General features: G+C 35.8%; 2 protein-coding genes across 2 annotated transcripts; one reads left to right on the top strand and one right to left on the bottom strand.

Moving 5' to 3' along the window:
* Positions 1-10,696: 10,696 nt before the first annotated feature.
* Positions 10,697-17,503, bottom strand: UTP23 (UTP23 small subunit processome component). The gene is made up of 3 exons (XM_081266197.1): positions 17,213-17,503; positions 13,135-13,309; positions 10,697-12,503 (listed from the first exon to the last, which is right to left on the bottom strand). The coding sequence occupies exons 1-3, from the start codon at positions 17,398-17,400 to the stop codon at positions 12,120-12,122; spliced, it is 747 nt and encodes a 248-aa protein (XP_081122323.1). The 5' UTR covers positions 17,401-17,503; the 3' UTR covers positions 10,697-12,119.
* A 13,909-nt stretch (positions 17,504-31,412) lies between these two features.
* On the top strand, positions 31,413-125,780 carry EIF3H (eukaryotic translation initiation factor 3 subunit H). Its single transcript, XM_081265770.1, has 8 exons — positions 31,413-31,569; positions 56,381-56,537; positions 110,357-110,524; positions 112,030-112,129; positions 113,349-113,498; positions 121,173-121,293; positions 123,819-123,951; positions 125,516-125,780. Exons 1-8 carry the CDS (start codon positions 31,438-31,440, stop codon positions 125,611-125,613), a joined length of 1,059 nt encoding a protein of 352 aa, XP_081121896.1. The 5' UTR covers positions 31,413-31,437; the 3' UTR covers positions 125,614-125,780.
* The last annotated feature ends 18,399 nt before the right edge of the window (positions 125,781-144,179 follow it).

The following is a 144,179-nucleotide window of genomic DNA, read 5'->3' as shown; positions in this document are numbered from 1 at the left end:
GTAACAACTGGATAACTCTATAGGGAAAAAATGAAATTTGACCCCTAACTCACTCATTAGGCAGAAATTAATTTGAGATAGATCATAGACTTAAACATAAAACTCAGAAACATAAAGGTTTTATTTCCCATTTTAATTACACTGAATGCCCACAATATGCTGCTTTAATAAAAGTAATTCCCACAATTGACTAAATATCGATGTGTCAGTCACCAAAAAGCATTTTTACATACATTGTTATATTTCATCCTCAAAACAACTCCATAATATAGGTGTTTGTAGAAAATAGCTCTTTGGCTTAACATTCTTTTTCCTTTTTTTTTTTTTTTTTTTTTTGGTAAGGTTATCTGAGTTTCCTTGGATAAGGCTTGGTCTCTCCTTCATGTCTAATCCTTTTGGTTTGCCAGGGTGGCCTCAGACTCTGGGTCTACCATCACACACTTGATCCAAACCTGGGCACGCGGAATCACAGTGATGTCCCACATTCCTGTTGCTGCCCCTCTTCTCTTCAAGTAATCTCTTTGTTTAAATTTTTTATTGGTACATAATAATTATACATAGTAGTGGAATTTATTGTGACATCTGCACATGCGTGTAACATCACTTTAGTATGTGCTAATGAACACAGATGGTTCCTAAACTTTAACATGCATAAAGAACTCAAAAAATTAGACAATAAGATAACAAATAACCCAATCAACAAATGGGCCAAGGACCTAAACAGACACTTCTCAGAGGAGGATATACAATCAATCAACAAGCACATGAAAAAATGCTCACCATCGCTAGCAGTCAGAGAAATGCAAATCAAAACCACCCTAAGATACCATCTCACTCCAGTAAGATTGGCAGCCACTATGAAGTCAAACAACAACAAGTGCTGGTGAGGATGTGGAGAAAAGGGTACACTTGTACATTGCTGGTGGGACTGCAAATTGGTGCGGCCAATTTGGAAAGCAGTTTGGAGATTCCTGGGAAAGATGGGAATGGAACCACCATTTGACCCTGCTATTGCCCTTCTCGGACTATTCCCTGAAGACCTTAAAAGAGCATGCTACAGGGATACTGCCACATCGATGTTCATAGCAGCACAATTCACAATAGCTAGACTGTAGAACCAACCCAGATGCCCTTCAATAGATGAATGGATAAAAAAAATGTGGCATCTATACACAATGGAGTACTATGCAGCAATAAAAAATGACAAAATCATAGAATTTGCAGGGAAATGGATGGCACTAGAGCAGATTATGCTTAGTGAAGCTAGCCAATCCCTAAAAAACAAATACCAAATGTCTTCTTTGATATAATGAGAGCAACTATGAACAGAGCAGGGAGGAAGAGCAGGAAGAAAAGATTAACATTGAACAGAGACATGAGATGGGAGGGAAAGGGAGAAAAAAGGGAAATTGCATGGAAATGAAGGGAGACCCTCATTGCTATACAAAATCACATATAAGAGGTTGTGAGGGGAATGGGAAAATAAACAAGGAGAGAAATGAATTACAGTAGATGGGGTAGAGAGAGAAGATGGGAGGGGAGGGGAGGGGGGATAGTAGGGGATAGGAAAGGTAACAGAATACAACAATTACTAATAGGGCATTATGTAAAATTGTGGATGTGTAACCGACGTGATTCTGCAATCTGCATTTGGGGTAAAATTGGGGGTTCATAACCCACTTCAATCTAATGTATGAAATATGATATGTCAAGAGCTTTGTAATGTTGTGAACAACCAATAAAAAAAAATAAAATTAAAAAAAATCCAAAAAAAAAAAAAAGGATCACCTGAAAAGCAGAGGTTCCCGGGAACGGTGGAACATAGCACATGCCTATCTTCCTAGCTCCTCAGGAGGTTGAGGTGGAAGGGATCACTTGAGCCTACAGACCAGCCTGGGCAACATAGCAACATCCTTATTAAAAAAAAAAAAAGTCAATGATAACAACAATAATATAGAGGTTTCTGGACCCCATCCCAGAGATTATGACTAGCTCTTCTGTAATAGGGTTCATCACTTTGCATTTCTAAAAAGCTCTCAAATGATTCTGACAGGTGCTGGTCCTAGTTGCTAGGAGCTTGTTAAAGATGTGGATTCATAGGTCCTCCTCCAGACTGCTAAATCAGGCTCTCTGAAGACCCAAAAATCTGAGATTTTTTTTTTCATACCAGGATTGAACCCAGGGGTGCTTAACCACTGAGTCACATCCCAGCCCTTTTTATTTATTTATTTTTTATAGACACAGTCTCACTGAATTACTTAGGGCCTCGCTAAAGTGCTGAGGCTGGCTATGAACTCACCAACTTTCTGCCTTATCCTCCCAAGTTACAGGCATGTGCCACCACACCCAGTTGAGATTTGTTAAATAAAAACTCAAATGAGTCTGAATGCCAAAGTTTGACAATAAAGTTTTTTTTTTTTGGTTTTTGTTTTTAGTTGTAGATGGACACAATATCTTTATATTATTTTTATGTGGTGCTGAGGATTGAACTCAGGACCTTGCACTTGCTAGGTGAGCGATCTACTGCTGAGCCAAAACCCCAGCCCCAATTAAGTGGTTTTGAACCTTGAATTTATATTAAAATCACTTAAGGAGTTTTTAAATGATTCCAGAATCTACCCATGTCCTTTTGAGAGTCTCATTTAATTTTTTGAAAGATTTTGTTAGAGATAAACTTGCAGCCAAGGGGTAAGAAATGCTGCTGTCAATCATAGTGTCCTTAGGAAGGAAAATGGCCAGGTGTACATGTTACATCTAAAGCTTGCTGGAGGGGTTAGGAGAGAGAATGAGGGAACATCTATATTCTTAAATTGGTAAAATAGCCTTCTAAAATATGAGTTTTAATGGCTGCATAGTACTCCATTCTAAACTATTGAACATGAACTAGGGGCCAGACACTAACTTATTTACAATTCATATTAACTCTATCTTCCCAGACAACTGAGATATAGAGAAGCTTAAGAAGAACCTAGAATGACCTGAATCCGAAACTCAAGTTCTTTTCTACACCAGAGCTTTCAACTAGGCTGCCCATCAGAAATACACGGAGAACACTTAAATTACACAGACACCTGAACCTAGCTTTGACTAAGGGAATCCAGATCTCTTGGATGGGCATCATATCTGTCTAGTTTTCCCCATTTCCCAGGATTATAGTGCATGGCAAAGATTGGGAATCTCTGTCCCTCAGCATTTTGCTTTTCACACTGATAATAAAGGTACTTATTTCTGACTCCCTTTTTCCTTTCTAAGCTACAGCAGAGTCACTTTCCTCTCCTCCCATTTTTTACCAGGTAACCAAAATCACTCAAACAAACAAACCTCTCAGAAGGTCCTGAATGGATTTACCCAGTGCCTGGCAGCACCGCAGGCGTGGGCGCATAATGATAGGCCATCACATCCAGAAAAGCCACAGTGCTTTCTCACTGCAGTGAGAAAGAATGGGGGATGGCTACGTGTTTTCTTCCCAGGAGGCCAGGACAGAGTACCTCAGAGCAGAGGGCAATGACACTGCGGGAAGGACGTGCATCGGATGATGGCTCTCTTATAAGCCTTTCTTTTTTTTCTCTCTCTCTCTCTCGACAGAAAGCAAGGACATGATCTTCTGTTCCCTTGGATTTAGTGGTAATCTTTGGGAAACAGCTTTCAAATTGCCAGGGTCAGGACAGGGCGCAGGTGGCCACGCGCTCTGACCCCACTTGTTCTAAAACATTATTGGTGTTGTATGTGCAACAGAGCAAATACACATGTACACACATGCAATCAGATTACCCCAACCAGATAATTCATAAAGCAGAGCGACTAGAAAGTATTAAATAGTTTTTAGAGGTAGATGAAGTTAGTAATATTTCAGTTTAGATACATGATGTTTTGCCAACTAATATATTTCTTCATATTTCTTCCTTTTCACCCAAATTCAAGATTCCTTTTCCTAACTGCCAAAGTGCTCCAGAAAAAAAATGTTTTGAGCAATGTGTGTGCTATGTGGGCATCAAGGCCTCTGTTTTGTCTCATGCAAAAATAAGAACACACTTGGGCTGGGGATGTGGCTCAAGTGGTAGCGCGCTCGCCTGGCATGCGGGCGGCCCGGGTTCAATCCTCAGCACCACATACCAACAAAGATGTTGTGTCCGCCGAGAACTAAAAAAATAAATAAATATTTAAAAAAAAATAAGAACACTAGTCTATGATCCTGACAGTCATGATATAGGAAGGGTAGTGACTCTGCGATACAGGTGACAATAATAAATTTCATTTCATTCAATTTGATTCATTCATCAACCACTCATTTAGTATTTATTAGGCACAACATACTATAAATGACATCAAGCATTACTACAAAACAATGGTAAAATAAAACAATGTCTTTGAACTTTAACCAAAGAATCTCCTAGTGATGGGTCCAGGTATCTAAATGTATTATTTCAGGGAGTGATGATGAGACATAAAAACACAGAGCTGTCAAGCTATCCGAGTGGCCTCAGATGGAGACAGTACATGCTACTACCAAACGTGGGTCTTCTAAACTTTGAGAGCATTTCCTTTCACGTCCTCCCCTTTTGAATGTACAAAATTGTACAAGCGGCAATCTGACCATTATTATTTCAGATAGCTAAGCTACATCCTGTTCATGTTGCTTATTCTATCAAAGATTTTTACACTTGCTGATACAATTTGGAGATCAAAATATTTCATCACATGGGAGTATCATTTTCACATCAAGGTGATCAAAACATCATTGTAAGATAGTTGTGTAAAATGATGACTGTTTGGAAGATTTATCTTTTCAACATTTACTACCTGTGGGTAATCTATAACGTTCTGGCATCTGAAAGAAACAGATGGCAGCTTTCTGACTGTATCAGGTGGTGGACAGTGAGCATTAGCAAGCTGGCAAAGACCCACTTGAGATTAACTCATGAGAGAAAAAGAAATGAGATATCAGCAACCACATGGATTGTCAGTAAATCTTGCTTTTTTCCTTCCTTTGAAAGATCTGGAAACAATTGCATACATTTTATTTTCTCCTTTAGTTACCCCTAAAATACATCTAAATGCAGAAGTATATTTTGTTCAATCTACTTGTTTACATGACTAATTCATGAATATATGTAACATGCCTACTGTGTATACAGTGCTTTTTAAACAACTTTGTTGAGGTATAATTCACCGAATACACAATTCACTCATTTAAAATATACAACCCAAGAAAAAAATAATAAAGAATACAACTCCATGGCTTCTAATAAATTCACATTGCTGTGTATCAGTCACCACAATCAGCTTTAGAATATTTTCATTACTATGAAAAGAATTCTACACTTCATACCTTCCCTCTTGTCCCCATTTCCTCCAACCCTAATAATCAACTAATCTACTTTCTGTCCATAGATTTGCCTATACTGGGAATTTTATACAAATTTAATCATAGAATATTTAATTCTTTGTGACTGGTTTCTTTCACTGAGCATGTTTTTAAGGTTCAAACATATTATATTGTATCATTTCTTTTTATTGCCAAATAATATTTCATTGCACATTCTTCTGTTTATCCATTCGTTAGTTGATGGGCATTTGTTTTTTTTCCCCTTTTGGTATCATCAGTAATGCTGCTATGAATTTTTTGTGTACAAGTTTTATGTGGATATCTCTTTTCATTTCTCTTGGATATATAACTAGAAATGGAATTGCTGGATAATGTGGTAATTCTATGTTCGATTATTTGGAAAATAGCCAGACCATTTTCCAAACCAGTTGCACCATTTTATTGTCCCACCAGCAATATATGAGGGTTCCAATTTCTCCACCTCTTCTCCAACACTTGTTATTTCTGTTTCATGTTTGATCATAACCATTCTACTAAGTGTGAAATGGCTTCTCGTTGTGGTTTGATTTCCATTTCCCTGATGACTAGAAGTACTGAGCATCTTTTCATGTGCTTATCAGTGTTTTGTATATTTCTTCAGAGAAGTGTCTATTCACATCGTTTGACCATTTTTAATTGTATTGTCTTTTTATTATTGAATTACAGTGGTTCTTTCTATATTCTAGATGGAAGTCCTTTATGAGTTATAAATTATATATTATTTGCAAAAATTTTCTCCCATTCTGTGGTTTATCTTTTCACCTTCACAACTTAGAAGGTTTTTGGGGAGCAGAGAAAGGTTGAGACACAGGAACATTAGCCATAAAGAAGAATGAAATTATGGCATTTGCTGGTAAACAGACGGAACTGAATACTTTCATGCTAAGTGAAATAAGCCAATCCCCAAAAACCAAAGGTGAATGTTCTCTTGATATGTAGATGCTAACACACAATAGGGATGGGGAGAGAAGAATAGAAGTTCATTGAATTAAACAAAGGGGAATGAAAGGGAAGAAAGTGGGGTGTGAATAGGAAAAGACAGTAGAATGAATTGGACATAACTTTCCTATGTTCATATATGAATACACAACCAGAATTACTCCACATGATTTACAACCACAAGAATGAGAAGTTATACTCCATGTATGTATAATATGTCAAAATGCATTCTACTCTCATGTATGACTAAAAAGAACAAATACAATTTGTTTTAGAAAGAGAAAGAAAGTTTGAGACACAGTTTATAATTTTTGAAAATTGACCTGACATTCAGATGTGATTTTTGCCTGATCCCCCTATGCTTCTCTTGGTAATAGTACCCCATTTTTCTTTGAGTTGACCACCCCTTATCCAATCTCAGTCTTTGTAATTTAGGTAGAGCTGACCCTCTGCTCTAAGCTCTGGAATGGACACAGGAAGCATGACTGGCCAATTAGAAACCTTATGTTAGATCAAGAGAAAAATCACACCAGTTACATGAGCAAAGAGAATTCAATATAAACAAACATTAGTTAGATATAAAATTGTTCACTGAATAACCAAAGAGCTTTAAAAAAAAAGCATCAAGAATTCTGGAGGTAGCAACTGCTGGAAGAAGGTTCTCCCCTTAAGTCAAGGGGAAAAGGGGAGGGGCTAGAATTATTAAAATTGAGATATTTGGATAAGGAGGCCTGTGGAGCTGAAACCTCTGAGAAAACAGGCTCTCATCCATGCTCATGTCCCCTGTCTCAGAGGAGGGTCCCACAGGCCAGATACCAGAGAAATCTCACAAGAATGGCTCCAACCAGCTTGTGGTTTGTCTGGTTCTCTGATGGGGAGGTGGGTTGAGACAATAAATCTAGTTCTTCAAGTGTTATGAACTGGATTGAGCTGGATTTGGGGGACAGTTTGGTAAGAAAGGGCTGCTGATCGAATGAAGAAGTGACACTCACTAGAGCCACAAGTAGCAGAATCAACAGGAAGGAGCAAGCCTTTCTTCCTCTACCCTCCTTCCAGGTCCTGACCCTAGAACCCCTTATTGACAGAAGCTCACGAGGAGTAGCTGCCACCAGAGATTTGTGATTTACAAAGCTGCAGCTCCAGCAGCACAAGGCAGAGTGTAGAAAGGTAAGTTTGTCATCGTGGAAAACAGTATGAAGCTTCCTCAAAAAACTAGAAATAGAACTACTATATGATGCAGCTGTCCCCACTAGTGAGTATGTAACTGAAGGAAATGAAATCAGTTTGTTGAAGAGACATCTGTACTCCCATGTTGACTATAGCAATATTTACAATACCTAAGAAATGGAAGCAACCTAAGAGTTCAATAACTGATGAATAGATAAAGAAAATGTGGTACACATGCACAAGGAATACTCTTCTGTCATTAAAAAAGGTGTAATTATGCCATTTGCAGCAACATGGATGAATCTAAAGGAAATTGTGTTGGCTTTACATATAAGTCAGACACAGAAAGACAAATACTGCATGTTCTCACTTATATGTAGAAGCCAAAAGGTTGATCTCAAAGAAGTAGAGAATAGAACAGTGGTTACCAGAGTCTAGGAAGGGTGTGAGGAGAAAGGGACAGGGAAAGGATGGTCAATGGTACAAGGGTGCAGTTAGATAGAAGGAATTATTTCTGATGTTTGTAGTTGGTTACAAAATGTAATAGTGAGAGGAGCTATTCCTAGTTCTACCCCTTAATTCCTGAACCTATATCTCTTATAGGAGAGATACACTATCTGTGTGTGTTGGTCAGCTTTCTGTTGTTGTGATAAAAACCTGAGAAAAACAACTGAATTGAGGAAAGGTTTATTTTGGCTCATAGTTTCAAAGGCTTCTGTCTTTGGTCATTTGACTCCACTGTTTCTGAACCTGTGGTGAGGGAGAACAGCACGGTGAGTAGGGTGCACCAGAGCAACATGGCAGCCAGGAGACAGAAGGGAGGGCAGGGAAATAAACCCCATAAAGGCGTATTCCCAGTGATCTATCTCTTCCACTTGACTCCACCCCTTAAAGTTTCCACCTCTCCCACCATTGCCCCCACTAGAGGGGGACCAAGTCAGCAATACATGAAGCTTAAGGGAACGTTCCAAATCCAATCCATAACAATTGGTCTCTGATTCAAAGCTTATATTCATCTTGCAGAACGAACCTCCATACTTTCAGAGCACCATCTCCAAATTGGCACTGTAAATGACGTATACATAGCAGAGGTGAGTGCCCTCTGACTTTTCATAGGGTTTATCTCCCATCTGCAGTTTGTTTATAAAGCTTGATTAAACATTTCTTATTTGCTACTTCCAGTGCAACTACTTGCTACTCCTTGCTCATCCGATCCAATTTCAGGACTTTCATAGTGCAATGTCATCAATGTAGTGGGCCAGTGTGATATTCTGCAAAATGTCAAGATATTCAAAATTTCTGAAGACTGTATTATGGCTGAGCTAGTAAGCTGCCATACACATGGAGCAAGACCAAAGGCATACTATTGATCCTGTCAAGGAAAAGGAAAGTTCTTTTGGTGGTCCTTGCAAATTGGTAGAGGGAGAGGTAGCATTTTCCATACCAGGTTGATTTGTTCTAGCAAAGGTATTACACTTGGAAAAACTACCAATAAACCACCTCTAATTAATGTTGAAATAATCCAGTCCTATTTTAAGGTCCATCTGCTTTCTTCCCAGGCCCAATAAGTGAAGACATAATAGGAATCAACACTTCCGCCTCATTCAAGTATGTGATAACCATAGTAATCCTGGCAATTACTCCATTGTGTCTATCTTTTGTCACTACCTGGCAGGAAGGAGAAATCAACAGTTCCCACTTAACTTTCTCTACCCTAATGACCCTTGGCCATAAATGAGAGAGAGCCAATATGGGAACACAACCAGCTGTTAACTAGTATATATTCTGGAACTGGGGGAAAACAAGGGATGAGCTCACAAAACTACTGAGCCTATTAGATTGAAACTTGACCTATAATGCAGTTGATTTGTCACTTGATCATCATAACTCCCCCCCCACACACACACACACTTGAATAGGAGACTAGTTAATTCAGTCAAAGTAACAAACTTAAATGTGGACTAGTAGTATTTTGGGAATCTAGTTAGCAATGGCAGGGGTAGGGGGATAGTAAGTAAGCATTATTTAAATTTTGGGAGGTGGGTAATCATTTCATGACATTCTAAGAGAAAACTTCCATGATCCTCTGATCAGGGAATATTTGGATGGAAATGTTTAAGAAATAAAGATCTAAGTAACATCACATACTAAGAACTTGGGAACGAATTGAGATGCATTGTGGTTGGTCAGGACTTTCTTGGTGTAAGCAATCCTTTTTTTTTTTTTTTTCAATTTACATCTAAACTAAGAATTCTTAATGGAAATTATACTACAATAAAATGTTTCAAACTATTCTTTCTACTTGCACATGAAAAACTATTAAGCTTGTCAAATCACAACCACCTTGCTTTACCTAGATGCAAACATAAAATACAAGCTCCTAACTCTGCACAAATAAAGAGAAAGAGGAGAATAATTCTGCCTTTCAAACTTCAGTTTTTCTGTGGGAATGAGAAGAGGCCAAAAGGCTGTAAAAATGTTGGGAATCTGACCAAATCCTGTTTAAACATAACTGCAAATTATTTTGGATTATTCATAAGAGATAATGGTCTTCAGAAACATTATTTATTAGGTTGGTAAAGTTTCAATGTTCCAAAGTGTTATGCCCAATAAAGTTAGTAACTACTCTTTAAAGCAAAGGTTCTCAACATTTTTACCCAAAACTACAAGATGGGTTATAATCTCATATGTATAGTACCAGGGCTCCCTTCACCAAATTTTAAAGAGAAAGTCGTGATTTGGATTTTAGTGGAGGTAACAAAACGGTACCATTCACTAAAGAACTATAGTACAAGGACATGAGATACTTTAAAATATATCTTTAAAGGTAATTTTACAGAAAAATATGTAATTAATCAGTTTCAAAATACTAATGATTTTAATATTTTAATAACTACTGCATAAACATGTTTTCCTAGCTCTTCAGTTCTAGTTCAGACTATTAACAAATGATCAATGCTGAATGAGTATAGATAATTTTGTTAGAATGAAAGCCTAAAACATATGCATTTAGCATATTGAAATGGACACTTCCAAAGTATCCTTGACCTCAACTGAAAACAACATTTCTGTAGGAATTACAATTCTCACATATAAGAAATGTCAGTTTAGCTATTAATAAGTTATTCATGATGTACTTTGTACCTCATCATGATGCTCTGAAGGTAGATTAAGAACCACTGCTCTAAGGTGACATCAAGGCCAAGTCAGGAGCTGTTGATCAGATTTCACTTTTCCAATAACTTTATACATTCAATCTTACAATGCAAAAACATTTGAATCTTTGTACACTTTGAACAATACAATCTTAGAATGCTATTTTGGGATTCTTGCTGTCGAAGTTAACATTTACATCTAAAAGAAAATTATCAACCCACAGGACAAATGGAACTCAAAGAAGGTAAAGGGACTTTTTTCCCCTAGCAACTTATAATTGAGAGGTTCTTAAGGAAATGTGAATGAAATTATCTTCAACCAGGAATCCTATACTTTGCTAGATTATCAGTGCAACAAAGATGACAGAGACACACTGCCAATCAAACACTGGGCTGGGGATATAGCTCAGCAGGTAGAGCACTCACCTAGTATGTGCACAGCTCTGGGTTCAATCCCCAGCACTGCAAATTAAAAAAAAAAAAAAATCAAAATATATATTTCCTATATACTCTGTGCTCCTTTAGGGTAAAAATATGTAGGCAAAGAATGTGACAAAATCCTCTGGATAAAGGCAAAGAATACTTAGGTGACAAGGAAATGCTCAAGAGAATACTTTGCACATTGGTACCTGAGTAATCCAGGGGAAAAGAATGACCTGGTAATAACCATATGGAAAACTATACTGTGAAGTCCTTTACATTGTTAATGGCAAATACTGCAAAATTAAGTCAGATGCCAAAAAAAAAAATGAGGACATTAAAGTCAGAAATAATGGTATAATAAACAAATGTAATCATAGCATACCACTTAGTTCAGAAGAGAACATTTTTGAAAAGTCTGTTAACTCTAGTTGTTAATAATACAAACATGGAATTTGTGATGTACAAAAACTAAAATATATGTGTCAGAGGAGTCAAAGTAACACAATCTCCATTCTTTGTAGTAGTAGGTCAACTATCGAATGGATAGAAGGTAGCAATATCCATATAATTTGGAAATGTGAACTCTAAAGTTGAAAGAGGAAATTTCCTCTGTATATCTGAGGCACTGCCTCTTTTTTTGTCACAAGCCTTTTAGAACTGTTTGATTTTTTTTAAACATTTATTTTTTAGAAGTAGTTGGACATAATAACTTTATTTTTATGTGGTGCTAAGGATCAAACCCAGGGCCTCAGACGTGCTAGACGAGCGCTCTACCACTGAACCACAATCCCAGCCCCAAACTGTTTGATTTTAAAACCTATTTGCATATAACATTTGGGAGAGATAGGAAACAATAATTTTACAATGAAAAATCTCTATCAAAACCCTGAAAAAAAGTGCACTCTATCATACCTAAACCTAACTACTCTATTTTATAAGTTATTTTAGGAAAAAGCATATGGGTCATTATTCATTTATAAAAATAAGTTTAATCTTTAATCATAAATATAGTCTTTAAAGTAAATTAATTTTTCACACGTGAATGTCTTTAAAAGTATCCAAAGAATTCATTATCCTTCTGCATTCTGCTTCTCAGAAAGTACTTTGGAGGTAGATCTGTTCCGGATTCTTATTCTTTTTCTTTTCTTTTTAGAAGCAGGCGATTTTGTGTCCTCTGTTTTTTTCTTTTTCTTCAAACAGCTAAGAGGATTGGGGCCACTTATTTTCTTGCGCTTTTTTCTTCTTCTCTGTTCAGGATTTTTCACTAACCCCTGTTCCTGTTTGAGTTGCTTGATACTTTCTTTCTCATGCACTGAGACAAGCTGACCTGACTCTACCGCTTTAACAAAGGCGATTGTTTTGGGAGAAGGTTTGTCCAAGACTATAGTGTTCTGAATGATAAACATCAGAGGAATCCCAGGCTTTTTCTTTACTTTCACAGATAAATTCTGGTCCTATTAAAAAGAAAAATAGAATTATTTAATTCAAATATGTCAATTAAGGTAACTTATACACGCTCCTAAGAACTTAATGAGGGGTGCACTAAAAATAAAACACAAATTATATTTTTTAAATCAGTATGTCTCACTAAGGGTATATTTTATAATAAAGGAAGGAAAACACAAACTGAGATCAAGCAGTGTAAGTAGCAGAAGTATGAACTGGATTTGTCAATAGTCAAGGGTGAAGGAAGGAAGGAAGAAAAGTGCTAAGAGAAACAGAAATTAAGACTTGGATTCTAGATTCAGCTTTGCCTCTATGTAAGTTTATAATTCTGGAAGAAAATATTTAAGCAAATCAGTGTGCATGTGAACTTCTTGACCATCTTCCCTTGAAGAACCCTAAAACAAATCACACATTTCTATATCAATAAGTCTTCATTCTCAAAAAAGAAACTTAAGTGACAAGAGCAAATTCAATATACTGCAGGTTCTTGCATAGCCTCAAATGACAATTCCTTTTATTGACTGAAAATGAAGATCTATATTTTTTAAATCACTTTCAGCAAATTTTTTCTGATTACAAAAAGCTCCATATACTTAAAAATACAGAAATAGTTAAAATTGATTTGTGGTTCAAAAATACCTGTGTTGCCACAAAATAATGATGAGGATTTCCCTCTTCAACCATGGAAAGCAGACATTCTGATCCACTCACTGCATTCTTGAAATGGGGACAATTTCGAACTTGGCATTTCTGTGCAATCAGTTTTGCCCCATATAAATCCTTTCCCAATGTTTCTAATTCCTTTAACACACATCTGAAAAAAGACAAGAAAAAAATGCTATTAGTAGCCCACAATTATAACAAAGATATTTCTTAAAAAAAAAAAAAAAGGAAGTATAAAACACAATACTGAAGTTTTTAAAATGTAAAACTATACTATTACGATTTGAAATTGTCATAAGGTAGCTATTTTAATCTTAAAAGACTTCGAAAATGCATGGACCAAGCAGAAAGAATATAATTGCTAAAATTTACTTAGTACTTATTATGTGCCTGACAGCATGCACATTGCTTTTTTTTTTTTTCCTTTTTTGCAGTGCTGGAAATCAAACTTAGGGCCTTGTCCATGCTAGGCAAGCATTGTACCTCTGAACTATATCTTCTGCCCATTCAAATTGTTCTTCACATAAATTCTTGCTTCATCTCAAAATAACTTATGAAGTTACTTTAAAATTATTCTTATTTTAGAGCACCCCATTCTGAGAGATTTCAATTAACATACTCCAATTCAAGCAACCGTGGAAAAGCTAAGACATAAATCCAAAAGTTTGACAACAGATCCCTTGCTCGCCACCAGTGGACAGGCTTCTACTTCAAGTGCAAATGTGTATACTCTCAAAATTTGTATATTTTCAACTCAGAAAAGTAAAAATTCTCTAGTCATGAGGATGTTTAAAATCATAATCTCTTTTCAATCTTCATTTTCATATTAATATAAGTCAATGTTTCTCAAAGTCTCATGTATAAACTACCCAAATTGGAATGACACAGTGATATTAATTTTTTTTTAAATTTCTAGTTCCTCTCTCATCCCCTAGTCTGCATCTCTTATAGAAGAACCAAGTACAGTCATCCTTCATATCTTTGTGGGATTGGTTCTAGGATCCCCACTGATACCCAAATCTGGGAACACTCATCTCTTCTATAAAATGGCACAGTCTTTGCATATAATCTAAACACATCTTCCTGTATACCTTAAACCATTTCTAGAGACAGAAGACACCTAACATAAGGTAAATGCTATATAGGGTTGTTATAGTACGTTGTTTAGGGAATAATACAAAAAAAAAAAAAAAAAAAGACTCTACACATTTGTTACAGATGCAATTTTTCCGTCAAAATGTTTTCTAAGGTTCCTTGAATCTACAGATGGCGCACTCATAGTTATGGAGACCCACTTGTATTAGCATTTTAATAAGAAAGGCTACTCAGGCACTTGTTCCCACTAACAAAAAAAAGAGAGAGAGAGAACACCAATGAGCCAGAGATTTCCTCAACCCTACCCAGTCCTTGCCAGACTTTTCCTTGCTTCATCTCCTCTATCATCTCATTAGTTTCATTTTGTTTTTTAAGAAAGATGATTTAATTTTTTTTCAGTAATCAGTTTTTGACCTGTTTCAGGAATTGCAGACTTATTGAATATTTCCTGGTTGTCCTTCTATCAGCTCTTTAAATCCACCATGTCTAAAATCAAACTACTTTCCTAACTGCAAATTTCTCCTCTAAGATTTAGTATCCTTTTGGAATCATTATTTTTTCAGACATCTTAGGTAGAAATCTGAAATCATAACTGACCCTTCTTCCTCATTCCTACCCATATCCCATCAGTGGCTGGTTAGTCCTACCTATTTCAGCAGTCTCCTTACAAAAATTTTGGGTGATGCCTTTCATCTCCCAGGTTTAAGCTTGTACTGTTTCTTTTTTCCTTTTCCTTTTCTTACCCTTTTTTTTGGAGACAGGGTGTTGCTAAGTTGCTGAGGCTGACCTCAAACTTGCTATCCTCCTTCCTCAGCCTCCAATGCTGCTGAGATTGCAGGTGTGCAGGTGGACTGCTTGTCTAGCAAGTGCATGCCCCAGTATCTCAAAAACATGTCAAAAATGAAAAATGGGAAGGATAAACTGTTATAATTTTGAAAATCTTAAAGAGTTGTAGAATGAAAGCTATTTATATATCTTGTTTGGATCCTGTGGGAGACCAACCTTACACGTGACTGGGTCACACTCCCCGGCTGGGTGCTGAGGCGCTCAGTCACAGAAACGAGGCAGAGCTTTCCCCAACCTTCTTTGGTTCGAAGGTGGGTGTATGGGTGTGTCTTGCTACAGCCTCATGGGTGAAGCTATGCTCACTTGTTCCTTTGTAATATAATTCCTTGCCCTGTTTAGGATAGAATCTTCCATGGAAGTGCCTGTGTGTGTCCCCTTCTCTTACTGTGCCCTTGGGTGTGGCCTACCCAGGTGTCAGTCAACCTGCTGACTGTGGACATCATGAAGATAGACTCAGCCTCCTGAAACCTGACCCCTTGCCTCATTTGAATAGCTTCTCCTCAATAAAAGGTGTCAGTGCGTGCTCTTGCTCTTTCTGTGGACCCTTAAGGTCAGAGGAGCTGTCACAGCAACCCCAAAGAAAAAGATATTTGTGTCTCTTGTGTGGTTATTTTGTGCAGCCCAGTTAGCCCAGTTTTAACTGGAGTGACCCCTGAGGCTTTTAGTCGGGAGAACAGAAACCCAGCAGGATCCTAGGGTTTTTTTTTTTTTAAATGGGTATTGAACCCACAGGCATTTAACCAGTAAGTCACATCCCCAGCACCCCCACCTTTTTAAAAATACTTTATTTATAGACAGAGTCTCCCTGAGTTACTTAAGGCCTTGCTAAATTGCCCAGGTTGGCTTTGAACTTGCAATCCTTCTGCCTCAGCCTCCTGAGCTGCTGGGATTTTTTTTCAGGCATGCACTACCATGCCCAGCTGGATCCTGATTTTAAAAAGACTTCTTTATCTTTTCATGATACAAGCCCAATAATAATAGTTAATAAATTAAAAAAACCCATCAATAAAGGGGGAGTGGAGAGTCAACAAGATTGGCCATGTTGATGACTGCAAAAGCTAGGTGATAGTTTCATTACATTATTCTACTTTGGTGTTGTTGAAAATTTCCAGAAGTTAAATTCTTGAAAAAAGAAATGCTGTAGACTACATATGTTCATGCAGAACTTCTCAACCTTTTAAAATTTCATGGTACTATGCTATTAAAATGGTAATATTTCTAGCTGGGCATGGTGGTGCATGTCTATAATGTAGCAACTCAGGAGGCTAAGGGAGAAGGCTCTCAAATCCAAAGCCAGGCTGAGCAACTCAGTGAGATCCTGTCTCAAAATAAAAAAGGCTGAGGATGTGGCTCAGTGGTTAAGTGCTTCTGGGTTCAATCCCCGGTACCCAAAACAATATTTTAAATGGTAATATTTCTGTGGTACAAGAGACTAAGTGCTTATAGCCTGAAGCGACGAATTCAAAGGCCCAGGCTATTGAAGACATTGTCTGGCAGCACTGAAGACTAAGGGCATCAAAAATTTGAGGGTATCTGCAATCCAGTTCAGGGGCTGCTTGAGAAATTCCACCTGTGGAAACCTGTCCATGAAATAGTGTGATGTGAATAAAGCAGACAAAAAATACAGTGTACACAGTAAAAGCTGTTTGTGTGTACACGTGTAAAGAACTAGATGGACGACACACGTTAACCAGCTATGCAAATACCAGCAACCATTTAAAGGAGTTTTTTTGTGTGTGTGTGTGTGCTGAAAATGCTCTACATGACATTAAGACAATCTTATAAGTACTTATCATCTCTATTTTTGCTTCTGAGCAATTTGAGATTGAGAGACTAAGTAACCCTGCCGAAATCACAGAGCTGGTAAGAGTGGGGCCGAGATTCGATGCCAGGTCTCCCTGACAGCCAAACACTAGTTCTTATTCGCCAGGCTAGTCACACCTGATATTCGCAGGGTACTGCACAACTGCCTACTATGAAGATTTTAGACCAACTGCCAGGGGGCCTCCACTTATCATTAACTCCTCGTGGGCGGGGCGTTTTATACCTCGAGGGTTCACAACGCAGGCCTCTAGCACATCCCCCAACCCCTGCGCCGCCTCGCCGGGCCCACCTGGTGGTGCACAGCTGCGTCTCCCCCATAAGGTAGCGGGGCAGCTGCTCCCGCAGCTGGATGCGGCCCCGCAGCGCTGCCTGACAGAAGGTGCCGTCTAGCAGGATCTGGTACGGCTCGCGGACTCCGAAATTGTTGCGGAAGAAGCCAAGATGCTTCTTGGCGTGTTTCTGCCTGGTAATCTTCATGGCTGGCTTACTCCGACCGAGGCCACCAGGCCGAACACCGTAGCACAAGCCTTACGCAGGGCTGGGTCCCGCAGTGCCGGCTCCTCCCGGAAATGAAGCACCTATGGCCCCGGAAGCAATCGCCCGGGTTTTCCCCCACCGGCCTTCTAGCTTACGTCACTCACAAACTCTCGGTCGCTTGGAGCGTTGTGCCCGCGCTTTAAGGGGCGGGCTCTCGGGGGCGGGGCCCGGGCCGGCGCGGGAAAACCGCTGGAGCACGCGATTCCTGGCCGGGGCGCACCTCGACTTCGGCCTGATAGTGATCTCGCTTCGTTTAAGTCATTCTTTTGCAGGTAGCAAGCCTCCAAAGACTGGCAGTATAAAAATAGTAAGTGATATGTTGAGCCCAAATATGTTACAGAAACTTGTGAACTACACTGGGCTAATAACAGGAACTGGTTGAAGGTTTAGAAATTATTTGGTCAATTTGATTAATAAAGAAAGTGAATCAGAAAACTTCAAGTTCCCCAGTGGATATCTGCTGAGTATCCACTTCAAAGCAAAATAATCAAAGGAAAGGGAGTATGGAATGTGTCCTTATTACTGCCCTTCATGTTTATAATTCCCAAGTGAGAAAAGGAAAGAAGCCAATATTGGCAGGGCAGATGGGTGCACGCCTGTAATCCCAGTGACTTTGGAGGCTGGAGCAGGAGGATCACAAGTTCAAGGCCAGCCTCCGCCATTTAGCGAGGTCCTAAGCAATTTAGTGACTCTCCTTTCATGATTAAAAAAAAAAAAAAAAGTCTGGGGATGTGGCTCAGTGGTAGAGTGCCCTGGGTTCCATCCCCAGTACCACAAGAACAACAAAAAAGTCAGTATTGGACAAGCCATGGCTTGGGAGGTTTGTAGTGACTGCTTTCCTGTAAAAAAGTTAAGCACAATGCCAGAAGCCATGTTGTACACCTGTAATCCCAGTGGCTTGGGAGGCTGAGGCAGATGTATCAGGAGTTCAAAGCTAGCTTCAGCAAAAGCGAGACTCTAAGAACTCAGTGTGACCCTGGTGTGTGGCTCAGTGTTCGAATGCCCCTGGGTTCAATCCTCAGTACAAAAAAAAAAAAAAAAAAAAAAAGAGTTAAGCTCAGATACTAAGGGCATGTGGTTCCTGGGTGTGGGGAACCTAGGTCGCCAGTTTGAAGTTCACACATTCTTACTATACCCGATAGAAGTTAATCCCACTCAGGAGCCATATGTTAGAGTAAAGGGTCCCACTGTTTTGCATCTCCTCCTCCCCTTAAGACCATTTTTAATCACTCATAGGGAGTGTCCTGGAAGAACTTTCTTTGTGGGGAGAGGGTTACAGGGGATTGAACCCAAGGTTGCTCTATCACTGAACTATATCCCATCCCTTTTGTACTTTATATTTTAAGACAGGTTCTTGCTAAGTTGCACAGGCTGGCTTTGAACTTAGAATCCTCCTGCTTCAGTCTCTGGGGTCACAAGGTGCAGTATTGCCAGGCCTTAGTTCCATTTTAAGGACACTTTCATGTCCATAGTTTCTGACAGGGGAAATCTGTACACCGGGCTAATAACAGGAAGGTACAGAACTGGTTGAAGATTTAGAAATTATTTGGTCAATTTGATTAGTAAAAAAATGTGAATCAGAAAACTTCAAGTTCCCCAGTGGATATCTGCTAAGTATCCACTTCAAGGCAAAATAATCAAAGGAAAGGGAGTATGGAATTTTTCATTTTTGTCCTGGCCTGGAATTTGTCCCAGTTCCAGTTTTGGCTGAAGATTGAAAGAACTGTTACAAAAAAATGATTTACAATGTGATTGAAATGTATTGTTTGCATCTGGGTTTTTATTTCAATATATAGGTTTATGAAATTGGAACTAAGATTTTCTGTAAAGTTAGTCCTGACCTGAGTCCCAACCCATCACTTAGTTGGCTGCTTTCATTGAACTGAAAATAAATTTAGGAACTGGAAGCCATGAAAAATCAGTGTAGGATTGGATTCGTGGTCCTTAAGTATAATTGCCCACTATGTTCTGATTTGAATCCTCTCTTTATCACTGTATGCCAACTTCTCCTCCAACTATCCTCCCTCTACAAACAGAGAAATGATACCACTCCAGCCTGAAAAAAAAAAACAGTTAAAACCTTTTATAAAGTAGCCTCACAGATCTGTCTACCAGTTCCTTAGCTACTATTCAGTATGAAGAAAAATGTGGTATAACACTAGGGATTTGAGCCACATTCTGTTTTGTTGTTCTCATTTAAATTTACTGAACTACAGCATAATTTTTTCAAGCTTTGCATTTATGACAGTGCCAATTTGCACAACTACCCTTCTGATGAAAATCTGAAGACAGCCTAGAGTGTTGATTATCAAATTGAAAATAAAATTTTATATTACTGCAGTGTTTCTTAAAACATGATCCCAGGACTTGCAGGAAAAGCTTTTATTGTGCATTTTTAGAATGCCCATTTCTGATTCAGAACAAGTGGTGAAGGAAAAGGGTACTACAATAGTCTACCTTCATCTGCAGGGGATACATTGCAAGACCCACAGTAGAGGCCTAAAATTGTGGATAGACCTAAAAACTACATACACTATGGTTTTTTCCCTATACCTGCATACCTATGATAAGGTTTAATTTATAAACTCATCATAATAAGACATTAACAATAACTAATAATAAAATAGGACAATTGTAACAATATGCTAATATATGTTATATGAATGTGATCTTTCTTTCAATATATCTTATTGTACCATAGAGCTTTGCAACCTCAGCATTAATTTTTTTTTGCATTAATGCCAGAGTTTTCTTCTACTAATGGGCAGGTGGTGCATACAGTATTGGAAAGGAAATGACATTTATTAAAAATATCTTCCCAGGTCATTATTATGCTCATTAATGTTCCTCATGACCTTTTGAAGTAAAGTACCACTGTTTATCCAGTATGATATTTTTATTAAGTGATTCACTTAATACACTTTTGTCCGGATGCCAAACGTACTAGTAATGGCAAATCAATATTTGGCCACCACCAAGGCAGAAATCAAATATTGCCATTATTGAATAAACTGTTTGGATATAAGTTTAAATCAAAAATTTTGAAAATTATTATAATATCATTATTAGATTTTTTTACATTATTTGCTTTTATTTTATGCTGAATTTATTCCCATGCCATAAGTTTTTGTTTTAGTTTCTTTGGGGATATCTTTTTCTTCTGTGCAGCCTCCTCTGTGGGTTTAGTAACAATTTGTTCCTTTCGGTGAAGATCATCTCAATGTGGCGGTGGGAACTCAAGGATGGGTTAATGAGCTCTATAAGTATGGCAGCACATCTTAGGTGCTTTGTTCACCTGGATATGTTCAGTGACCAGAGAATCTACATCCAAACCCTGGGCACACCTCCCAACTCCACCACTGTAATGCCAAATTGGCACACATTGCTTCTTAAAAAAAAAAAAAAAAAAAAAATATATATATATATATATATATATATATATATATATATAACTTTATTTTACTTATTTATTTTTATGTAGTGCTGAAAACTAAATGCAGGGCCCTGCATGCACTAGGCGAGTGCTCCACCTCTGAGCCACAACCTCAGCCCACAAATTGCTTCTTTAAAGTGATATCTTTAATGTACTTTGTGGCTTTTCAGATATGCATACCCTTGATGGCCTGTGCAGTTTCATGTGTGTTCTTAGAGTAAACACACCAAGATTTGAACCTTTTGATTTGCATGATTTTTGTGGGGTTTTCCAGATCAAGAGAGTAGCATACCATTTTCACAGATCACCTCAGCCGCTTACAGGAAGAGCTATTAAAATCTTTAATGGTCATTATTTTGTTTAATCTAACAGTGCAGGAACTGTAATGTCTTAGTATTGCTAGCTGTTAGCTTTTTTCTCAGTGACCAGGTCACTATACTGGACATTTTCTATGCCAAATACACATTCACATTCAGCTGAGGTTGGTAGAGGATTCTTTTTTTTAAAATTTATTTTCATGTTCTTTATTCTGTCTGGATCAAATATAATTTATAATGAGATGTTGTACGTGATTTCAAGGATTTTTTTCTTCATGAAATTTTGATGAAGACAAACTGACATGAGAATGATTTATTCTTGAAAGGTGTGACTAATTCCCACATAGGACTTTTTCATGAAAGATTTATAGCCTAAGTGGAATTAAATGGGTAAACATTAAATACAATTTATAATGGTTATTCTATTTCATTTCATAAATGTAAGTATGGTTTTGTTCAGTTCCATAAGCATTAGAAAATTCATCTAAAATATCTATTGTAATGTTATTCTGCCTTATACTCATATTTAAATATTTATAAATATTTGTTTACCTTCATCAGAAAGATTACTACACTTTTTCTAAATTATCTAATTAACATTCTCTCTAAATAAACAACTTAGCTAAATAAACATATATATATTAAAACAAGTTAGGGAAACTGCTTTGTACTGAAGTATGAAGCTCTTCACTGAGATCTCCTAGGATAGATTCCATTGTGGACTGCTTTACTATGAAATTTCATATCTGTCAGAAAAGTTAGTAAAGTTAGATCTAAAGACTATCACATTTTAATAATTTTAATTTTCTTAATTACAAAACAGGAAAAGTTCATCCTGTTATAAGTGGAAGAGTAAAAAGGTGTTCATTCCCTCTCCTCTTACCTATATGATACAAGTTAACAAACTACTGTGTATCCTTCTGCAGTGTTTCTATGGTCACACACTTATATCACATGCATACACATGCACATTCATACATGAAGATACTCTTATGCAAATATGGAATCATATGCCCTAACTTCTATACATTTTGCTTTTCTCACTTCACAGTCCTTGTAGAAATGCTCATACACACCTCCCCAAGGTCCATTGGCAGAGCTCTCATGACAATATAATAAATATGATACAGAATGTGAATTTTTACTATCTCCTCTTATCTTCTCTTCCTCATCCTTTTCTTCCTTCTATTCCTCTTCCGCTTTCCCTTTTCCTCTTACTCTTCCTTCTTCTAATTTTTTAAAAATTTAGTACTGGGAATTGAATCCATTATAACATCGGATTACATCTGCAATCCTTTTTCTTTCATTTTGAGACAGGGCCTTACTCAGTTGCCTCACCTGAGGTGGAATTTGCAATCCTCCTGCCTCAGTCTCCTGAGTAACTGGAATAATAAGCATGCACTGCTTTGCCCAGCTCCTCTCTTCCTTGCAGCAATAGGATCCTGATTTTTATTTTGGACAATGAGGCCTAGATAAAAGGATTCATTCTCCAGCTCTCTCTACAGTTAAGTATGATAATGTGCTAGCCAAAGATATGTAAGCATTGCAAGGACTTTTAGGAAGCCTACTAAAGGAAGTTGACTTAGCTTGGCGATGGACACTTTTGTTCTTTCCTCTTCTTCCCTCCTAATCCCTGGAATTGGGATGTGATGAATGAACTCCGGCAGCCTATGGGTCCATGAGCAAATACTGGCAAAGCCGTTAAGACAGGGAGGCTAGATGGCTGCAACATCTTTCTAAACCTAGACTTCCTTCCCTTGGATATGTTTTACATGAATAAATAAATAAACTTCTACTTTGGTTTTAAATATGTTATTTCTTTTAGATGCAGCCAAATCCAATTCTAATGATAAATTTCAAGTTTGCTCTATAAATATATAGGAGAGTTATACTGACAGATATATTTGATGAAAACTCAATGTTAACTCGTATTTACCAATACAATTGCCCTTCCTTTAAACAGGTTCAAAATTCTAGTTTCTAAGATGGCTCTAAAAGGTAGACTATTTTTCAAAGCAAAATAAACCAAATCCTTTACACATCCTATAGAAGCCATCTTGACATTCATTTCTTTCAAAAGTATAAGCAATTTGACTTGAATTTATGTCAGGAGGATACATCTCTAGTAGGGAAAATTTAGCTAAATAAGAACCCCAGATGTCTGGGCAAGGGACAGCAAGGAAATATTAATGTTACCCTGTAATGGTTAATTTGAAATGTCAACTTGATTGGATTAAGAGACACCAATGATTAATAGGTTTCTGGGTGTGTCAATGAGGGTGTGTCTGGGAATGATTGGCATGTGGGATAGCAAACTGAAGTGGAGACCCTCCCTAAGCTTGGACAGCACCGTCTAACAGGATGGTGACTTGGATGGAATAAAAGTTGGAAGAACAAGGAAGCAAGAGCAGATGCAAGCTTGATTCTTCTTGGAAGGGTTCTTAATTGCTACTGTGACCTCCTGAGGATATCAGACTCTTGCTTTTTGACTTTTTCAAAGCAGACTCTGCCAGTGATTCTCCAGGGAGTTTCCAGAAGCTTTTGGTCTATGACTAGGGTAGCACTGTTGATCCCTCTTGTTCTGGGACCTCAGCCTCTTGGACTGCAGGGCTACTGGTTCCTCTAGTTCTCCAGCCTGCAGACGGCCACTATGGACCATCCAGCTTCTGACTGTGTAAGCCAATCTAATAAATCTCCTTTCTATAATCATACTTCTTGTTGATTCTGTTCCTCTAGGAACTCTGACTAATAGACACCCTTTGTCAATTGAAGAAACCAAGCAGGATTTCTGTGTATCAGCCCTGCCACTAAGAGCCCTGCTCTTCCTTCAAGTCAAATAACAAAGGGGAAAACATGACTCTTAGAAAGTTTTCAAGGAAATTTCTGTTTGTCAAGGCTCTCCCTATTCTCCCACCCCATAATGGGGATTGAATCCATGGGTGCTTTACCACTGAGTTACATCCCCAGTTTTTAAAATTTTATTTATTTATTTTTTATTTTGAGGCACTAAGTTGCTTAGGACCTCACTGAGCAACCTCTGAGGCTGGTCTCCAACTTGGGAGACATTGGGATTACAGGTGGGCACCACTGCACCTGGCTGTCAAGGACATTTCTAAACCAGACAGTAACAAGGAACTGCCCACCACTACATATCATCAAATAACTCTTGTCTGATGACAATATAAAATTAGACTAGCAAGTTTGCTATAATAGTTTATTTAGATGAAACCATACTTACATAGAATACTGCCAAGTTGGGTAAATCTAAAGGAATTCAGTGTTTCACTACAAGGGATTTGAATAGTTGGCATTTTAGTATATAATGTTTAATAGTATTCAAGTAGTAAAAACAAACATTAGCAGAGCAGATCAAAAAGTTAAGAAGTATTAGCAGTGAGAAAAAATGTCTTTGATGCAACAAACATGGCCATTTGAAATTTATTTAAATTGTAACTGAAACTGGTAGAGAAGTTCAAGCTATAAGGGACCATTCATTTTAACCTATCAAAGAAGATTAATGAATACCTATGAAATTACTCTAGGTAAGCAAATATTATTACTGTTACTTAAAGGAGTTTAAATATTGAAAATTATGTCAGATTATACCTTTAAGCAGATTTTCTGAAAACACCATTTGTTTATATTTAACAAAATGTTGAAGACGTCTCTTTCACTCATGGTTTCGTATATATTTTTAAGCAGCAGGAAGACTATAGGGCAGAAACTGAACTCCTGATGGCAAGAAATTAAACATGCTTTCAATAATCCAGTAGACTATTATTTCAAAGTCTAGTATTTGTAATTGAATTACACCAATACAAGGTATTAATTACATAATTATACAAAATAAAAGTCACTCAAAATCTTCTCAAACTTTTTCAATGCAAGATTACTTGGTTGTAATACAAGTTGGTAAGTCATAAATCAAAATGCTGGCATAAAAGGTCAAATGTCTTTTTAAAAAATTATTATTGTAGCAAACGTGTAGATAATGCCCACATGCTGAGTTTTATGTTTAAAGAACTTTTTTTTTTTTATTGGCTCTGACTTTACCCTTTCTGTTGTTCCTTTCATCAAGCTGAACAAATTGCTTAGCTCCTCCAAGTATAACCTCCCACAGTCTCATTCCACATGTGGACACAAAAGGAGGCCCGGGACCCAAACTGATCTCAGAGTAAAGATGAAGATTTTTCTATGATTGGGGGAGAGTTTTTGTCTCAATAAACAAACAAAAAAATGTATTGTGTCAACTGCTACTGGCAGCTATTTTGAGATTACAGTGGTAGCCAGTCTATGGACAGAACCAAGACATTGCAAAGGACAGAGTGGAGAGAATCATAAAGGTATGGAACTGGTGTCTTTGTGTTGCTTCATTTCCAGTCTGCCCTGTTCCCTAAGAGCCCTGATAGGCTATAGAGTACAGTGACTTTTTTTTTTTTAATTCAAAATGTTTTATTCTTTGGTTTTGGTTTCTTAAGTCCAAAGCATTCTTGATGGTATCTTTGTCAAATCAAAGCAAAATCCTTCTAAGGCTTTGATGTTGATTATATAGTTATTTCATGAACACCTTGATTTTAAGATATTTAACACATACATCATTTTTTTTTTTTTTATCGCTGACAACACAGTGAAGAGATTGAGACACCGAAGGAATGGTTGTTATTAGCTTTTTTCAATTATTTCCCAGAGGCATTTTTTCTTCTTTTTTTAGTTGTTGACAGACCTTTACTTATTTATTTATTTGCATGTGGTGCTGAGAATCAAACCCCGCACCTCACACTGAGCCACAATTCCAGCCACAGAGGCATTTTTTCAACTTGACTAAAACATTGAGTGTTTAGGGTTTTAAGTCAAATGATTTTTTTTTTGCCAAAATGAAAAGTGTATTGATTTAATCTTGAACTTCAGGTTCACCCTATTTATATGTTTGCTATGGTTTCAATAAGTGTCTCCCAAAGACTCATATGTTAAAGAATTGGTCAGCAACATGTGGCACTATTGGAAGGTGGTGGAACTTTGAGGTATTGGGTCCTAGTGAATGAAGTTAGGTCAACAGAAGGTGTGCTCTTGAAGGGGTGACTGGGACCCCAGCCTTTCTTCCCCCTCCTCTCCTCTCCTTTCATTCTTTGTCATCATGAGTTGAGCAGGCTCCTATGCCTCATGTTCCTACCATGGCTCAAAGCAACAGGGTCTAATAAGCATGGACTAAAACCTCTAACACTGTAGGCCAAAAAAGACCCTTCTGTGTGTGTGTGTGTGTGTGTGTGTGTGTGTGTGTGTTAGAGAGAGAGAGAGAGAGAGAGAGAAAGAGAGAGAGAGGGATAGATAGATAGATATTGGGGATTGAACCAAGGGCCTCATTAGTGCTCTACCGAGACAGGATCTCATTGAGTTGTGCAGAACTTGTGATCCTACTGTGTCAGCCTCCTGAGTAGTTGGGATTATAGGTGTTGCCACCACACTTGGCCTAACCCTTCCTCTTTTTAAGTTTATTTTCTTAATTTATCTCAGGTTATTGTGTAAGAGTGAATGAAAACTACCATGTTTAATTTTCTTTCTTTTTTGCTCCTCCTTCTCTTTCTTCTTTTTGGCACTGGAATTGAACCCAGTGGTGCTTAACTACTGAGCCACATCCCCAATCCTTTTTATTTTTTATTTTGAGACAGGGTCTCGCTAAAGTTGCTTAGGGCCATGCTAAATTGCCTCAAACTTGCAATACTCCTGACTCAGTCTCCTGAGTTGCTGGGATTACAAGCATGTGCCACCGCACTCAGCTCATATATTTAATTTTCATATCTAGACCGAGTTCATCAATTATAATGGCAAGAGATGGGAAGTTATTGATTTTTTTTCACCCATTTTAATAGACTGAGAGTTTTTTGATCCTTTCACATGAGTACTGTTGGAAGGTAGAGTTCCTAATTCTTCCTATACCTGGTTACTCATGATTCCCTAAAAAAGAAGTGGCTAATTTTATGTTTTGGGAGATGCCATAACAATCATATAAGATTGATTTTTTAAGAGAACAGATGAAGATAATAAACTGTTAGTCTGATTTTGTAGCTCAAAGAAACATAGAAGAATAAGGGGGAGGAGGAGAAGAGGGGAAGGCTGAGGAGGAAAAGGAAGAGGGGAAGGAGAAGAAGAAAAAGAATGAGAAGGAGAAAGAAGAAGGAAGAAAATATCTTTTTGCTTCTTTACCAGAAGATAATCTGCACAGAAGAGATTAAAATATAGAGCCATTATACAATCTCTCTCTCTCTCTCTCTCTCTCTCTGTGTGTGTGTGTGTGTGTGTGTGTCTGCCCATTATACAATGTTTTGTTACAATGTATTCATTTGATAATGGTGCTTTGTTGTGTAATGCCAGATTCCTGGGACCCCAATAGATCTCCAGGAGCTGAATCTGATGCAATCTCACAAGAGTCTTTATTGCAAGCTCAAGCCTGGACTCATAACCGTTCCTGACGCAGCGGTCCTTTGTCCAGTGAGATTTTATAGGTTTTGGGGGAATACTCTATGTGTCACAACATCACACAACAAATCATTCCATACCATGGGAAAATCAAACAACAACTCTTAACATTGATTAGCACATTCACTGGTGGGAACAAGTTGGGTAGGGGTGATTGGTTAGTACAAGAGGGGGATTCCTTTTAACTGATTGTTTTAGGCCATGAGGGGTGTACGTGCTAAACTACGTGGTTTCCCAACAGTTATCAACCACCATAAGCTAGTGGGGGGGTCATCTGGCATCCCAGGCATATTCCCTGACTCATGCTGATTGGTGGTTGCTAGGGGGTTGCTATGGGTCCTTACCTAGCCTAACTGAGTCAGGGACACCTGGCACTGCAGATCTCTCCTGTTATTTACAGACAAATAACTCAGCAGGGTGGGTATGTGCCTAGGAGTGCTCTGTGGGTTTTTCCAAGGACAAGGGTCATGCCCCCTTCCTTGGACAGGCTTTGCTCTGAGGTAGAGGCTGTTTTCTCAAAAATGGAGTCACATCAGTTTCTCAGTTGCTTCCTTTTGTTTCTGATATGTACTGGAGAGTATCCTCCACCTCATCTATGCCATGAATGTACAATTTCCTCCAGGAAGTATAGAAAATAGACAGGTCATATTACTTTCTATCAAGTTCCTTCAGACCAAGGCAGGAACAGATGCTAAGTTGGTCTAATGCTAGGTTGGCTGGGAGCCCTGAGCAGAAATGCTCCATGTCTTTTTGCTCCATTGCTGAACGCATTGCTCAGTTCAGGCCAAGACTGCCAGATGGTCAAAGAAACCACGCCTTCCACAGAGGTCTGAAAGCAGGTAACACCTGAGTAGAAGTGTATTGAAATAAAAACAAAAATCCTCTGACTCATCTGAATACTGAATAGGAATAAAGTGACATTTAAAAAATTGTTTGGCTCATATTTGGTGTCTTGATTGATTTTATTTAATTGGCTTGAATGGGGTTTAAGATGTTGCTTAATGAGGGAAAGCAGCAGTTGTAACATTGGCTGGTTCTAAAGAGGAGACAGGTCACAGCCTGGCATTCACTGGGCCATGTTTTCTTAGTGGGCAAAGTGATACCACAAAACAGAACTGGGTAGACAGTTTATTTGTTCACTTTTTTTTCCACACAGGTATGGCAGGCCATCCTCTCCTCCTTTTTCCATGTGGTTATCACATATGGGCAGGGTGTGTGGGGCTCTTTTTGGAAGGATCTCAGCATCTTTTCATTTTTTTGCTTTTAACTAAATTTGAAACATTTCCAACAATATAGAACGACACTAAAATCTTTAAATCCTGTGACATATTATGAAGAACATATTGTTGGGAATACATTGTGAATTTATTTTATACAGGAAATGAATATCCACAATGAAAATTAATGCCTACAGTATTAAACTCTTTCTGAGGGAAGCAGAAATGTAATTTAATGGTTGTGAACAATCATGTTAGGTGATCAAATATATTCAGAATATTCAGTATCCTGATTTAATTTCTTATTTCCTTTCTTCTGCAAATCTTAGATTTATTCTTCTCTTTCTCCCCTTGGATTCTAAGGGAACTTAGATTATTGACTTGAAATATTTCTTGATTTTCTTTTATCTTAATTTTGCTATATCTGATATCAATATGGCCACTTATGCTTTCTTTTGATTAATGGTTGCTTGCTGCATACACATTTAGCTATTTACCTTTCAATACTATTGTGATTATGTCCCACAAATTTTGATATTTTATATTTCCATATTCATCTAGTTTAGTGTATATGTGTGTGTGTGTGTGTGTGTGTGTGTGTGTGTGTGTGTGTGTGTGTCGGGGTGGGAGAGACAGAGAGAGAGGGAGAGAGATGTGTGTTTGTATTTTAATTTCCTTTGGGGCCTCCTCTTTGATCTGTGAATTATTGGTGATGCATTGTTTAGTTTTAAAGTATTTGGAAATTTTCCTGTTATCTTAATACTTTGATTTCTTGTTTGAATCTACTTGGTTGTGGCTAGAGAACATACTCTGAATGATTTCAATTCAGATATCACTTTATTGAGGTTTAAACGTGTTAAAGTTTGTTATAGTTCTGGATATGATCTATATGTTCCATGGAAACTTGAGAATGTACATTCTGTACTTTGAGTATTCTGCAACTGTCAATTAGATCTTGATGGATGGTATTGGTTGAGCTTCTTATAGTCTGATTTTCTCTCTAGTTGTTCTATTAATTGTTGGGAGAAGAGAGTTAACATCTCTAACTGCTATTGCAGATTTGTCTGCTTGTACTTTCAGTGCTGCTTTGTTTTTTGTGTTTTTTTTCTTCACATAAATTCTCAGTTGTTGTTGGGGTGTACACATTCAGAACTGCTGTGTGTTCTTGAAGATTCGCCATTTTATCACTATTGTCTTCTTCTGCCTCTGGTGATTTTTTTATGTCTGAATTTTATTGTATCCACTTTCTCGTGGTTGCTTGCTATATTTTCTCATCATCTTATTTTCAGTGTGCTTAAAGCATCAGATTTGAAGCGAGCTTATTGTAGACAGTTAATGATTAAGTCATGTTCTACCAATTGTAGTCTTTTAATTGGTACATTAGGAACATTTATACTAATGTAATTTGATATGTTTGGGCTTAGGTCTGCCATTTTATTCATTTTTCTATTAATTCCTTTTGTTTTTGTATTTTTTCTTGCATTCCTGGGAATTAAGATGTTTTAATAGTTTATATTAATCTATCCATGGTATTTTTAGTGTATCTCTTTGTAAAGCTTTTTAGTGACTTCTCTAGGTAGTATAACTGTTACAGTTTGGTGTCATGTCATTTTACTAGTTTGACTCAACTGTGGAAATTTTACTTTCATATATGTTCCTTAGCTGTCCTTGTATGTCTACCTTAAATATTTCTTCTAATATGCACTTAAAACTATAATAGGCAATTTTATAATTTTTTTGATTTGACCTTCAAAAATAATTTAGAAAACTCAAACAGGAGGAAAAAAGATTATTATAATTACCCAGAAAAAAAAGACTATCATAATTTTCCCCCAGAAGGTCAAGAATGGGAATTTATTCCTTATTTACATATTTTTCTGGGTGTGTGGGGTTGAACCGAGGGCCTGGAGCATGCTAAGCAACTGCTTTACCACTGAGCCACATTCCCAGCATAAATAAATAACAGATTGTAATCATTTTTACATAAGGGATGCTACAGAAATGCAAACAATAATTCTATTATGGCATTCTGCCTAATTAAGACCTACTCAACATTTAAAAAGGTGTAGCAGGGCAAGGTGGCACAAGCCTGTAATTCCAGCAACTCCAGAGGCTGAGGCTGAAGGATCACAAGGTCAAGCCCAACCTTGACAATTTGGGGAGACCCAGTCTCAAAATAAAAAAAAAAAATAATAAGAGCTGGGGAAGTAGTTGAGCGGTAGAATGCTTGCCCTGCAAGTGCGAGGCTCTGGATTCAATCGGCAGTACCGCAAAACCAAAACAAACCAAACAAAACCAAACACAGAACGCCCTACTTTCCTCATTCAGAATAAGACAAGAGGAAGATTGGCAGTGCGCATGCGCACAAGAGTCCTCCGCGGACGGAGGTCTGGACGCCAAAGAGGGAAGGCGTGGCTCCATCCTGGCCTCTCACTGGTTCCGCCCCTCAGCCGCAAATTGCAAATAACGTCACGAAAGGTCTGTACTTCCGTTTCCGGCAACTCACGTTTCTCTTTCTTCCTGTCTGGCTGGAAAGATGGCGTCCCGTAAGGAAGGCGCCGGCTCTACCGCCACCTCTTCCAGCTCCACCACCGGCGTGGTAGGGAAGGGCAAAGGCAAAGGCGGCCCTGGAGATTCGGCCGTGAAGCAAGTACAGATAGATGGCTTGGTGAGTGGACTTCTGTCACCACAGGCCCACGTGCGGAGCGCAGTTCCCAGCCTGATTCCGCTCGCCCTGTCTTCGCTGGCTTCCCTTTGGGTTTCGTGAGGCCGGTCCCAGATTTTCCCCTAGTTCCCTGCTCTTTCCTTTCCACTTTTTGTTCGGGAGACAGTACAGCCATCTCTGGCTTCTGATGAGGCAGTTGGGGACAGATAAGAAGTGTGAGGGTGTATGTGTGTGACACATACTTGGTCTTGTTTTGAGATGTCTGGGAGAGAAGATTTGGAAAAAAAGGCTTCTGGGTGCCAGCAGTTGACGGAATGTGTGGAGAAGGATTTAAGACCCTAGTTTAGGGCTTTGAAAAGGGGAGAGTGAGGGAAACAACATTGTTTCCTTGCCTGGGCTTCTGACACCTGTAGCTTCTCAAGAGATTTATTTACCTTGTAGTCACTCTAGTGTAGTTCAGCACTTACCTGAAACCGAATAATCATAATGAAGTCTTTTGTGATGTTAATTATGAACTATATAAAATGCCTCAGAGAATAGCCTAAAATGTATTTTAGTCGTTAGGATTTATGAACTAGGACATTTATGGAAATCTTGGTTAAGGGATTGGACAGATCTAGAATCATGAAATTTTATTTCTATTGTTACAACAAAAGTGCATTTGTAGGACTTTTTAGCTTTAAAAACATTCTTCCTGATTTTCTTAAAAAGAAACTTCCTCTCTTGGATCCCTCTGTATTAGGTAACTTTCATGTTTTTAAAGGTTTGTTATTTTCTATTAGTGAAGACCTTAGACATTTATAATAAGGAAGGGTTTTTAAATTCATGTGCAAGATGTAATTTCAGGGGCTATGTTTGAGGAAATTACTGATAATTTCGATCCAGCATACAGCTGAAATTTTGAACTGACATAAGTAAACTGGTTTAAAAAAGATGACCTGGTTTTGAGAGTTCATTCAGTCTTCTCATTTCTGTCATCCACTAGCTCTGGGACCTTGGCAAGGTTAACTTTCCTAAGCCTCACTTTCTTCATTTGTCAAGTGGGGATGAGAACTAGCTATGACAGGGTTCTTGTTTGGATTAAGTGAAAAACAGTGATCTTTGTGTGCAGTTTATTTTTATTTTTATTTTTAAAGAGAGAGAAAGACAATTTCTTTAATATTTAGTTTTTAGTTTTCGGCGGACACAACATCTTTGTTTGTATGTGGTGCTGAGGATTGAACCCGGGCCGCACGCATGCCAGGCGAGTGCGTTACCGCTTGAGCCACAACCCCAGCCCGAAAAACAGTGATCTTCACTAATCACTTAAACTAGTTAGTTGTGGTTATCATTGAGTTCAGTGTCTTTGGAGGGCAGAGTTTGAAAGATGCAGGCAAAAGGATTACTTTGGAATGTTTCTTCATTTCCATAATATTTTGAATAATATATTTTCTACTTACTGATATCTTGGGCTTTCACTGCTTATTGGAGGAGAGATGCATGTTCTGGAATAAATGACATTTAAAAAAATTTTTTTAGATGTTGGTGAACCTTTATTTTATTCATTTATTTATATGCGGTGCTGAGAATCGAACCCAGCGCCTTCACATGCTAGGCAAGTGCTCTGCCACTGAGCTACAACCCCAGCCCCTAAATGACATATCTTTAGAGACTGCAAATTTTTGGGTGGACTTGAATTATACCTGCAAAAGTAAATACCACTTATTCACTAGGGAAATGTTTAAGTCATTTCTTAGGAACTTATTTCTTAATAAATTTGCTTATGCTTCAAAATAATCCTTTGAATTATTTAGTTTCCTGAGTTGAAAAAGGCAACAAGTATGTGGCATGAATCTATTTATTGGAGGTAATTTATTCAGCAAATATTTTAGAACATTCTTCTAAGTGCTAAGCACTTCTATTGAAGTCAAAGAGCCATCTGTATTTGTAATGTTTTATTCTTTTCATTTCATTGTTAGTAGAATCTGCCATCACCAGTTCCCTGAATTAATTAATTAAAAAAAAGATCAGTGATAACATTAGCAAAAGAGCTGTCAATGACATAAAAATATCAGATAGGCAAAATAGTGTTTATATTATGTAATTTAAATACTTACAAATAAACATTGCTAACTAATTTTCAACTTGGAAAATATAACATTGAGAGTATCTTTGAATCCCTTTTCTTCCCCTTTTCATCTCTTCCTCTCCTTTCTCTTCACTTTATGTGAATCACCATTGTGAACTTTCTTTGATTTCTTTACAACGTCACCAGATTATTTCTAAACAAATTAAGTTTTGACTATTAATATAAATAAATGAATAAAGTATGAATTGAGTTGTATAGTTTCTCTTTCTCATGTTTTGAGTCTTGAGATGTCTATTTCATATCATGATTGTTAAGTTTTAGGATGTTTCTTGTTAGCTTTGCTTTACTTGGTAGTGTCATATTATTTTCCTAAGCAGTTGTACCACTTCACATTTGTCCCCAGTAGTATATGAGGAGACCCAGTATTCTACACCTCTTTTACCTTTGGTGGCTAGACTTCTGTCCTTTTTACTATAATAAATTAGAATAGTATCACTCACAGTTTTTCATTCCAGTAGACTTGTTGTGTCTCTTATTGTCTCCTGAAAGGGTCTTGTGTTTGGTATAGTGTTGTGGAATAGAAGAGTGGATTTTTATTTTAGTTAAGTGCTCTCTTTGTAGACAAGATCAAGCTCCTTCCTGTTGAACTTTCCATGTAAAACCCACTTACTTTCTCAAAACAATTTGAATCTTACCCTTTTTCAGTTAATTAGCTCCTCTCTACTCCTAAGTGTGGTCCATGCACCAGTAAGATGCAGAACAGCATTGGCCTGACCTGAGAGGTTGTTACAAATGCAGACAAAAAATATCATAAATTCTCAACCTCCTCTCTCCACCTGAATCAGATTATATGTGGAGTATTGTTTGAGAAACACTTGGTCTGGTCCATATTGACTTCCTTTCATTGAACTTTTTATAATTGATAGCAGCATGTATTCATCTTTGTATGTGATCAGACACGTCAGTTACTTTTTCAGTTGAATGATAATAACTCTTTTGTAGGCTGAGGTGTAAGACATTTGTATCCTCCATCTTTCCAGTGCTAAAAACCCATTGCCATTAAAAATTGTTACCTTTTAAAATGATAGGTTTGATGATGGAATATTTTTGGAAAACAGATTGAATAGTCCTGCTGTCAAGCACAAAGAGATTGTTGGAGTTCTTTTGTTGCGATTGTTCATTCTCTCATTTATCATGTGGTACCCAGTAACAGATTTTATTGTTTGTTAACACTTTTTATTTTGCAAGTAAAAAAGTCTGTCATGAATAAAAAAAATTATCACCTTTTAAGCTTTATTTTCCTATATTTGTAAGAAGTTATCTTACCATTTTAGTATATTGTTAGCTTATTGTTAGTTTCTCTTCCTGTGGTTTTGTAAATAAGGTCAAGTATATTATTAATTAATGGGAAAGCCTGAGTTACATATATCTCTGTTGTCATTTAGTTGTCAACTCATGTCCTCTCATTTGAGCCCTTGTTATTTTCTGAACCTCTCATTTACTTGTTGCTTGTTTCCTCATAGTAGAATATCAGCTTCTTGAGAGCAGAATCTGTTTCAGGTGTGTTCACTGCAGTATTTCCAAGTGTCTAGAACAGTGCCTGACATATAGGAGGCATCCAAACACTGAATGAATTAATATAATTCTGTTGTGGTAGTTTTATTGAAAATGAATCATGAGAGCAAACTGAGTAAGTCCTTTGTAGGATAATAAGGTTAATAGAATATTGGTGAGAAAGGAGCACACAATTGAGAATATTCAGAAACTAGTTAGTTTTATGAGCTTTGTTCATATTTCATCTTTTTATTCGTTGGACTTTCATCTTCAAGAAAATCACTCATGTTAATTGAGCACCCAGTATTTATAAGACCCTGCACAAGAATGTTTAACAGTATTTTTAATCTGGCTTTAGTGGAGAATAAATAGGTTATTTCACATATGAATTTTTCAGTCAGATAACTTGAAAGTCTTTCAAACACCAAAGCTTTTACATTTTAACCATTTTAATTATAAATCCTTCTGATGTATATTATGTAATTTTCTACCATTATAGGTGGAGAATATTGAACATAATCTCACTTATTTGTGACTTAGTATAATCATTAAGAATGTAAATTATCGACCCATATTGGACAGTATTTTTCAAAAATAGGGTGGACCAAAAGGGAGGCAGGAGGGGCCGGGGGGAAGGAGAGAAACTGGGTAATGAAGTTGACCAAATTATACTAGGAGCAGGTATGATGTATTACAGTGAATTCCAGTTTTATAGATAATTGTAATGCATCGATTAAAAAATAATGAAATTGGGCTGGGGATGTGGCTCAAGAGGTAGCGCGCTCGCCTGGCATGCGTGCGGCCCAGGTTCGATCCTCAGCACCACATACAAACAAAGATGTTGTATCCGCCGAAAACTAAAAATAAATAAATATTAAAATTATCTCTCTCTTTCTCCCTCTCTCTTTAAAAAAATAAAAAAAAAAGACAAAAAAAATGAAATAGAAGGAAGACCAATAGAGTAGAGGTGGTGATCAGGGGGAGGGAGGAAGAGAAGGAAGAAGGTCATCTTGGTAATTAACATGGAGAAAACTATATCATATGCATTTATGAATATGTCAAAATGAACCTCAATATTATGTGTAACTATAATGCAATAAAAATTAAAAAAGAAGAAAAAATTCCAGAGGGTAGTCCTAGTTTTTGTATTTATATAATGAATGTCCTATGTCATTGAGTTTAGGTTGGGTACTTTTTGTTTGTTAAATTTATCTCTTGTGCCCTTGACTTCTAGCTTTTTATTTACTATAGATGAAAAACCAGTTAAGCATTCTTGTTAGGATTATTTCTAACTTTAGAGTAAGTACACTCTTGAATGAGGATGAAATTAAGTACACAGCCTGACGTCTTGACTGCTTAGTTTTATTATTTGCTCAGACAAGGAAGATGTTATTACTTGTAAATAATAACTATTTTATAAAAGAAAAAGGCATTTGACATATATTATTGTATCTTGGTATACCTCCATTAACTGATAGGACTAGTATTATTTGGATTATACATATGATTCATCCTCTTACAGAGCTGAGTGCTTTTCAAAGACATAATGCAGCCTATCCTAGAGCTTGAATTCAGATCACGTCTTGTTATCCTTGATTCATTTTTCTTCTATTATTTCACCTGTTTGATACATTTTAAGGACTTGATGTTTATTTTTATGTAACAGGTACTTTATAAAGTGCTTCTTGACTTACAAGGGTATTATCTCCTGGTAAACCCATTGTAAGTTGAAAATATGTTAAACCAAAATTTCATTTAGTAACACCCATTCTACTGAACATTTGGATTAGCAACATAGCATACTGTAGCCTATTTGTTTATGCTCTCATGGCTGGCTGGCTGGCTGACTGGCAGTAGGGCTCACTGCTGCTACCCAGCATCGTGAGAAAGTGTCTCACCACATATCTCTAACTTGTGAAAAGATAAAAATTAGAAGTTTGAAACCAAACTGCTATCACTTTTTTTACACCATTGTACAATCAAAGATTTATAAGTAGAACCATCATAAATCAAGACTGTAGATTACATAGCATTGATGTCATAAGAGCTCTGATGTAAAGAACCATTATTCCCATTCTGTAAATGAGGAAACTCTGATAAACAGATTTATGCAACTTGATTAATGTCAAAATGAGAGAAATGGAAGCTAAGTTGAACACAAATAATCCAGTGTTCCTTGTTTGGTCAGAACATATATTTTCTAAATTTAGGTTTCTTAAATCTGGTCATATTTCTCACTTTTTATTGTGTCTGCCAAGCTTTCTTGGATGAAAGCTTCTGATTTTAGCATTTACATGAAAATTTGGGTGCATTTGCTTTCAATTCAAAATTAACTCATAATTTTGTTTTGGTAAAATATTTAATCTATCATACTTGCGTATTATTTTATTTGGAAAGGTATGAGATACAGTTTCAAGGGAAGATAGCTTTAGTTTTTTTCCTGTAAATTACTTTTAGAAGATCATTCTATAAAGTGTTATACCCGGTGCAGATTGAGTACCAGAGTACAGTGTAACATACATACCCATCTATTTGATGGTAAACCGTACTGTTTAATCAAAACTGTAAAGGCTGAAATGGATACCTGAATATATTGGAGTAGTGTGCTGTATTTTTGTTAATATTGGTATCAAGCCCAAGCATACAAGAAAAAAAATGTGATTCAGAAAAGTAGTGGTAACTTAGTATTAACTTAGTGAAAATAATGAATTATTTTTTTACTCTTGAGACTGAACATCACCTGTTTTTTTTTCATCACCTTTATTTTTGATAAACTTTAAAAAATCTTGTTTTATCCCAAAATAAAAAATAAACTAGTCCCTAAATGGCACAGGTATACAGGTATCCTGATGATTATATAAAAATTGTCTACCCTATACTTTGTATAATTCTATCCCTGTCCACAACTAGTTTCATTTGATGTAAATGCAAATGTTTGCCTTTGACACAATACATATATGCTAAATAAATTTTTAGAAAGAAAAATGTATATCTATATTGTAAGAAAACTTAGGGAAACCACAAAAATCCATAAGGAAGAAAGTTTTAAGGCTTTTAACATGAAATTGGGTAGCACCATTATGATTTGGTGGTTTATCTTTCTGGTGTTTTTCCTGTGCTTAACAAATACATAGACTAGAAAGTCTTCATTTTAAAATTAAGTGTGCATGTTTGTATGCTTATTGTAGTGATTTAATTCAGTAAATATTTCCTTTTTCTTAGTGTTACCCCTATCTGGAAAAGTCTCAAGCTTCTGGCTTCATCTTTGATTGTTCCTTGAGGTTTTACTTAGATTCTCTAAGATCACTTTTTTTTTTGTTCTTAAATTTATCATTGTATTGTCTGTGCTATTCATTTCTAGCTCTCCTTAACTATTGCAAAAGCCTTATGTAACTGGCCTCATAGGCTTGATTTTGTACTTAACCATCACACACAATACTACTGAATAAATTATCCAATAGGAATAGCTGTAGCCCTAAATCTCAAAAACTCTTTGGAAAATCAGCATTCTACACAAAATAAAACCAAGTGTTATTGCCTGATATAGTAGGTGTTTTCAGCCATCAATTTAGGAATTATAGGCACTATTTTTTTAAAAAATATTGTTTTAGTTGTTGATAGACCTTTATTTATTTACATATGGTGCTGAGAATTGAATCCAGTGCCTCACACATGCCAGGCAAGAGTGCTACTGCTGAGCCCCAGCCTCAGCCCCTGTAGCATTATTTTTAAGTCTGGTTTACTGGTAGCCTTTCAAACAGTTAAACTCAAGGAAAATATCATATTTTCCTTTTGGAGGACCCCCGCCATTTTATATTTTATACAGAAATGTATAATCTTAAGTATACATTCTGAAGGATTTTTTGACCAGAAAGATGAATAGACCTTATGGACTTACTATATAGTGTCCTTTGTTTTTGTTTTTGAACCCAGAGGCGCTTAACCACTGAGACACATCCCCAGCCCTTTTTAAATATTTTATTTAGAGCTAGGATGTTGCTGCGTTCCTTAGGGCTTCACTAAGTTGCTGAGGCTGGCAGGGATTACAGGCATGCTCCACCATGCCTGGCTATAAACAGTTTTAATACTGGAAAGTAGAAGCCCTTTTAATCTATTAAGTCTGTCTTTAATTATAAAGACAATACACTGGGCAATATGGGCACATGCTACACAAATCAAAATACAAAAGACAAGATAGTAAAAAGAAACTCTTACTGTCATCCCTGTTTTCCAGCTACCTCTTCTCAGTCACAGTTTGTTTATGTATGTTAAGTATGAATTTATTTATTGTGGAACTGGGGATTGAATTCGGGACCCTTTATCACTAAGCTATACTCTCACCCTTTTAATTCTTTTTTTTTTTTTTTTTTTTGTATTTAGACAGGATCTTGCTAAATTGCCAAGGCTGGCCTCAAACTTGGGATTCTCCTACTTCAGTCTCCCGAGCAGCTTGGAAATTACAGGTGTACACTACAACGGCCCATAGTTATTCTTTTTTTAGGCCCCCCCCCCATCTATTTTAGCAAATTCTGCCTGCTTAAAAGGCCTCCAAATCACCTAAAGGTTTTCTATTTAAGCAGTTGTCACTGCTCCTGGATATAATAAAATCAAATGTGTTAGGAAATACATAATTTATAGCAGTTACGATTTTTTTTTGGAGAGGAAAATTTGTAGGTTGGTTTTCTTGTGTGTGTGTGTGTGTGTGTGTGTGTGTGTGTGTGTGTAGATAATAAACATGGAAACTTAAACATCTTTAGCAGTTAACTTTAAATTGTGATTGTGTATTTGTACATTTAATTGCATCATTATACTTTTCCTAAGTTGAATTTTTATGAGACAAGTAGTGTTCTTTTGAATTTCTTTTTTTTTTAAGAGAGAGTGAGAGAGAGAGAGAGAGAGAATTTTTTTTTTAATATTTATTTTTTAGTTTTTGGCGGGCACAACATCTTTGTATGTGGTGCTGAGGATCGAACCCGGGCAGCACGCATGCCAGGCAAGCGTGCTACCACTTGAGCCACATCCTCAGCCCACTTTTGAATTTCTTGAAACTGTGTTTCCCTTCTCCCTCTTTTCCCAACAATTATTAGTTGATTAAACTTTAAAAATGTGGAGCATCAGTGATCATTAGGTTCAAGAAAATAATAATGAAATGTGTTCTTTCCAAATGAAATAATATAGAAGTGATATTGATTAAGCATACTGGAGCATTGTACCTAGTCCCATGTGTGTCATGGGCTAAATATCTTTTTTTTTTTTTCTCTCCTATTAAAGTTACTTAAATTTCTTTCACATCAAAACTTAGCAGCAGTGATTTAAATCCAATTTATTATTTGACTCAGCCAGTTATGAAATGGAACCCCTATCCCACTTGAGCCATAAAATGTGTTAATTTAAGACTAATGCAGTTTTCTGCTTTTTGAATTTACATTTTGGCAAAAACTACCTTCTTTGTTCAGTATTAGAAAAAATGATCTAGGCTTAACCAAATAAGAAAATTGCCAAGTTCACAGATCAGTCAAAAAAAAAGAAGCCAGAATTAAATGAGAGTCTAGATATTGGCTTTACAGAATATGCTAAGGGGAGATTTTGTGGTATTACATTTTCTTTGAGAATAAAATTTTTCTATAGTAATAGCTATTCTCTGACGATGATTGATGTGAGAAATTCACGCTATGAGCCTTACCTCCCAGAAGCTATAAAACTGGAGTAAAACCAACTATGAATTGTGTATCCTGTCTGACCCCTTCTTCAACTAGCCAGCAACTGGTGCAGTTTGGGCTTTGATTTTTATTTCAAAAAGAAATAAAAAGAGGATCTTGGAATGGACCTTGCCCTTTCTTTTGAGATAATGATCTTTTAAAGGGAAATTATATACACATCCATATAGAATATTTTGAGTAAATCAGTTTAGTTGTATTCTTTATCATTTTTTTATTTAATTATTTTGTTTATTTTTATGTGGTGCTAAGGATCAAACCACTGCCTCATCACACATGTTAGGCGAGTGCTCTGCCACTGAGCTATATATAGCCCATCCCAGTTTAATTCTATTCTTGACTTTTTTTTTAATGCAGATTTAAAAAATCTTGTTCTGACACTTTCTGGCATTAGTCTTTATAAGATTGTTATGAGAGATAACTCTAGGATAATTTTGTGTTAGGTGATTGACTTTTTTTTTTTTCCCTTTTTTCGGGGAGCGGGGGGGGGGGCATTGTACCAGGGTTTGAACTCGGGCACTACACCACTGAGCATCTCCAGTCCTATTTTGTATTTAGAGACAGGGTCTCACTGAGTTGCTTAGTGCCTGGCTTTTGCTGAGGCTGGCTTTAAACTCGCAATCTTCCTGCTTCAGCCTTCCAAGTTGCTGGGATTACAGGGGTGCACCACCATTCCAGGATAGGTGATTGCTTTTTAAAAAATTTTTTTTTAATATTTTTAAATTTTGATTTGGTGCCGAGGATTGAACCACGTGCCAGGTGAGCACTCTACCACAGAGCCACAACCCCAGCCCAAGGTGATTGATTTTTAATGTTATAATTTACATTTTAGTAGGCTGAAAATCTCTGAGGAATGGATAGTAAACGTTCCAGTTAGTACCCCACCTCTTTTTAGTGTTAAGGATCTCTGGACATTTGAGGAATGCCAGGGAACTTTGTTTCTGTCCTCAGAAAAATGCTTTTAAATACATAGACACAAAATAATGCTGATGATTTTAAGAAATTCATAGATATCTTTAAGCTCACCCATGACCTTTAAGTGTGAATTTCTTTTTAGGGCTTTGACTCTTTGAGAAATAAACTTTTTGATGTAGAGTTAATGGGTATTTTGAACTTATTTTAAAGCATTTTTTTGGTGGGAGAAGGTAAATACTTGAATATCCAATTTCTTTGATAAACCAGTTTTACATCAGCAGCAGGTTTTTCTAGAAGCTGATTATTAGTTTCATTAAGCATTAAAATACTGTTTTTAGGTATCCTAATATAATTTAATATATTCTTGATTACCTAGTCTTATAAACTTGAGTGTGTATACATATGTATATGTGTGTATGTATGTATTATACATAATGTAGGGATATAGTAGTGATTCTTAACTACATTCTTGGACCTTATAGCATTTTAGGGATCTTTGAACTCTGAGAGTAAAATTGGGAGTAGGTGCATATTTGAATTATTTCAGACTTTTTAAAGTCTTCATTTTTAAGTTAAAGGAATACATACACATGTACAGTTTGATATATAATGTGCCAATTCTAAACAACACAGCAATTCAACTTTGTATGAAATTATTTATATTAAACCTCCATTAGGAAAAGCAGCAGGTTTGTTATTGTCTCTGTAATAGACATAAAAAAGATCTGTTGAAAAACCAGCTAAAATAATTAGACTTGAGTTAAAACTGTCAAAGCTATACTGTTATTTTTAATCTGCTTTTATAAAACTGAATTCATTGTGAATGTTGAGGGGTGCAACCTGTGTGGCATAGCTATAGCAAACAAAGCACTGAACTACTTGTTCATCTTTTTAGATAGTTCACAGCTGGAAGTTTGCTGGGGCCCCTTCGGCTGTGGCTCTCAACATCTCCCCCTCTCTGTTTAAACAACAAGCATGTGGCTTAGGGACCGTGCCTGCCTTAGGTTGTCCAATAGTACATATGGTCCTTACCCGTTATCGGATGAGCTGACCTCAAGGCGTCAGCCTCCTGTCTTAGGTTGGTACCATTGCAATTGGATCTTACCTGTCACTGACTACCGGTCCAGTATACAGCCACACCTGTGGAAAGGTCTTTGTATCAGCGGGGGGGTGAGGTTCAAATTTTAGCTGAACGATCATGACAAGCAGAAGGGAGGAAGATACACCAAGCCAATTGACGGCTCCTTTTGGAAAAATTGTACCACCGATGACATCATCATCAAAAATACCCCAACACTACCACAAGTCGCTGCACCAACAGATAGTTCACAATGCATACAGGTGATACATAGTCCAGGCAAGTTCTGCAAGCAGTTCAGTGATGGCTATTGCAGAAGCTTTAGATTGGTTTTATCTTTGTCTTCACCAGCACTGGGATGAAGATAGGAATTCTGGCAATAATGGCTAAAGAAAAAATTATGTAACATTCCAGAAGGCACTAAAAGAAAACAATTTTCTTAACAATTTACATTATCTTGAAGATGATTATTAAATATAATGAAAAAGAAAGGTGAAAGTAAACAAACAGATCTGTTAACCTCCTTTTTTTTTTCACGTATTAAAACAATCCTCAACAGCTGTTTACCCAATTTAAATTAAACCATTTAAATCACGTGAATAAAAAAAATATTTGGATCCAGTTTTTCATGAGCGCTCATCATATATGATATATGGACATACGTACATTCAAATATATAACACAAAACACAAGTGTGCACACATAATACATACAACACATAACATAATAGGAAAGGCCTTATAACTTTTCACAGGTGAAATCTCCATTGCAATGTTTAAAAACTCTATAGTCAAAAAATAGAACTGATCAGCAAAACATTAACCTAGGTCTGTATGAGCTCAAAAAACAAAATAGAACTTCATGATGTGGGAAAGGGCAATAATAAAATAGATATTGAAAAAAGCATCCTGGTTCAGCCAAATGTAAGGATAGCCAAACTGGAGTTTTGGATATCAGTTGTTATGGATTTGAGCCAAATCATCTTCTTTTTGGTCTGTAGAAATCGCTTTAGTTAATCTTTCTGGAATCCAAATCGGCTGCTGTTCTCCCTGTGGAAACACATAAACAGACCCCCGACTCCAGACAATCACTGGGTCAGGACCTTAGTTAATCTTTCTGGAATCCAAATCGGCTGCTGTTCTCCCTGTGGAAACACACAAACAGACCCCTGACTCCAGACAATTACTGGGTCAGGACCTTTCCATTGTCCTGTTAGAATATCCTTCCAAAGTACCTTGGGCTTATGTACATTTTTTGGACACATATGCCTTTCTGCAGCACTAAGCCCTGATGAATCCAAATTTAAAAAGTTTAGAGTAAAAAGGGTTATTTTAAGTTTATCTTTGGGGAATATATACTCCTTCCCAATTCCTTCTTTTTGCTTTAATAAGTACATTTTAATAGTTTGATGAGCTCTTTCAACTATGCCTTGTCCCTGTGGATTGTATGGGATTCCTGTTATATGAGTAATGCCAAATGTTGAGCAAAATTGTTTAAAAGAGGTAGAAGTATAACCAGGGGCATTATCTGTTTTTAACTGTTTTGGAACGCCCACAGTGGCAAAATTTTGTAAGCAATGAGCTATAACATCTTTAGTTTTTTCTCCGGCATGAAGGGAGCCCATCAAAAATCCAGAAGAAGTATCAACTGTAACATGCAAATATTTTAATTTTCCAAATTCTGGAAAGTGTGTGACGTCCATCTGCCAAATATGGTTAGGTATCAATCATCTAGGATTGACTGTAAGATTAACTTGTAGTAAAGAGGTCACACAATTTTGACATTGTTTTATGATTTGTCTAGCTTGTTCCTTAGTTATTTTAAAACGCTTTTGTAAAGTATTAGCATTGACATGGAACCTTTTATGAAAATTTATAGCTTCTTCTAGTGTAAAGAAAATATGTATGTCATGTGTAGTTTTATCTGCTAAATCATTGCCCAAACTAAGGGCTCCAGGCAATCCTGTATGTGCCCTGATATGTCCTATAAAGAATGGATCTTTTCTGTCCCAGATTAGACTTTGTATAGTGGAAAGCAAAGAGAAAACAGTAGAGGAAGGGGAAATCCTACCAGCATCTTCAAGGGATACTATAGCATTAACTATATACTGACTATCGGAAAGTAAATTAAATACAGAATCTTTAAATATCACAAAAGCTTGTAATACTGCATTAAGCTCTACCTTTTGAGCTGATTGTTTGGGTACTAAAAATGTAAAAGTTTGATCAGGTGTAACTATTGCTGCTGTACCATTATTTGACCCATCAGTGAATATATTTGGAGCATTCATGATAGGTGTTTTTCTTGTCATTTTTGGAAAAATTACAGGATGCTATGACCAAAAAGACAATAAAGGATTAGATGGTAAGTGGTTATCAAATGAAACATTAGATTTGCACATGATTATTGCCCAAGTATTTAACTCATTAGCTAACTCATCAATTTGATTCATAGTATATGGAGTAATAATTTTATTGGGAGAAATTCCAAACACTCCCTTTGCTGCTTTTATTCCTTTGAGTATTAATTGTCCTACAGCCTCAGGATACCTAGTAAGAATAGTGTTAGGAGAATAAGATAAATGTATCCATAATAATGGACCTTCTTGCCAAAATACTCCTGTAGGAATATTTTTTGTTGGTAGTACAATAAATAATAAAGGCAAACTTATATCAATTCTATCCAAATGCATATTTTCCATATATGTTTCAATGATTTTTAATGCCTTTCTTGCTTCATGTGTTAACATGCGGGGTGAATTTGGATCTGATGGACCTTTTAGGATATCAAATAAAGGTCCCAACTCTCCTGTTGGTATACCTAGATAAGGCCTTATCCAATTTATGTCTCCTAATAACTTTTGAAAGTCATTAAGTGATTTGAGTTGATCTACTCGTATTTGAATTTTTGGTGGACGTACCATGGTTGAGGATAATAGAACTCCTAAATAATCAATTGGAAAATTTAATTGTACTTTATCTATTGCTATCTCTAGATTATAATTTTTTAATAAGTTTGTAAGTGTGGCATAACATTCTAGCAATGTGTTTTTAGCTTTGTGTGCTAATAATACATCATCCATATAGTGAAATATTTGTAGTTCAGGATTTTGATTTCTAAGTGGCTGGATTACTTTGTTAACATAAATTTGACACATAGTTGGGCTGTTAGCCATCCCTTGAGGGAGTACTTTCCATTCATATCTTTGATCAGGACCTTCATGATTCAATGCAGGGATAGTAAATGCAAAACGTGGACTATCCTCAGGATGAATTGGAATTGAAAAAAACCAATCTTTAATATCTATAACTAAAACATACCAAGTTTTTGGCAAAGCAGACAATTGAGTAATCCCCGATTGAGCAGGTCCCATAATAACCATCTCATTATTAATGGCTCTTAAATCTTGCAATAATCTCCATTTACCACATTTCTTTTTGATGACAAAAATGGGAGTATTATGGGGAGATACAGAAGGTTGTATATGTCCTTCCGCTAATTGTTGTTTGACCAGGTCATGGGCTGCTTGTATCTTTTCTTTAGTCAGGGGCCACTGAGGAACCCATACTGGTCTTTCTGATTTCCAAGTAATTTTTATTGTCTCAGTGGCCCTTTCTGAAAATCCACCCCATGTCTGTCTGTTCCTTGATCTATTTGTATTGATGCTGCTGTACCTTGTTCTTGTTTTTCTAATCTTTTTCCTTTCCTAAAACCTTGTCTAGCTATAATAGTGGGTGCATTTTGATTGATGTTATTTGTTAATGTCAAACCTAATTGATCTAGGACATCTCGTCCCCATAAATTTACGGGAAGATGATCCAATACATATGGCTGTATAGTTCCTTCACATCCTTCAGGATCCTTCCAATCTAATACCATTGCACTTCTATGGGGATTAGTCGCCACTCCTAGGCCTCGAAGCGTTTGAGTGGCTTGTTGTAATGGCCAATGTTTTGATCATTCTTGACGAGAGATGATGCTAAGGTCTGAACCTGTATCCAGTAGCCCATTAAATTCATGTCCTTGAATATTTAGTTTTAGCATGGGGCGAGAATCTAAATTTAAAGAAAGCATAGCCCAATCTACACCTGTGGAGCCTAATCCCTTGGAACCTCTTTCTACAGTACGACTGGAAAATTTATCATGTAGGCTGGGTATTATTAGTAACTGTGCTGTTCTATCTCCTGGTGAAATTACTGATATACCCTTTGGAGAACTGGCTATAATTTTTATTTCACCTTCATAATTGGGATCAATTACCCCAGGACTTTGAATAAGCCTATCTACAAATTCAGCATAAGGTTCATTAGCTCCTTGTATTACCTTAGATAATTGACCTTGTAAACCTCCATGTCCTTGTAAAGTCTTCCATGCCTTAATTGCATCTACAGCAATTTGTGCGTATACACCAGGATCATGCAGTTTGTTGCTGCTGATCCTCATAAGGTCCCTTTCCTAACAACATATCTAGATTTCTCTGAGGATAACCAGCTGCTGCATTTCGCCTAGCTGTCGCCTTGCAAAATTGCTCATTGGCAACCTTCCATAACAGGTATTGTCCTCCATTTAGCACAGCTTTACACATATTAGCCCAATCTGCTGGCATCATGTTCAAGTTGTTAATGGATTCGACCATGCTTACAGTGAAGGGTGCTTGAGGACCATAGGTTGTTACAGCCTCTTTTAGCTGCTTCACTGTTTTGAAATTTAAAGCATGGTGAATTCGCTGCCCTCCTACCTCAAATACAGGGCATGTTAATACTTGAGATCCTGTCTCAGGATCCCAACTATCAACTGTGGGGGTTGGGGGCCTCCCAGCATACGGAGGTGTCCTTGTTAGTTGGACATTTACATCCTCTGGTGATACAAAGGTGTTAGTAGCAGTCTCCTGTAGAGGTGGCGCTGTTGGTTGGACACTTACGCCCTCTGGTGATAGAAAGTTGTTAGTAGCAGTCTCCTTTTGTAACTTTTCCCCTGATGGCTTTTTCTGCTGTAAACTTCCTTCCTCTGTCTGACTAGCTCAAAAGACCTTCTCTTTTACTTGAATCTTTTCCTCTTTCTGACTAACTTGAGAGACCTTCTCTTTTACTTGAATCAATATGTCTTCTCCTTCCTCTACCTTTGTCTGAACTGAAGGCTTTGGACTAAGCAAACAAGATACCAATGTCCACAATGGCAATGTGCCAACTGGCAGAGTCCCTGGGCTTTTCTTTTCTATTCTTTTTAAATCTTCACCATGATGGTTCCATTGTGATATATTTAACAACTCCTCCTTAAAAAGCCATGGGCTACATTTTTGTGTTGTATCAACGTATGCCCTGACTGTTCTTGATTTTACTGAGATGCCTCCTTCCTCTAACAATTTACTTAACACTCTTTCAGTTTGTTTCTTTAAAAAAAAAAAAAGAGAGAGTGAGAGAGGGGAGAGAGAGAGAGAGAGAGAGAGAATTTTTAATATTTATTTTTTAGTTCTCGGCGGACACAACATCTTTGTTGGTATGTGGTGCTGAGGATCGAACCCGGGCCGCACGCATGCCAGGCGAGCGCGCTACCGCTTGAGCCACATCCCCAGCCCCTCAGTTTGTTTTCTACTAATTTCTGATCCCATATTTCTACTATAATACAACCCAAAAAGATAACGCCTAACAAAACAGAAGCAGTGAAACAAAATTGGAACAACACAAAATCATTATAATAGCCTCTTGAAATGTCCATCCGTCCTTTCTCCCTATCTGTTCCTCAGATGTGAGCGGTTTTTCTTCCTTCTCACTCATCTCCAGGGACAGGCAACTTAAAACAAAAGTGAAGCAAAACAAAAGAATAATCTTAAAATGGCTACCCATCCTCTCGCCCTGCCCTCAGGGGCGAGCAGTTTACCTTATCACTTACCCTCAGTTGTTCCCCGTAGGAGCCACCAAATGCCTCAGTCTGGCTGGGCACAATTCAGGAGCCACTTGTCAAAAGAAACGAACTTTATTTTTAGAACTATACATGCCAAACAAAACAGCTCCTCAGGAAAAACCCTCAGAGCCCAACTGCCACCACCGGCTTCCCACAAGCCTCTCCCTCAACCACTAGCCTCACCACCTCCCACAATCCTCCTGCTCTTGAGGCTGATTGGCTGGGTTGAGTGGGTGGAGCCAAAATAGTCCCCCAATGAGCAGCTCCGTGGTCTGAAAGGGCAGGGAAACAGCCCAATGAGCATCACCGCAGAGGAGCCAATCAGCTAGATGTTGCTGGGGCCGCTGTGAGTCAATCATCAGCTGGCAGTCTGAAAGGGCGGGGAAACAGCTCAATGAGCATCTGCAATGAGCATCACCACAGAGAAGCCAATCAGCTAGATGTTGCTGGGGCTGCTGTGAGCCAGTCATCAGCCGGCAGCTGGAAGTTTGCTGGCAGCTGGAAGTTTGCTGGGGCCCCTTCGGCTGTGGCTCTCAACACCAGGCAACCACTTATATCCACTTTCTGTCACTATTGTTTTGCCTTTTCTTTTTTATTTTTAATATTTTTTAGTTGTACATGGACACAGTATCTTTATTTTGCTTATTTATTTTTACGTGGTGCTGAGTATTTGAACCCAGTGCCTCACATGTGAGAGGCAAGCTCTCTGCCACTGAGCCACAACCCCAGCCCTGTTTTGCCTTTTCTAGAATTCCTTATAATGAGAACATATAGTACATAACATTTTGTTTGACCCCTTTGTTTGCTAAGTAGTGTTCCTTAGAATGGATAAGCCAAAATTTGTTTCTAGTTCTCCATTTGGTGAACCTTTGGGTTGCTTCTGGTTTTAGGCTACTGTGAGTAATGCTGTTAGGAACATTTGTAAACATGGCTTTATGTGGGTATATATTTTTATTTCTCTTGGGCAGATTCTTAGGAGGAGGTGTTTGTCTCGTGATAAGTTTATATTTAACTATAAGATACTGTACAATTGCTGTTTTCTACCTTCTCACCAACAGCTTTTATAGAGTTCAAGCTTTTGAGAAAGGTGTTAGTTCTGGAACCTTTTTGAAAAGATTTTAGTTTCCCCTTACTGAAGACGAATTCAAGACTCATCGGACCCAGGCGCAGAGATTGGGGTACAACTCATTCCTTGGCTCTTGTGGATTGTATGTGGACTTGCCTTTGGACATTGCTGCATTTAACTTGCAGGGTTTACATGTTCTGATTGTATTTCCTTTTCTAGCTTGGCTATGTATTTAAACTTTTAAAACACAGTTTATCCAACATTTCTACATGTATGTAGGGGTAGAGTAGGTTTGAGGTACTTCATACTGGCATATTACTAGGCCTGAAATTCTCAGATTCATTTTAAAATAGTTTCCTTTTTACTTCTGAACCTTACCAGAGTTATTATCTTTTAGAAGAATGTTAGATGTTATCTTCATAGGTGTGTTTAGCAGGGAAAGATTAACCTTGACACCAGTCTTAGAAATATTGCTAATTCAAAGCCATACTAAATTTTTATTGAAAAGATTTCATGAATATATTGTTTCATAACTCACTAATAAAATTATATGAAGTTGATAATTGTGAATTTATAATGTTATTTTAAGATATGACTGCTTCTGCCAACAGATTAGTTTATTATTATCTACTGGTGCTTTTAGAAAAACATGAAAGAGTGCCATCCTTGTCCCAGTCCTTATCCATCTCTAGGTCTTTTTGTTTCCAGAAAATAACAACTTGTGTACTTTATGGAAAGTAAATATTAAATTCTGTTTAAACAATTTAAAATTCATAGTTGTTAAGTAATCTCTGCATCCAGCTCTTCACAGTGCTGACTGCTTGTTTTATTTTGGGGTTTCATGACTAAGAGGTCTTTTCCTGGATCCCCTAATTAAGGCTTCTTCTCTGTCCCTCCTCATTACATTCTCTCCTTTCTTTTCTTCCTAGTACTTTTCACAACTGTAATCACATCAGTTTTCTTTATTGTCATTTTAGAAGTTCTTTTTTTTTCAAATTTGAATAATGTAGTTTATTTAACCCTATATAACCAAAATAGTATCATGTCAACATGTAACCAAATAAAAGTATTAAGGTGATACTTTGCAATTTTTAAAAAATTTAATATATTTTTCGGGGCTGGGGATGTGGCTCAAGAGGTAACGCGCTCGCCTGGCATGCGTGCGGCCTGGGTTCGATCCTCAGCACCACATACAAACAAAGATGTTGTGTCCGCCAAGAACTAAAAAATAAATATTAAAAAAATTCTCTCTCTCTCTCACTCTCTCTCTCTCATTCTTTAAAAAAAAAATTTAATATATTTTTTATTCTAATTAGTTATACATGACAGTAGAATGCATTTTGACCCATCATTTGTAAAGGGAGTATAACTTCTCATTCTTCCGGTTGTATATGATGTAGAGTTACATAGTTCATATAATCATATATGCACATAGTATAATAATTTCCGATTCATTCTACTATCATTCCTATCCCAGTGCCGCCTCCTCTCACTCCCCTCTCCTCTGTCTAGTCCAAGAATAGAAGTTCTTAAAGTATGGGCATTTTGGACATTATCTTAAAGAATTTCCAATGTTCAGACTATTTTAATAGTAATATATAAGCATTTTTTGCCAATTTTACTTTCATTCTTTTTCCAGTGTTTAATGGAGGTTTGTGACTTCAAAAAGATGAAATGCAAAAACAGATGATACCTGTTTTCTATTAAGCCATACATTAAAAAGATATACAAAACTGTAAAACATTGGGATTCTTCTGATTAATTTTTTAAATTTAATTTTTATGAAACTTTGAACTCAGTTTTGAATCCTGATTATTTTTGTTTTGAAAAATAGTTATTTTCATTAAAATATAGTGTATTAATATGTAATATGTTTGCTTTTATTTTTAAGAACTATTTTGAACATTTTTCAGTTTGAGTTTTTTTTGGGGGGGGCGGTATTGCATTGAACCTAGGGGTACTTAAGTATTGAGCCATCTCCCTTCCCCTTTTTATTTTATAATTTGAGACAGGGTCTCACTAAGTAAGTAGCTTAGGTCCTCAATAAGTTGCTGAGGCTAGCTTTGAACTTGTGATGCTCCTGCCTCAGCCTCCTGAGTTGCTAGGGCTACAATTCCGTTTGAATTTAATTATTGATATAAAAGTTCCTTGGGATCCATAATGATTTTTAATTTTTAGGGACTGTGGTATAATATTTGTTGGTACCTGTCACAGAGCCAAAGTCTTTAGAATTTCTTGAGTGATAAGGAGTGTCTTTTGAGCCCCCTCAGTCTATTTTTCTGGGGTGACTTAGAATGCACCTGGCACCAGAAAGACCAAGTGATTAGAGGATTAGAATTTTTGAGTCTCAACCTCTGAGAGGGTAGGTAGGCTAGAGATTAAATCCGTTAAGGTCTGTAAAAATTCTTGAATCATGTTTGATGAGCCTTTGGTTTCCGAATACTTGGAGGAGCCAGGTCCAGAGACTGGATTCATATACCTTGTCCTATGCATTTCTTCATCTTACTGTTCATGTTCATCTATATCCTTTATAAAGCCCTTTATAATAAACCAAGAAATGTTAAGCAGCTTGTTTACCTGAGTTTGGTGAGCTGTTGGAGCAAATTGTAAAATCCAGCCAGATGGTTGTGGAACCCCTGATTTATAGTGGTTGGAAGGAAGTTGAACAGAAGCCTTGTGATTCTGTGCCAAAAGTTTCGAACTCTCTCTGTAGTTACTGTTTATTAGTGACATCATATTTGATAGAAGTTATTATAGTTATCAAACAGCAAAATCTGCATTTTGGTGACAGTTCAATTGTTTATTATGATAGTGAAAGGTTTTGATTTCTATAGGGAGGTCTTAGAGATTTTGCTAAATCTTCCATTTAGGAAGGATAAAAGATTTTACTTACCCTTCTTAATTCTTCAAATTTTAGTTTTATTTGAGTTCTTGTGTAATTAATTTATTTGGATATTTTAGATTGACATTTATATTTTATCCTGGATTATTGAGAATATTTCTTAGAATTTAAATCTTTGGCCTGGGGATATAGCTTAGTTGGTAGAGTACTTGCCTCTCCATGCATGAGGCCCTGGGTTCTATCCCCAGTACCACACACACACACACACACACACACACACACACACACAGGAAATCCTTTGTTGCTTTTAGACTTTGAAACAGTTTTCTTTCTTTCATATTTTAAACAGTGGTATTGTGTTCACTAGAGATTACTAATGGTCTTCTTTGCTTTTTCAAATAGTCTATACTGAATAATAAACAATAGTACAAAAAAGTTCCCTTTACTGCAGTTTCAGCCAACAAGACATCTGTTTACTATCTTGCAGGTTGAGATTCTTGGCCCAATTTGAGATCATGCAAACCTCACAAATCTTTGAGATAGTTCTAGAGACAACTGACTATTCAGAAATCCATACTTACTATGCAGGGCAAATCAAGTAGTTTTAAGCATTTGGATCCAGAATGTGACAAAGTTTCAGAAAATGTAGGATTTAGTACTTAAGGTTTCTACTGGCCAGTTTACTTCTGTCTCTTGAAGCATAATTTATTGAAGAATCCTCATTTACCCATTGATTTATAGGGTAAAGAAACCTCATCAGTGCTAGTTCATGAGTCTTAACTGTTGGATCACGCCATAAAACCTAAGACTTACTGTGGTACAAGAAGACTTGGTGGTATGCTTCTAATATGGATTGCTGGTTATTACCTTCCTTCTAATTTCTGTACTGTAGAGAATGTTCCAGTTAGGGCTGAATTTCCTTATTATGGTTGATATTTATTGCTTTTAAAAATGTTCACTCTTGTTCTGTATTTCTCAATGTTCTCACTTTTATCAATGAAGACTCTTAAAACAGAGGAACGAAAACTTGTAGTTTAATCAGTAGTGTGCCTTGAGATCCCCTGAGGTGTTACAATAAAACAAAATAAAAACCAAGGAAGGCTGTGCCATACTAGTTCATTAAAGTTAGAATGATGTAGGAAGTTAGAATTACTTGGAGAATCTAAAAACAAAACAGAAATAAATAAAATCCCCCAAACACAATATAAGAACCCAACTCAGATAATTAACCCTGAGTTCCAGGAGTGGGTTAATTATAAAGGTCCCCAGATGTCTCTAATATGTATACAGAATGAGGCTCTCTTTTTATTTATCTACAAAAGCTTTTCAGGTTATTTTGTTATGCGGAGAACCAAGTGATGGTGAGCTCCTGAGTGTGTAGGATCATTTGTGACACTATAAACAAAATATATCATGGGAGTATGTTTTTGTTTTGGAGAACTATTACTCTTTTCCTGTATCCACTTTTAAAAGTAAGAGCAGGGAGCATGACATCAATAAATAAGATGAATTTTAAAAATGCATCAACACTGTTTATGAACAGAGGCATATGGTTCGTTGGAGGGAGAGGAAATGAGACGGGTGAGCCTGAGAACAGGATTTTTGTGGGAGAACATTGCTATCTTGTGGCTTGTGAGGATAGCATTTGTTGCTAAAGATTAAAAACTGCATTTTATTTTGGAAATACTGGCAGTCTGTTTTTGATGCTATTTTAGTTTCAGTGACCAGGGCACAGCAGTATGACCATGAGCACCATTTCCTCTTGGCCACTAGTCCTACACTGAGCTTTTCCTATTCCATGCATGAATCCCTTCTGCAGCCCTGGTTACAAGGACTTACAGAGCTGTTGACACTGCATCTTATGTGTTTCAACTTTGTTATAAACATGTTTGAAGCAGTTGAAGTTAATAGCAATTGTGAAGGTAACTAAAAATTCCTGGGAGTCAGAAGTTAAATCTCACTTCTTGGATTTAATAATTGTGTGTCAAATTATCTCTTTTCCTTATACAAAATGAGAAAATAACTGACTTCATAGGATGGTTGTGAGGATTAAATGAGTCATTCATTGCATGTAAGACACTTAGTGGAGTGCTTGACATATCATAAATGATCAATAAATTTTTATCATTTATTCCTTGAGTAAAATATATTTTGAATATCTTTCCTGCGTCAGTACCTATTTTAGGTTTGAAGATATGATGTTAAGTAAAACATCCTTCATTTTTATGAAAACATTTTTAAAAGTGGAGACAATGAGCAGAACATGGATTCTGTTTCACTTATAGATACCACTAATGTATGTTATTTAAAAATATATACATTTGCCAGACATGGTGGTGCTTATCTGTAATCCCAGTGACTTAGAAGGCTGAGACAGGAGCATCACAAGTTTGAGGCCAGGCTTAGCAAAGCAACTTAGTGAGATCCTATCTCAAAATAAAAGGTAAAAAGGCTCGAAGATGTGACTTTGAGGTTAAATCCCAGCACCAAAAACAGTCAAAAACACATTTAAATACACGTATGGCAAATTCCTGGCTATCTCTGTAGACTAACAAAAATATACATATATATGTTAATTAATTACTTCTAAGTAGGAATTTCTTTTGTACTTCACATCTAAATGACACTAGTCCCAACATTTTTACTACCTTATTTTTTGAAATAAAGATTCCAGAGCTTAATATGTATATAGGAAAGTAGGAAGACTACAAAATGTCAACATGAATGAGCAAGCTTAGTTTTGATAAACATGTTTTTTTTCCCTGATTGTTTTATTTCATCAGATTATAAAATGGCAAGATCATGAATATTAGAGTTGCATCAGTTCTTTTTGGTAATTGCCTCTTTCCTGAAGACTTTATTTTGGACAGTCTTGAATGCTGAGAAAATTTATTCTTAAATTTGAAATATTTTTTCTTGAAACTAACACAGTGGTCTTTAGGTTTGATAACCCACCGCTGTTTGGAAGGTGGTTTGTGAGTGTCTTGCTTAGAGAGATTTGAACTTCGTCCTCATCACAGGTCTTTAAGCTTTCTCTCTTACATTATCCCTTTCTGGGTTCTCTTACTCACATTGTTATATTTAGATAATCAAACCTGTGCTTTTTTCCCATCTCAGCTGGGTACTGTTATTGGTAATTTTTTTCTTTGGTCATTGTAAAGAACTGATAACAGTTTACTGATGTTGGAAAGAGTGAAATAATGATGTCTTTTTATGAATTGCAATAACTTGTTTTAATATATATTAATTTTCAACTTTATATTCTTTATAAAAGAAAATAAGGTTATTTTGATCTGGCTTCTTTGTGAAACCATGCTGGATTCTAGTCATTATAAGTCCCTTCTGTATATGTAGAAACCAGCTCTTTAGGAATCAGTTCTGGAATTTGTCTGAAGATCTACATTAAGCCCATGTGTTCTATCATCTCTGTTTACTTTGATTTTAACAGGCTTAGTGACCTCATTAATATAATTAAGTATCTAGGAACTTTATATGAGCTTTATTACTTATGTAAGGTTAAAGAAATGCTAAGACATTTGTTTAGTCCTATTATGTATGTAGTTTTGTGGCTTTGCAAACACAGTAGAATAATTTTAGATTTTTTTTAAGAGGGGAAAAAAAGAAATGTAAACTAGGCATGGTTTTTAAATTCCCTTCTGTTATTTTCTTTTAGGTAGTATTAAAGATAATAAAACATTATCAAGAAGAAGGACAAGGAACTGAGGTTGTTCAAGGAGTGCTTTTGGGCCTAGTTGTAGAAGATCGGCTTGAAATTACCAACTGCTTTCCTTTCCCCCAGCACACAGAGGATGATGCTGAGTTTGATGAAGGTAAAGATGTTCATTTCAAGTTTGTGTCTTTGCAGTTTGTACAAATGCTTGTTAATACAATTCTCAGTGTAAACTTTGATTATCCATTGTTGAGAAAGTCAAGTGAACCTAAATCACTTGATTTGAATTTCTTGGAAAAATTATACAAATTCTGGGAAATGAAATTTAAATAAAAATATTGATTACTTTTGCCTTTCTTAATTGGAGTTTGTGATTCTCATTTGTAATATAGTAATCTCCATCTCATTTTTAAAGGATGTATATTCCAAGACTCCCAGTGGATGTCTGAAATTGCAGATAGTATACATACATACATGCAAATGACAAAGTTTAATTTATAAATTAGGCACGCAAGAGATTAACAATAATAACTAAAAATAAAATATAAGAGGTATAGCAGTTTTTTTTTTCTTTTGTCCTGCTAGGAACCCATCTCAGGGCCTCATGCATACGTGGCAAGCACTCTACCTCTGAGCTACACTTCTCAGCACTATAGTAACATATTATATTATAAAATATCATGAATTGAATAAAACTCATGTACTACTTATTTCCGAAAATTTCCACTGACTATGTATTTTCAGTCCACGGTTGAACTAGGGTGAGATAGAAAGCAAAATCATGGATAAGGGGACACTACTGTAACTAGGATAGAAGCTGTGCTTATGTTGACTTTCTCATTATGAAACCAGCTTGGCAAATAACTAACATTGTGAAGGACATGGATCATCATTGTGTGTCCAGCATCTATTCTGTTCTGTTTGGACAGTGTTTAAGGAAAGATGAGTCCAGCTCTCTGCTTCAGAGGAAGATTTTGTAACATTTCAGAAGCATTTTATTTTTGGACTCCAGATGTAATTGCTTTGTTATCAAAGGCCTATAGTAGTTAAAAGTTTGCCAGAGGTCAAGGTGAACATCCTAAAAGATTAAAAAAAAAATCTAGTTGAAAATAATTTCTTACTTGTTTGAACTTGGCTCATTTTCTGTACAGTTTTCTGGTTTTTTAAGAAATTGTGGCATAAAAATTCATAAAATTTACCATCTTAACAATTTTAAAGTATGTACCACATGAGTTTTAACCCAGTGCATGCTGTTAGTCAGATCTGTAGAACTGTTTCACATCATGCAACCGAAACTCTTTAACTCCCCTTTTCTACTTTCCTCAGCCCTTAACAAACAGTGTTCTTTGAGTTTGACCACTTTAAATATCTCATATAAGTGGAATCATTTAGTATTTATCTTTTTATGACTTGCTTATTTTATGTAGTATAATATCTGCAAAGTTCATTCGTGGTATAGCATATGACAGGATTTCCTCCTCCTCCTCCTTCCTCTTCTTCCTCTTTTTCCTCTTCTTCCCTCTGAGGCTGTTTTATTCTGTTGTATTTATATCCACATTTACTTTATCCATTCATCTGTTGATAGACATTTAGATTGCTTTCACTTCTTGGCTATTGTGACTAATGCTGCAGTGAACATGGGTGTTCAGCAGATATCTCTGAGATTCTGTTTTCTTTTTTTTTTCCTGTTTTCACTTCTGTTGGACATATACCCAGAAGGTTATTGCTGAATCATATGGTAATTTTATTTTTATTTATTTGTTTTTTTCTGGTGCTGAGGATTAAACCTGGGACCATGCATATGCTAGGCAAGTACTCTGCCATTGAGCTGTCTGCAGTCCTTTCTTTTTAATTTTTTGAGTAACTTCTATACTGTTTTGTTTGCACTGCTTTCCATTCCTACCCATTATTCATGTGGATTCCAAAACATTCGTTATCTTCTGTTTTTGATAGTGGTCATTTTAATGAGTGAGAGGCAATTTTGTGATTTTGATTTATATTTTGCTGGAGAATACTGATATTGAACATCTTTTCATATACGGTTCCTGGTTATTCATGGGTGATTGGTTCCAGGACCTTTCTTGAATATCACAATTCATGGATGTTCACGTTGTTTATGTAAAATAAGTAGCATTTATATATAACTAGTACACATTGTCCTATATATTTTAAATCATCTCTAGGTGACTCTAATATAATGTAAGTAGTAATAGTGTATTATTTTGATAGTAAAGAAAAAGTCTGTATATGTTCAGTGCAGAAACAAATTTTCTTCCCAAGTATTTTTAATCTGAGGTTGGTTGAATCCCCAGATGGGGATCCCGTGAGTATGGAGGGCCTGCTTGTATTTGTTGTTGACTCATGTATAATTTTTGGAGAAATGTCTGTTCAAGACCTTTGCCATTTTAAAATTGAATTTGTGCTTGATTTGGAGTTCTTTTTAAATTTTGGGTTTCAATCTCTTATGAGGTAATGGTTTGCAATATCTGTTTTTTCCTGTTTTGCAGGTTGCCTTTCATTCTGTTTATTGTTTCCTTGATGTGTAGTTTTAAAGTTTGGCTTAGTTGCATTTGTCTGTTTTTGTTTTTGTTGCTGTGCTTTTGGTGTCATATTAAAGAAACCATTGACAAATCTAGTATTAGGAAGTTTTTCCCATATTTTCTTCTATGAATTTAATTTTCATATCTTTAAGTTTAGGTGTTTCCATTTTGAATAATTTTTTCCATTTTTTAATTGGTGTATTATAGTTGAACATAATGATGGGTTTTGCTATTGAAAAATTTGTGTGTAGTGCAAGGGAGTGTCCAACTTCATTTTTTTGCATATGTATTCCAGTTTTTATGGCACCATTTGTTGAAGAGACTGTCCTTTTCAGTTTAGAGGCCTTGGTACCCTGGGTGAAGATCAACCCTATGCCAGGGGTTATTTTTGGAATGTCTGTTGCGTTGCATTGGTTAATATTCTGTCTTTATTCCAGCATGACACTTTCTGGATTTCTGCAACTTAGTAATGAAACTTTATTTTTTATTTTTAGTTGTAGTTGGACACAATACCTTTATTTATTTGTTTTTATGTGGTGCTGAGGAACTCAGCGCCTCGCATGTGCTAGGCAAGCGCACTACCGCTGAGCCACAATCCCAGCCCCTGAAACTTTTTTTTTTAAAATATGTTTTTTTCGTTGTAGATGAACACACTAATTTTATTTATTTATTTTATGTGGTGCCAAGGATCAAACCGAGTACCTCACATGTGCGAGGCAAGCACTCTACCATGGAGCCACAACTTCAGCCCTCTAATGAAACTTTTTTGAAATCAGAAAGTATGAGGGCTTTAATTTTGTTCTTATTGGAAATTGTTTGGGCTGTTCAAGGTTCTTTGAGATGCCATATGAATTTTAGGATGTCTATTTTTATTCCTATGAAAAATATCATTAGGATTTTGATAGGGATTGCATTGGATATGTAGGTTGCTTTGACTAGTATTGGCAAGTCTTTGCTGTTTTGGTTAAGTGTATTTGTAAATATTGTGTTTATGATGCTACTATAAATTGGCTTGTTTTCTTAATTTCCTCTTCATTTTCTTTATAACTTAATTGATAAAATGTTATTTATTTCATTTGACTTAACATCTTCATAATGCCTCAAGTATATTTTTGCTAAGGTTATAGTACCCTTGGTATTGTAATTTGTGTGCAAATCAGTTTTCATTTGAATAATACCTCTAAAAACTAAGATTATTTTTGTTTTTGAGTACTAGTACTTGATTTTTAATATGGTTGTGTAGAATACATCTTTTATGTTTTTTCCCCCCGAAATGGCCATACTTAGATCTGAATTACTATGTGTTTATACCTCCCATGCAATTAAGGTTGAGATTTCTGTGCAGTCCATTCTGGTGGTATTAGGATATCTCTTATTTTCCTACCCAACAACATATATCTGGGGATGCTTATTTATAATTCAATAATCATTAACTTAGGACTGGAAGACTAGCAATTATTAATACAATTTCTTTGGTTTACAGGAAAGAAGCATAAGAGCTTTACTTGAAGTGACTTGTTTTGTTATTTGGTGGGAGTGGACGCCATACCAAAATAGCTTACACAGTTTTCTGTTTAAAAAAAAAAAAAATGTTACACATTTTTCTCAAGTATTTATTATTATTGGTATAAATTTCTTGGTTTAGAATATGAAGGAGAAATAATGTTTAGTGCAGTTGTGGCAAATAAACAACGATATGTTGACTATTTTAAATATTGATCATTGGAAGTTAATCTCTCATAAGTTTGAGATAATTGATTAACATATACTTTAAGAAGCTCATTAAAGCCACATATGTATGGTGGCATACACCTGTAATTCCATTGACTCATCTGAGGCAGGAGAATCACAAGTTAAAAGCCAGCTTAAGCAATTTAACAAGGCCCTAAGTAACTTAGCGAGACCCTATCTCAAAATAAAAAAATAAAAAGGGTTGGAGATGTGGCCAGTGGTTAAGTGCTCCTGGGTTCAATCCCCTAGTAACAAAAAAACAAAACAACTCACCTCATTAAAAATTTTTTTCAATAGCCCTGAGATAAGGAGAGAGCATTAGATAATAACTATGTAGTGTGTATTGTGTACAATCGGTATATTTTCTATAATAAGATGTTACTCTGCACAGTTTTTTTCAATCCCATTTTGTGGATTAGGAAACCAGTATTTAGTGATATAAAAAACTTGTCCAAAATCATTGTAAGAATCAGTAGAATATGGATTGAGACCCTGTGACTGCCTGGTCTAAATCCTATGATTTTTCCATGATAGTATGTTGCTCTTAGACTTTTAGAGAAATATTGAATGTAGGGCAGCATGAGTCTGTATCTGAAATCCACTTTTTGTACAAAACAAGTAAATTTGCTTTTCATGATTTTACCTTTAGGAACTGGGATTTTTCCATCTGTCCTGTACATGTGAAAAATGTAGTATAGTTCCCTATATTTCTTCATAACCTTTGGCAAAAGGCTTAGATTTTAGATTCTCTCACCTAAGCCATTTATTCTCTTAATGTGCATTAGAATGCAATGACTGGATTTTTAAAAAATCAAATCTAGATGAAACAAACATTTTATTATAAAAATGTATCTTAGAATAGGCCTACAGTTTGATTATTTTATATCCTGAAAAAGGCCTACCATTTTGCCCTTTGCTTTTCCATTACATTTATTCTCTTAATGTGCATTAGAATGCAATGACTGGATTTTTAAAAAATCAAATCTAGATGAAACAAACATTTTATTATAAAAATGTATCTTAGAATAGGCCTACAGTTTGATTATTTTATATCCTGAAAAAGGCCTACCATTTTGCCCTTTGCTTTTCCATTATTTTATACCCTTTAAATCAGTATTTATTTAGGGGAATGTTTTAGAATTTTAGTAATTATATAGTTGCTTAGTCTCCCCCCCACACCATGGGGGTATGAGGTTTTATTTTTTCCCCTTTTGTTTTGGTGCTTTATTGTAAAGAGGAAATTTTAAATCTGTGATGCAAATGAAATGTTAGCGAATATTTTAAATTGGGTTGACAAACTGATCTGTGGGCCTGCTTTTGTAAATAAAGTTTTATTGGAACAGTGCACATTGTTTTATTTTCTGTGCCTGTATTTCTCCTGCAGTGGCATGTGGAACAGTTGAGTAGTTCTGACAGTGATCCTTTGGATCCCAAGCCTAAATTACTTTATGGTTCTTGAAGTTTGACCACCTATGATTAATACATATCTTTATATTCTCCCTCTTGTCTGTTAAAGGATAAGGCAGTTCTTTCTTTCCATTATAAATAGATGCTTTTTTGTGTATTTTTATTTCTTCTATATATTGCTTTTTTAATAATATATATATATATATATATATATATATATACTGAATCTAGTGTGTGTATATGTGTGTGTGTGTGTGTGTGTGTGTATATATATATATATATATATATATATATATATACACTGAATCTAGACTATATTGTGAGCACTGAAAGGAAAATACTGTGTTATTGGGTGTTTGCTTCACTGGCAAACATGGGAAGTATCAGAATAGTTGGTTTTTGCTTTAATTTTAGTATATTTTTCTTTTAAAGCTACATTATTTTAATTTTAATATTTAGGGGAACCATCTATAGATAATAGGGAAGAAGGCATTAAATTCATAATTGGAAAATTGTGACTAGGTGTTATGGAAAGGTACTGGTATGAGCACAATATTTGAGTGAGGGTCTCCTCACTTCCTTCAGGAATCGTGGTACTGAATAACTTCTGAACTGCTGTAGTCTAACTCTGTAATTCATTTAGCACATGCTCACTTACTGAGTACCAAAAACAGTGAGAAAGATAATTTCCTTATAGGGTTACCTGTATAGTGCTGACTGATTATGTTGTATAAATTGATTCAAAACCTAGAAAAATGTTGGGGTATGAAGTTTCTTGTTTTTCTCTTTATTAATTCACAACTTGTGGTTTGTAAAATGTAGTAATTCTTAAATTTGAGTGGTTTAAATCCTGGTAAACTTTTATGCTACATAATTTCCTTTCTAGTTGAAATTGAGATAATTTACTCATGTTAGAGAATATATGCTTTTAAAAAATGAGCAGAAAAACTCATATTAAAATTCCCATTAGGGGGCACTATTATCAAGCTTAGGAGAACTGGATACTAATTTGTTTTCTCAGACATGCAACCCGAAGCTTGCTAAAAGGGAAAAATATTTTCATCTGATAAGATTCAGATACTGTTTTATACAACTGAATTCTTTAAATATGTTATAAAGTGCACTGAATTAAACACAGATTCAATAACTCACTGTCTTGTTTGTTAGCAGATTGAATCAATTTAATATGGCAGGTGATATAAGAAGCTTTTTTTTCTCCATAAGAGCCAAATCTTATGCAATATATTTGGAGTGAACAATTTTCTCTTTTTAATTTTGGATGCTTTAAGTTAGTCCTATAGGATGATCTTTGGCCTTCAAAGTAGACCTTCAAGAAGAAGCATGAATGCTATTATGCTACTGAAATGCAGCTGGGGGAATGAAATGATTCCTAACTTAGTATTGATGTTTGCAGCATGTTTAATTGATAACACATTGAAGTGATACATACACACATAATTTTTATTTTTGGGGGTAAATTTTCAGTAGGAGAAATTGTTTTATTTTTTATTAAGTTTGGTGTTAGAGTAAGAAATACTAGTGTAAACTGTTCTGCACATTATATTGTTATCATTAAGCTTTCAAAAGGAAAGCAGCACTATAGAATCTTAAAACGGGTCTCAACGGCTAAAATATGATTTGGCAAATATGAATTGAAATAAGATGTATTCAGAGTTGTTTTCCATACATAAATATTATCTTTAATATTTTTTAGTTGTAGTTGGACACAATGCCTTTATTTTATTTATTTATTTTTATGTGGTGCTGAGGATAGGACCCAGGGCCTCACACATGTTAGGCGAGCATCTACTGTTGAGCCACAACCCCAGCCCCAACATAAATATTATTTTTGTATAACTGAGTTTGGAGAGTAAGTTTGTGTAGTTTTATTATTTGCTGTATTCTACATAAGTAAGCCATATTTATGTTGGGGAGAAAAATCTGTGCTTAATTACCTGCTACTTCAGGTATCTCTTTCCTTTCTTTTTGTTCTTAGTTTGCACAAAGTCCACATCCAGGGTAAAATTGCTTGAAACTTAGCTGATGAATAGTATTTTGACTTTATATTGCCTTTGAATTCAGGGAAGAGTTGAGTCAGGACAGAGAAAGCTTTCCATACTTTTTGGACAGATGGGGACATTTTGTGGAAAGATGTAATGTTAACTTTCTTATTCCCATTTGTATGATTAGCCAGTGATCATTGCGATCTGTTAAAAACAAACAAACAGAAAAAGACCCTGTCTGTTTTGTTGCACTTTTTAAAAAGAGCTCTTCTTGGTAGAAATGTTAGAAATTATATACAGACAGTTTCAGGGTATTTCTTTGAACTTACTGAAGAATAGGAACATTTTTACTTAGTGACCTCAGGCATTCAGTGAAGGGAGGATAAAATGTTTCAAATATCTCAGAAAAAAATTTAAGCCTACCATAATTCAGTTTTGTGTTTATCCAGCAAATTATATTGAGTGGATAGTGGAAAAGTTACAAAGATTCCAAATTCTGGTTACTGCCTTGAAAGATTTTAAGTGAGAGACAAGTGTGTAAATAAAAATTTGTGAGGCAGAATTAAGATAGGAAAAAAATGATGGAAACACACATCAGCTATGAACTCCTTTTTTGTTATACCTTCACAGGAGAAGTAAAATTTGTTTTTTGTAAATGGATGTCAGTTGCAATTTTAAGTTATGTCTTGCAAGTTTATTCTAATTATTCACTTTTCTGGACTTTTATAAGTAGCACCAGCATCCCTAGAAATAAAGAACAAACTAATATGTACATTTGATTTATCATCTTTATTGTTCAGACATAATTATATTCTTTGATAATATTTTTTAAATATTGCTGCTACTCTAGCATCTAGGTAGAGAGAGTTGTATAGTGCTCTTTTGATAAATGAAAGGACTCCTGAATAATGTTAGTGTCTTTATTGAAACTTGGGATCCATAGTGTAGTAAGCTTTATTTAAATATTTAATAAAATGACTAATACATTTTAGATATTTAGTAAATACTTCACTTTAGAAACCACATAGGCAGATATTAGAGAGAATCTACTGAGTTGTACTTCCCTGGTACTGATCTTTTTGTTGTTACTTATGGTGGTATTTTGAAAATATTAAACCATTCACATTTAATGATTTAGTGGTTCATTCAGGGCAGTAAACTTTAGATTACTATTTGGTTAAATTATTTTGATCATGCCGAAATCCTTCAGTTTGTGAGTTGAAATTTTAACTTAAAAATCTAGTTTTGTGTTCATAAAAGTGATTGGAATATGAGAAGCAAAATCCATATATGAAGCATTAGTTCTAATATATTTATGTCTTTTTTTATTTATTTAGTTTAGATATTTCAAGATTTTAAATAAAAGAATAGGAGTAAAGTCTAAATTTGTTTTAAAAGTCTCAAAAATGTTTTTGCATTTATTTCATGTTTTAAAATTTAGTTGTTCCTTTTATTGTTTTGTTTTAATGAGTTGAGAAATTCCTGTGAATGGAAGGATACACTATTGAAAATGTGGTCAAGGTAAAAGGTTTTTCTGCTTAAAGAAATTAAAGTGCTTTACACTATTCTCTCCCTTGGTCCCCAAAGTGTAAGTGCTATGGTTTGGAAAGAAGCCAAGTAAAACCTGTTCAAATTTTGTGCAGACTTAAAGTAATACTGTAAGATTTGAAAATTACAGGTAGATACAGTACTTAAATAGTATTTAAAATTCCTAAGTTTCCCAAGTCTAAAAATGTAATCCTTAAATTACTGTTCCCAGTGGTTTAAATTTTAATTGAATAAAAACTGTCTTACTTTTGACCTACAATAACTTTAGGTAAAGATATTTGAATTTACTATTAAACTTCAAGGTAATGTAATGACTATTAAAGATGAATTATTTAACACTAATTAAATATTAGAAAATCATAATTATAGTATGTAACCAAAAATCCTTTTCATTTCTGTTTTTCCCCAAAATTTTCCTAATGAACAAGTTCAGGCTCGCTTCCTATTTGCCCAGAAGTGCTGCCCAATTTCACTTCTTCAACTAAATGTACTACCTAATCTGCAAGTTTTAAGAACTTATGGATTCATAATTAGATTAGATGTTTTTAATGTGAATGCTACATTTCCAAAGTGATATCTTAGTCATGCCAGTGAAGTGTTCTGTTTGATTTATATTTGTTTTTCTCTAATTAAGTTTTCATAGCTTTAGAAACAATATAACAGTGTAAATTTATAATGCAACTTCATCTCTCCCCCTTCTTATGTACATTTTTCTCCCCCTCTAATATCTATCCTGCAGACCTCATGTTTTAGTATATAGACAAACCTTCTTTCCTACTTGATTGATGAGAGGAACATACAAGTATTTCAGTCATCTTTGCAGAAATAATTTTATCTTGCTTCTGTTTTATAGAATTAGATAGGTGATGACCTTGCAGAGACATTTGTGTGCCAGTATCCATGGCAGTTGGATTCTGGCAGCACAACTCTAAGTGGAACTCTTTGGACTTTTGGCCTGATAGTCTCAGCAATGTAGCAGCAGTAAACTTATGTCAATTTTCCTCAGCCTTTGTAGTTTCCAGGCTCCTCTGCTCTGACTTTAACTTCTCTTTTGTGCCCCCCGCCCCTGTCTTTCAGTTTTGGAGATTGAACCCAGGGTGTTCTACCAACTGAGCTCCATCTTTCAGACTTTCTTTAAGATGGGAGTCTTGTCATGTTTCCCAGGCTGGCCTTAAAACTTGCAGTCTTCTGCTTCAGTGTTTTGAGTAGTTGGGAATGTAGGCATGCCTCACTACTGTGCTAGGCTTTTTCTTTATTGTTTATTCATTAAACCCATATTTGAGATGAAATTAAGTACCAAGCTCTTTCACTGGCTGTTGCTTACCTGTATCTCTTATGGCTATTCTTAAAAATGCTTGTTATTTAAATAATTTCAGGTGTTTTAAGTAGTGTACTTGATTTGAAACATGGGCGAATTGATGGTCACTATATTAGTGAATCAAATAACAAATGAAAATTATGTTGTTATGCAAATGAAGGTGTCTAAAATATATTTATGTAGTTAGAGAATGAGTTAAGGTTGTAAATGCATACCTCCAGGTCTATATGTCTTCAAGATCATAGTTCGAATTATTCTTGGAATATTTGTTTTGTAGTTTTGGTTTTGAAAATTTATAAATTTGTCTGTTTTTTGTTTTCATATGAAAACTATATTTTTTATTCATTTTCACTTGGTAGCAGCATCCAATGCTTTAAGTATATTCAGACAGTGTAAAAATCTATGGCTAAGACCTGGTTAGATAAATTATTTCTCCTTACAATTTTTAATTTTAACTTCTCCTTCATCATCACCACCACCACCACCCTACCTCCATGCTGAAAACACAGGTGACATAAGACATTAAAAAGATTCAGTTTTAGGGGCTGGGGATGTAGCTCAGTGGTAGAGCACATGCCTTGCATGTGTGAAACTCTGGGTTTAGTTTCTAGCACCCCCCCCCCAAAAAAAAAAGTCAGTATTAGAAGAAGTTGAGGGGCTGTATGAATAATAGTGGTATTATTCCTTAATGGTTAGTTGTCCTTTTTTTCCGATGATAAATGAGGAATAGGACAGTACAGACACTGCATGAACTGTTAAGATCACTTAGGCATATTTGGGTTTCTTCTCTGATCCTTTAGGAAATATTTGATGTGACTAATAGTGAGACTGTTCTGCTGGTGTTTTATCAGAATCCATATTTTTAAATAAAAATTTTCTTTTTATTTTTGGAAGATTGTCTCCTCTTATAGGAAGCCTAAATAAAAAAAAAAAAATAAAAAACACTAGTAACCAATTATGGAAACAATGTATATTTGTGTATAACATTGTAGCTCTTGGTTGAGAAAATTTTAAAAATCTGGCAAATTTTCCTAAAAGGCATAAAAGGAAAGAAATCTAGGCTGAGTTCTGACTAAAGTTCTGATTTACCACCAGTTGTAATCTTAGTTCTCTTCAGCCTCAGTTTTCACATTTGCAACATGGATCATAATAAGAATTTCTGTAATTCTTGTAGCAAATAGAAAACTGAGGCCAAGAGAAGCCTAAAAATTAGTGGCTCATTCAGAACCAGAGGCCCTATAGCATGGCTATCTAAAATGTAATACACAGTTTTAGGAAGGTTGCATAATTATATTTTTGTCAGAACATTGTGGTATAGATGCCTATAGTTGTGACTTTGTAGGCATAATGTATTTATTTAAAATATTATTTCTTGGTGTTATCATTTGCTATCAGCACAGCTAGAATCAAATGATTATTGAATTAAACACTGGATTTCAGAAAATTTCCTCTGTGTGTACACACACACACACACACACACACACACACACACACACGATATTCAGTAAACATAAGGGCAGTTCTAAATTTTAGGTCATCAGAAAATTATTGATAGTTGAATATATACAGCCGGATCAAGCATTCTAAACCCATTTAAATTGCTGAGAATCAGTATAGCTTCTAGTATTTGGCACATGATATGGAGAGATTAATTGAAAGTATAGACTAGGCTGAGTAAGGGAGGGAAGGGAAAATATGTTCTTATTAAATGCCATTGAATGCAATTACAAATAATAGTTTGAATGGATGGTTTACTTTGCTTGAGAAAATCAGTGCCTGACTGATGAGACTTTCTAGAATACATTGCTTTGCAGATGATTTCAACAGACAATACTGATAAAGCCTGTCATGTGAATTTCCTTCTTTACTGTGTACACAGTATGGTTAAGTGGTGTGTTGTGCAATGCTCCCAATCTGCTGTTTCTGCCATCTGGGCAAACAGAATGACTCTGAGAGAAGAGCAAGGAAAGGAAATGGATCCGTTAGCTGTAAGGAATCTATGTGAACACTGGGTGCCACTCATGGAACATTGAGCAGTTAGTTACTTTCCTTTGTAACCAGTACAACTAGCTATCTGTAAAATGGAAGTGTACACTATGAACAGCTCTCACAATTTACTTTTGGTATGTCATGGTATCATGATTGAGACAGGTAAATCTAGCAGGAAAAACTAATCAAGCTTCCCTTTGTTATTTTTTTCTTGATTTAATCTTTTTGCTGTTCCAATTTTTGACAAATGTAGTAGATTTAATAATTACAGCATTTTTACTTTGCTTAAATAAAATCTTTTGGGAATGTATTATGCTGTAAAACATTTGCTGAGAACATTCGACTACTTTAAAAAAAAGATGGGATCTATCAATGGGAAAATTACTTCAAAATTTGAAAAGTTATAACCAACAGGGGACATGTCAGTGATGAAGTTTTATATGAGTAAGAGGCATTAACTGGCAGAATCTAACCTGTGTACTTTTGTTGGCAGATGTGTCTCTTACTTGAATTGTAAAAATTTGTAAAACAGTTCTTATTGTGTGTACATGGTTGCTTTTTTGATAAAACATGTAAACCCTTACAAAAATGTGTTAACCATGAATCATCTGGTACCTCCTTAGAAATTAATGTAACTCTATGTATAGATGGTTAATAGTACAAAGCCACTGTGGGGTTTGTGGTTTTAGCAAGGATAGCTTTAGTTCTAAAACATTTAAAATGAGTCCCACTCCTTTTTAATTTTTTTTTTTAAACAAAGAGTTGTCTTATCAGCAAACATGGTAACTTAAGCAGATCTATAACTGGGGGAATTAATAACAGAAAGTTTTTTTGACACCAGGAAGTAGATTAAATAGTGCAATTGTGGTAATGAGTACCATATATGATAAGCCTGAGCCACCTGGATTTTATTAGGCTGCTTGATACTTTGATCACAATATTATTTCAAGGCTTGTCTATTTAAATTGCTAAGGTTTCTTGTCATCTTTGCGATTCAGACCATAATTTTTTTCTTTGCGAAGAGATCTTTTAAAAGAAAGACTCTGGTCAAGCCAAAATTGGAGGAAGTGCAAGTTCAACAGCTAGGAGAACCTTAGAACAAGAAAACCTGTTAAACATAAAATTAAAAGCTTGAAAGCATAGCAGTGGAATATCAGGTTCATCTGACATTGCTCCTTTTTAGTTTTTGCTTGGATCATAATTACACTTCATATGGTAGAGGAGTACTGTAAGGATGATTGGTATAATTCAATTAATTTTGTTTGATATAAATATGTGCATTTAAAATATATATTTCATGTTTTGAGAATGTACTACTGCTATCAGTTTCTCTTCAGCTGGTATTAAGTGGTTTTGATGAACATCTTCGAAAATTCATGAAAAGATTTTTTAACTACTACACCCATAATGAATGGATTATACTAATCACAGAATTTAATTTACTTGATAAATTGCCTCACTTTGCCTTTGAACTTGAAATCTTTAAACTTAAGTTAGCCTAATATAGATGAATGAAATTTTTAGTCATCAAAATCAATAGAATTTCCTTTCAGTAATTTTCTTACTATAGAAATTGTCTTTCACAGGTATTTAATAGTATCTCTGTTATGTATTTAGTGAATGTTTTGGCTTAGAAAAATAAATATTTATTTTAACTAGTAAAGGGAAGACAGGGAAGATTTAATATTTTAAGGTACAGTTGTCATTAGCATAATAGGAATAATCATTTAGTGTAATTCTGAAAATTTATGTGTAAAATGTGTTGTACTTTTATTTATGTTCCCATTAATTTTCACAATTTTGATATTTGAGTACCCTATTATAAACTGTTAGGATTTTAGCTTAAAGTTTCCATATCCTGTTGTACCTGGTTAAAGGCACTTAAAAATGTAATAGTCTTTTTTTTTTTTTTTTTTTGTCATTGTTGTTGTTTTGGTATTGGAGATTGAACCCAGCAACACTTCACCCCTGAGCTACATTCCCCAGCCCTTTTTATTTTTTATTTTGAGACAGGATCTGGCTAGTTTGGGTCCTTCTGCCTCAGCTTCCCAAGTTGCTGGGATTGTAGGCATGCACCACAGTGCCTGGCAATGATTTTGTTTTGATTTGCTGTTGGTAGTAAAAGGAATATATGGGAGTGATAGTCAGTTGCCTCTTTATTTTCCCCAATGAGACAAAGCAGAAAAGTTATCAGAAATAGGGAAAGATTTGAGTATCACAAAGTTTGCTTACTGAGAGCTTGGAACTTATTTTTGGAAAGTAGGGGTTGTATTTTAAGTTGTAGAGTTGAAGTTGATTCGGGAAATAAATTCATATAAAGAATAGATTTAGGAACAAAATTAATAAATGCACAGAATTTGTCAATTGGTACAGAGACTTGGTTTGGAGAATGGGCTGAAATAATAGGGTCAGGTTCTAGAAGACTGAACTTTTTTTTCTTTTTTGTAGTGGGAATGGAACCCAAGGATGCTTTAACCACTGAGCTATATCCTTAGCCTTTTCTGTTTTTTATTTTGATATAGGTTCTCACTAAGTTGCTCCGGGCCATGTTAAGTTGCTGGGGCAGCCCTCCAACTTGTGATTCTCCTACTTCAGATTCCTCATTTGCTGGGATTACAGGTGTGTGCCACTGTGCCTGGCAGAATTTTTATCACTTGAAACTGAAATTTAGACTCAAGGTAGTTGAGTCATTCTTGATCTTCCAGCATAGATGTTATCATAAAATCAATGTTTTGTGAATTGAGGACAGAACAACAGAAGGATAATTAGGAACAAGAATGAGAAGATAAAACTAGAGATGGGTTGGGGAGAAATGACAAAAGATTTAGTTGAAGTGTTCCCTCATGTTTTAAGAGTTTATCAAATAGCTTTAATATCTGACATTCTAGAAGAATTAAATTTGTCATCCCCTCTCTTTTGAATACTTTGTAAAAAGCATCTGTTCAGTAATAATGGTATGTGTATATTATAGAGCAGATGGATACAATAAATGTAAGCTATTGATAACCAGCAGGGGTTTTCCTACACTAAACAACAGTACCAGCTTTACTAAAATGTGAAATATTTAAGGTTTTTAAATTTAGAAGTTTGGGTGATTTTAGGAGTATATAAGTTGTGGAATGATCAATATAAAACAGATATAAACTGATATTTTTAGGGCTGTTTAATGAATGGATTAATCTCTTTTTTTTAGCCCCAAAGAATAAAACTAAATATACCAAATAGAAGTAGAAGTGAAAAAGATTTATCCCACTCTTCAAAGACAATGGTCTATTCCTGAGAGTGGGACTCCTTAGACAGTTGTACCCTGTCTCAAGGATAGTTTTTACAAGTTATTGAATTCATTCATTCATTTAACTGATATTTAACAAGTGCCAACTGAGGTACTCTGCCAGTATATTGAGGGGCAACCTTATGAACAGGTGAGGAGAGAGACATTAAACTGATCAAAGTAATTAGAAGTTGTTCTAAGTACTGTAGAAGAGATAAACAGAGCAGTGTGGTGCTCTTACCTTAAACAGGGTGCTGAAAGAGTCCCTGGATAGGAAGGAGGTACAGTCAGCTGACACCTGAAGAAAAAGAAAGAGTAAGCTGTGTTAAGAAGAGGAAGACCAAGTACAAAGCTAGGACATAGAAGTGAGCTTGACAGGTTTGGGAACTTTCAGAGGCTCCAGTCTATCTGAATAAATAATGAGAAACAAGGGACTATACCATTCAGAGCCTCAGAGGAATTTGGGTTTAATTCGTTAAGTTGCATTTGGCTAGTAAAGGATTTCAAGCTATTTGTAATCTAGCTAAATCCATGACTGTCATGTTCTTTATGATTCTGTGACTTCATCTAGGACTTTTCTGTCTGATGTTGCATTTGATATTTGAAATATTTATGGAAACCCAGCTTGGTTATTGTCTTATTGGTTATAGTGTTAATGCCAAGAAAATTTATCCATGACTGCTAGATAACCGTCACAAGTGTGTCTGGAGCCATCAGTTTAGTAAAGGGTTTTTTTTTTTATTTTAAATAAACTGTTTTGGAATTATGTTGGACATAGTGAATTATCTTCTTATATAACTGTAGTATATTAAACTCCAGATTTATATTCAGATTTCATCAGTTTTTCTATTAATGTCCTTTGCTTTTCCAGGATCCAGCCTAGGATATTACATTGCATCTAGTTTTCATGTCTCTTTAGCCCCCTTCTGGTCTGCCACAATTTTTCATTATCTGGGCAATTTTGAGAATTATTTGTTGGATATTTTTTCATGATTAGACTGTAGTTACAGATTTTTGGAGGAAAAAAAATCACATTATGGAGTGTCTCATTACATTCTATCAGGCAGGGAACATGATACCTATATAACATCACTGGTGATGCTGACCTTGGTCGCTTGGTTAAAGTCTCTACTGTCTGACTTCTCACATTATCTTGGGAATCTTTATGACCTAAGGAATCATTGAGGCATGAGTGCCTTAGTTGAAAAATGAGAAAGTCATCTCTTTTGGATGAAACAATTTGAATAATTTTTATAGTATTTATTACTATATTTTAATATCTGAATAACATGGATAGTGTACTAATGTATATTCTTTGTTGTAATAGGTAACTTTTCCACACAGATGAAATTGTTTTATTTATATACTATAGCATCTTGGAAATAATATTGAATATTTAAATTTATACGGATGGGTTAGGATATACTAACAGTTCTGTGAGAATAGTCATTGTAGCTAATCACTTCAACATCAGGAATATTTGAAACAGCAGTCAATGTTTCCCATGGACAGTGCCATAAAAGGTTATCTGTGTAATTGATTTCTACTGCAAAGTACCTTTTATTACAAAGGAGTTGTCTGGACTTATATTTGGAATATAAATACCATTTTGGCCACTGACTTAGAATAAACTAGTGTGAGAGCTGTACATGGCATAAAATCTATGAGATTACTTAAATTAAGAAAAAAATGCCTGATATAATTTTCTCTAAAGGAGGCTTAAATAGTTTGCTTTTCTCTTGCATAATTGAAATGTTTCAGCCTAGTATCTTTAAATTAAAAATTAGGAAAGGAAGTATTGAAATGTTAGGGCCATTCCTTTGATTTTTCTTTCTGCAGTAGTTGTTCTGTTTATTTGATTATTGACCCTGAAGAGCTTTTCTTCATATTTGTTTACTAACTTTACTATTTTTTTTTAAGGAACAAAATAGCTGCCATTTCATTAATAGTAGCATCAAAATTTTACTATCTATTAAGGTATTTCTTACTAGCTACTAAGAAGGGCATAGCAGTAGGAAATTTTCTCTCTATCTTTTAGGTTGGGAAACATCTTTGAAAAGTAAATAAAAAAAGACCTAGACATTAGCAATGGAGGAGGCACTAATCTTTTTTTTCATCTTTCACAAGTATGTACTATTAATGATAGCATTCCAACCACACTTGTAATTGCTGACATTTTTTGATCACTTGTCATGTGCCAAACATTATGTTGAACACTTAACTTGGTCACTCGTTTATGAGAACCATTATTATTCCCATTTCACTGAGGCTTATATGAGAGCCACTTGTACTATGTGTGGAATCAAGATTCTAGATCCTGTACTTTTTTTTGTACTGGAGATTGAACCCAAGGTGCTTAACCACTGGACCACATCACTAGCTCACTTGCTGAAGCTGACCTCAAACTTGTGATCCTCCTGCCTTAGCCTCCAGAGTTGGTGGATTACAGGTATGTGCCCTTGTGGCCAGGCAGATCCTGTACTCTTAAACACCTTGTAGAATACCTTTTTGTTGATTGTTAATTGTCAGGAGGTGGAAGAGATCAGAGCATCAGAATGTTAGAAGGAAATGCTGTTAGGCAGAACCATTTGTGTCTTTTTGGTTTTTAATCCCCCTAAAGTGACTTCCAAAGTTTTTAAATAAAAAAATTTTGTTATTGATTCTTGAAATTGAAAATGTTTGTACCATTTTCCCTACCCTTTCCATGATTCACCTTACTTAAATCAGATTTCTTATTAATACCATATTCTGATGACTAGTTTATATTATACATCTACTATCCATTGAATCCCCACTATGTCAGACATTGTTCATGGCATGATATAAGGTAGAAACTGGTAAGATAAGTTCCAGGGTTATGTGAAACTCGGTTCCTCCTTTTTTCCCCCTCTCTTTCTCCCTCCCTTCACCAGGGATTGAACCCAGGGGCACTTAGCTACTGAGCCATATCCCCAGCACATTTGTATATTTTATTTAGCGATGGGGTCTCACTGAGTTTCTTAGGGCTTTGCTAAGTTGCTGAGGCTGGCTTTGAACTTGTGATACTCCTGCCTTGCCTCCCATGCAGTTGGGATTACAGGTGTGTGTCACTATACCTGGCTGGTTCCTCCTATTTCAATCTATTTTTGGAGGTAAAATTTAAGTAATTTAATTAAGAAAATTAAATAATGTGACAAACTTACCATAAGTCAGTACAGGTTAAATATTCCTTATCTGAAATGCTTGGGACCAGAAATGTTTTAGACTTTGAATATTTTTGTATTTTTTGAATATGTGAATCAAAAAATAGGTTAAGTATCCCTACTCTGAAATTCCAAAATCTGAAATGCTCCAAAATTGAAATGTTTTTGAGCATTGACAAGACACTCGGGGGAAAAACAAAAAGTTTCAAATTTCAGGGCTAAGGATGTAATTTTTAAAAAAATATTTTTTTAGTTTTGTTGATGGACCTTTATTTTATTTGCTTTATATGTGGTGCTAGGAATCGAACCCAGTGCCTCACAATATGAGGCAAGTACTCAGGGGCTGAGCTACAACTCCAGCCCCTGAGGATGTAATTTATTAGAGTTCTTGTCTAATGTGCATGAGGTCCCAAGTTGATCCTCAACATCCCCTCCCCCCCCCCATTTTTGTCTATCAGAGCTTTTCTAGTGTAGTACTTTTGGATTAGGGGTACTCAGTGGTAAACAATTATGGCCAAATGACTAGTGTAGGAAATGATTTTAGGGGAGGACATCACTTTAGTGCAAGGTTGATCTAATCTACATGGGATTTGAGCTGGGTCCTAAAGATGTGTGGTTATATTTTCTTTCTGATCTTCTCTTGCTTGACAATATTTTCTTTTCCTCTACCTGTTCAGCCAGCTGTTCTGAACCATTGGTTCAAAATCTGTCTTCTCTGTAGTGATTATCTGTTCTATCTTCTGCACCCCAGTTAATTAATTTCTCCTTGCCATAGTTGAAGACTTTAAATGTTGTCTGCAGACTCCACACACATGTCCCTGATGCATGCCCTGGCTGCATACTTTTATAGATTATCTCACGCTAGTACATATCAGAAAGAAATGTATACACACATACACTTAAAGCTTTTATTTAGAAGTAATTTAGATTTGCAGAAGTTGCAAAGACAGTATAGAGTTCTGGCATACCCTTCCTTCAGTCAGCTTCTCTTAATACATCTTAATGTAACCATGGTATATTTGTCAGTTTTGTCATTCGTGATCTTTTTCTGTTCCAGTATCCAATCTAGAATACCATATTGCATTGACTTGTCATATCTTTTAGTCTCTTCTATTCAGTGTCTTTTCCTAAACTTGACATTTTTTGTCAGCTATTTTATACATTGTCAGTTTTGGTTTGTCTAATATTTTTTTACGATTACATTGAAGTTATTGATTTTGGGGAAGAATACAAGCTAAGTGCCCATTCTCATTATATCATATTTGGGGTTTATCATTTTGCAATGTCTTAGTGATGATGTTAACCTTGGTCACTTGGGTTAGGCAGTTACTAATAGGTTTCTCCATTGAAAAGTTACTCTTTTTCTCTTTCTATCCCCTGTTATTTAGAAGTGAGTCACTAAATTCAGCCTGCACTAAGAAGGGGATTTAAATTCCATCTCTTGGTGAGAGGAACATCAGAGAATTTCTAGAGATATATGAAAAATACCCAAGTAATTAATATTATGAATTATGAGGATGATGAGACTGTGTCTTTTCACTCATTATTCACTTCTTATCGAGCTTAGGGACTGAGACTTATTTATTGTTTCCTCTGTATGTCAAACAGTGGAATATGCTAAATGTGCAGTAAAATATTTATCAAATAGATTGAATTGAAAAGGGGAGATTGTGAATTACTTACAAACATAAAATAGTTAAATTTAATCATATAGGTAGGTAGTGGGGCAGTATTAACAGTGTTTGAATTAAGTGATGCAAAAATGTAATTTGTTTTAATTTTTTTTGAAATTCAGGAATATATTCTTAACTTTAGCAAAAAAAAAAGTATTTTTTCTTCCTAGTTTTGAAGAAGAACTGATCAAAAAAACACTTTAACAATGTAAATTTAGAGCTGAAGTCTGTTTTGTGATTAAAGATAGCTGGTTGAATGTCTTGGGCATACACTATATTTAGAAGGGTGGACTTACTTGGGAAAGCATGTAATTTGTAAGTAAATTAGCAGTGATAGAAAAATTCCCTCCCAGTTCTCAAAAAAGGTGTTTTAAAGTACCAATGTTATGTTTAACCTAGCTTTCACATTATAAATGGACTCTCTGAACCCCAACCACACTAAATTTACCTTCCTAGTAGATGCCAGTTTTTCTTATGGATGCCTCCTGGCTCCGTCTCTGTGAATCTTGCTTTTCTTTAAGAGAGTGCTGGTTGACCCACTAACAGCAGGAACAATAAGCCATATTTATATTTGACTTTTTTTTTTTTTTTACTAAGTAGTAGCTAAAAATTAAAGAGGATTTTTCTTTAAGAGGAAAGTAAAGACTATGGATAAGTTGTCTTGATATTTTTCTTTCAGCTGCATTGTCACCATCCTGTGATGGATGAAGGAGTTTTTTTTTTTTTTTTTTTTTTTTTTTTAACCTACTTTTCTGCACTGGCAGTTAATTTAAGCATCTTTTATTACAGGGCCAGACTTATCAGTGGCCACTGAAGACTGCTAAAATATTCTATCTTCTATTTTATTATTTTCATTAAAAAAAATCTACATGGTCATTTACTACTGATCTTAAAGACCCTACCCTTAGAAGAGAATAATCATACCACCTGTGTGTTCATTTAAATTAGTTGGTTTAAAGAGATTTAAGATAAAAAGTTTGTTGAGCATAGAGGAGTCAAATTCCTGGTGTTTTATTCATCACAGAAGTTGCTGGAAAATTGAAACATAGTTCACCTAAGTGAAAGTGTGTGTGTGTGTGTGTGTGTGTGTGTGTTTGTAAGAATTTATATGTACCCATTTTAATAGCCCTACCTCTCTCTCTCCCTTGCCCTGATGTGCCCACTGTGTCTTTTGCACCTCTCACTAGAATAGAATCTTTTTTTTTTTTTTTGAATAGAATCTTAAACAGTGAAAACTTGGGGTTTGGCAGCATGAAGGAAGAAGTACTTGACCTAGTAGTTTAGGATTTCTTTGAGTGGAGAAGCAGGTTGTGGTGGACAAAGGTTTGGAAATAGGAGCTATTGCATAAGGAAAGGTAGGCACAGATGCAGGGCATACTCAAAGTCTTTTAGCTTTTACTTACAACATGGTGTATATAAGTTGTGATCATTTTAGTTAAGGAGTTTGGCTTTTATACCATTGATAGTGGGCAACTACGAAGTCCTTTTGTGAGTATCATGATAATGCTCATATCTATTTTAAAAATTATTATTTGAATTTAGAATGAATGTCTAGTGAGTAAAGGGATAATTTGCATTTGTGACAGGCAGTTAACGTGATTTGTGGGGCAGGTTTATGAGGATTGGAAAATTTCAACTTATACCCATTTTGAATATATATATGTATATGTGTGTGTATGCATATATATGTATCATTCAATATATATAATAATCTTGGTTATTGAATAATTATCAAATTTTTTAAAATTGATCTATTTGTTAAAGTCATGGTAAAATAAATACTGTAATAATTATTTTTAAGTAATAGCTACCTAACAGTGATGATAGTGGTCCTGTGGTGTAGTGATGGAGCCATAGGCTCTGGATTTAAACACACAAGGTACATTTTAATCTGATCTGATTTGGAGCATGATAGTACTCTCTATCCTTTAGGATTGTTCTGAGTATTAATAAAGAATGCACATAAAACATTAAGGCAGTGTTTCCTTTTAGTAAGCACTTAATGAATGGTAAGATGTTAAGAACTGGGCTGGGGATGTGGCTCAAGCGGTAGCGCGCTCGCCTGGCGTGCGTGCGGCCGGGGTTCGATCCTCAGCACCACATACAAACAAAGATGTTGTGTCCGCCGAGAACTAAGAAAAAATAAATAAATATTAAAATTCTCTCTCTCTCTCTCTCTCTCTCTCTCTCTCTCTCTCTCTCTGTCCCCCTCTCTCTCACTCTCTCTTTAAAAAAAAAGATGTTAAGAACTGGGTACAGCTATTACTTCCTTGTATGCCTGGAGGTTTTTAAAATATATAGGGTCTGTCTTCCCCTAGAGCATAATTTAAATTAATCAATGAAGATTCTGCTTACCAAATTTTAAGATCAAGATTTATTGAATATACTAATTTGCATTGTATAATTAAAAGTAATCAGGGCAAGTTGAAATTTGGAATCTTTAATTTAAACAGGATAATATTTAACAGGAGGAAATAAAAAGTTTAGGCCCTGAAAAAGAAACAAACCAACCATCTATAATCCCATCTTTTGGAGAGAGTGAGGCAGGAGAATCACAACCTCAGTGTCATTCTGGACAACTTAGACTGTCTCAAAATAAAAAAGGGCCGGGGATGTAGCCTAGTTTTAGAATGCCTCTGGGTTCAATCCCCAATACCCTGCCCCACAAAAGAGAAAGAGACAGGCTGTGCCAGAAGTTTCCAGGTAAAGGGAGTAAAAGTAAGTATGAGACAGGCTGTGCTACATGGGTCTCACATCTTAAAGTGGCTTTGAGGAATAGGAGCAGCAGCAGCAGCAGCAGCAGCTTGGATGTAGGCTAGGGTGTGGTCATCCCAACAATTCCAATTTAATTCAGAAGGTAACCGGTGAAAGAAATGAATTCCCTTTTGTTTCTTTTCCTTAGGAACGTTTAAGTAGTAGAACAGAGAAGGAGAGCCAGCAAATTTGCCAGCCCTGACTGGTGTTGACAAGCATTTGGGTTGGTTAACTATTTTTTCACTTATCTTTTATGACTTTTGCTTTTATTTCAAAATTATCTATGATCAAATAATTAATTTTTGCATTGGCCCGTTCAGATGGTAACACCTTCATGGTGTTTCCTTGGTAAATTAATGCTTAGTGTTTGTCTTTAGTGTAAATGACTTCATGTTTGTTGGTTGAACTTCATTATTTTGAGTCTTTTTCTTGGGATCAGGGATTCAAAAGATAAAAATTTATGTGAAGCATATTTGTAAATTTCCATTTAAACTGTGCTACAATGGACTCTTGACAGTAAGACTTATTTTTGCTTCCAACTCAAGGTTGAAATCTTAGTGAATTAGTCTGTCAGGCTGTCCAGCTCCGCATTCAGCATCCACTTATCAGTGCAGCCTTGTGATTCTCTATTTATTATCATGTGGATGGTGCCATTTGAAAAGTTATTAAAACTTTTTTTCCCTAGAAAAAATAGCCTTGAAAAATAGCACTCCTCACTTTGACAAAGACTGTTCTAGTAAGCCATCGCTTATAGACAAGAACAAGAAGTAAATGAAATTTTCTAATGTCAGAACGAGGCTTAGTTTTAAGATTAAAAATGTAGTTTCCCATAAGTTGAACATTGACTCTTATTTTTGGTTCTACTTCAGCCCTATTTGGTTACATAACACAACTAAATTTAGCATTTTGACTTCTTTATATGTTGCTGCATTATTGTCACAGAAGGCCAGAAGCTTAGTTAATGTTCTCAAGACAAAATAGTTTTGCTTAATTGTATGCTTTTGTGGATGAGAACTATTGAGTATTCAAAGATTGGACCTTAAGAAATCTTCTCTAGGAAGTTACTTTGGCATATAAACTAATTTTATTCTGGAGTAGAAAGAGTATGACATTGATATAAAGATACAGTTAATTTAAGCTTCATGTCAGAAGAGTTTGGGGTTTATTAAAAAGATAATTTCTCAATGAGTCATAAATGAGTTGAAAGCCTAATGCTTCCTCAGTGTCTCACATATGATATTAAGAAAGTTAAAATCAACTCACTGAAGAACAAATAAAATTACATTTATTTGGGGCTATTTAGGATTGCTATCTGGGAGAACTATTCAAACAGCCTTATTGATGTGCTTAAAATTTTACAAAATGGTGGCCATATTCAAAATTTTAAAATTGCTTGGTATATGATGATTTTTTCCTTAGGAATTGTGATTGAATCTTAAAAAGAATTTTTTGTAAGAAAGAGATTGGATATTGTCTAAATCTCCAGGTAATTCTGGGGGGTCAGTGGTTTTAATAAGTGGTTAACCAAAGCTAGTGAATTGCAGTTAAGCCCTATTCCAAAGGTCAGCATGTATCCAGATATCTGTGTGCAGGCAGGCTTTTGAAAATTTGGCTGGGTATGTGTCTGAAACTTGATTTTATAGTGGCCTCCTGACTCCATGGTAAGTACCCAAAACAGTGCTATTCTGGTTTGATTTTCTTGCTTCACACTACTATTTTAATATTTTAGCTTAGAGACTTGATTCATTAAGCATGATCGTACGAACACAGTTATTTTTAAATAAATGTCTTAGTGCCACAATATAAGATAAAAATATAATGCAAATAACAGGAATGGGGTTTCTTTTTTTTGGAGGACAGATTATACTTTTTCTGAGTACGCCTTAATTGTGATGTGGAATCCTGTTTTAATTAGGTCTTAGTCATTTATTGTGCCAAAACACTCTGTAAATGTTTTGCCTAAGTTCCAGTTAGGTTCAGTTTTAAAACAATAATTACTTTTAGTTGAACTTAATAGACTACATGATCTTTTCTGAATATCAGAATATTTAGTTGATCTTTACCATATTGCTGCTTTTATAAAAAATCAAAATCCTGAAAAAATATGTAACATAGTCTTTTTTTTTTTTTTTGCCATTGAGAGGAATATTGGCTAAGTCTTTATAAACTGAATAGTTCTTTTCTCCCTTCTGTTAGTTTATTTTACATTATTGAAATTGTGGTAAACTTGCTGGATTTTAGTGAGCCTTTAAAGAGTGCTTGCAAAATTTTGTACATAGTAGTCTCTTATTATCTTTGGGTGATACATTCCAAGACCCTCAGTAGGGATGCCTGAAACCACAGATGGTACAAGATGGTACTGAACCCTGTATGTAAATACCTTTGATGCAGTTTCATTTATAAATTGGCACAGTGAGAGACTAACCGCAATAACTAATAATAAAATAAAGCAATTATAACAATGTATCAGCTATCACAACAGTCAGTCCTGTAACTTACTAATGAACTGGTAGCATATGCAATGTGAATATATCAGGCAAAAGGCGCCATAATGTACCAGGTGGGATGAGTGGGGTGGTACAAGATTCATCATGCTATTCAGAATAGGATGCAATTTTAAAACTTACAGATTATTTCTGGAATTTTCCATTTAGTATTTTACAGATAAAGGGGAACTACTGTATATCCTTCTTTTCCTCCTCGTTCCTCCTCCTAATTAAAAATAAAAACTTTAGATATTTTCCTTTTTTTTTTCAATTAAAGGGAATTTCTCAGGTTCCTTTCTTACAGATCTTGGTGGTGGTGTATTGAAGCAGAATTTAAATAACTGAAAAATATGGTATATTAGGCAAGATAATTTAGTACATGTTAAACAACTAAAAGAATGGACAGTCTATTTGGAGTGTCCTTGGGGGTTTTAAAAGCATACCTTGCCCCATCAAAGAAAAGAACAACTAGGTGTGCAGGGCTTAGGGAGTAATTCAAAACTAATAGGTTGGTCTTCAACTGGAGTCATCTATAAACACTGTTAGCTTCTTGAGTTGTGATGTGTGTGTACATCATGATTGCTGTCTACAAATGGATTGTTATTTATACACAGAAAATGAAAGTTGTTCTAACACAACTTTAAATAAAAATTGTTCTAAATGAAAGTTGTTCTAAACAAAATAGTTTAACCAGCATTTGTTCTCATTAGGAATTGGCTTCAAACTTAGTAATGTAGTAAACTGTATCTCCTCTAAGGCTACTAAATGATGCTTTGATCTAAAGAAACAACAAAGCTTATCTAAATAATAAGCATTAGGGTTGAGTGCGTTCTCTCAGAGACATACATACGATCACTAATTTGGGTGAAAATTAGTGTGGACTTAGACGTGATACTTGCTCTCATGTTGTGTTTGTTTACAAAGAGAGTAGTAGGTTTTTTTATTTATTTAACAATATACTTAAAGCATTTTCTACCTGTTTTTACTTATTTTTATTTAAAATGAGTACAGAGAGCAGAACTAACATTTGAATACTTGCTGTGTATAATAATATTAGACATTTTTCTTACACATAGAGAATTATAAGAAAAACATTTGTAATGAGATCCCAGGTAAGTCATGTTATAGCAGTCTGAAAGGATTAATAAATCCAGTACTCCCTTTCATAAGCTTTTTGTATGCTAGTATAGTCTTTTTAGTGACTGCTTCAGCTGTTAGAACTTTTAAAACTTCATGGTTTTTTTTTTCTAGTTTATTTCCAACAAGTGTTATTATTGATAGGAAGGATAAAGGAAATGAGGAGCTGTTTCCTTTGCATAGTATTGGCCTTTCATTCAGATTGCTTTATGCTGTCATATTTTCAGTAATAGAACAATTACTTCTGCAATTATTGTTAGTGGACAGCAGAGGTTTTTCTGCTCTTTGCTTTCACTTAAAGCAAATAGAATAATAAGAAAGAGATAAAAATAAATAAATGAATTGAGGGTCAGTATGAAGAAGGATTTGGGTCTTGGTCTCCTTTAAAGATTGGTATGACCGATTTTTAGTAATAGTGGCGAAAGTAGAAATAATTTTAAACAGATATTAAATGATAGGATTATTATTGACAAGAATATATCAGCATATGTGGGAGGGGTAGATATGAAGCCACTAGATGTCATATTCCTTGATTGTTCTTGGATATGTTCATGTTATTTTAATTAATTTATTTTAATTAGGTATATATGACAGCAGTATGTATTTTGATTTATTGTACACAGTTGCAGCACAACTTTTCATTTCAGTGGTTGTACACGACATAGTGTCACACCATATGTGCAGTCACATGTACCTAGGGTACATGTCCATCTCATTCTACCATCTTTCTTGCCCTCATGCCCTCCCACCCTTCTCCCTTTTGCCCAATCACAGTTCCTCCATTTTTCCCATGCCTCTCTGCTCCCTGTTATGGATTAGCATCCACTTAACAGAGAGAACATTGGCCTTTGGTTTTTTGGGATTGTCTTTACTTCGCTTAGCATGATATTCTCTAACTCCGTCCATTTACCTGCACATGCCATAATTTCATTCTCTTTTAATGCTGAGTAATATTCCATTGAGTATATATACCACAGTTTCTTTATCCATTCATCTATTGAGGGGCATCTAGATTGCTTCCACAGTTTAGCTATTGTGAATTGAGCTGATATGAACATTGATGTCACTGTGTTATTATAGTATGCTGATTTTTAGTCCTTTGAATATAGAGGAGGGGGACAGCTAGGTCAAATGGTAGTTCCTGTGTTCATGTTATTATTTTCTTATTGGTGCCCCACAGTAGTACATATCAATATCCATTTATTATTTTATGTACATTTTTATTCTGATAAATTATTTACAGTTAATAAAAATGATTAGGAGACATTATTTATATTCATAATGTTGTACAGTCATCATCACTATCTAAAACTTTCTCATTATCCAAAACAGAAACTCTGATTATTAAGCAACATCTCATTCTCTTGTCCCTTCCAGCCCTTAGTAACCTCAGATCTATTTTCTATGTCTATGAATTGGTCTTTTCCAAGTATCTCATGTAAGTGGAATCATGCAATAGTTTTCCTTTTGTGTCAGGCTTATTTCCCTAAACATAATGTTTCATTGATCTTGTACCATAGCTTTATTCCTTGTTATGGCCAAGTAGTATTCCATTATAGGTATGTGTTACAGTTTGCTCATCAGTTGATGGATATTTGACTATTGTAAATAAGGCGGCAATAAACATTTGTATGAAAGATTGTGTGGATATCATGTTTTAATTTCTCTTGAGTATATTTGTAGAATGAAATCACTGGGTCATATTGTTAGTCTACATGTAATTGAGTAACTGCCAGATTGTCATCGAAAGCAACTGTACCATTTACACATTTTTAAAGAAATGTTGGGATACTTTATTAAGTTTGAGATCTTTGCATCATTTAAAAATATTACTTTCCATATTCAATTTACAAATATTTTAATTGCAAAAGATATTGATAGGAGAAGTACATAAAACAAATGTACAGCTTAATGAATAGTTATAAACATCTACAGAACCATTTCTATGGTCAAAAAAAAGAACATGATGGTATCACAGAATCTTCCTGAGTGGTTCCTGCCTGATCACAACCCCCTCCCTCTTTAGTACTAACTACTATTTTTACTTTTATGAAGCTTAATCCTTTTTTAGTTCTACTAGCTGGGTTTACATACATTGTGAATTTGAATTTTTTTTGAACTTTATAAATGCAATGACTGTATCTTTTGTATGTTCTTTTCTTAAACCCTTATGTTTGTGAGGCTCATCCTTTCTAGTTCATTTTTTTATTGCTTTATTCTTTTATATGAATATATCACATTTTTCCTTCTACCCTTCAATGGTCATTTGGATGGTTCCCACTTTTGATGTGGAATTTCTAGATTTTTAAAAGCTCAGTATATGAACAAATACTAGTAACCTGAAATTGCCTTATGCTGTTGGCCATTTTACAACCCATGCATAAGTTATAAATACCATGTAGATTAGACATCATTCTGTATTTAAAGCTGTTATGTGAGTATTTTTTGCATTTTTGTACTGTCCAGCTTGTGGTAAGTTTTCAGTAGTTACTTGTTGATTTGCTTTTTTTTTTTTTTTTAAATTTCCCTTGAAATTCAAATGTTTCTTTAGTTTTTCCCACTAATGTGAATATTATAAGTGAGAGAAATTGTGAATAAATTGGGCTCGTGAGTATAGTATTCATTTTTATATTTTATTTCTTTGCATTGACAGTAACACTGTTGTTTCGTATTTCATTGTGGTCAGAATATGTCTATTGACTTTATAAAATTTTGATTTTATCCTTACCTTGTATTACAGGTATTTACAGGTAATAGAACTGATTTATCCTAGATTGGTGTCCTGGACCTTTTAGGTTGTTTATATGAATGAATGATTGCTTTTGTGACTGAGTTTCCCTAAGAAGTATCTTAAAAAGGAATCATGGTGTTCATAAATAACTTATCAAACCTCATTGTTAGTATTTTTCCTTAATTAGGTGATTCTTTAGTAGATGTGAAAATTGTTCCAGAAATGAAAGCAGCCATAGAAAAAACATTTTGGAAATGATAGAATTTTAAAACCCTATTAAAAAAATACCTCAAATTAATGTCTCCTGGGTCTTGTAGTTTAAGAAATGAATGAGTGAATGAATAAACAAGTAGAAAGCATTTCATAAAGCATGTAATAGAACTATGTTTTGTACATTTATTTGTCTTTAGGTGTTGCAGTAACAACAATGCAATTATAAATTGTATTAATTGTATTTGAAAACTTTCAGGTTGAACTGTTGATTTGTGAATTTTATGATACCAAATTATGATTGTTTTCTTGTTTGCTGGAACTTCACAGTTGGGGGCAGTTATGATGTAGACTTACAGCCATTTTCTTAAATCTGTAAATTTTATTGATTCTTAGTGATTGAAATTATTTTGTATGTATTCCTTAATACTGCTTACAGCCTAAAATGCCTTCTGAAATTTTCATGCTTTTCTGATGGCCTACTTATTTTTGAATGAGCCCCTTTAAAAGTTACATGTAAAATTGTTGAGCATTGAGCATAGTGTAATTTCCTTGTTAACTCTTCATTCAAATGACCACCTTACCTAACTTTAGGCTTTTATTATTGCCTGAATTATTGCAATGGCCTCTTAATACATTTTCTTGTCCACGCCTCCTCCTTTTTAGTCCAGCTTTCACTCCAAAGTGATGTTTTAAAACAGAAGTTTGAGCATCATTCTCCAATTTTAAAACTCCTCTCTTGCACAGTGAAGTACAAGTCTCCGAGGCCTAGGTCTCTTTGAGATAGACCTAGGCTTTCCTACCCAGTCGTATTTCTTGTTCTTTCTCTTGTACACATTTCACATTATGAGATTGTTTAAAGATTACCCTGATTCTCCTCCCCTGCAACACACATGCATTTTCATGCCTTTGCTCAATAATGAAAAACACTGGAGTTCTGTTGTAATACCACTCTGGTATTCTGCCTGACACACTCTTAGCCATGTTTCAAAACCTAGCACAGGCATCATTTCCTCTGAGAAGGCTTTCATATGCTACTGCCTCCACAGTCCCCTTTGCATTAATCCTGAACTCTGTGTCTGTTGAATTTTTCACCTGGTATTCTTTATTTATGTGATTTTTCTTACCTGTTGTGAACTGCTTAAAAGCAAGGATTGTGTCTTATTTCAAGACTGGCTGTTAGTTGTTTTTTTTTTTTTTTTTTTTTTTTTTTTTTAACCATATTATGTAGAAACAGATAGGTATTCAGAAAATACTGGCTGAAGTCATCCAGGACTGGAGTTGGGATTGACTTTTAAGTAGCTTTTGAATATCTTTTCACATACTCCGCCTGTTGTTGTTTTTGAAGGGATGACTTAAACTTACTTGGTCCCCTGTCTTTTACATCCAAAATTTTTAGACTTTGTTACCTTTTCTGCTTAGCAAGTGTAGAGAGATACCCACTCACAAAACTACCTCAGTACACAAAATTTACTTCATGGTGCTAATCGTTGACATTGACATAAATTCATAATATAAGATGCTAAATGCTTTTGTACTTTTTAAGTAGTGATGTTTTCATAAATGTTTTAATAAACTCTTCTCTAAAGCTTTTGTGATTACTGGCTTGGTCCAGTATTGAAGAGGCTGAAATATTCATTTTCTTTTTCATTGATGCTTAATAGTGGGATTAGCCTGTAACTGTGTTCTCTCTTTTACTGTCAGTGAAATTTAGTGTATTAAAATTTCTTATGGGTACTAATGGAAGTAGCTGATAGTGTGAAGTGATGGAAATATTTTATTTCTAAACACTTCAGTTTGTAGTTGATTTCTGTTACTTCAGGAGACTGATTCTTCACAGCTGTCAGAAAATCTTAAGTGGGTTCCTCTCCTGCTGTGCAGATCTTTCCTTGTTTGGGAACCATTCATGGCACAGTAGGGACTTTTAAAAGTGTCACAACTGTAAGGCAATTTATACTGAAGTAAGCATAGAATTTTGGTGTTGCTGTTTATGGCAGAAAATTGAAAGTTAAATGTAAATGGAGAAGAAAAGCTGCTGAGCTTAGTATGCCTTTTTAAAAATGCCATCTCTTCTGCTCATCTGGACTTTCTCAGTTTTCCTTTCCTATATCTTCAAATCCAAATTTTTTTTTTTAATCGGTGAGTTGGAAAAAAAAAGCAGAATAGATTGATGAAATACAGACAAGAAATAGCACACATCCTGTCTTGATTAATGCCTTGGTATATTTGGGGGAGGGATGCAATCAGCAATCACATGGTAGGAGCAGAGTATTGAACAGCTACGTGTTTTGAACTGAAGTGTATACTTACAAGAAATATTTCTCCAAGTACTTTGTGAGACTCAGTTGTTAGCACATTGCTGAGAAAAAGAAAATACTCTGTGGCTGAAGAACATGCTTCTTAGTACTTTTTAATTCCATTTTGCTTTTATTGCTTAGCATGGAGATATAATCCTGAGCACATTGCTTATTTCACCAGATGTTCCATTTCCCTTCAAGGCAACCTCCTGGTTAGTTTCTTATATCAGACACTATAAGAAATCAGAACTCAAAGTTTATTTTAAGCAGATAAGGGAGTGAAGAGACCACAGTCTTTTATTGCTGAAAGATTGAGCGATTTATGTGACATCAAATAAGCTGTGCTGCAGCTACATTTTATAAATAGTTTTCTAATTGATATTGCATCTACGTTTTGTATACAAAAATTCAGAAAAAATATATTTCAGGAGGTGCCTTTAATGAAGCATCGAAGTAGCATTCTTTGTTGACTGTTGAGCAAATATTTATGATTTACACACTCCTTCCAAAAAAAGCATTGGAAGCAGATAATGAGTTTCTTGTTAATTTGATAATTTAAAACGTTTTATAATTGAACAAATTGTGGATATCTTAATCATAACATCTGCAGGATGTTGTTATAAACACTGTAAAATGCTGTGTTGTTTTCATGCTATGCATATTTCCTGTAGTGTATGCTTATAGTTCAAAGGAATTATTTTCTTATCTATTTCCTTCAATTTTTCAATTTTAGCACTGGTCATAATTCTGAGCCTGGAAAAGATTTCGTGATGTCCCAAATTCTTTTTTTCCTTCCATCAGTAATGGGCTAGCAGTTTTAATAAGAAGTGCTGTTTTGTAAAAACAACAGTAGTAGCTAAACAGAAACGTAACACCTTGGTTCTTTGGAATAATAGGAATAGATTAGCTGCAAGGTTATTTTAAAGCTCACATGAGAAAAGACATAATTGCGGTTTCTGTTCTTTTAGAAATATTGCTTTAAAATTTTGTACATTCTAAATCTCTACTTTTGAAGAGACTCCAACTAAAAGAATTTGATAGTGGATATAATCAGCTATATCCCCAGCTTTTTTTTTCTTCTTTCTTTTTTAAAAATATTGGGGATTCACCCTAGGGAACTTTTTACCACATCCCTAATCCTTTTTATTTTTTTGAGACAGGGTCTTGCTAAATTGTTGAGACTGGTCTGGAACTTTGATCTTCAGCCTCAGCCTCCAGAGTGTCTAGGATTGCAGGCATGCACCACCATGCTTAGCATATTTTCTTTCTAAACTCTGTATTTTAAAACTGTACTTTTATAACAGGCAGTTCTTAGACTTGCCTCATCTATAAAATGGGGATAGCAACTGTAAGGCCAATTTAGAACTGTTGGGAGTATTAACATAAATGTAAGTAAGGTTTCTGTTACTTTTAGTCGAAGTAAATCAAGAATAAACATAGGCTATTATTAATCATTTTTATGATGTAACCTGCTCAGGTTATATAAATCACTAAGTGCATATGTGACCTTTTAGCATTTACAAAACAGCATCTACATGATGACCAGCAGTTATGTTTTTACTTTGCCCAGCTTGGTATTGTTTTTTTATATAGTCCTTTTCTAGGAACATCTTTTTTTATTCAGGATTTTTTATTATTTAAATAAAACATTTACTTTTCTGTCATTCATCACCATGCACACATATAGTCACTAACAGAGAAATTTAAATACAAGTTGTTATGGACTGAATGTTTATATTCCTCCAAAATTCATATGTCAAAAGTCCTGACCTCCAATGTGATGGTATCTGGAAGTGTGCCTTTGGGAGGTCATTATGGTCATGAGGGTGGGGCCATCATCTGATAGGATTAATGTTCTTATAAGAAGAAGATTCAGAGAGCTAGGTATTTCTTGTCCTGTGAGAACGCAGGAGAAGACAGCCACCTGTGAGCCAGGAAGAGTCCCTCACGAGAACCTAATTGGCTAGCACTTAGATGTTAGACTTCCCAGGTTCCAGACTGTAAGAAAATAAATTTCTGTTGTTTGTTTTTAAAAAATAAATGGCAAAAATTTCTGTTGTTTATGGCACCCAGTCTATGGTATTTTGTTATGGTAGCCCAAGTAGATTAATGTACAAGTAAAGTGCAAAATTAGAATAAAGAGAAATGAAATAGATTATTTTCTAACTATACTAAGGAAATCAACTCAATATATATATATATAAGACATAGTAACAATGAAGAGTCATTCTGCTTAATGTGTGAGATGTGGCTTTATTAGCCATTATTGCTGATAGAAGAGCAGATGTCTACTGAAGTTTGTACTTTATGTTGCCATCTATTAAATATTATTGTTTAGTAGGTGGTAGGAATTCTGAAAGTTTTGACCTTTAACATTCATGGAAGTTTAACTGATTTTCTCTGCACAGGCACTTAATATACTTGTCATAATTTAGTGTCAGATGATTATCATTTAAGCAGAGTACTCTATGAAAAAGTTCATGGGTCACAACCATGGCAAACCACACATTAAACGTTTCATTTTATATGTTCTCTTGATTAGTTTGTTGAATTGAAATAAAAGGCAATTAATTGGAAGGTAAGAAAGACTTTTGTCCCCAAGAAACTGAACATTTCCTGCTCCAAGTGTCTTCATGCTGTTCCATATATCCTTAATAAACTCCCATTTTAATTCCATAGGGAAGGTAAATTTAATAAGTCACAGACCAAACTTGGAACAATTTTTTTTAACTTTTTTATCTACCATAAGTAATTTAACCAGGGTACGCATCTCTTACCTTCTGGAAATGTGATACAGACCTGGAAAGTGTTTTGTGAGGAAACTGGAACTAGTCAGCCTCTGGAGGTAGGAATATCTTAAAATATCTTAAAGAGTTCATCTGGTTTTGAGAATTCAGAGGGAGTGTCTATAACATTGCCTGATCTGTATAAAAGCAAAGTAGAAGAGAGATGCTTGGAAAGAAGACTTGATAGCGGCAGCAAAAAAATAAAATAAAATAAAATGGATATGTGCTCGTCACTGTTAGTAACTTTTTAGTACCTCAGATGAGATAATGTTCATTTAAATTATGCTCTGATCTCTATGCCAACTTCTTCTGACCTAATTGCCAAACTTTCCTTCCGTTTCCTAGTAAAGTGGTTGAGGAAGCAGTCTTGATAGTACTTTCTTACGCTCAGCATCCTTCAACTGATTTTGCGTTTTCATTAAAGTGTAGTGTGGCTTGATCCTTTCAGTGTAATGGACAGCTCTGTATTAGATGGACCCTACTTTTATGCTCTTCAATCTAAATATAGCCTTTGACATTATGAATTTCTGTCTCCTGGACCCTCTTCTGCAGTTCATAGAACATCTGGTTTACCTCTTGAAATACTTCTGTTACTGAACTCAAATTCTTGCATCTCTCTTTTGCTTTTTCTCTCCCTATCTTATCTGTATCTTTAAACTTAACTATCTCTTTTGTGAGCATGTGAATTTTGTTATAAATTAGAGAACAGAATGTACTGTTTAAACTTTTAGCCTTTGCTAATTTATCATTTTTAAATATGCTTTTGAATGATAAAATTATTGGAAAAATATTTCAGAGAATTTAGAAACAAGGAAAATAATTCATTTGTATCATCTTTAACATGATTTTTATTAGGTTGGTGTATTTCCCTCTTAACTTTAAAAATATACTTTAAGTTTTAGAGTGTTTTACCTTTTGTATATGTTTCACATTAAATTATACATTGTTGTTATTGAATGATCTTCACCATCACTTTTAAAGCTGTACTGTGAATTCTTGAAGATATGAAGGTATCACGGTTTATTGAATATCTTCCTATCATTAGAAATTAAGTAATTTTCTAATATTTTTATTATTATAAGCAATTTTTGTTTATGTGTGTGCTGAGGCTTTAACTCAGAGCCTTGTGTGTACTAAGCATGCCCTCTAACACCAAGCTTCCTCACCCCTATACATAATTTTTAATGACCATTTGAAAAAAATTTTTCTTTGAATTTTGAGTTATAATCTTACTCTATATTTCTATCAAAGCAATCAGAGTTACAGGATGTGAACACTTTTCTGGTATATTGAAAAGCACCTAGGCTTGGTAACTGAGAAAGTCTAATCTTTAGTTGTGTTTGTTGTTTATTTATTATATTCATGTGACAATTGGAGAAACTAATTCCCATTTTACATATGAAATAGGGGAACTATCTGATTATTGATTGAAATATAATACATGGTAAATGGAAGCTATTATTAATGCCAACTTTTTCTTTATGGCTTGTTGTTCTCAGTATATGAGAGTGTCACTTAACTATGATCATATAATTTATCATAGAAAAAGATTACTTTAATCCCAGACAAATGCTAAATAATGGACATTAGGATGACAAGAATAAACTGGGACCCAGAAACACTGGAACATATATGTCACTCTGCAGTTAAACATATCTTAACCATCTTGGAGCTTTCTCCTTCAGTAAGCTGTACATTTTTGTAGTAAAAATTACATTTTTGTTTTAGTTCAATTTATTTAATTGCAGACAGTATTGAATTGTGAACTGCATATTTGAATAAGCTCACTGTACCACAATTCTGGATTTAGACATAATCTAAAACATTTTTTTAATATAGTATTTTTTTCTGAAAAAGATAAGTAAAAATTAGCTGTAAAATATTGATTCAGCCTTCTAGAGAACAGTTCTATATGTAATACTCATTGATACTCCCAGAAACTTGGGGTCTTTGCAATACTTTAGATTGTCTTAATGATTTTTTTCTTCTGTATTCTTATCTGTGTACATTTGTGTTATTATTCCTTTTGTATACCATAAGGAAAGCAAGATTTTACTCAACCACACACTGTTACTAGGCAACATCTACTTGGTACTGAGGGCATTGTGGGTTATTTGTGAAAATGTATGCCAAGCAAGGCAATTATAAAATAGTGGGGAGACCTTATAAAAATAGAAATATGGTACACAAAGTAGAGGTATTTAACCAGGACTTAGCAAATTGGGAAAGTTTCCAGGAAAAAAAAAAAAAGAGAGAGACTTTTAAGCTAACACCTACAAGATGAGCAACACATTCCTAGCCTCCGTCTAGCATGCTGTTTATAGTAGTACTGCTGTATTTTTTCAGACTTGTGAAGGGACCTCCTTTCCCTTCTCTAATAGTAAGTTATAGTAAGTTTGGTGTTACAGTTAGCCACCAATTCAAGATCTTAACTGTACCATGTATTTTTTGTTAGTTTATCTAACCATTTAAAAAGTCCTGCATCTTCTTGGCCTATATCACATTCTGATTGTGTTGCTTACTGTTTAAAATGGCAGTTAAACAATTTTTTTTTTTAAATTAACCTTTACCTTCTCCCTCAAATTTTGATGTTTTCAAAGGAAAAGGATAAAGATGTTGAAACAATCATATTCTATATACTTATATACTGAGGTACAGGGTTATGATTTTCCTAGGAGGTTTTTTTTTTTTGCATTCTTAATAATTATTAAATTCTTAAAGGTTGTCTGTATACTGTACAGGATAGCGAATTGATCAGTTTGTGTTGGGTATTATTCAAGTTAATGGATAATTTCAGTTAACATTTCTACACCTGTTGCATACATTAATATGCAACAGTTGAATTTTAGTAACTAAGTCGGGGTTTTCATAGAAATTGGCATTTGCTGTCTAGGGAATTTTGAGTGCTATTTGGAGACATTTTTGACTGTTACAACCTGAGGGGAAGTGTGTGTTCTGTTTGCATCTAGAGGATAAAGATGTGAAACATCCTACAGTACACAGAACAGCTCTCCTACAATGTATTATCCCACTCAAAATGTTACTAGTGCCTATGTTGAGAACCCTACCCCTCTAATGTTGATCTATTACCTGCTGGCAATGAGAATCTAGAGATGTGATGATTTACACAAATAAGTGTGAATAGGAATTGCAATGACATGTCTGAACACAGGTTTTATTGGCTTCTTGGGTCACTTGCCTGTGGTCTCCAGTCTTGGCAATTTAGGAAACTTTGTCAAGTAGTAGCATACTGCCATTGAAATATTTATATGATTTAAAAGTAAACTGCAGTGATAGTTGTGTAATCAAGAAAGTTTTTCTAAGTCGTATGCAAAGTAAAACATTTTGTTTTCCAGAGGATTATTTCTCCAAGGATGGGCAAAAATCCCACTACCTGTGGCATCATTCAAAGTCGCTTTTCTTTTTGCATGAACAAGTACAGATCGCACTGTTGCAGAGAATCTTGTTAAACCAGCTACAAAGTTAATGACAGATATTTTGTTTGGAGAGAAAGCAGAGTATCTATGTTGTTTCTTTTACAGAATGACTGTTGAATAATAGTGCCTAATAAATCTCCTGCAGTATGTAAAAGCACCACCAAATGCACACATTACTAAATATTCAGACTCAAACTTGGTCTTTCTAAGTATATGTGTTATTATTTGAAGGAGAAGTGCTACTTATTTGTTGTTGTTGTTTTGTTTTTTACTCATTATGGAAAATCCATGATTCAAGAGAAGAGGTTTTATTTAACAGTTAATATTGTGAACTGTGATATATAGATGGAAAAAGTGTGTTGGAGTCAGTACTGACAGACTACAGTTGTATTTTTATGGGGAACAGCTTCATTTGCTTTAGAGCCACCACTTGACCCCTTTTTTGCACCTGAATATCTATGAAATTGGGATGCATTTTTAATCTATGGTGTTTTATAATTAAAATTGCTAGACCTCTTTCCTTTTTATACTCAGTGGAATTTTAGAATTGCTGAAATAATGTAATATGCTTTTTAATTTTAATTCAGTATGGAAGGGAATAGTGAAAACAATAAATTTAAAATTTTCATCTCTGGATTTTCATTTTTCAATATGCTAAATGGAAAAATGTGTGGCAGGAGATTAAGAGACTTCTCTACACTGCCTATTTGGAGAAAGATGCCCACATGAATCTTTGACATGAGTAAAGATATTATATTTTGACCTTATCTATATCTCCCAGTTAATTCCAATAAAGCTATTTCCATTCTTTCATAAATTTGTGAAAGGGGAGTGGTTTAACTAAACATATAATTCCCTGGAAAAGTTGACAGTATGATTTCTGAGTGAAAATAGAAGTTTTTTAACATTTAGATTATGATACTGGGATTGGTATAAAGTGTTTCCACTTTACTAAGCTTTGATAATTTTAATTTATTGGAGGGCAAAGTTGATGAAATGGCTGGACATATTTTTTAAAAGCATCTAAATACTGCAGTGGGATGTGAATAGCTCCTAGTGCTTAATTAAATCAAAGATCAGAATCTGATCCCCATAATTTCCCTAATTGAAATATTAATTTTCAGTTTTAGTGTGTTCCTTAGATATTTAGTGTGCAATTTCCATAATTTTGAAATCTCTTTATTTCATTCATTCATCTGGGATTATCTGTCAGTGATCAAATGCTTGCTGTTTTAGCTGGTGACCTGTGTCTGAGAAGAGCTTCTAATTTAGAAGAATGGAGTGAGAAAAACAAGTTTCATAGATACAAAACTTATAATCCAAGTTGTCTGTCTCCAGGCTATGTATTAAAATCCTGGGATAGATACACATCATTCCTGTCACTAATACACAACAGTTTTTTTAAAAAAATAATTTTAATAAAATTTTATTCATGTGACCAAAATTGGGATAACATCACTCTTGAAATTGGTGGTTTTCATGAAGACCATATGTCCATTAAAGGTCTGCAAATGATAAAATTTGAGAGGACTTGGTTGTTTCAAATAAAATTAAGCCTCAGGAAAAAATCTAGTACTTCATATTTTAAAAAATCTTCTTTTAGTCATTGTTAAACCTTTATTTTATTTATATGCACTACTGAGACTCAAACCTAGTGCCTCACACATGCCAGGCAAGTGCACTACTCCTGAGCCCCAACCCTAATACTACATTTTGAGAGGCCTCCTCTTCAGGCTGTTCTGTCACTTGTTTTCTGTTTGAGGAACCTCACATATACTCTTTGTATATGTCTCAGCTTTAGCCTAGAACTCTTGGTTTTGTGTGTGTGTGTGTGTGTGTGTGTGTGTGTGTGTGTGTGTGTGTGTTTTGTTGAGGATGGAACCCAGGGCATTATATATGTTAAGTTCAAAGTCTGCCACTGAGGTATAATCCCTCAGCTCTCTTGTCTCGTCTGAAACTTTAATTCGCATTGCTGCTTCCCTTCTGCTGACCACTGGCCACTATTGTGAGGGTAATTTTGATTTTCTGGCCAGATCATATTTTTAGTGAAACCAGCCCTTTCCGTTTATTTCAGTGGAATATTAGCACCCAAAGGCATGTTAGCAATAATTGATTTTAATTTCGATATTTAGCAAAGAAACAGATGGAATATCACTCATGGCCTCTTTTTATCTGGTCCTGGCTTTACCTCTTAAAATGTCAGCTTTTTCCACTTAACAAGTGCAATATTACCATTGTACTTCTATTAACTGCTATCACTAATGCTGTGTAAATAGCATTAAATAATTTTTATTTAGCATAAATTAAAAATTAGATGATTTAAAAACTATATTTTAAGGACAGTTTGATTATTTGGAGTTTTTTTTTTTCTTCTTCAATTTTGTTTTATTGTATTTAATGGCAGAGCAGAGATTGCAATTCAGGTCTCCTATTTCCTTAGCCTGTAACCGTTCTCTTGCACTGTATTATTTTGCTAAGTATGAAGCCAGGCCTTTGACTCTTCTGCTTGATTTCCTGGTTGTTTTTGACAGAGGTAGTTTGTTCACTTTACAGGCGTGGAGAATTCTATGGGATTACCCATATATTTTCTTAGGGAAACATTAAGCATTCAGGTAAATCCAGGAACACTGGCTGTCATCTTATGTGTCCTATTTGCTCCTCTTCCCTAGAATAGCAGCTGCAGGAATGTTTTCTGTCTTCACAGTCCTGTGCTTGATAGCACCTATAAGGTCTCTCTGGTCCATTAGAGATCAGAATAAATGCTTGTCATATGAATGTGAGGAATAGATGTATGAATTTACTGCTTCAGATTTTTCTCCCCCAAATATCAGGAGGAAACATGTAATCCATTTCATGCCTTTAACTGAGTATTATAATCTTTTCTGCAAAGAAAAGATATATATTCTTTGAAGAAAAAGGATGATTTTGTTGTTGTTAGGTGATATTACCTGGTTTGGGAATGCTTTGAAACATTGCAGAGAACACTTATTAAATTTAGCTTCTTATATAATGGGTATTGTTTGACCCATGTTTAACACATTTACACATGCCTTGGAATATACTGCTGGCTCAGTATCTGTGGGTACTGCAGTGAGGAACAGGTTTTTTGGGGGCAAGAAAACAAATAATCTGAAATAATAGTCATTTATACTTCCTTATGTATTTATAGTTGTTCATTTTATTTCTATCTTGGTGGCCCATAGAAGTTAATTGTATTTCAAACATCTGACAGGAGCCCACCTGTCAATTGCAGAAGAGATTGTCTGTTTTATAAATTCTAACCTCTTTATACAATAATTTTCTTTCTTTTCAATAATTTTTGCTTCCTTCACACACTATTTTTCTTTTTTCTCGAATCAAAGAATTGCTCCATAAAAAAGTATCTTCAAGAGCTTCAGATTACATAATTACAACTGATTAGACAATTCTCACTAATGACTTTTAAAGGTATCTGTTTAAAAACTCCACAACCAGATAGAAGTAGTGAGTTCTTTTAGGATGATCTTTGGTGTATGGCTGTAGAGTGGTCTGCCTAGTCTAAGGCACATTCATAATGGCAGAGTAAGATATGTCCTAAGAGTATTTTAATAATGAGACATTTTTGCAAGAGAATAACCCCCCCCCCAATTATACACATATATTCTTTTCACATATGTAAGGGCTATCTTTTTATTGGAATCATTGTCCTGTGTCTTTTGAGTAGCTTTTGTTTACTAGCCCTGGTCCTGGTCATAGAACTTGGTAGATAATTGAAGCGAGTGTCTACCCTGGAAAACGCACTTCTGGATCACAAAAGTATTTAGGTGAAGCATTCATCCAGCTTTCCCCTTTATGCATTTCCTGCTTTTGGTAGGACAGGGGTGAGACTGATATTCTGTTAGATCTCCATCTGACAGCTGAAATTTTCTCTGAATCTTTCATCTATACCCTTCTTGAAGGTATATATTTGGTGATCTCATTGCTGATCTGTGCTATTTCTTGGCTGCTTGAAAACAGAATTGATAACCACCTACACCTAGTCTGTTCCATTTTTCCCCCCACATCCATACTGAGGAATGGAAGTTCCACGAGAGCCTGAATCATTTTAGGCCTGTTCTCCACTGTACTTTATCCTCTTTCAGATCTTGAAATTCTTTGAGAATTTGATAAAAACTTTGGTTGCTTTTTCCACAGAAGTACCTATGCATATTGGTTTTTGGGGAAATTTACCTTGAAATCCCAGGGTGAGGATTCCTGGGTTGGAATTTGATTTCTAAAATAAGATCACAACAGCAAATGTAGCATAGCCTCATTAAAAATAAGTCATATGTTTCTAACCTCAGATTTATCGTGAGCTGCCATAAAGATTTCTGCTGGATCATTTTTCCCAGCATGGAATTTTGTGCTCCTTATTCTATAAAAATATGTTTGGAAGAAGTGAAGCATGCAGGGAAAGAGGGGGGGACAAGAAAGGGTGGGTGGAATATGTGGTTATAAATATTTCTATTTTTCTGAGTTAACTAAATTATGTGACATTATTTGTCCTTCTTAACTTTATTTATTATAAAATTCCTGTCACTTTCCATTTTTGCCAGCTTTCTCATCTTTAGATTGCAGTTTAGGTTGCTCCTAAAATATTGTGTCCCTAAGACTCTTATATAGCATCTTTAATATTGATTTTTAAAACCAATTTTTCTTGGTATTTGAAGGTAGAGCAATCTTTGGGTAGTTGAGGTTGCAGGAGTGGATCAACCCTATATGCAGTATCCATCACGTTATAAATCTGTTATTCTTGATGAATTTACTTCATTACTTCATTTGGGTAGGCAGTGTTTCCAATAATATTTATTACTCAGTCCTCTGGGTAAGCTGGCACTGCCACTCACTCCTTCCCAGCTCCACCTCCATCATCAATGGGTTTATTTTTATTTGGTTTTGTTGTCTCTCTCCATCCCCCGCACCCTCACTTTTCTTTTTTTAAAAGTCACCTATGGGGATGGGGCAGGGAGTTTATTTCCTGTCTTTGGAAGTCATAAATGGAATCAGGAGATGGAAGCTTATATAGTACAATGCAATTATAATGTTATATACACAATAATAATAGAACACCCAAGATTACCTTTTCTTGAAATCTAATTTTCTGTAGCTTGTCTCTATCTTTATTGAATCTGTTCTTTATTGTACTGAATATAATTAGCTTATAGTTTTAGTATCTAAAAAGTATTTTTTTTCCTTTTGTAATCCTTTATCATGGTAGATTGTGTTTTGGTTATGCTCATATTTGTACATATGAATTCTGTTTCATGAAATGAATATAACAAATTTATAGAAATTATTTTTTATAGCCACACATACACTCTCCTTTCTCTTTCCCCATTTTCCTAACATACCTGTATCTCCAATATGGAGATGATAAAAGGGGAGCTTTAACTTTTGGTGGTAAATTAATCAAATTCAGTTTTCCAAAAATAGTTCCTTTGATTCCAGTAAGTAGTACCATCTCCTCAAGAGTCTAAATATCTCTCTTTTCTTTTTTTGCAGTACTGGGGATTGAATCCAGGGACACTCTACCATTGATCTACAACCCTAACCCTTTTTATTTTTTTCTTGGAGTTGCCTGAGACTGGCCTAGAATTTGTGATCCTCCAACTTCAACTTCTTGACTCACTGGGATTATAGGCATGTGCCCATGCCTTGCTTAATCTAAATAATATTCCTGAATAATAGGTGATGTTGATAACGTGCTTAGGTATTTCTGAGGTTGTTTAGTGTACCAAGCTCTTGTTGTAAATTATTTCATTTAATCTTATTAATTACCTTAGGAAGTACATTCTGTCCCCTCCCCATTTTGCAACAGAGGAGACCTAGACTGAGGTAATTTATTATAAGTTACATAGTTAATGTAATTTAGAAGATGATGTGTGGTAAAGACTAGGTTAGTAGCTTCAGATTCTGAGTAGCCCAGTATCTTATCCCATTTCCTGCTCTCAACAGTTTTGGAACACTAGTAGCCAGGTTATTAGGTGACCTAGAAAATGTGGCAAGGTGATAAGAGACAGAAAAATCCTGTCAACATGTATGTATGTACTTTGATATCTTGTGTATTGGAAAATTCATGGAAAAATAATGATAAGAAAAGTAAAAACTTCTTGGTTGTTTTGAATAGAGCTAAGACCTTCTAGGAAACTGAGGAAGTGTGAAGACCCCTTTCAAACCCAGTTCTTATGATCAAGTCATAAAGATTTCAGACATGTTGCTTGGAATAATAAGAATTTTTTGAAGGGATAGAAAAGGGGATAGGGAATGCTTTCAGAGAGGAGAGGGACAATGTGCCTCTCCTATACTCCAGTTTTATTGGGGGTCTCAGGGAAGTTTCCAGAGAGTCCTGCTCAGGTTCACCTCTTGACTTTTGAGTGACATCAGACTTTCATGTTCCCATTGCCATGACCTTGGTCCATGCTGATTAGTTCTAATTGGATTCTCAATCATTTTTACAGGTTTTATGGTTAGAATGAATTATCCTTATCTTCCAGAATCTGGTCTGTGAAAAGGATCACAAAAGTCTCTCCCTTCAAAGTAACTTGGGTTCCTCTTATCAGTGTTATTTCCTGCCTGCATTTCCTTGCAGATAACAGGTAGTTTGCTGAGAAATGTAACATATCCTGTCACTTAGGCCAGGCAAGGCTGCAAGCAAATTGCTTTTTGGCAAAGAAAGCATAAGGGGGTCAAGAAAGTATGTGAAGGATCAGCACAGTGAGCCCATTTTGTAGAGCTATTCTCTTAACCATCCTCATCTGTCTATCCCCAAACAGTTTTCCCTGGAGAACTATTTACTATTATTAGTATTTTAGCATTTTCTTTCTAGTCCTTCTTTTTAGCAGGAGGGAGTTTCTATATTGGCATTTATAATCATATATATATATATTTTTTTCCCTCTTAGCATCTTGAGAGCATTCTCTCCACTATTAAAAAATTTTAGAAGTGCTCTAAATGATTTTGCCTTAGAGCAAACAAATTTTTCATAGAAGAAAGATGACTCTATGACCTGAGTAATGGAGAAGTAGTCAAGATTGATGACTCAGTATCTTCTCATTTAGGGATAAAATGTAGAAGTACCGGAGTTGCAGGGCAAGAGTTGGTAAAGTCTCTTTGTAATTTATCCTGTGTAGTTTAGGATTTCCCCCCCAAAAGTGCTCATTCAGCAAAGAGTCATCTGGGCTGGATTAGTAGGTAAGTTTTGAAATTGCTATTATTGTATTGTTAGAAATTGAAATTTAATTTCTAGGTGAGAAATTAAGACCCAGAGAGATATATGTATTAACCACTAGTCCATTGGGCAACCACATTAATTAGGATACCTTTTAGAAGATGATGTTACTGTAGCTTTATCAGACTTCTAGCACAAGTGGTACTCAGTAAATGGCTTCAGAGTAAGTAAAATGAAGTGACCCTGTGCAACATCTATCACCACGCTTTACTGTATAAATAGCAAATAGTACCTTCTATAAGTGGGTTTTTTTTTTTTTTTTTTTTTTTTTACTTTGTAGTGCTTAGGACTATGATTCATCCCCCCCCTTAAGAACTGGAGATTGATAATTGACAGCTCCTTGTAGAATAAAACTTAATAATTCATTCTGGTAGCCCTTCTTTCTTTTCTCTCTCTCTCTGTTTTAGAACTTGTACAAACTGTTATCTGTGTTTTAAAAAGTACTTAAGAGGTCCTTTTTTTTTAACATTAAAAACCCAGCCTTTTTATAGGAAAGGCAAATCAAGCATGATTTTTTTTTTTTTTTTTTGGCAGAAATGCCTTCTGCTTTTCACAATATTACAGAACAGCTTTCATTGAAGCCTAACATGAAAATTTTACTTTAGGTCTAAGTACTGGGGAAGGTTTTACCTACTTTGAGATGTAGTATTTTTCCCCCTTTGGATAAGGTAAATGACCATATTTCCTCCTTTTGCTTTGATTGATGGAATGTTGGGAGCCAAATTTGTAAATTGTAATCAGAGTATCTGTGGCCTGGTTGGTTTTATTCAAGTCTATGCTTCACCTTCTTTTTCTGCTTCCTTTATTTTCATCTAGACTTGTTCTGGTATTACTAATTATTTCATATAGTTTAATATAAGCTATTTTTTAGTCCTTTGTAAATAGAGAATACACACACACACACACACATAAACAGAATTTCCTAATAATTGTAACCTTTTCTAGTTAGTAAAAGTCATGTGTTTGAATATTTTCCACACCTAATTTTAAGCCAGCATTAATCTAGTACCTCCTGTATTGCTGCAAATATGACAGAAATGTTCTTTGTTCTCATGAAAGAGCCTATTTAATATCCCCCCCCCCACACCCCCAAACTCAGAGATTCTCCTTTGGTTGCTAACGTACTGTACTCTTAATTGTAGCAGAAGCAGCAGTGGTCAATAAGTTATTTTTTTATGTTACCATTCTTCATGGTAAGAGGTCTGTGTTCCTGAGTCTGTCCAGGTGAAATCTCTTGGTTTGTGTAAGTAATTATCAAATGACATACAGTTAACATACCAGTTTTCTACCAACCACCTATGTGCATGTATTTTCATGATCAAGGGCATAAATGTATATGTATTTTAAATTCTTATAACCCCAAAGAAATAGGATTTCTTTACTGTGTTTCATGATTCGGTTAAGAATATGTGCTGCAGGATAGGATGTTCATGTTATTTTCTGGGAAGAATCAGTTTATTTTGTAGATGACTTCTTGATTAAAACCCAACTTTCAATGATTTCCAAGATACTTATTAGTTTTAAAAGAGTGACCACCCTCCATCCCCACTCACAATTTTTATCCCCAGCTTGGCATTCAAAAGATTTTTTTTTTTTTGCCAGAATTCATAAATACTTTAAAGAATAACCACCCAGGATAAATACACTATTTTAAAAAAAATCTCCAAGATTATTAAGAAAGGTAGTATTTTTGACATTTCTTTTAAAATAGAATAGTTTCTAGGTAGAATAGAATTTATATTGGACAGTTTATTGTGAAAAATTGAACTGTTACCAAAAATCTTAAGCAGTCACAAGAATGGCATTAATAACACATGTATTAATTGAAACAAGGGATGAATACATGATATAGATGGGGTGAAGAAAATATGGAGGTTTTAAGAAATCTGTGTATTCCATAATTCTCTTTTACCCAAAGTAGACTTTATTTAATTCTTTCAAATGCACATTCTGTTTGCTTAAATCTACATCTGCCACTAGCTTTGAACACTGCCTGAAACGTATGTGTGGCTTGGCAGAAAGTCTGATATGTAAAGGAAAGCACAGAATAAAGTTTGTCTTTTAAATAATGGCACAGAGCCTTCACAGTCACCGCGTAAAGAGTGCTCACTGGTGTCCCATGGTGCTGCTGGGTAGAGGCTTGTAATTATTTTCTTCAAAGTCCTGCTTGAGCACTCGTGCCAGCACAGATAGGAGATTTTATGCATTCTGCTTCCCTGTCATATTTGTTGAAATCATCCGTTCGTTTCAGGGAAGTAGTGGGATTTTGTATGCATCTTTACTTTTTAAGCCATTTGCATTTCCTGATTGAGTTTTGTTTCTTTGCTGCAAAGAGTGTGTACTAGATCTGATTCCCTTACTTGATATGCTGATGCTGGTCATCTTTGATCTGAGCCAATATTTATTTTCAATGTAGTTTTAGCACAGGTTTCAAATAGTTTCATAAAATGCGATGTTTTAGGAATTTGATTACATATTTGTGATAGTTATCTACTCTGGTATTTAAAAATCTTTGACAGTAGTTTTACCACTTAAAATCTTTCCAGTAGTGTTAAATATAGTGATCGAACTGCAAAAGATGTGGTTTCTGAAAACCTAAAATTTTTTTGTATATTTCTGTTGTATCTATGTGCTGTACTTTTATTGATTCAGAAATAATTTATTCTACATTTTGGAACCAGATTCTGAAGTCATATTGAAGTCAAAGCTATGGTGAACAGCTTCTAAAAGGTTTTCAATGATAATGATCACCTTTGAGTTATTTTGAGGACTAATCAGATTATATGTGTAGATGACTGCTTTGTAGGAAGTTTGACGTAGTAAGTATGCATATTTATTAAATTGTTACATTGTAATATATCTTAATAATTTTGGATTTATTTGGCTCATGAAATAAGACACTGGGTTCTTAAATTGTTTTCAGTTTTTAAAATTTAGAAAACTTGATCCTTATAAGAGTTCCCTAATATCACATCATAAATCTTTTTTTTTCCCCTTAACCTGCTGTGCAAATCTCAAGTTTTTGATTTTGAATATTCCACGACTTTACTGTCTTTTAGGTCTTCCCAGTCTAACTATTAAATTGTGGCAATTCTTTGTTCCTGTTTTTGTAATGAAAAATTGCATTTCATGTGGGCTCACTTTAAATTATAAAATTGAAAAAGCTGACTTTTTAATGAGGAAGTTGAGAAATTGATGGTGAAAAGAAAACTGGTTATTCTGAACTGAAAAATTTCAAATTCATTTGACATTCCCAGTGATATTCAGGAGCATTGCAGACTCATACTCTAGTTTGGTTGATTGCCACTGTAGCTCCAGAAACAGCATTTAAATGTAAGAAAACATATTATTTTTCAGTGTTTGCATATTTGAAGATAAAACAAGAGAAAGCCCAACAAATGTGGTGGGTTTTTGAAAAGAATAGTTATTGGGCAGTCTGCCTTATTTAAGACAGTTTTAGCTCTAGGCACTTTAAATTTGACCGTTTTGCAAAGAAGATACTGGAAAAAGTGAATATGAATATATTGGTGCCAGACTTCAGACAGTTATTCACTGTTTTAAACCAGTCTCTCCTTTGCTAGGGAGAAGCTTAGCCTATTAAAACAATTGTAGAGGTTGAAAAGATTTATAAAACTTTAGCTCATTTTTATAATCCTTCCAAATTTTGTAGTGTCACCTCAATTGCATCTAAGTGTAGCTTTTGTATCAGTAATTTGAGCTGGCTTGGTAGTAACTGCCAATTTGTCTTTATAATTCATTTGCTACTTGCTGCTTCTTCTAAGTTGGTAGGGCGTTTGCTTTTTAAACTAAAAATGTTTAAAAGGTTCTTTCCTAACTTTTCATTACAAGATTGTAAGCCTTTCTGTTGAACATTATTATAAATTTAAAAATAGTCCCCTCTCCAAAAGGATTTCCCCCTTGCCATTTGTCTTTGGGAAATTCCCCAGGATATTTAATGATTAACTCAAGAAATGAATGTCATTGGCTGTTGTCACTTTGGCTTCTGTTAAATATGAGAACTTTAGAACAAAAGTGGAAGCCCATCTAATCCTGGACCAACTTTTGCAAAGTTGCCAATAAATGGTTGTTTCTTCATTAACCTGTATGTATCCAGCAGTAAGGAATGCTGGCTCTTTATATTAAGGAGTCCCCCTTTTTTCTTTTTCTTATTTTCCTTTTTGTTTCTTTGGTGTGATTCTCTTCTTTGAGGTGTGAACCATTCCCTGGATAAGATAAACCTTATCTCTGTCTTTTATAACCTCCTTTAAACTCCAGCCAGAAAAGTAAATACTGACTAGATATGAGAAGGCAGATAGCATTCCTTCACATTTACCAGAGTCTGTGGGCTGTGACATGGTATCATCATCACAGACACTTGCAGGAATCATAGCTCCTTCATTTGCCCAAGTGTCTAAATTGTGTCTCCTGATTGCCTTACCTGCTCTACACCACCATGTAACTTCCAAGAGAGACCAGCACAACCACAAAAGCAGAGAGGTTTTGGAGATTGAAATCTGGAATGACCATTTCCATTTACTGTGTAAAACTGATTGTAATGTCACTAATTCATGATTTTTTCTTTATTTCTTCTATAGGCCAGTGGGGTAAATAGGTGTCAGTGTGGCAGGTCAGCTCAGTTGATTAGTGGTGGCTACTGGGAGCCAGTTTTGGTATAGTTTAGTGGACACTCAGCTGTTTATTTCTTACTACTACTTAGTTTTACCAAGAAGCTTTTCCAAGAGCTGGTTTTGTACTTTCTGAAAATTTGGGTGAGAGGAGGAAGAAAAACTGAGTGAAGGGAGATGAGAGCCCCACATCTGCATCAACATTAGAACATAGCCATAGACCTCAAAGTCTGTAGAGATACAGCAGTTCACCTGGCTGTTTGTGAGTTTTTTTTTTTTTTTTTTTGTCTCTTGTTCCTTAGCTTATGTAGAGTGTAAACAATACCACTTTAAAAAAAAAAAAATCAAAGTACCTTCTTTCAAATAGTGCATGTTTCTCACTGGGCATCAGTGTATTCCAGCCTCATTTTGGTGCTTCAGTACCCCAGTCCTCACCTTTTGGGGGTAGGGTTGGTAATTAAAACCAGGAGCCCTCTACCACTAAGCCATACTCCCCAGCCTTTTAATTTTTTTTTTTTTTTTTTATCCAGTCTCACTACATTGTGGAGGCTGGCCTTGAACTTGTAGTCCACTTGCCTCAGCTTCCTGAGTTGGGTTCATGTTTGTGCCACCACACCTAGCCCTTCCCTACTTTTTTAAGATTGACTTTTAGGTCCCTCCACACAGAGCTTTTAGTAGAGCCACTATTTTTCCTGGTTTTGCCTTATCTGTTGATTCTTATTATTAAGGTAGTAAAGTTCAAATCATTATAGAGAATGTCCTAAAACTTCTTCTAGAATAGGCCCAATATAGATTTTGTTGTGAAATAATGATATTCCAGTACATTGGAGATTAAAAGCAGTTTTATTAACTTAACCTGTCATTGCTCTTAACTCTTTAATTTTGTTATTCATTTAAGATACGAAAACCCTTATGACTTACAAATAAGTATGTTTAAAAACTTCTAAAATCTGGCATGCCATTTTCTAAGCTATAGAAGAAGAAAATGTACATGCTTCCCTCTTTCTTCCCAGGAACTGAAGCTAATTTCTGAACTCCCAGAAATAAATACATTGGAGCTGTATTTATTTATTTATTTCTTGAGCAGCCTTGGGGGATACAGGCCTCATATTCCTGACTCCTTGGTTTAGAGAATACTCATTTTCATTCTTGTTCTTATTGGAGGGTGTGTAAAATTAGGTAAGACACTGGGTAAGAAAGAATTTGAAGAAATAACTAGAAAGATCTTGGAAGGCCCCCCCCCCCCCCGGTTTGTTTTTCCCTCATGTATTCTGGAAATGTGCTTATAAAATGTGTTATATTTAGGTTATTTGAAGGGAGTCTTAATAAGATTGCAGAATTTTTTTTTTCAGAGAAATGTATCTTGATTTAAATCATAAGGCATGTTAGAGGCCCTGTTTTACCTAGTAGACAAATTCTTGTTTATAGTTAGCATATCCAAATGCTGAAATAATGTGGAATCCCAGCATGTTGCTGGGATGGGTTCTCAAGTTCTCCTTGGTTATGGTAAAACTAAACATCAGAGAATCATCAATTGGACAGCAGGATACCTACAGAGGGGATGTCAAAACTGGCACAAGAACCTTCCTTCACTTTTAGATTCCAGATCTTTTTTTTTCTACTATTACAAGTTGATAGACTACCCTCTGCATATGTTAGCCAAATTACACACCAACACATGTTGCAAGTAGTGATTTTTTTAAATTAAATTGTCCTATAAAATTGTATTTGTACTGTTAGTTGTTTGGTAATCTCTCCTCATTTCCTGACCTCTTTCCCTTTGAGATAAATAGCATTTAGTTTCTGCTTCTGTTTTACTTATAATATTGGGACTTTACATTTGTAAGTTAAATTTGACAAAATTTGTTAGCCAAATCTGTAATTTTTACTTTAAGAGAATCTAGACATTTTAAAACAGAAGGAGACCGTAGCGATGATTCTAACTCAGTCCCAATTTGTGTGGTTAATACAAATCTATTAAACTAGCTGAAGGAAGAAGTAGTTCTCTTATATGCTAGAGAAATAAAATAATAAGATAAAAGAATTAATGTAAATCATCATCAGTTTTATACTGCTTCAGGCTGTCATACTGTCTATAAACTAGATTTGTAGGGCTGTAGTTTTTAATCATGGTTTAAAATATAGCATAAGCTTTAAGGCTTTGTTTTCCAATGTGTTAATTATAAATATGCAGAAACACTGGTATATAAACATGTCTTGTGTATAAGTATCACCTCTCACCTATAATCTAAATGAACGACTTGAGAAATAATGGGGGCAAACTACCTTTATCTTAATACCTTTTCCCTTTTTATGAATGAAAGGACTTTCTTTCAAAACAGAGTTGCTGGTTTCAAAACAGTTGCCTAGTGTACGTCTTTACAGTAGTACACCTTCCAGCTCTGTTGCAATTTTCCATAGGCTTAAAATTTTGTCCTATTTTTCAAAAAGAAAAATGAAAGACACATAGTTTTTAAATAGTTGATTACTTGACTGCCATTTTTTATAAATAAGAGAGATATAATCATGGAATAAACAGATTTATAATTTCTCGGCCCACTAGTGAGTGTTGAAAAATAAGATCATGCATCTCAGGAAGGTACTTTTATTGTTTGCTTTGTAAAGTCATAGTGCTCTGACTAAAGGAACCAGGCATAAAACTTTAGTTTTACCAAAACCCGATTAAGAGTTTTAAAAGTGAGCTGCTTAGGTTTAGAATTAAGCAAATATGGTTACTTCACATGGCCATGCAGTCATTATGATTGAAGTAGCTTGAATATTGACTATAAAACTTTTTTCTTCATTATGTATTTGTTATGCATTTTTGGGCTGTAATGCTTTTTTAATGTCATTTGTTACACGTTCAGCTTGTACTTTAACAGTATACATTATAGTCATTGATTTGATGAAAGTAAAAATCATTATATCTTTGTTTTGTACGTGATGATTAAAATATAACTCTATCCTAATGAAAACGTAGTGTCACTAACACAAAAGAAGACAGGCAAAAAAAAAAAAATTCTTTTTTAAATTTAGTGTATGCAGCAGGGGGCACCAGATGAAGGCAAAAATGAATTCTTAGTTTTTAATCGGCTATAGTCTATATGCTGTTTATATATAAGTGGTGGTTGATTATTTCTCCTTAGTTTTCTTGTTGGTTTAAGTTCACAGTTCCAAAAGGTGTGTTGAAGAAGAGACAACTATTGATAACTATTCTCATCTATTGGTCCAGATGAGACTTCTTACAAGTAGCCAGTCTAGTAATTATATATTGTTTTCCTTAAACATTTTACTATTTTCAGTTTTTCAAAAAGATCATGTAAACCACATTTAGTAATTCTTTGTTTAGAACAAGACATTAATATTGTATTTTTAATACTATTTTTTCTTCAAATTGGTTTGCATTAGTGAAAAAGGAAAGTCCCAATGATTTGAAGTGATTTGAAAGCTTAATTTTGTTCTCTTTATATGTGAACCGAATGACTTTTCCCCTGGAAACCTGTTCCTTATGACTAATAAATGTAGAAATTTGTTTCCATTAGGCTTATTTTTAATATTGGTGGTATCACTAAAGTTTTTCTTTTATTCCCCTCCTTTTCATCATCTAGTCCAGTATCAGATGGAAATGATGCGGAGCCTTCGCCATGTAAACATTGATCATCTCCATGTGGGCTGGTACCAGTCTACGTACTATGGCTCGTTTGTCACCCGGGCGCTTTTGGATTCTCAGTTCAGTTACCAACATGCCATTGAAGAATCTGTTGTTCTTATTTATGGTTAGTCGGAGTTTCCTTTATTATTCTTTTCTTCCCTTAATATTATTACTCCTATTTTTACTTTCTGTCTTTATGTTTCTAAGAGCAGCCTGGCAGGCTTTCTCAAGTAAATACCAACTCTGTTTCTGCAGCAGCCTCAGCAGCAGCTAAGTCTAGACAGGGTTTCCTTCTTTCTGTTTATTTTTCTTGCTATCAGAGCCCTGATGTGTACATTTTGGAATGCTGGAGTAGCTGCTTCATTTTTATTCCTCCATCTCCCCTCCCTCATTGAAGGGGCTGGTGGAACTAGACCAGATGTCTAACAAACCCCGATTGCTGGAGTGTCTGGCTCTGTACGTGACTGACCAATCATAACACAGTGTGCCAAGTTTTTTTTTTTTTATACCTCTGACAGCAGCGTACAAAACCTGGACTGTTTCTTAGCACAAAGATTTTTTTCTTTTCGGCCTATTTAATGGTGTTTCCTCAAGCTCTCCAGACCAGATGTTCTGTGCTGTATCAGAACTGTAGGCAATTTAACAGCTTTATAGCCTTCCCCCTCCCCAAACACTCACAGTTTGCCATATCTGGCAGACTTGCATATAGTTTCCAGCTGAGAAGTAAATGTAACGTCCTGAGTATCTGTCAGAAAAAATACTAATGAATACGATCAATCTTATGAGCTGCCCCAAAATTGTTTCAGTATGTTAACAATTGGATTACAGTAAAGAACAAGTTGTTAAAGTGTACTTATATTGGCTGGAAACATTGCATCATCAGACCTTGATGAATTTTCCACTTGTTTCAATCTATTTTGGTTTTCATTTTATCACCTATTGCTAAAAGTTTCACTGTGTTAAGTTTCAGACAACATGAATGTTAACACAGGTTTTAGTTGAATATTGGCATGCCAGAGCCATTATCATGCAGCAAGTGCTAAGCTCCCTTACTCATGGAGTGTTTAAGCAGTTAGTTTTGACAAAACTTCGTTTTCTAAAACTAAAAAAGGACACTTTTGTGATAGCACTTTGATGTAGTGGTTTTGTTTTTAACTATCTTTTAATTTAAAAATGTGAACAGTGATTATTAGGTTGTATAAATTTTGTTTGCAGGGCTATTCATTTTCGTCGACTAAGGAAGTATAGTAGTGCATACAGTGATTTTGTTGTTGTTGTTTAATACTTATTAGTATTTTCCCCAGTTAATACAAGATGTATAGAATAAGATATGTTTCATTTTCAGCAAGATTACTGGTTCTAGATGAGGGATTTCAAAATATCTAACTATATTTGGAATCTTCTGTTTTTATTTAAGGGAGGAAGTTACTCTACTGATTTTAAGTAGAACAACCACTGCATCTTTGCTTACTGTTTGCTAGAAATGGTTTGAATGTGCTTTAGGTTGTGTTGCCATTATTTATTTTGATCTTCATTTTTCCAAAGACAGTGTGATAAGTAATAGAATGTGCCTAGAACCAATGTCATTAGAATCCTTAGTAATTATTTTCTCTATTTTTTTTTTTTGAGATCCTATAAAAACTGCCCAAGGCTCGCTCTCTTTAAAGGCATACAGATTGACTCCTAAACTAATGGAAGTTTGTAAAGAGAAGGATTTTTCCCCTGAAGCGTAAGTGTTTGGGGGCCCAAGAGGCATATGGTAAAGGGCTGAGTATTTTTCTTTTAAACCGTCAATTTGCCACATCTATTGAAGGCTTGGTTGTGCTGCAGTAATACTTTTGCTATGCGTACTGTAGATTTCTGCATGCTGGGTGACACTTGATTTCTCCCTTACCTCGTTTAGATTATTCTTTATGGAGTGTCTCTTTGTTGTACTCACCATAGGTGAATTCAGTTAGAATGGGAATTAATTAGCTATCGTATTTGAAGAAGTAAAATATAGAAGGGAGATGGAAAGAGTGGTCAGCGGCTGTCAGACTATAAGCTCTGCATTAGACTACGTGCAACCTGCATGTTTCCTATGCTCACCTTTCACAGGGGAGAAGGATATGAACATTTTTAAGGATTCAGTAATAAATGTGGCTGATTGGAAGTTTTGTGAGTGACAGGTATGCAGTGAGTCAACTAATGGAGCTATTCTGTGATCCTACTTAATGCCATTGGATATTAAAATCTATTATTTCTGTTAATTGTAGAATTTGTTTTTAAATGAAATCAAAATTAATGATTATGGCTTCACATAGGACAATTTATCTGTAGTTTCTTATTTGGCTCCTAAAAAATTAAGGTATACAGTTTAAAAAGAAAAGGTAATTCATGAACAATTTCTGGACATGGAGTTACAACTAACTCTGAGAAGCCTTTTCCTACACTGTTGTTTGTAGAGTCTCCTGTGACTTTTCAACTAGTTGTTAATCTTTTTAGTTCTTCACACTTAAAAAATAAACTTTACAAAAACAGGATATTTTTCTTTTCTAGATATTTATTTTAAGTATTTTAGATGCATAACTTACTGTGACATTTACATATTTTGTTAGTTCATTATAATTATATGCATTACATTTTACTATCAACGAAGTGTTTAAGGATACTTGATTTTGAAGAATAGTTTTCTTGCCAGTTTATTTTCTGGGCTTACAGTTAAAAAATTAGATTGTTTTCAAAGTCAATACTCAGCTCACTCAATTTATGCTTGACTGTTAACCAGGCAGTGTGTATGCCTGCGTGTGTGTACACACACACACACACAATATATATATATTTTACTCCTGCTGCCTTCCTTATTAATGAATCCTGAAGAGGGCTTGTATTTAGGTAAATGTATGAAGTAGTTAATTTAACATTTATTTCTGACCACCAGTCTAAAATATTTTTAACATGCTTCACAGATTGAAAAAGGCAAATATCACCTTTGAGCACATGTTTGAAGAAGTGCCGATTGTAATTAAAAATTCACATCTGATCAATGTCCTAATGTGGGAGCTTGAGAAGAAGTCAGCTGTAGCAGATAAACATGAATTGCTCAGCCTTGCTAGTAGGTAAGTGGCTCTGCCTAATGAAAATACCTTTTTTATCACATTTTGCAGAAAATTCTTTTACATAGACTTTCCCTGTGAAGCAAGAAAAAAAATTACTTAAGAACATTTTGAGATTACTAAGATCTATGTAACAGCATGTAGTATTTGTCTGGCCCTATTAAGATCCCAGGAAAACTGCCAAACTGATAAAGTGAAACAAACACATTGTTTGAATACTAATTGCTCCTGTTGTAAGAACCTACTGCTGCCTTCCTTGCTGTTTCATTTGCACTTTGATAAGGTAAATACCCATGGGGGAGGACTTTTTTATTTTGCTCAGCTTTATTTATTGTATACTGTCCTGAGAGGCTTATGCTGTTATGTCTAGATATTTAATAATGCTCAGGAGAAGAATGGAAATGCTGCTTTCTTTTATTGATTGCACTTGCCCAGATTCAGATGCATTCTCTCTCTGTAGTAAACTTATAGTTATTTGAGTATTCAACTAAAATTTTAGAGTTTCTGAACTTTCTGGCTTTTGCTATCAGACAGGTGAGTGACATGATTTCCTTCAGTGTGACTGCTTTTGCTAATGAGTTGGTAAGGTAATATTTATTAAATTGCTAAAATGCTAGACAGATTGTTTTCTTTATGGAATTAATGTGTTGTCCCACCCCACCCTGAACTTTTATAATTTTTAATGTTTTACAGTAGTGGGGATTGAACCCAGGAACTCACACATGTTAGGAAAGCCTTCTGCCACTGAGCAACCCCTCCACACCCCAGCCTCCAGTCTCTTACTCTTAGCAGAAATGTGAACAGTCACATTATATAGCTTCTCTGAAATGCCGTTTAAGCTTGATGTTAGTGATTTGTTGTTCTTGTTGGAGGAGGAGGAGGCAGCTAGCAGTAGTATAATGTGAAATGGGCAGAGTGAGAAATCAATCAGTATATATTTGTTGTCTGAAAGGAGAGTTGTGTTTTCTTCAGCAATGGTTTGGAACAGAAGTTTATCAGATTTCCAGTACTCTAGACAGATGCTTATTTAAAAACAAAACACAAAAACCAGTTCCTTCTTCCCACATGTAATTCAAGGAAGATAATGAACCCAGAAGGACCAGACACCATAGTGTCTTCTCTGTTCTCTGGTATGAATAGGGCTATGCTTGAAGTGCCACCTTCCATTGCATCTATTAATCACGAAGGCCACTAAAAAGTTTCGATAGGACAGAGATGGAAACTGAATGGTAAATGGAGTGCTAAATGATATAGCCAGGTTGTAAGACTAATTTGGAACCAAAGAGTGTTCTGTTTGACTGCAAACATATATTCATAATAGTCCTTAAGTTTGTCTGTTTTAGGAGGTCATATTTCTTTATTGCTTTTACAAACACACTTGGTACACCTGTATTTAAAGCATTGAGCTAAGAACCTTTTTCAGCATTCAGGGTTACAATTTGATGTAGTAAGTATAAAAATACATAATAATTTAAAATTTACTACATGAAAACTATTACTTATATAATTCATGTCTTCACCTTTTCCCAGGCCTCCTTTATGGAACACACAAAACAAGTATAGCCCTTATGAAACTTCCATATTACAAGTGAGCTGGTCTAGAATATCCATTTGTCCAAAGCAGCAGTTGCAATAAATAGCCAAGAAACTGTTCTCAGTTTGCCGTAGCAACTAGGACCTAGAAAACTATTTTATTATAGGTTTATCTTACATATTTTTATGTGAAAAGCCTTAAATACACCTATGTACATCTTAGTTTTTAGTTTCTAATGTTAGTAGCATGATGATGGTAATCATGCCAGTTCTAACAAATTTAAAAAACCTTCAGAAATTATTTTTATGCAACTCCTTAAACACTTTGAGGATATTTTCCATGACCATATATGGATACCAGTTTTTTTTTATTTACCTGACAGATTTGTTCTATGCTATGAATGATTTGCTTTCATTTTTAAAAATCCTAACTTTATTTTTAAATTTTATTACATGGAAGTTCTAGTAGTAGCCTTCATTAGTTTTTTAAAAAAATGTATAACATAAGCTTTTAACTTCTCACACATAAAAAGCGATTATTTTTATTTTTCCTTAAGCAAAATTAAACTAACAGTGAGCATCCTACATTAAGGATAATAAGCATAGATTGATACTGTAGCCAGAGCTGACTTAGCAGTCTATGTCTTGGTTCACATCTGTTTAAGTTATCTGTTTTCAGTTCTTTGTTTCCTTGGCAATAAAAGGAAAGACTAGGTTATTGAAACACCAACAGTAACTCCCTTTTTGAGTATTCTAGTTGAACTGATAATGAAAACAAAAGATTTTCACAAAATTGCTCTTGGTAATGATTCTGATTTTCTGTGACTGATGAATATCTATTGTTAATTTCTGGTGCCCTTCAAGGCCTCTACGGTGAGGAATGTTGAATGTTTCTGATTGGTTATGTTTCTGAAGTCAGTAGATATAAACATGACTTAAATATTTAAATATCTGAAGCATTAGTGTAATATCACTCTTATGAAATCTTTAAAGCCTACGTATTTGTGCTTGTGGCAATGTTCTTTCACTGTAATTATATACACTTGCAGCATATAATATTAATACCTTAAAGACATTTTTAGTGGAAAAAGAGGTCCCTATTTTAGTAATACTTTTCTCAATGCTAAAATTGGTCTCCCAAGGTTTTAAGGACTCTACAGATAATAGATTTTCCTTTGCTGACAGCTGTACCTCTCCTCTATGTGTTTCTCCAGTGTCACTGCTTTCCTGTCTGCTCCCAGGCACAGGATTGGTGGTGAGCTTTCCCTTTACCCGATTTCCTTTTTCACTCAATGGCATAAATGACTTAACAACAAGTCATGTAACTAATGGCATCTGTACACTTAATATAGCTTGTTAGGCTTCAGTTCTTTGATTGGTGAAAATGAAAGGATCAGCCTCCTGAGGTCAGTCCCACTCTGTCCTGACTTCTCTGGACCTCATTCGATCTGTCTTCTGCTTATAGATTTTTTAGTTCTCCTTTATACTAGTACTTTTCTGTTATCCTTATTGACTTGTTTTTTTCCCATTAAATTGTTTTAAATGCTCAACACTTCAAATTGAAAGGCTAACACAGTGAACATCCATCCATGAACCTTTCACATAGATAGTATTGAACCCAGTGCCTCACACATACTAAGCAAGTGCTCTGCTACTGAGCTACAGCCCCCATCAATAGAATTTTCTGTCACTGTCTTTCCTCATTTCCCACTTACTCTGACATTTTTCAGTGTTCTTCCATTCCTTATTGTTAGAACTCTGTCACAAAATACTTCTTGTCACCATACTACTGCATGAGATTCATCAGCATTTAATAGAATCGAGAACCCCTTCATCCTGGAATTCTTTCTTTGGAGCCTATGAAACTACAACTCTTGTGGGTTACTTCTTATTTCAAACAGTGATTTCTTCTTTTTGTTCATCCCTAAATATCAGTGTTTGTCAGAGTTAATCTTCCCCCATGTGCATTCCTGGAGTGATTTCATCTGATTTCTATGATTTTTTTTGTTACCCCAGACCAAGGCATCACTATTTCTCTTTGTGATTACTTTCACAGCTCCCTAACTTCCTGCTTTTAACCTTTTCCTTTTTTAATGCTTGTGCTAAATGCAAATTGGATGCTCGTATTACTTCTTTGCTTAAAATCTTTGGCTGATTCTCATAATGCTTAGAATAGAATCCAAACTTATAATTCAAGTTTCCAAGAGCCTGTGCTATGGTTGTCTCCCCCGCCCCTCCCAAAGTTTGATAAATCTCTTTTTTCTAGTCAAGCAGTTCCCTGGTATATTGAGTTATTTGCAGTTCATTAAATGCATCACACCTTTCATGCTGGAATCTCTTGAGTGGTCTGCTTATACCCAGTATCTCTAGCTACCCTTAGCTCCTTTTCAACAATTCAGACTTTAATTGTCACATAATTGGAGTGGGGTAGTTTCACTTGATCCTACCAAACTGTCCTTTTTGCATCCATTGAATGTCTGCTAGAGCACTTAACCACCATTATTTAATTTATCTATTTACTTTTACTTTCCTCTCTCATTAGAATGTTTTGAGTGCAACAAAATCTCATATAGTTTAATTCTTAGTATCTGGCAGAGTGACTGGGAGAATAATTGTGTACTCAGTACATGCCAAAAGAATGAATGTGAGATACAGTATTGTTTAATCCTGAAGTTATTTGGGAAAGCAGTATGACTGTCTAATCAGTGGATCTGGATATTTGGTTAGCTACTGGAAAAAAAAAAATCATTTTAATTCCTCATCTTGCACCATATACCCAATAACTTGAATCTGGGTGGATTAAAATCAGACTGTTAAGAACTTTGAAAACAGAAACATGTACTTAATTGGTTTCCAGAGAAGGAGAAACATTTTAAAATAAAAAATGATTGGAAAAAAATCACAGTGGAATAAGATAAATATGAAATAAAATTTAATACTAAAGAAGTATTTGATTCCTAGACAGGTGAAGTCTTTAGGCCAGATTACTGGGCCAAGGTTGTTTGGGTACTGCCGGACTGGGATTAAAAAGGTAATTTACACACACACACACACACACACACACACACACACACACACACCAGTTCTGTACTCTTTTCTGCTCTTTGAGAAAGAACCCAAACTTTCTGATTTTTTTTTTTTTTTCAGGGTAAGGTAGAATCCATATTTTAAGTGGATTTACTTTCTTTCTGTTTCAATATTCCCAATCTGTTTTCTCCTCTTGTCTTTCCCTATTCTATGAATGTAATAACCAGTCAGCCAGTTGATTGCTGAAGCCAGGAAACTGGCCACCATCCTTGATTCTTCTCTTGTACCCCATTATCAAATAAAAATCACCAGTTGTGTTTCCAGAGTATTTCTCAGTTCTACTCACTTTCATCTGTTCTCACTGCTACTGTCCCAATGCAAGCCACCATTACTCTGGAATATCACAACAGATTTGGGGTGGTTGTGGTGGTGGTGGTGGTGGTGCAGTTTTTGAAATAGAGATAAACTTAACTATGCATAGTATGCATCTTAGTGTTTTTTAGTATATTTGCAATGTTGTGCAACCATTACTAATTGTAGAATACCTTTTATGACTATAAGCAGAAACCATGAACCTCTTAGGCAGTCACTTTCCATCCTCCTATCCCCTGGCAGCATCTCTGTTTCTATGGATTTGCCTTTTCTGGACATTTCATAAAATAGAGTCCTACAGTGGCCTTTTGTGTTAGGCTTGTTTCCCTTAGCATAATATTTAGCAGGTTCATTCAAATTGTGGTATGCTTCAGTACTTCACTATTTTTATGGCTCAATAATATTTTATTGTATGGATATTCCACTTTTGTTTATTCACTTATCATTTATTTGATGGACATTGGGTTGTTTCTACTTTGTGCTTTTTAAGGGTAATAATATAGCTGTTAGCGTTCATGTACAAATTTTTGTGTGAGCGTATATTTTCAGTTCTCTCTTGGGTATATACTCAGGAGAATTGCTTGGGTTATAAAGTTGCAGAACAAGACCATCCTCAGAACTAAAGTGACCATAAATATTCTTAGTTATCAGTTCTCTGTGTTCTGTTGGAAAGATTTCAAATGAAACACAGTAGTAGGCATGGGTTTATTAGAAGGGATAGGGAAAAGGGGGACATCTCAAGGGAGAGAGTGGATCGATCCTCTTAGAGAGGAAAGGGATGGTGTGCCCCTCCTGCCCTCCAGTTTTGTTGAGGAATCCTAGAGTAGAAGTTTCCACCCCTTGACCTTTGAGTAATAGCGGTTTTACATCAATCAGACTTTCAAGTTCCCATTGCCCATTGCCTTTCCCTGGGGAAGGAAAATTTTGCTATTGACATGCTAAAGGTCCACGGCAACTCTGTGTCACTTTGGCCTCTGCTAAAGGGGTCTCATTGGAACTTGTTCTTACACATTTTATGGTTAGCGCCTTGGCTTTTAATTATCCTGTTTGAGTCCTGGAATTTGGTGTATATAATGGTCACAGAAACCTCCTTCAGGATAACTTGTGCCCTTATCAGGGAGGAGTTTTTGGGTCTGCGTTTCTCCTACATAACAGGTTGTTAGCCAAGGAAAGTAGTGTATTCTGTTGACTAAAGGAAGGCCACAGGTTAATTGCTTTTTGAATGAAGGCACATGGAGTCAGCACAGTAGGCCCAGTTTATAGATTTATTTCCTTGACCTCCTGTTCTCACCATTCACATTTGTCTGTTACTATTAATAATAGTAACTAGCTTTTTGAGGAACCATGAAGCTGTTTTCCATGGCAGTAATATCATTTTACATCCCCATCATAGCATATGAATGTTTCAGTTTCTCCACATCTTGTCTGCAGTAGACTCTTAGCTCTTGTATTTTCAGTCTACATGCATAGCAACAAAATGATTATTTTAAGATTTAAGCCCAGACATGCACAGCTCGAGAGTACCATCAGTATGTTTCAGTGATCTCATTCATACAAACCACTTTGTTGTGAAGTTGTGTGGTGCTAATGGGCTTTCCATATATGCTTGTCTGGCCTCCCTAACCAAATCACTGTGCTCCAGTCATGCCTGGCCTCCCTGCTCCTCCTCTCTTCTCCCTCTCCCCCTCCTCCCATCCCCTCCCCCACTTTTTAAATTAAATCAGATCTGCTTTTTTGTTGCACACCTCAGAACTTTGGCCTTTGTACTTTTTCCCTAGAATACTTGAAACCTGGCTAACTCCTAATCTTTTGCTTTTAGCCCTTCATCTTCTCAAAGAGATATTCTGACCATGCTATCTGAAGTCTCTCTTCTTCTCCCCACCTGCCCTGCTCTATCTCTGATCAGTTGTAATTTCAAAGAAGATTAAGACCATGTATGCATCATTCATTATTGTCTCCCTGGTTTTTAATACTGAGACTGGCATATAATAGTTTAGTAAATACCTGTTTGAAAGTAGTGAATTGGTCACTATAGTTTGTCAGCTGGCTATTTTTAGACATTCATAGTAGATGTCCATGCTTTAGCATGATAGGAGATATTGGCAGGCAGAAGGTGCTGAATAAGGTGGTCATTATATCAATTATTAGCATTACTTTATGAAAAGATTGTAGTAACTGAGCTGGAATCAATATTTCTAGAGATTAAAAGTGTGAAAGACTATGTACTACTACAGATTCTAGGAAAGAACAGAGATGAGGAGCCAGATGATGTGGCTCATTTAGAATAAGGTAAATAAAGAAATGGTGTGCCAGAAATCTTAACAAGTTTGCATTACTCTTTGCTTGACTACTGATTTAAAACTCTGGGGCACATGGGGGTGGGGGTAGGGATGTTAAGGAAAAGGGTTCAGTAGTACTGAACTCAAGTTAAACTTGGTTTTCTGAAAGTATATATTATAGATGTCACGCTAGATATGCTTAACAGTTCCTATTTAACTTACTTTTGCTGTCAACAATAAGAAACTGAGCTATTTCCAACAGCCCTGAGATTATAGTTGTGGGTGATAACATAAGTTTAATAATAAGCTGACTCAGATTCTTACCTCTACCCTTGCTTTAATGCATATGTGTGCTTCTAATTCTTTTAGCAAAAGGCAGATCATGTTTTAACATCTGACTATTTAGGACAGTGGCAAAGTTATAGCTTAAAGTATGACATATCAGTGTGTTTACTTTGCATTTCAGCAATCATTTGGGGAAGAATCTACAGTTGCTGATGGACAGAGTGGATGAAATGAGCCAAGACATAGTCAAATATAACACATACATGAGGAATACTAGTAAGCAACAGCAGCAGAAACATCAGGTTGGTATTATAGAAAAAATCAATATACATTGACTTCTAGGTGTGATGTTTTAATAGTCATTTTAAAGGCTGGATGTGGTGATGCACACCTGTAATCCCAGAGATTCAGAAGACTGTGGCAGGAGGATTACAAGTTTAAGGCCAACCCTAGCAATTTACTGAGACTCTGTCAAAAAATAAAAAGGATTGGGGATGTAGCTCAGTGGTATAGTAACCTTGGGTGCAACCTCAGTATCAGAAAGAAAGTCATCTTAAAAATGATCTAAATTATCTCTAGTAAAACATTGACTGTTGGGGCTGGGGTTGTGGCTCAGTGTAAAGCGCTCGCCTGGCACACGTAAGGCACTGGGTTCAATCCTCAGCACCACATAAAAATAAAATAAAGGAATTGTGTCCACCTACAGCTAAAAAAATATTTAAAAAAAAAACATTGACTGTTAAGAACTCTGTATCATATATTTTAAAAGATTGTTCTTTAGTAAATAATATTTTACAAATTGTAATTAAAAACATCAGATTTAAAGAGAGCTTATATATTAAGCTCAAGGTTATGCAAATAAGATATATATTTATGGAGAAAACTGGAGGCAAAGAGATTTCAGAGTGTCACAGTTCATTTCTTTACTCTAACTATAATTGGTTTGGTGGTGGTTCATTGCAAATAGTTAGCAATCTTCAGTTCATTTAAAAAACTGAGCAGTTGTGATTAAGAGCAAGCAATTTTGATAGGAAATAATGGACCACCTGCTGTGAAATAGATAGTATAATACCAACAAAAATCATAGAATTACTTGAATATTCTCATGCACATACATATAGTTTTGGCCATTTAACCTTTTCTTTATTAGCATTGCCTTAGGACCACATGATTTTCATAGATCTGGGAATATTATTTTGGGACTGTATTGCTCTAAAGTGTTCTTAGCATTTGATTGATAGATAAGTTGATTTCAGAGTCTTTATCCCTGGAAGTAGTATTTATATTTGCTGTGTTCATTAAAATGCACTTTAAACAAAGTGTTGTCAATTGTAAAATTCAAAGCACAGCTAAGTGCTTCAGAGACTTATGTAGTCAAAGAAAAACAAAATTTTCTGCCAGGTTCATATATGTTGTGAAATAAAAATGAATGGGTAAATGAATGAATGAGTTTTGCTACACTTGAATTGAGAAAATATATGTAAATCTATAAAGTATCTTTAAGTAAACATAGCTGCAGATTTCTAAACTATGAGAAAGGAATGTCCCAGTTTGATTGTATTCTCTTGTTGTTTTGTTGTTGGGGGTGGGAATCACGTGGGCTATCAAATTGATAATCTGTCACCCATGAGGTAATTCATACTAGAAGCCAATCTTTGGGACTCTTTTCAGAATTATAATGTATTAAGATTTTTGCACTTAATATTTATTCATACTTACTAGTACCTTTCATAACCCTTTTTAGATGTATCTCACCTTCACTTTCATACCCCATAATAAGAAAGAAATCTGCAAAGCAAGTTACTCCTCTTCTTCAGGAGAAACTTTCATTGCCTTTGGTTTTCATAGGAATTCAAGACTTTTAAGTTTTTCTTAGCCCACCTTGGTTTCTTATTACCTGACCTTTTAAAAGACCGTGTGTGGAAGATTATTTCACTGGCATTGTGAGCCATTCACAGCAACTAGCTCTTAATTGTTTGACATAAAAGTTTATAGTTATAGAATCTATATATGTATCCTCACCTTCTTTTCAGAGAATTGTAGAATGCAGAGTTTGAAAGTATTTGAAGTTAATATTCATTCTTAGCTACAGAGCTGAAACACGCAAGACCATCTGTTAAGAATAGTAAAAACAGTGAACTTGCCAGGCTTGGTGGTGGACACCTGTAATCCCAGCGGTTTGGGAGGCTGAGGCAGGAGGATTGTGAGTTCAAAGCCAGCCTCAGCAACAGTGAAGCACTTAGAAACTCAGTGAGATCTTGTCTCTAAATAAAATACAAAAATTTTTAAAAAGCTGGGGATGTAGCTCACTGGTTGAGTGCCTTGAGTTCAATCCCTGGTACCAAGAGGAAAAAAAAAAAAAAGACAGTAAACTTGATGGTAACAACATCATTGGTGTTATTATTATTTTATGTCAATAGGGATAAAATTGCACATAGTGTATTATTTAGTTGTTAAAGTTAGGATGAACCATTTCTCCCCTTTGTCCAGAATGCTGTATTCTTTTAATCACTGATCATGAGCCTCTTTTTAGTTCTGTTACTTCCAGAACCAATTTTGTTTTCTAAATCATATAGACTGTTAGAGCTCACAGTGACACTGGAGTTTATTTTAAAACAAATATATATATATATATATATATATATATATATATATATATATATATATATTCTTCTACCATTACCAATATTTAGCTTCTTAAATATTGCCATTTATTAAACTTAGAATAGAATTCAGAACAATGGGGTATTGTTGGTCATGTGAGAGAGTTCTTTTTTTTTACCCCCCTCAGAGAAAAATAATCAAATTATTTTTCTTTAAATTTTAGTATCAGCAGCGTCGTCAGCAGGAGAATATGCAACGTCAGAGTCGAGGAGAACCCCCACTCCCTGAGGAAGACCTGTCCAAACTCTTTAAGCCACTTCAGGCTCCTGCCAGGATGGATTCGCTACTCATTGCAGGTATAGTTATGTAAAGCGTGATATGTAGTTTTCTCTGTTCTTGAGGAAGCAGAAGACTATGAGAAATTTTACAGACAGAAACATAGCCCATGAAAGCTAATGTATTTTAAATAGATGAATTTGAGTCTAGTAGGTATAGTTTCTGAAATTTAAGAATTTGGTAAGTATTTTATTTCTCAGGTCCTTTCAGTTCTTCGCTTGGTGTATATCTAAACATTTTCAAGCTTTCTAAATTGGGAAGCTTTTCCATCTTTCATGAAAATGAAGGAAAAAAATTTTTTTTGGTCTCAATAATGCAGAGGTTCACGTAGCTTCAAGTGCCTTTTTATTTTCTACTTTAGATTGGGGTACTTGAATGGAAGTTTTTGATTTGAAGAAAATATTGCCCTTTGAAATCATGGCAACATGAATATAATTCTGGGTGAACTTCTGAGGAGACTTAGCATATGTCTATCACTCTGGTTAAGGCCTATGTCCTATGTTAGAGGCTGGGATTTATTTTTTGTTTTGTTTTGTCAGGGGGTGGGTACCATGGATTGAACGCAGAAGTGCTTAACAGTTGAGCTGCATCCCCACCTCAACTATTGTTATTTTTTATTTTGAGACAGGATCTTGTTAAGTTGCTTAGAACCCTGCTAAGTTGCTGAGGCTGGCTTAAACTTTTTCTTCTCCTGCCTCAGCCTCCCTAGCTGCTGGTATTATAGGCATGTACCATCATGCCCAACCATAGGCTGGTTTTAATGTGTAATATTCACACTCTTAGATGGCTGTATAATCTTATTTTTATAAAATATTATTAGATACTATTTAAGTTAATTGTATTTTTGTCTGTGAGAAACTTTAATAGAGTGAAAAATCTACTCAAAGAAAAGCTGTCCTTAGTTTTTCAGTTCTATTAATAATGATATTTGAGTGGTTGAAAAATCCAAATTCCTTAACTTTCTAGTACACACACACATTTGGGAAACTGAGATATAGTTCTTCTTTGAGGCCTAATTGAGACAAAACTATAGTGCTTATACTTTCAAGAAATGAATAGCTTTTGCATCAGATTAGATGCAAAAACAGTAATAGAGCCATTCTTCAGGGAGGAGTTTCTGCTTTTGGCTCAGGGGAAGGACCTTAAAACATGTCTAAAGTGTAGGTTGTAAACTGCTGTACCTGTTCAATGTCTAAACCAGGTGGATGTGGCTACTCTGCCATGCTATGATCATATATCTCCTTTCTGCCTGCTAAGGCAGTAATGTTTTCTCTGATTTCTCAGAGTACTGTCTGTTGATCAGATCTGGTACTGATTCAGCAGATTGATAGCTAATATATCCTTACAGCTGATAATCTTTTTTTAAAAGTTTTCCTTCATTTTAATCAAGAGTTGAAGATAACAACTTTTCAAAAGAAATTATGTTCTTTATTAAACTTTATGGAAAAATAGAATTGATTCTTGTAAATTCTTGGTTAAAAACAGTTCTGGTGAATTATATATTGTGCTGATTTTCTTGTTTGACTAGCATTCTAGATCATTTTACAACTTGGAGAACATTAAGACTCTTTTTCAAATTTTTAGGCCAGATTAATACTTACTGCCAGAACATCAAGGAGTTCACCGCCCAAAACTTAGGCAAACTTTTCATGGCCCAGGCTCTTCAAGAATACAACAACTAAGAAAATGAAGTTTTCAGAAAAGGAGTATCGTGGACACTTGAGATTACTCTAGGGCAACTATTGGAAGAATTTGTATTTGCATATTGAAAAGCACAGAGGATTCCTTGCTGTCTTTGGCTATAATGTCTTTCTAACTAATAATAAATTTAAAAAAAAAAGAATCAACTGCTTGTTCATTTGGTTTCACACGTATTTAATCTATCCTGTTTTTACTTTGTTTATAGTTGTCTATTTTCATAGATAAAACAAGGCCTCCAGCAGGTTCAGACCTACAAGCTCTACTACTTTGCTTCTCTCAAGTGCTACATTTTGGCCACCTGGTCTGGGGCTGCCTATTCCATCTCCCATCTGGAGACCGTGGCACCTGCAGTGAATTTTTATACTTCCTGGTTTCCAGGTGCTTCCCTGAATCCCAGGTTTCATACACTTGCCCTGACACTCTTTGTCTCCGGGATGGGATCACTTGTCTCATTTCTCCCATTAGTCTATCTTTTTATTCTTCAAGAAACCATTTCCATACTCATAGAATATGCACAGGAATATTTTTAAAAAATTGTTTCACCAGAGGACCATGTTTTATAAGAAAATGAGATTCATTTTGTATACATTATTATATTTAGGATTTCATATCTTTTCATAACACAAAATACAGTTCTGCTAACAGCAAATGTTGTGAATGGGGAAGGAGAAATTGGTAGGACAGTAGTACATTGAAAAAGATATAATATTATATTTGAAAGATCATTAAAGATCCCATGTTTTTGTAACAAAATTAGGTAGATACACTAGCTGGTGGGGGTGCCGTTTATAAGACTGTCAGATGGCAGTTCTTGAGGCAGATTATCAAAAAAGGAATGGATAAAGAGTAAGGAAAGTTAAGAAATCCTTATTTTCAACATTGTTTTAAAGATAACACTAAGGCTATAGGATCATGAAGCTAGATTGAATTGTTCCACTTCTCTGTTGCTTATCCACATGAGATGAAAATATTACTTTATGGGATGGTTCTGAGCATTAAGTTCACTGAAGGTTGGGATACAGCAAGTAGGATAGTAGTTGGTGTATAGCAGGTATTCATTATATATTTATGACAAGAGGCACACTCTAGGCAACCCAGGTTATGGGGTTATTTGTTGGGTCTTGCTTTTTTTTTTTTTTTTTAAAGCTTTGGTCACGAATGTTCTAGATTCTAAGTACTTGCTCACTTACGTAATTATTTTCCTAGTGTAAATTTATAGAAGCAGATTTAGTGGTCCAAGAATATAAAATTTTAAGGCTTTTTACTTAAATTGCCTTCAAGAACAAGTCTGTTGGGGCTGAGGGTAGCTCAGTGGTGAAGCCTTTGCCTAGCATGAGGGAGGTTCTGGCTTCAGCCCCTAGCAATGCAGTAAACAAAACAAAACCAAAAAAAAAAAAAAAAAGGAAAAAAGAAAGGCTCTCTTGATTTGCACTCGTATCTATAATGATTTCTTATCTGAGTCAACACATATTTGACTGTTAGGCAGAGGGAATGTATTGATAAACAAAACCAGAAATAGTTCTTGCCCTTGTGGACTATGTACTCCGATTGGTTCATTTCCCTCCATTCTGATTTCCTGGATTCAGAATTTTATTTTAGAGTTAAAGCACTCAAGAGATAAAAATAGAACGAAAATTGGTTCAAATGTAACCTTAAATACTATTTTTCTCATGGTGTGAGAGTAATTTTTACAACTGATTCAATTAATGTTTTCTTAAAGTTGTGATTCTTTTTATGATACCTTAAGATTGTCTAGATTCCTATAACTCAGTAATGTCTGAGTATACGCTTAATGGATGATTTCAGTAATTTTTGATTAGAAATTACGAATGTGGGAAAAACTGCCAAGAAAAACATCAGTGAAAATTAAATTGCCACATATTGTATGTATTCTTACAAAATAGCTGTTGTTTAGCATTTGATTTGAGTGTTATATTCTGACATCTTTCAGGGAAAAATACATGTGGTTCATCTTCTATAAATATTTGCAGTTTTTTTTTTCCCAAGTTGAAATGAGAAAATATCATGAACCAAGTACTAGATCTAATAAGTCATTCACTTCAAGAACAACTAAATGGGAAATTGAGTGTTAAGAACTAAGAATATAAAACACATTCGATACTAACCCTATAATCATTATTAATACTTTACAAAATGTTAGAAAATAGCTTTTTTTTTAAGTTTTCGGTGGATACAACATCTTTATTTTTTCATGTGGTGCCGAGGATCGAACCCAGCGCCCCACTATGCCAGGCGAGCGCACTACCACTTGAGCCACATCCCCAGCCCCTAGCATTGTTCTTAATCTTAAATGAAACTATCTAAGAGAATACACCTGCTTTAGCCTACTTGAAATGCCCTATTTTAAAAATTCATTTTCAAATTTACATATGCTCAGATTATAAATGTTTATATTTATAGGGCACAAGGGTGAAATACAATGCAAAATGACCAAATCAAGCCAATAATGTGTCACCTTAAACATTTAATAGAAGAACATTTGAGATCCACCCTTACGGTGACTGAATTATATAATATTCAGCTATTAGCTGGATTCACCACACTGAGTAATAGCTATTAAAACAACAACAACAACAGAATCCCTGACTGAGACTTTTGTGCCTATGGCTATGGTTTTCCTATTCTCTATTCCTCAGCTTCTGGTAACCACCAGTCTGCTCTTATGAGTTGAGTTGTTTTGGATTACAAAGACAAGTAAGAACATGTAGTATTTGTCTTTCTATGTTGCTTTATCTTATAAAGCATATGTGCACTGATTCCATTCATGTTTGCAAATGATAGGATCTCTTCCTTTTTTAAGGAATTTTTTGTTAAGTATTCCATTGTGTATATTTACCACATTTTTCTCTGTCCATTCATTCATTCATGGACTTTTAGATTGATTCCATAATGTGGCTGTAGCATATAATGCTATAGTGAACATGTGTGGGCAGATCCCCCCTCAACATACTGATTTCAAATATTTTGGTTAAGTACCCGGAAGTAGGATTGTTGTGTCCCCTTATTCTTTTAATATGAATGTAAACTTAAAAGTTTCCTTCTATTTTTGGAAGCTTGGAAGTTGAGATGTGGTTATCTAATATTAATTAATGGAGCTTGATGTTTCTCATAGCATCTACATATTTAAATGTTTGTATCTTCTAAAATGCTACTACATTGTACTGCTATGGTTTTGTAACAGCCTTTAGAAAGCTTTTGTCAACTTCTCTTTCAAACCATGTTGGCATTGATTCTGGTATATGGATACCAGAATGTTATGTTTAGGGGAAAAATAAAATGCCTATTTTAATTGTAAAGTTCATTTTTATAGTAAACATTTCTCAAATTATGTAATATACCATTTGTCCTTTTATGTTTTTTTCCTTCTCACTGGGCATCTTTTTTTTAAAAAAAAAATATTTTTTGAAAGTAGTTGGAAACAATACCTGTATTTTATTTATTTTTATGTGGTGCTGAGGACCGACCCAGGGCTTCACATGTGCTAGATGAGCACTCTACCACTGAATCACAATCCCAGCCTGTGGGTATCTTTTTTGGTGACAGTTATGTACTACTTTTTCTATTTTTCATTTAACAAGCATTTACCAAGTAGCTATGATGTGTCAAGCATTTCCAATATTACAAAGATAAACAGGATGCACATTCTGTCTCTGAGCTTATTAATATTAGTCGTGATGCCTTGGAGAGTACTTAAGGCCATCTCAACAGAATCCCTTCCTCACTTAGGTTATAGAGTGGTGACTTTGGGTAGTAAAAATGGGGTGAAGGGGAGAATGGAAATATGGTCCTATTGCTGTTGATGAAGGTGGAGAAGGATGCATGGTTGTTGAATCCTTATAGCCTAGGAGTGCTGTAGTGTGGAAGTTAGAACATGTGCAGTGGACATCAATTCCCATATTAGACTCCAAACCTCTTTTAGATGGATTGGAACAGGGGTTGATCTCCAAATTACTCAAGGCCAGGGTAGTGTGGGGGAATGGGAGCCAGAGTTGCTGGGAAATTAAGTTCACTGGAGCATACTGCTGTGGCCTAATTCCCATTGCCTTGAGACTTTTTACATAAATGGATTCCATTTGGCTCATTGCTACTAGCAGAACCCAGCATGACTGCAGAAACCTCAATGGTCATTTTAGGAATACAGTCCGTGGATGCAGGAATGGTTTTCAAGAGCCATACTCTCAACTTGAAGAGTTTGGGAATTGTTTGATCTACCCCAGACCTTTTTTTTTTTTTTTTTTTTTTAACCTGAGTACTTATATCCTCCGTGTTCTCAGAGGCTGTTAAACCGTCACTTCAGTTGTCATGGGGTTAGTTTGCTAGAATCCCAGTTTGAGTCCCTGAGGTTAGATGTTGAGATCAATTATGAGTTAGTCATCTTGTTTTTCAATCCTTTCACTGAATTTCCTAGACAACCCACTGTCCAAGATTGAATACAGTCTCAGAGTCAAAACCATCATGAATTAAGGGTAGAGAATGTGATGAATTTGTGCTTACTCTAGGGCTTACTGGAAGTCCTTCTAAATAGGTTTCATATATATGTTTGGTTTCTTCTATGTGCTTTCCCCACTCTTCATTAAAAAAAGAAAAAATTCTAATTCTCTAATGTCCTATTAAAGAAAAGATGATTTTCTTCTTTAATCCAATAAATGTTTTTACATTTAACAAATGCAAAGGGACTCTACAACATCCTCATATGACCTCTAATAATACAAAATGGTCACTCTACGAATGTCCTTATTTAAAGTTGATTGCAGTAGGAAAATATTGCTCTTGGTATTTGTCAACTTAAAAACATAAACTCAGGAGTCACTTTTATTCAGTAATATTTTTTCATTGACCGTCTCCAAAACAGCCATCTGGCATCTTCCATATTCCTTTGTAGACACAGACGCAAGGATTTGTTTTTGTTTAACTTTCGGCAGTGTTTACCTCTCTGATGGTAAATGATCCTTGCCTTCTCTTCTTGGACTGTGGTCTCTTGCCAATGTCTTACTTTGTGTGTATTGGAAATGGTTTTTATTTTGTCAAATCCTCTGGGTCATCTTTTCCCACCTTTGTTTATCTTGTCATTTGGCATTCACTTACTTAACGCCTAATTTCAGTCTGCTGATGAATTCTTTGGTTTTGATTCTTGCCCTTTATTTTGAGGTTTTAAAATTGCATTTCATTTTTTAAAATAATCACAAAGGTTTTAATTTCTTCTCTGGTCCAATCATTCATGTCTGAATGTCATAATTCTCCAGTCAGGCAGGCAAGTGTCCCAATAACCTCATCTCAGATCACAATGGTGAGGGTCTATTTTTCTCTTTGATGCGTGCAGCTCCCATTATTGCTAATGAAAGGTCTTCATGTGCATTAAGGGGAAACTAGACCTCTAATGAGATACAGAGAGGAATTGCAGCTGATGGTTTCCACTTCTAGCCCACTGTACTATAACAGAAATGCACTCTCAGGAGGCAATGGGCCGAAGAAATACAAAATGCATGTGCTGCCTACATAAAATATCTCATAAGTACTTAATGGATGGGAGGTATTGTTTTGGATTACCATCTCTGATATTTCATACATGCTGAAAAGGAGCTACATTATGGTGAAAGACAATCCAGGTACCTGGAGAAGAAAATGAATAGACAAGTTACGTTGTATTTGAGACAGGTTCTAAGAGCAATCTCCTTCATTAATATATTATTTTACAGTTCACAAAGTACTTGCTCATATATTTTCTCATTTGGAATGAGGAAGGAGTACAAATGCATTAGAAAGCCAGTGTACTTGGTACTGACAGTACTGAAGGAGTGAGACAGCTCCTGCTCAGGATGTTGGAACCATCTTTCAGACAGGTAGGTGGTGATGAATGGCTGGCCCTTAACACACTAGGCAGCAGCACTGTGCTGGAGGTCAGGTCTTGTGCTCCTGTATCATCATCTTATTCTTACCAGAACGTGGCACAGCATCTTCCTCATTGTGAGAAATAGTTCCTGTTTCAGGATATCTTTGCATTCACATGGTGTCTTTGCTTCAGTGAGCTCCCACTGGGATGTTTATAATGGAACCAATCAGTGACCCTTTTCTGATAAGAATTGAATTAAGGGTGTTCGAGTGTCCAGCTAGGCTCATTTCCTTCATAGAGGTTGTCTTCATGTTGATGATTATATAACTTGGGCCTGAGTAACATAGCACAGGAAGAAGCAGCCAGAATGAGAGGTAAATCTGCTTCCTGAGTTTAACACTTGGTTTTCTGTTTCTAGTCCCTTTTTGAGTCCTGGTTAGATTCTTGTCCTTGGATCTCATTAAAATGCTGAATCTTAATAACACTGCCTCCCTTTTTTTTTTCTTCAGCAATTTTGAATTGGTTTCTGTTTTTTTCAACTGACAGCAAACGAAACTTTTGTATATGCCAAGTTTATTTGCTATTAGGCTTCAACAGATTTGAGGCGGTAAAGCATTAAGAGGCAGTAGGGTTGTAAAAGTATTTTTGCAAATATGTTAATAGAATCTTACAACAGAGTTAGGTGGCCCTATCTCTGCCACCATTCACATCTCCACTCATAAATATGGAAATAGGTAGCAAGAGTTCTAGGTATGGTTTACAAAATAGATCACTCACCCTTCTCTTGTATTATTTTATGTCTCAGCATCTCTCAAAGAACTTGAATGTTGCTGCTTATATGACTGACCTTTTCTATTTGCAAGATGCACTCTGATGCACGTTGGGATTGTGATGTGGGGTTTTTTTTTTTGCAGCATTTTAAGCACAAAGATTGCACACTCAAGAATGAACAGGAGTTAGGAGCTAATTGAAAACCTCTTGTATCTCCCCACTGCCTTGTCTGATCCAGCTGGGAAGTGGATGGAAGAGGTGAGCTTTTGCTGCCTTGCTGGAGATTGGTGGTATAAACAGGTGGCAGGGTATTCTAAATTTGGTCTGAGATGAAAACATTTCAAGCAAACAAAATTAAGCTACATTCTTCTGACAGTGAAGTGTTTTCTTTAGAGATGCAGATGTCAGTTTTATTAAAGCACAAATCAGCATTTGAAAAAAATACTTGAGGTTTGTGTATATATGTTTAAGAGCTACTTTTGACCCAAAAGAAAACAAAACTTTGGAAAACCTTTAAGTTACCTTTGCCTCTGGCTTCTAAACTTAACATTGAGTTAGCCATGGTAACCCATTCCCTCCCACTCCCTAACTTAGAAAAGAAGGGCAACTGAAGTAATTTGTTAGGAACAAAGACATTTGCATTTGTGATGTTCCTGTCATTCTGTTCATGCTTCTGTGAATTCACAAATGTACAGAAATTCAGAAATCATCTGGGGTAGGAAGGGAGAAAGGGAAGGTGTTGATTTTGCATTTTGATGAAGCCCTGATGTGGCAAATCTCAGATGACAATCTCGCATCTTGTATCCATGGACTGTAGCAATTTGGGGGGCTCTGCTGAGAAGTGATTAGAAGCTGGCAATGCAAATCCTCCATGAATTTTGAGCATATTCAGTGTTAACAGTAAATCATTGTTTCCAGTTTAAAGCACACTTTAAAGACAAAAGATTATCTTCTTCCGTGCTCTTATGTGCTAGACATGTACCTCTCATTACTTCCAGGAGAAAAACCAGCTGGCCAACCAGCCAGCCAAACAATAGGAGAGGTAGTCTTCCATAAATAAATAAATAAATAAATAAATAAATAAATAAATAAATAAATAAAATTGATATTGCTCTCACCCATCAGTTCAGCACTTCTGAATCTTTCACCACTAATCTGGCAAGTGAGATTTAGTGTTGCCCATGGAGCATCGCTGTGAAACTTAAGTAGAATTACAAACTTACACTTAGAAAAAGGTGATCATTGTGGGCTTTACTCTTAATTCATATCACTCTTAGAGCACTTTCTGATGATGTTTGTTCAGTAACATGTGCTAGTCACTGCCCAGCACTGGAGTTGAAACGTCAGGGGTCCTGATGTTCAAGAGGCTTAACCAAGATGTGGTTCATAAAGTGTGGCCTGAGTGAGCATCACCCGAGAACTTGGAAATGCAAATTCTTAGGACTTACTGCAGATGTGGTAAATTAAGATGGAGGCTGATCACTCCTTGTGTTTTCACCAGCTGGGCCATTCTGCCACTTGCCCAAGCTTGCTCTAGAACAGTGGTTCTGGCACCTGTCTATGTTGCTTGGAGCAATTTTTAAAAATCAAACCTGAAGGTCTGGAAATATTTTTTAAAGTTGCCAGATGATACTGGGAAGATTTAATGCCATAAATCTTTATAAGCCTCTACCTACAGGTTAAGAGGAATACTTAAGTCAAGCCATGGAGATAGATGAGGATGAGGTGGAAGAAGAGGAGGAGGTAGAGGAAGGTCAAAATCTGGAAAGATCCACAGGTCCAGAGACCTCATATGCCAGGAACCTGAGACAGGGCTTCATGGACCTGGCTTTGCTGACTACAGTGGTCACTGTGCATTGGCCATGTAGGTACTAAGTCAAAAAGGATAGCAAGTGAGTGACACTCTGCCATCAACCATACACTGAGCAAAGCCTCAGTGACCTTAGTTCTGTTTTGAAATCTGTTGAGTCCCATCAGTGGGAGGGAAAGAGATTATGACAATCTGCTTCCTACACTCGGCCTCAGCTCTCCCAAATTAGGATTAAGGAATCAGATAAAAAATGAAAACAAGACTAGAATATGTGAGCTTTTTCCTAGCAAAAGTGTAATTTCTAAACACAAGCCCCATACTTTCTAATGAAAAGTATGTTGATGTTGGCAAATAATAATCACAGTGTTCTATGCCTTGATATTCTATTGGAATCATGTGCAATTGTATTTGATCTGATATCCCTCAAAATACCATCCATTGATTCTTTTAAGAGATTTCTTGTATATTTGAGCACTGTTGATGGAGTGTTAGACATGAGAGCATGCATGATGTTTGACTTTGATGAAGGATTTTCTTCCTGAGCACCTTTATAAAATTGCAGGGAAAAGTGCATTTTTAGCAAACTGCAAAGTCTTGGTACTGAAAGCTTATTAGGAACGAGAATACCTGGACCACTTAGGGGAAGCAAATCTGCATCTCTTAAGGAGATATAAAGAAGCTATTAGAGCATCAGGAATAATGTTTTCATCTTCTGCCAATATCTCTTTCTTCCTTTACATCTCAATTTGTGTGTGTGTGTATGTGTGCGCGCGCAGTGCTTTCTGAAATAGTCATTTTTTTTCAAAGAGCATATAGAAATTTAGATTTAATTTGTCACAGCATGCATTTAAAACTCTGGAAAAATGAGAAGTAATTGGAAGATAACAGTAGCAGCTGCCTAGCCAGTTGTTTCAAAATATGGCAATAAAATATTAAACTCAAGACTTGCTATTTTTGTGCATGGATGTCTGTCATTGGTTATGATAGATTTCTAACCTCCCTATCAAGTTAATATTTTTGGAGTGGGAAAGGGAGGAATGGATTCTTGTGACAAGTTATGGTCTTATATTATTGGTTAAGAAAGTGTGTAGTAAATGGAGCCCAGAATTTCAACTTTACATAGAAAGTCATGGTCCCCTCTTTTAAAAAGGAAAAAAAAATCAGATGAGCATATTCCATGCCACTTAATTGACCTGGACTAGAAGAGAGTCTCAGATTTGGGATGCTACTATTGGAAAAAAGCCTGCAACTGATTCAGCACATAAATCCAAAGAACTTGTACTTAGAGGAAGAGTGAGCAGTTTTGATGGAAGATGCAGTTTATTTGCATCACAAATGGGAGATATGGGTGTATGAAATAAACATCCCAGGCCACACAAGGATGGAGCCTTATTATTTCTATAAATGGAATTAGCCTGCAGCAATGGCATGGACCATTCGGCTTATTTTAGTGAAAATGGAGTTTCATTTGCTTGTGGAGAAAGCTACAGTGTCTCAAATTGGGCATGCCCAGAGCAATTGTGTGGGCATTCTGGGGAGGCAGGAGATGGCTGTACCACTGGGAATGGTGTTGCAGTACCTATGAAATGTGGTAGGTTATTTACGGGGATGGAGGAGTGGAGGTATTTCCCAATGTCTGTTCCAAGGAACACTAGTTTTGTGTAATATTCTTAGATATTACTTGTGGAGGGGAAAACACTTTTCTGGTCAAATAAATTCTGAAAAAGACTTGGTTAAACACAATTTGTTTTTTTCTTCTACTTCAAAATTAACAAAACTTTTAACATATAAAATGAAATGTAAAGTTTTAATAAGAAATATTTCAAGTAGTTGCCCTGGACACAGAGCTGGCTAGTATCTAAACTTAACTTCACTTATTAACTATGCCAAGGGGCCAGTTACTCTACTTTCTCATTTGTTCCATCGTTAAAAAATGGAGATAATGGGGCTGGGATTGTGGCTCAGTGGTAAAGTGCTCGCCCAGCACATGTGAGGCACTGAGTTCAAACCTCAGCACCACATTTTTAAAAAATGAAATAAAGATATTATGCCCACCTACAACTAGAAAATAAATATTTTAAAAAATGGAGATGATAATCTTAGTTTGCTTTATATGAAACTGCCAATATGAAACCTACAAAAACACCTCCCCCCAAAAAAAACCTCCCACCATTTCATGTTTCAGGCCAATTTTATTATTACATTATATGTGCATGTAATAAATAATGCAGATCTCATAGCGTTGCCAGGAGAATTAAATAAGATGATGTGGTATTTGTGTGGGCTGCTTGACCAAACAGCAATACCCAGGGAGCCCTTATTTCTTCTTTTTTTTTTTTTTTTTAAGAGAGAGTGAGAATTTTTTTTTAATATTTATTTTTTAGTTTTTGGTGGACACAACATCTTTGTTTGTATGTGGTGCTGAGGATCGAACCTGGGCCGCATGCATGCCAGGCGAGCGCGCTACCGCTTGAGCCACATCCCCAGCCCCAAGGCAGCCCTTATTTCTAACAGAAGCCCCTAGAACTTATATGGGATTCCACCCATGGAAAGGAGGCTATAGAGCAGGTTTCAGACAGCTGTTTTTGTAAGGGACCAGGTAGTAGGTATTTCAGGTTTTGTGGGCCATGTGATCTCTATAGCAACTACTAACTCTGCTGTAGTAATGGGATTGTAGTCATAGACAATATGTAAATAAGTAGGTGTGTCTGTGTTCCGTAAAATTTTATTTAGAAAAATCAGGAATTCCCCACTGGATTTGGCCAAGTATTATAGGTTTCTGCCCCTAACTATAGACAGAAGCAGTGAGTGGTAAAGGTGAGAAGACTTTATTGGATGTTGGAGACTTAAGTCTTGATTCTGAGTTTATACCAACTTGAATATGTCAGGTTCACTTCTTTGAGGTTTAATGAACTGGTTTACTACACAACTTAGTATTTTCTGTCCTAAGAAACTCATACACTAAGGAGAATATGGAGACAGATGCTATAAAGTTTGTTTAAAATCCTATCCAAACATATAGTATTATTTTTCCAGAATTATTATTTGTTCATTCACACAACAAGTTCTTTTAACATGAATTAGCACTGTGTTGAGCTTTGGGGATATGGTAGCGAATAAGACAAGTTTTGTCCTTGACTATATGGCATGTACCTTATTTTGGAATTTTTTTTTTTAAGAATTGTTATATGATTTAGATGGAAAGTGCTGTAGTGCTGCAAGGAACACTGATTCTCTACTTTTTACAGAAAACCCTTTGTCCTGAGTAGCATTGAGCATGGTACAGGAGATGGTGAGTCACTTTAAATTTAACCTTGACTAAAGAAGAAGTTGACTTGCCTGAGATACTACTTCAGACAGCTAGGATGAAGTCAGGCTTGGTATTTGAGCTTTCGCTGTAGCCTTGTGTATGAGAATGCTCTCTTCTGTTTATACAGCAGATTCCGGTTCCAGCCACAGATGTTTCCGGCACCTGGTTAATTTATCCAGGAAAGGCTCAGGCTTGTTAAGACTCCAAGTCTCAAAGCAGAGTTTTATGGGTGGGGAAACTGAGGAACTGACATGGTTATGGGATTGGATCAGATCACAGCTCACTGGATGCTGGATGCAGGACTCAGGCCAACACAACTGGTGGGCCCTAGGCAGGGGACCAAGGTCTCTCTCCCTGGGACTGCCTTCCTCTCAGGGTGACTAAGGCTTCTCAGACCCATGACTCCAATTAAGCTTCAGAAGTAATTCAGGGACTGGAGGTCCTGCTGGGAGAGGACCTGCTTTGACAAAGGAGAGGCCCAAATCAGGAAACCAGATGCTGTTTCCGGTGGGAAAGAACTTTGGCAGCATCAGAGCTGTGAGCTGGAAGGCTGCAGGCAGTCAGAGGTGAGCTGCCAGTATCCAAGCTGTGTCTCTCCTGCTTTTCATGAGCTGGTTATTTCTGTCCCTTGAGGGGCCCATGGTAAGGCTGTCTCAGTGGAGGGATGTTCTGGAACCCAAATGAATCCCTGTCTACATGATTGGAATCATTTGTCACAGACCTGTCCAGAGTTGGAGCAAAACATCCCTCATACCCCGTGGAGGGCAGTGGTTGCCAACTGATGGGGCACATCAGAATCTCCTAAGGTGGCAGGTGGGGGTAAAGGAGTAGGAATCTTAGGTGCAGTTGAAAAAGGCTTATTTAATACTCTAGTTTTATATTATGATTTTTTTAAAAGAGAGGAGAAAGAGAGAGAGAGAGAGAGAGAGAAAAATTTTTAATATTTATTCTTTAGTTTTTGGCAGACACAACATCTTTGTTTGTATGTGGTGCTGAGGATCGAACCCGGGCCGCACACATGCCAGGCAAGCGCTTGAACCACATCCCCAGCCCCTCCCCCCCCCCTTTTTTTTAAGAGAACCTGTTCTGATTTGCCCCATCTGGGCACTTACTGAAAGTGAACTACCCAAAATGAAGCTCAGTTGAACTTTCCTGGCCATTTGGGGTAACCTGCTGTTCTAAAAAAAAAAAAATCTGAGAAACTAAATAATTTTAATGTTTATCAAAAGTGGATATAGATTAAAACAAAATAATAGGTGGAATGACATAAAAATAGACTATTTTTTGCTTCCCTCACTCAAACAACAAGCCCAGAACAGAGAATTCTGGACATAGTCACAGCGATAAGATGAAGACAGAAAATAATAAAATGCCACATCTTTGCTGAATTCCAGCTGTCCTCAGAGACAAGAATGGATCAGCAAGTGGGCTTTGCATTGTGTTTGAAAAGCCAGCTGACTTGGGTGTGCCAGAGCTGATGAAAAAAGAGAGTCTCAGTACACAGCAAATCTACAGACACTACCGCAGGTCCCTGCATCTCAATTCCACCAAACCTGCCATTGTGTTCCTGGGAGATGTGAGGTTGAGGCCAACTCAGGCCTCACCTACTCCAGAGTCAGAGGTCAAACTTCACACCTTCGGTCCTCAAAAGCCTTTTTAGCTTCCTTCTTTGAAAGATGAAAAGGAGGCACCAGGGTGGCTAAACAGAGCTCCTATTTGTATACCATAGTTTTAAGTCACCAAGATCTGGGGGAGGGTCAGCACCACAGGAAAGCTATATGCTAATTTATTAAGCCTTAGTTTTCTCATCTGTTTGTATAATAAAAGATTAACCTCATACTGCTAATTGTAAGGATTAAATAGTTTGCACATTTTGTAACTCAAGGCATAACACATACTCATAAGAGGACTTTGTTTATAAGATGCTACAGTGGCGAGAACAGCTTTTTGTCAGTCCTCCATCAGTATGGCCACTCTTATAACAGAAAGGCTCTGAAGAATGGGGCATTGCGTGGATTCTGTAGGGTGTGGCATTGGCTCTAAGTAGCCTTCACCATGGCTGCACGCCCTCGCTCATCTTAGTGAACAAATAGCAGTGAGCACCTGTTATATACCAAATCTCATGCAGGCCCTGGGGAGACTCAGAATGAAGCTAGTTCTCAGAACCTTTGGGCTCTGTGAAGAGGGAGCCCTTGAGGCAATGTGGCCTCTCAGTGTTCAGAGCGCCTCACCCCTGATGTGCTGGGTGGCTGGAACTGGGAGAGCAGCCAGCACAGCGCAGGGATGGGGCCAGTGGATCAATCGCTCTCTCTCTCACAGGAGACCTGACTGGCACATGTTTAGGGCTGCCACACTGCCTTCCCGGAGCTGACAGTCTATAGGAGGAGACAGACGCAAAACAAATAAGTATGTTAGTACTTGGTGATTTGTAGTGGCGATTGGCCTCGAGGAGGAGCAGGACGGGAGCCGTTTTGTGGTATCACAGAGGGTCTGTTACTATCAGAGGTCCAGGGCTTCCCTGAGGAAGGGATTCCCTGGGGAGGGAGTTTGAAAGTTGAGCAGGGTTTGACCAGATGAAGAGGATCAGGAAGAGTATATACCAGAGAATGTGAGGCTGAGACTAAGGGATGTGCTAGAGGGGAGAGAGACAGACAGACAGAGGCAAAGGGAGATCACTGAAGCAAAGTTAATGGTCGAAAATTGTTGCTGAATCTCTGGGGGCTTAAAAAAGGGTATTGTCGGGGGCTGGGTTGTGGTTCAGTGGTAGAGTGCTTGCCTAGCATGCGTGAGACACTGGGTTTGATCCCTGGCACCACATAAAACTGGTGGGACTGCAAATTGGTGCAGCCAATATGGAAAGCAGCTTGGAGATTCCTTGGAAAACTGGGAATGGAACCACCATTTGACTCGGCTACCCGAAGGACTTAAAAACAGCACACGACAGGGTTTCAGCCACATCAATGTTTATAGCAGCATAATTCACAATAATAGCTAAACTGTGGAACCAATCTAGATGCCCTTCAGTAGATGAATGGATAAAGAAAATGTGGTATATATACACAATGGAATATTACTCAGCAATAAAAGAGAATAAAATCATGGCATTTGCAGGTAAATAGATGGCATTGGAGGAAAGAATGCTAAATGAAATTAGCTAATCCCAAAAAACCAAATGCCAAATGTTTTCTCTGATATAAGGAGGCCGATTCATAGTGGGATTAGGGAGGGGAGCATGAGAGGATTAGATGAATTCGAGATAGGGCAAAGGGGTGGAAGGGAAAGGAGCTGGTATGGGGGGGTAGAAAAGAAAGTGGAATGAGATGGACATCATTACCCTAAGTACACGTATAAAGACACGAATGGTGTGACTATACTTTGTATACAACCGGAGATATGAAAAATTGTGTTCTATATGTATAGTATGAATTATAATGCATTCTGTCATATATAACAAATTAGAATAATAAATAAGCAATTTAAAAAATAGAAACAAAACAAAATAAAGCTATTGTGTCCATCTACAACTAAAAAAATTTTTTTTAAAAGGGGGTAATGTCTCTTCTTACTCCCCCCCCCCCTTCCTGCTTTGGGATTCAATGGTTACATAGTTTTTCAGGAAAAAAAAAAAAAAAAAAGACTTCCTCCTTCCCCCCAGTGCATACACTCTAAAGAGATCCAACTGAGATCTTGTATATAAAATATCAGAGAAGTCAGGATTTATCTGCTCTTTGGAGGACTTTGGGAAATGCTGACCTTCTTGCTAGCACTTTCTTCATTAAGTCATTGATACTGAGGGCCTCTGGGAGTTGCAGAGAGATCCCAGTTCTCTTCACTGTACTAAAAAAATGATGAAATGTCGAAGCAGGTTATAAAACTGGTTCTGAGAGGGCTCAAGTTTGCCTCAGCCTCAAGGACTCAGTATGTCACATTAATGTTTGGAGATTAACCACTGGAGGCTCTCAAGGCCAGGCTGCCTCCCAGACATTGGCCCTGTGGAATGCTCCATGTGTGGGTGGCTCTGTGCTCGTCACTGTGAAGATGGCAAAGGATCTTGTGTGCACCAACACGCAGAATAGTCAGAGAAGTGAACCTTTTGAATTTTCTCATGAACATTTTCCTGAGATCTGTAACTTTTCTTAAACACTAAGAATCCTTACCCACTTAGCATCTTTAAAACCTGTTTCCTTTCACCAACTACCCTAGCCAACCCCTCTGACCTGGATAATCAGACACCTATCATAAGAGTGTCTCAGATGATTCCTGGCCTCCTGGGCCTGAGGACCCCATCTCTAGCTCCCACATTTTCTGTTTGTATTTAGTTCCAGGGCCACTGTAGGAGACCGTTGTGTTTTCTTCTTCAACCATAAATACATTAGCAATAAATATAAATCTCAGCAGCTTTCTCTTGGAGGAGAATTGCATTTCTTTTTTTTTTTTTAAAGAGAGAGTGAGAGAGAGGGAGAGAGAGAGAATTTTAATATTTATTTTTTAGTTCTCGGCGGACACAACATCTTTGTTTGTATGTGGTGCTGAGGATCGAACCCGGGCCGCACGCATGCCAGGCGAGCGCGCTACCGCTTGAGCCACATCCCCAGCCCGAGAATTGCATTTCTAATATTACTTGAAAGAGATCAGTGCTGTGGGCTGAAGCATTCGATTCTGTTTTCTGCTGGTCCATGCACCTGAAGGATGACTCTTACTAGATTAGACGTCTTCCCAGGCTCCATTAGCATTGAGTATTTTATCTGCTCTTTCTCGAGAGAGGAGTGCTCCCCCACAAGCCACCCTCCCGGCTCATTGCCAAGTCCTTGTGTCTCACTGTGCATCTGCTGCTACTCTGCTCAGCCCTTCTGAATGGCCGCTGACAGTGATTGGCAGCAAAGGGTTTCCAAGAATATTTGAAAAGAAGAATGAAAAAGAAAGAGAAGAGGGAAAAGGGAGGAAAGTAAATCAACTAAAAGAGACAGAGAAGTTTTGCCGAAAGATGACAAGGAATGAATAGGTTTCTGCACGCTCCACATGACTGATGGTGCAGACCCAGAGGCTGGCCCTTTGAGTTATAGCTACCAGCTGGCATTCGCTGTAGCACCCATATGACACCCTTATACGGAACTGATAAATCCTATAATGTGAGTGCTGACTGGGGTGTTTCTGGTTTGCATTTTGTCAGCCCCTACTGTTCTTAGATTTTAAGGGCCAGAATCCAGGTTTGCAAGGAGAGGAAGGGGTGGAGGTGGGAGCACTGCATTTTCCACTGAAGCACCAAGACCATTATAAATTCTGATTTAGACATGGCTTAGGAACCAAAGTACTCAGATCTAGAGAGGGTGGGAGGGCCAGTTCCCACCTGTTCACCTTGTCTCTCCTCCCTTCCCACTGCCATTCCTTTTGGGAAAAGAGTCTCAAGCTGTGTCTACACAGCATTTGAGGAACCACGTGGGAAATGGATGCTCCAGTTCTTCAGGTGCTGCAGGTAGATGCTTTTTGTGACTTCTTTCTAAAATGGAGCCCTGAAAGTGCACCTCCTCCTGCTAACAGTGCTGCAGGGATGTCCCCTCTCCCAAGCCCTCTGGATGTGATTCATACTGTGGTTTGATGGTCAATGGTGTGGGGGCGGGGGGTTGGTGGCCTGCAGCTGCATGCCATGTAGCCTCCTCGATGCTGCTTCCCTCACACTTAGTTGTGAGGTGTCAGGCAGAGTCCAGCCAGAAATCCAAAACCACTGCCAGTTCTTAAAGAGAGGGATCAAAGGTAGGGAATTGATCACACAGGTAATGTGAAGCCAACAAGGGATGCTTCAGCCACCCAGGGGTCAGCAAGCAGAGAGGCATAGACGTCAGGACAACATCCTAGGGTGGGGCCCTGGTCATGTGGCACAAGCAGGGCCTTCATGGTTCCCCCAGCAGGATCAGGAACCATGAGCCACACATGGCTGCCAGGGTCAAGGATGAAGGTGAGAACTATCCTGGATTTTTCTTTCTATCACCTGCCTGAATTTGTCAACTTGGGCTATCATAACGTCCGTTGCACCACAGGCTGGTGGGGGTCAAGGTAAAAATTTATTTTCCCACAGTTTTGGAGGCTGAAGTCCCAATCCCAATCCCACAGGATTGATTCCATGTGAGGATTCTCCTTGTGGCTCCTAGACAGGTGCCTTCTGGCTGAATCCTCACAAGACCTCTCCTCCATGCATTTTCAGATAGAGGGAGGAGAAAGGGGAAGGAAAGAGCACTCTAGTGTGTTTTCTTATAAGGACACCAGATCCTATCAGATCAAGGCCTCACTTTTATGACCTCATTTAAACTTAGGTACCTCTTCAAAGGCCCTATCTCTAAATATAGTCATAGGGGTTAGGGGTTCAACATGAGAATTTGGAGGGACACGGTTCAGTACATAAGACTTCCCATTAGGCCTTCTATGGGCCAAACCAATGGTTGACATGGAGCCTAGGAAATTCGGCCCCCAGGGTCAGTGCCTACGTGATAAAGTAGAGTGTGGGGTCAAACCCTTGTGTTCATGGGGTGTGTGCATATGCTCAGAATTGGCATCTATTAGCAGAGGAATGAGGGAATGGATGCTGGTCAGACAACCAACAGTGCCTTCTCAGACTGACCCCAGACTTGTTCTGTTTCTAGAACTATCGGGCCTTCTTGTCTTGTTCATATCTTTTCTACTCTTGGAACTCTCCTCACCCCTTCTTCTCTCTTGGCAAATGTCCACCCACCTACCTTTTTCCCCCCCCCCAGAATCAACCCTTTTATCTGGCTGAATTCTCACCTTCAATGCTATTCCATCTATATGTTGT

Source organism: Spermophilus citellus (genome assembly GCF_964194105.1).
Source record: "Spermophilus citellus genome assembly, chromosome: 14".
Taxonomy (NCBI): domain Eukaryota; kingdom Metazoa; phylum Chordata; class Mammalia; order Rodentia; family Sciuridae; genus Spermophilus; species Spermophilus citellus.
Note: the sequence above shows the minus strand (reverse complement) of the source record. Positions and strands in the feature narration are given on the sequence as shown.

Excerpts from the sequence above, each read along its gene's own strand:
- UTP23 (XM_081266197.1), bottom strand. The coding sequence starts at position 17,400 with ATGAAGATTACCAGGCAGAAACACGCCAAGAAGCATCTTGGCTTCTTC. Across the intron at positions 13,310-17,212 it reads ACGCAGCTGTGCACCACCAG|ATGTGTGTTAAAGGAATTAG; the intron begins GTGGGCCCGGCG and ends GTCTTTTTTCAG. Across the intron at positions 12,504-13,134 it reads ATTATTTTGTGGCAACACAG|GACCAGAATTTATCTGTGAA; the intron begins GTATTTTTGAAC and ends TCTTTTTAATAG.
- EIF3H (XM_081265770.1), top strand. The coding sequence starts at position 31,438 with ATGGCGTCCCGTAAGGAAGGCGCCGGCTCTACCGCCACCTCTTCCAGC. Across the intron at positions 113,499-121,172 it reads TTGCTCAGCCTTGCTAGTAG|CAATCATTTGGGGAAGAATC; the intron begins GTAAGTGGCTCT and ends TTTGCATTTCAG. Across the intron at positions 121,294-123,818 it reads AACAGCAGCAGAAACATCAG|TATCAGCAGCGTCGTCAGCA; the intron begins GTTGGTATTATA and ends TTTAAATTTTAG.